This window comes from Eubalaena glacialis, chromosome 6 (assembly GCF_028564815.1).
Source record: "Eubalaena glacialis isolate mEubGla1 chromosome 6, mEubGla1.1.hap2.+ XY, whole genome shotgun sequence".
NCBI lineage: Eukaryota > Metazoa > Chordata > Mammalia > Artiodactyla > Balaenidae > Eubalaena > Eubalaena glacialis.
The window spans coordinates 134,598,869-134,743,047 of record NC_083721.1 but is presented as its reverse complement, the minus strand read 5'-3'; the positions used below and the strand labels follow the sequence as shown (position 1 = coordinate 134,743,047).

Sequence of the window (144,179 nt, the reverse complement as noted above, 5' to 3'; positions counted from 1 at the left end):
TGTATGGCACAATATTGAGTATTACAAGATACACAATATCTTGTAATAACCTATAATGGAAAAGAATCTGAAAAAGAATAATAGATAGATAGATAGATAAACTGAATCACTTTGCTGTACACCTGAAACTAACACAACATTGTAAATCAGCTATACTTTAATAAAAAGTTGTTGAGGGAAAAAAGACATGTAATATGAACCAAGGTAGAATAAGTGTATGGAAAAAAGAATTAAGTAGGGTCAGGGGTGAAGGTGAAGGGACCATTTGTGGGATGGTCATGGAAGGCCTCTCAGATGACTTTGCAGCAGAGACTGACCCCAAGTGCAGAAGGAACCTCCATCAAGTTCAGAAACCCTGAGGGATGAGCCTGCCTGGTGTGTTGGAAGAGCAATGTGGAAGCTAGTGTGGCTGGACCAGAGTGGGGGTGGGGAGGGGAAGAAATGAGGTCAGAGGAAAGGTCAATGGCATTGCTAAGACTTAGGCTTTTGCTCTAAGTGAACCGGAAGTCCTAGAGAGTTTTGAGAGGAGAAGTAATCTGTTATCATATGTTTAACATCATCTTGCTCTGAACGATATTTCTGCCCCCTATTTTTAAGCCTTCTGGGAAATTCCATTATGTCTCAGTCCACCCCAGGCTCTGATTTAATACTCCTTTTTTCTGGGCCACCCAGGCAGAGTTGGGTCTGAGGACCTCAATCCCAAATCCATTTCCCCTGGGCCCACCAGCCTCATATCCTCTCAGTCCACCTTTTACTCTAGTGGTTGCTGCAGAAATCAGCCACATAGAGAAGTAACCAGACAGCACCTGCACTCCACATTTTTTCTCATTCTGACCCCACCTTCTCTGTCACAGCCACGTGGGAAGACTGTGAGGACCACACAGCCCTTCTGTCATGCACACGCCTGCCATAGGAGCAGGTTAACATCCCAAGAGACAGGCACCCTTTGACTAATGAAGGACAGAGCCAGTGGGTAGATTTTTCCCTCTTCTGACCCTTGGAAGGACAATAAGATACATTCTTCCTCGCTCCTCCAAGGATCCTCAGTGAGACTGCATCCCAATTGTCCACAGTGGTGATCAGCTCAGTAACATATGCTTGGATGTTCTTTCTCACCTTCACTTTTCCCACTTTCCAGTCCCCTACACCTGTTCCCTGAAATCATCTCCACAATAAACTACCTATATTTAAGCCATGTCTCAGCCTGCTTTGGGGGGAAAAACAGGGTTAAAACATCCCCTCTCCTTTCACCTTCCTTACTCTGCTCCTGCTTCTTCATTCAAAAAGAAAACAAATCAAATAATCTTAGAGTCAGAAAGACCTTTAGAGAACATTCATTTCCACAACTTTTGGTCACAGATAAGGAAACGGAAGTCCAAAGAGATTAATATGCCTCTACTATAACTTGTCTTTGTGAAAAAGATAAGAGCAAGTGGAAAATCAGAAACAAGTAAGGGACAACAGAGCTTGGCAGACAGTTCCGAAGTTAAGAATAAGACTTTTTTAACAGAGAAAAAAAGAGAGCTAACCTTTGGCATGGCATAAAAGGAATCAGTGCCTTGGAGTTGAAGTGGAGAAGTAATTGTACAATTTTGTAATAAATAATAAGTGTTTAAGAATATTCAAAGTTTGTTGTCAGTTGCATCTTTCTAGAGAGTTTAGTTTTTTAGTAAGTTAATCTGTATGTTTTCATTAAGCATTATTTCATTGAGGTTCGCAGTGGTGCTGTGGGAGAGTCAAAGGGCACTCTGAAATAGCTCCCAGCAGGCTAGAGATCAGGAAATTGAACTTCTAATTATATTTTGGCCATTAATTGACTCTGTGAACCTGAGCAAGTCATTTTCTCTCTCTGGGCTGTGGGTTGGTTCCTCCTTTGTAAAACGACTATTGGTCTTACCACGGAGTCATAGAATGTTGACTTCTGAAGTGGCTTGGAGCTCATCCTCATTTTGCAGGTCCAAAGAAGTGAAGTCATTGAGTTAGAATCAGATCTGGCACTGTAACCCTGGTCTTCCTGGTCCTCAATCTATGAATGAGTTTTGAGATTCTTCCCAACCATGAAATCTTGTAATTCCATGATTGAAATATAAGATAGTATTTTTGCTCTGAAGAATCCCATAACCAAGTTGAGGGGAGACTTGGCACATGGAAATAGTTATTATAAGACAACAGATGAAATCCCTTAAGCAGAACAACAACCTCCACTTCTTTGGCCATTCAGAGAAGCAAGTTGACAGGAAAATCACTGAGATTTGAGCTGATCTTTGAAAAAATGGTTGGATGGAAAAAATCATTATGGATGTAAGAAAGTAGCCAGAGAAAAGTCATGGACCTGGGATCAGCCAGGACAGTGACTGCATCTGTCCAGCAGGAGTGGATGGGTGAATGGGGTGGGTGAGGTATGGTCCTGGGAGAGAAGGAGTTTTTGGTGTCGCTCTTCTGTTCCTTGAGGCTGATCTGAAATTATATGTAGTGAGGAGATCTGACTTATTTCAGTCTGTAGCAGAAGGAAGTAAAATAGGGAAACTGTGACCAAGATCTCTTGTGGTAATTAAACAGAGAGTTAAATCTGCTAATTTCTGATTTGTCCTCAAGCAGTTTTATTTTTAAATGACACTTTAAGCATAATTGATACACAGTGTCCCTGGCATCAGGGCTAGTTATAAAATTCAGTTAGTAGAATAATGAAGAACAATTGACATTTTTTGCTGGTAGCTCTTTCGAAGAGATTGTTTAAATAAGTACAATTATTTAGAAACAGAAATGGGTGAGACCCACTCAGCTTGATAAATTCCTGTTTTAAGTGGGATTGGTGGAAAGGTAAGGGAAAGATTCAGAGTTTCATATTTGGCATGGATAATTAGAGAAACATAATTATTGAAGGAGAGTAACAGTTTATATACTTTAAAAATAAAGAAACAAGTGAGGAAACATCAAACCAATAAAACAGAAATCATAAAGCAAAGTGAGAGAAATAAGGCCTAAAATTTATGTGAAGAAATGTAACTAAAATCCCTTATTAGGTGACAAAGACTTTCATCTAAAACAAAATATAGCTAATGTGCTCCATTAACCTAAAACACAATGACACAAAAGATTGGTAAATACAAAGATAGAGAAAAATCAGCCAAAAATAAAGCAGAAATATATTTTAAGTCAAAAAGCAAATAAAGAGGCAGAATGACACAGGAGTGGTAATATTGATGCTGACTGGAATAAAACAAGGGGGAAAAGTTTTGGATAAAGAGGATTGCTTTATAAAAGGTGTGATCCACAATGAATGCATAATGTACTACAACATAGAACAGAAATATAGAGAGTAAAATCTATTAGAAGACAAAAACTGGAAAGAAACACAATTGTGGGAAAATTGGCATGCCATATTTTCAGTAAATCACGGAGTCAAAAATAAATAGGATATAAATATGCTTAATAATAGTTTATGTATCAAACTTTTTACTCTACAGATGATATAAGCTTTTCAAATATTCATGGATCATTTATAAAAAATTATTCTACACTGGACCAAAAATTTTTTTAACTCAGTAAATTCAAAAAAGTAAATTTTCTCCTTGTGCAACAAAAACTAGGGTTAGAAATTTTAAAAATAAAAATTTAAACCAAAATCTCACAGCTATTAAAGCAAACATCCTAAATAATATTAGATATTAGAGAAAGTGAATATTTCAAATATAGATTGCATAGAAAATAGGAGCATAAAAATTGTATGTCAAAGTTTATGGCTGAAAGGTGATTAAATATCATTTTACGGAAATAGTCAAGCATATGTAACGATTGAAGGAAAGTGGGTTTGTAATAAATTTTGAATGCAAAAGCAAAAAAAAAAAACAAGAAAAAAGTCCTTAAGGCTCAATTCAGACAAATCCATAGCCTTGAAAGCTTTCATTACTTAATAAGGAAGAATGAAGATAAGTTACCTATGAGTTCAGCTAAAATTTTTTTTAAAAACAACAAAATATACTTAAAGAAAGTATGAAGAGGAAAATAAAAATAAAAAGGAAGTAAAATTATAAATTAGAAAAATAGTCACACTTGTGAATATATTCAAAAGTTGATTATTTGAAAAAATAAAATATGTGCCTTTGACAAGCCTATTAAAAGAGGGAAAACAAACAAACTATAAGAAATATATAACAGATGAGGAACTTTTTAAACAAGGCTACACCTTGTGCTATGTGTTTAATGTGAAAATTTCAACAAAATTTACAATTTACTAGAAAAATACAAGTAACCAAAATTATATAGCAAACCAGATAGAACTGTAAGCATAGAAAGTATTTTTAAACTGTCAAATTTTTAGATTGTTAAGTTGTTAAAGAATTATGTCCAAAAGGGGGTTTTTACTGTTTTACAAATAGGCAAAAAAAAAAAGAAAAAAGAAACGTTAATGAACAAATATTTGGCATGCTATATAAAGTTGCCCATATCACAGAAAACACTTAAAACCTCTCAATTTGTATTGCACAGCTCATGTAACCCAGTTACCAAAACCTAATCTGATGCCTTAAACATCTCAAATTTACAGACCAATATTAATCATAAATACAGATATAACAATCTGAAACAAAGTTCTGTCAAGATCAAGTGAGGGTTATTCAAGGAATGTACAGATGGATTGCTATTAGTACCTATTAATGTAGACCATGAAGTCTAAGGAGAGTAGTTGAATGACCAGCTCAATAGATTATAGAAAAAAACCAATGGGTCAATGAAGAAATTAAAGGGGAAATCAGAAAATAACTCAAGACAAGTGAAAATGGAAACACAACACTCCAAAATCTATGGGATGCAGCAAAAGCGGTTCTAAGAGGGAAGTTTATAGCAATACAGGCCTTCCTCAAGAAACAAGAAAAATCTCAAATAACCTAATCTACCACCTAAAAGAATTAGAAAAAGAATGAACAAAGCCCAACATCAGCAGAAGAAAGGAAATAAAGATCAGAGAGAAAATAAATAAAATACAAGTTTAAAAAAATAATAGAAAAGATCAAGGAAACCAAGAGCTATTTTTAAATTTTATTTATTTTTATTTATTTACTTATTTATCTGGTTACACCAGGTCTTAGTTGTGGTAGGTGGGCTCCTTAGTTGCAGCTCACAGGCTCCTTAGTTGAGGCTTACCAGCTCCTTAGTTGCGGCATGCGGACTCTTAGTTGCAGCATGCATGTGGGATCTAGTTCCCTGACCAGGGATCGAACCTGGGCCCCCTACATTGGGAGCATGGAGTCTTAACCACTGTGCCACCAGGGAAGTCCCCCGTAAGAGCTATTATTTTGAAAAGATAAATAAAACTGATAAACCTTTAGCCAGGCTCACCAAGAAGAAAAGAGAGAGGACCAAAATAAAATAAGAAGTGAAAGAGGATAAATAATAACTGACGCCACAGAGATACAAAAACAGAATCATAGGAAAATACTATGAACAGTTACATGCCAACAAATTGGACAACCTAGAAGAAGTGGACAAATTTCTAGAAACATACAGCCTGACAAGACCTAACCAAGAAGAAAGAGACAATTTGAACAGACTGATCACTAGTAGAAAAATTGAATTTGTTATTTTAAAAAAAAACTTCCAGAAAACAAAAGTCAAGGACCAGATGGCTTCACAGGGGTATTCTACCAAACATATAAAGAAGAACTAATACCTATCCTTCTCAAACTATTCCAAAAAATTGAAGAAGACAGGACACTTCCAAATTCATTCTATGAAGCCACCATTACCCTGATACCAAAACCAGACAAAGACACTACCAAAAAAAAAAAAAAAAAATTATAGGCCAATACCTTTGATAAATGTAAATGCAAAAATTCTCAACAAAATAGCAAACTGAATCCAGCAATATATAAAAAGGATCATACACCATGATCAAGTGGGATTTATTCCAGGGTCACAAGGATGGCTCAACATTTGCAAATCAATCAATGTGATATACCACATTAACAAAAGGAAGAATAAAAATCACATGATCTTCTCAGACATAGAAAAAGCATTTCACAAAATTCAACATCCATTCATGGTAAAAACTCTCATCAAAGTGGGTATAGAGGGAACACGTCTTTACATAATAAAAGCAATTTATGACAAACCTACAGCCAGCATCATACTCAGTGGTGAAAAGCTAAAAGCCTTTCCTCTAAATTCAGGAAGAAGACAAGGATCTCCACTCCCACCTCTGATATTTAACATAGTATTGGAAGTCCTAGCCACAGCAATCATACAAGAAAAAGAAATAAAAGTCATCCAAGTAGGGAAGAAGTAAAACTGTCCCTGTTTGCAGATGACATGATACTCTCTATAGAGAACCCTAAAGTCTCCACACAAGAATTATTAGAAGTAATAAGTGAATTCGGCAAGGTACCAGGATACAAGATTAATACAGAGAAATCTGTTGCGTTTCTATACACTAATAATGAACTATCAGAAAGAGAAAATTTTTTAAAAATCTGTTTAAAATCACATCAACAGGAATAAAATACCTAGGAATAAACTTAACCAAGGAGGTGAAACACCTATACTCTGAAAACTATAAAACATTGATGAAGGAAACTGAAGATGATACAAAGAAATGGAAAGATATCCCGTGCTCTTGGATTGGAAGAATTAATATTGTTAAAATGACCATACTACCCAAGGCAATCTACAGATTCAATGCAGTCCCTATCAAAATACCCATGACATTTTTCACAGAACTAGAAAATAATCCTAAAATTCATGTGGAACCACAAAAGACCCCAAATTGGCAAAGCAATCTTGAATAAAAAGAAAAAAGCTGGAGGTATCACCCACCCAGACTTCAGACTATACTATAAAGCTACAGTAATCAAAATAGCATAGTGCTGACACAAAAACAGACACATAGATCAATGGAATGGAATAGAAAGCCCAGAAATAACCCCACACATATATGGTCAGTTAATCTACAACAAAGGAGGCAAGAATATACAATGGAGAAAAGACAGTCTCTTCAACAAGTGGTGCCCGGAAAACTGGACAGCTCCATGTAAAACAATGAGATTAGAACATTACCTCATACCATATACAAAAATAAGCTCAAAATGGATTAAAGACCTCAGTGTAAGACCTGAAACCCTAAAACTCCTACAGGAGAACATAGGCAGAATACTCTTTGACATAAATCATAGCAATATTTTTTGAATCTGTCTCCTAAGGCAAAAGAAATACAAGCAAAAATAAACAAATGGGGCCTAATTAAACTTAAGAGTTTTGCACAGCAAAAGAAACCATTGGCAAAACAAAAAGACAACCTATGGAATGGGAGCAAATGATATGACCAACAAGGAATTAATATCCAAAATATGTAAACAGCTCATACTACTCAATATCAAAAGAACAAACAACCCAATCAAAAAAATGGACAGAATACACATTTTTTGAAGAAGACATACAAATGGCTACAGGCACGTGAAAAGATGCTCAACGTTGCTAATTGTTAGGGAAAAGTAAATCAAAACAACAAGACATCACCTCACACCTATCAGAATGGCTATCATCAAAAAGTCCACAAATTACAAATATGGAGAGGATGTGGAGAAAAGGGAATCCTCTACACTGTTGGTGGAAATGTAAATTGGTACAGCCACTATGGAATACAGTATGGAGGTCTCTCAAAGCACTATAAATAGAACTACTATATGATCCAAAAATTCCACTCCTGGGTATATATCCGAGGAAAACAAAAACATTAATTTGAAAAGATATATGCACCCCAATGTTCATAGCAGCATTATTTACAATAGCCAAGATATGGAAGCAATCTAAATGTCCATCAGCAGATCAATGGATAAGAAAGATGTGTGAGAGAGAGAGAGACAGAGAGATATATACACATACATACATACATACATACATAAACACACACATACACAATGGAACATTACTCAGCCATAAAAACAGAATGAAATTCTACCATTTGCAGCAAAGTGGGTAGACCTAGAGAATATTATGCTTAGTGAAATAAGTCAGAGAAAGACAAATACTGTATAATATCACTTATATGTGGAATCTAAAAAATAATACAAATGAATGTGTATGCAAAACAGAATCAGATTCACATAGAAAACAAACCAGTGCTTATATTGTAAATCAGCTACCCTTCAATTAAAAAATAAAATAAAATGTGTGTTACTGTATATAAATTGGAATCATATAGCCTTGGCACCTTCCTTTGGCCAGGGAAATTCCAGGAGAGGGATTCTGCTGTGAGCAGCCAACACTCCTATTTGGGGGAGGACAGCCTCAGTCTTGAAGAGGAGATCTGAGTGGCATACAATATTCTCTACATGGTTAAATGTAAAAGATGAAATTATAAAACAAATGGAGTAAAATATTGATAAATAGTCCAAAAATGGGATTGAAAAGGACTTTTTTTGTGTGATATTTTCCAAATCAGATAAAAAAAGATGTAAAATAGCTATTATAACAATAGGTTTTATCAAGGTGGGGAGTGTAGGTGGGAAGAGAAAGTAGTAGGAAAAGCCACCAGCATCACTGTGGTCCAGGTGGGACCTCCCTTGCCTGAAAGGCTGAACATCTGGAGGAATAGCTTTTCCTTCCAGTGCTGACAAAGCCCTGACAAATAGAGCGCATCAGCTTTGGTTTGCAGCCTGAGCTATTTGCTCCTATGGGACCCTCAGGATTACTTCACATTTGTGTATGGTGGGGAGGGGCTGATTTTCAGTCACCCAGAGGGTCCTGCTTACTTCAAACTCAACATGCTTGTAAGAAAGCATGGTCTCCAGGGAATATTCTCCCACTGGCTCCTCCCCCAGCAACTTGCACTTCCCTGGCTAACCTCACCTCACATTTGCGTGCCTGTTATAGAAAGTCAGGGCCATAGGAGCTGCTGAACATCCAGCATGGTGGGCTTTTTCTGGACATCCCATGTTCTCACTTGCTGCTTTGTTCTGAACCCTTGGGAAGGCTGATGGGTGGTTAGAGACTATGATGCTCTAGGAAGGAAGAAGAAACCTTCTGGGTTAATATTATAATAATAGCAGCCACAGTGACTGTACCAGACACTGTGAGAAGCACTTTCATATATTATCTCACCAGACTTCATAAGTCTCCATTTTACATATGGTGGAAATGAGGCTTAGAGTGATCAATTGCCCAGGATCACACAGCTGAAAGCACTTTCTTGAGCCACCTGAATGTGAATGAAGATCTGTCTGATTCCAAAGACCTCATTGTTTTTGCCAGCTCAGTTCCTCTTAGGCTCCATTCAGTGAGGTGGGCTATGGAGACTACAGGCAGGAGACTTAGTGTGCAGCTATTATTACATCAGTGATTCTCAGTCTTGGCTTCACATTAGATTCATCTAGGGAGTTTCTTAAAATCCCATTGGTTCCAGTGAGAAGCCAAGGTTAAGAACTACTTATTAGATGTACGCCAAAAATATCCTAGAACACAAAGTTGATGTCATCTTAAAAGCTAATGTTACCTCCTCCTTATGCTTTAAGGAGATTGCATCATTGGATAAAACTGTGACTATTTTGAGCATTTTATTTACAACTTTATTTTCATATTAACCTAACAGAAATAGTAACTAAACAAAAACACAGAACACAGCAGCTTCAGTAAGCTTAGAAATTTTAGGTACTGCGGTGCATCCTCATGTGTGGTGGGGAGTCATAGCTCTGAACAGAGTTAGAAAACCTAGGTTCAAGTTTCAGCCCTGCCACTTACCACCTATGTGATTTGATCTTGAAATTTCTCCTTAATCTGAAGGAAGCCAACTAGATTTTTGAGCAGCAGAATGACATGCTGGGTTGTCCTTTGCTGTGCAAAAGCTTTTAAGTTTAATTAAGTCCCATTCGCTTATTTTTGTTTTTATTTTCATTATTCTAGGAGGTGGGTCATAAAAGATCTTGCTGTGATTTATGTCGAAGAGTTTTTTTCCTATGTTTTCCTCTAAGAGTTTTATAGTGTCCAGTCTTGCATTTAGGTCTTTAATCCATTTTGAGTTTATTTTTGTGTATGGTATTAGTGTTCTAACTTCATTCTTTTACATGTAGCTGCCCAGTTTTCCCAGCACCATTTATTGAAGAGGCTGTCTTGTCTCCATTGTATATTCTTGCCTCCTTTGTCATAGCTTAGATGACCATAGGTGCGTGGGTTTATCTCTGGGCTTTCTGTCCTGTACCATTGATCTATATTTCTGTTTTTGTGCCAGTACCATACTGTCTTGATTACTGCAGCTTTGTAGTATAGTCTGAAGTCAGGGAGCCTGATTCCTCCAGCTCTGTTTTTCTTTCTCAAGATTGCTTTGGCTATTTGGGGTCTTTTGTGTTTCCATACAAATTGTATAATTTTTTGTTCTAATTCTGTGAAAAATGCCATTGGTAATTTGATAGGGATTGCATTGAACCTGAAGATTGCTTTGGGTAGTGTAGTCATTTTTACAATATTGATTCTTCCAATCCAGGAGCATGGTATATCTCTCTATCTGTTTGTGTCATCTTTGATTTCTTTCATCAGTGTTTTAGAGTTTTCTGAGTACAGGTTTTTTGCCTCCTTAGGTAGGTTTATTCCTAGGTATTTTATTCTTTTTGTTGTGATGGTAAATGGGATTGTTTCCTTAATTTCTCTTTCTGATCTTTCATTGTTAGTGTATAGGAATGCAAGAGATTATCCTGCAACCTTACCAAATTCATTGATTAGTTCTAGTAGTTTTCTGGCAGTATCTTTAGGATTTCTATGTATTTTCATGTCATCTGCAAACAGTGACAGTTTTACTTCTTCTTTTCCAATTTGTATTCCTTTTATTTCTTTTTCTTCTCTGATTGCCATGGCTAGGACTTCCAATACTATGTTGAATAATAGTGGTGAGAGTGGACATCCTTGTCTTGTTCCTGATCTTTGAGGAAATTCTTTCAGTTTTTCACCATTGAGAATGATGTTTGCTGTGGGTTTGTCATATATGGCTTTTATTATGTTGAGGTAAGTTCCCTCTATGCCCACATTCTGGAGAGTTTTTATCATAAATGGGTGTTGAATTTTGTCAAAAGCTTTTTCTGCATCTGTGGAGATGATCATATGGTTTTTATTCTTTAATTTGTTAATATGGTATATCACATTGATTGTTTTGTGTATACTGAAGAATCCTTGCATACCTGGGATAAATCCCATTTGATCATGGTGTATGATCTTTTTAATGTGTTGTTGGATTCTGTTTGCTAGTATTTTGTTGAGGATTTTTGCGTCTATGTTCATCAGTGATATTGGTCTGTAGTTTTCTTTTTTTGTGACATCTTTATCTGGTTTTGGTATCGGGGCAATGGTGGCCTCGTAGAACGAGTTTGGGAATGTTCCTTCCTCTGCAATTTTTTAGAAGAGTTTGAGGATAGGTGTTAACTCTTCTCTAAATGTTTGATAGAATTTGCCTGTGAAGCCATCTGGTCCTGGACTTTTGTTCGTTGGAAGATTTTTAATTACAGTTTCAATTTAATTACTTGTGATTGGTCTGTTTATATTTTCTAATTCTTCCTGGTTCAGTCTTGGAAATTTGTTCCCAGATGAATGGATAAAGAAGATGTGGTACATATATATAATGGAACATTACTCAACCATAAAAAGAAATGAAATTAGGTCATTTGTAGAGATGTGGCTGGACCTAGAGTCTGTCATACAGAGTGAAGTTAAGTCATATCGTATATTAATGCATATATGTGGAATCTAGAAAAATGGTACAGATGAACCTATTTGCAGGGCAGGAATAGAAAGGCAGATGTAGAGAATGGACGTGTGGACACAGCGGGGAAAGGGGAGGGTGGGATGAATTGGGAGATTAGGTTTGACATAAATACACTACCATGTGTAAAATGAATAGCTAGTGGGAACCTGCCGTGTAGCACAGGGAGCTCAGCTCGGTGCTCTGTGATGACCTAGATGGGTGGGATGCAGGGGGAGGGAGGGGATATATGTATACATATAGCTGATTCACTTCATTGTACAATGGAAACTGACACAACATTGTAAAGCAATTATACTCCAATAAGAAAAAAAAAAAGAATGACATGCTGGGATGGGTATGGGGAGCACCTCTTTCCAGAATACCAGAAGGCCGAGGACAAAGATGTTGCTCAAGGGATACCAGGGTATTGATAATTCTGCCTTCACCACCCACGTCCGTGAAGTTAAAGTTATGGGAAGCAGTCTGATGCTGATTGTGGCTCAAGAGTTAGGAGAGCCTGTTTTTGTAAGGATTCCTTAAATGGAACCACATATATTGTTAGTCTTAGTTCTTCCAAAATGAAGATGTAAAACCCAAGCCTACCAGAGCAGTGACATAGCAAGAATCTGGTGTGACTTCAGACATCCTAAGTATCCTATCCATCAGGGAAATGGAAGCCAGGTGTCCCATGCCCAGGATTGCCGGATCTGCTTCTGCCCTGTGCAGTCTCCTCATCTCTGGCAAATCAGGACTTTAGATTATCTGACTCAGAGTGGGCATGTGGGGTCTGCCCCAACTCTTACCGCCCTCCTGCTTCTAGATTGACAGAGAAGTACTAGGTGTGAGATGTGAACTGGGAGAAAGGTGGTACAGTGGGAAGAAATAATCACCTCTTACACACATGGAGGCAGCTTAAGAGCCAGCCAAGAACCTTGTTGCTTCCCCAGTTGCTATGTTCAGGTCCTCCCTTTCAGAGAAAGAATAGTGTTGTGTCTTGCCTACTGTCCGTTTTAATCATACAGCCCATTTCCCAATCTTTCCTTCCCAAGCACCAAGCAGGCACATGATTTCTCCCAGATATGGTTCCTTGACATTTGGGAGAAGCAACGATTTGCTTGTATCCTTTAAGGTTGCTTAGCAATGAGACCACAGGAAGCAGGGCGAGCAGCATGGTATTTCACAGGTGGCTCTTGCTTCCCCTGTTGCCTTTGTTTCCACCCTCTGTTTTGCCTCATTTTAGTCTTCTTACTCCTCTGTAAAGTTTTGATCTCAGTTTTTATGTTACAGAGGCTTATGTTTGTGCCCATCCTGTTGTAAACCACCTTGAAGCCTTTTTGAAAGTGTGAAAGGCATACGTCAGAAGCAAATTTTATCATTGCAGACTTCCACGTCTGGGATAGGAGTGTGGCGTACACCACATCTGGTGTGTGCCAGTGAGGCTCTGAGCTGGGGACACATCTGGAGATTGACTCGCATGGAGGCACCCAAGACACCTGTCAGGCATCTGACAGACCCCTGCCGTGCTAGAGGAGCACAGAAGGATGAGCTGGTACCCAGAACATCATGTCACTCAGCCTCAGCTCCAGGGGAGCGTGGCCAGGAAGCTTGTTTACTACATTGGGTTGTACAGAATAGAAATATTAGGGTTTTGATATTGGATTCTAGCAGCACATTTGTGAAACAACATAAGGTGGAAAGAATAAGTGATTGGGTTAGAGAGACCTGAGTCTGAATCTCAGGCAGGAGAGAGACACAAGATCCATAACCAAGAGAAGAGACCCGCAGTACAGCATGTGCTTTCCTCACCACACCAACAAGCACCCCACACCTCCCTAGACCCCTGCACCCCCTCCCCACCAAACAGAACCTGGCAGGCCCAGCTAGGAGAAGGGCTTAAAGGAGCCAAGTAGCCTCCTTAACTGTAGCAGTAGTTGTCAGATCTTACTTTAAATGTCATATAACCATTTTTTACACAGATATAAATTTCTAATTTGGCTTTTTCCTTTACACATTTCTTTGGCATATGTGCTAAGCACATGTTTGGGAAGAAAACTAGTTTAATTCTGATTTTCTTCCTTTAAAATGATCAGCGCTTCACACTCCTTTGCACAATTCATTATGTAAACCAGAAGATTTTTTTTGAGCTCACGGGGCGGGAGGAGGGCAAGTGTGAAGATACAGTTTTTGTGGGTCATTTCAAGTTAGCACCCGCAAGAATTCCATAGTTAGACCTGTTTCCATCCAGGTGACTTCCAGGGCACAGATATTCGGCTAAAGTATCTGAATATCACTGCACAGCATTTGGAAATGGTTGCAAAGAAGGAAGATGCTACAACATGCTGCTTCAAGGCAGTTGTTTTTTTCTCTACCTCCTAAAGTTTGAAAGTAGGACTTTGTTTAAGCACACATCTTCCTCTAGGTTTATATTGTCCATTTTAACACCTCTGCGACTGGGATGCATCTTAAGGTCACTGTCAGCCAGACAGCACTCAGACAATGATCACAGCCCACGCAGGCGAGTGTCCACTGTAGTTGTTCACCTCGTCATCTCTCCATTTGAGGCACATGCATCATTGGTACTATGCATCTTTAACTGCTATTTTAAATTCTTCAAAAAGATTCACTGTGACTCAGCATTGACTCAGAAGGTTGCTGTGTGTGCAGAGGGCATCAAAGCAGAGCAGCAGGGCAGAAATTTGATATTTCTGGAACAAGTGTTCATCATTGTAAGAATAGTCTCCATTCCATATTCCAGAGCAACAACCAAATTCTAAATGGGACTAAAGGAAAGAAAACCCTCACAGAGCAGTTGAAACTGGGTTGTGTTCTGTTGCTAAAATGCTTGCAGAAGGATTGACAATTATGTACTGCATGATGTAAGTGAAGGGATGCATGATGAAAGTGTCTGGATAAGTCTAAAGGAACTCTCTCAATAGTATAGAATAAAAATTGTAAATTTAAGAAAGCATTGTGTTATAGTGTAATTGGCAGTATTTTTTCTTTCTTACTGGTACATAAAACATAGTATGTTGCTTCTTATGTTTGATGAAATATGGTACTTAAAACAGAAGAGTTAGAATTTCCTTAGATAAGTATTGTATCTATTACCTGGTTGTCAGCATGAGAAAACTTATAAAATTTACTCCCAGAATCACACATCTGGCCATAAGCTGACACATCCTCAGATGGTTTCAATGTGAACAACAAAGATTTCGTGGAATCCTAGAATGAGGAAGATGTAAAGGAGTCTTGGGAATTCTATGGTCTTACACATGGAGCTGCTGAAGCCCAGAATCCAGAAGCCTCCATTCAGTCACTGGACATTTATCTAATCAAGTGGACCATGAGAATGTGAGGCATGCATGCCCTTTTCCCAGTGCTCTAGGTGGACATTTTGGGCTTAGACGGGAGGGGAGGAGAGGGGAGAAGTGGGAAGGGATGAGGTTTCAGGTTGGGTGGCTGTTCATTCAGCCCTTACAGGGTTTGTTTTCTATGGATGCCTTCTCAACAATTCCCCTCTCACCTTTCCATCTCCCTCCACCCCCATCTTCTTTCTTTGCTTTTGTCCACTCCTCTCCTTCCTTCCTGCCCTCCTTCTAAACCTTGAGGAGGCAGATTAGTTGGTGTGGGGAAGGGAATGGGGTGTGTATGGAGAAAGCAGCACAAACAGGAAGCCTTGAAGAAACACTTTAAAAACTTAACTAGGGGAATTCCCTGGCGGTCCAGTGGTTAGGACTCCACGCTTTCACTGCCAAGGGCCTGGGTTCAATTCCTGGTCGGGGAACTAAGATCCTACAAGCCATTCAGCACAGCCAAAAAAAAAAAAGTTAACTGGAAACTTTTCCATCTCAAGTCCTACCGTACTCTAGAGCAGGAGTTGGCAAACTACAGTCTTCTGCCTCTTTTTGTAAATAAAGTTTTATTGAATCACAGCTACACCTGTTCATTTACATCTTGTCTATGTCTGCTTTCACATGGCAATAGCTGGATTGGGTGTCCTCAAAGCCCAAAATGTTTACTAGTTTGGTCTAGATAAATGCTTTCCCAAGAGTTTTCTGCAGAATTCTACTTCTGCAAAATGTTAAATAGGTATTGCTGGAAAGAAAAAGATTCTCAGGTCAAATCATTATGGAAACCCTGCTTTTTAATCAGAGGACTTCTTAGAGCCTTTAATAAGCTAACATGCACTGTGAATTTCTGAGAGGTATTTTCCCAAGTTTATTTAGGAACCCTTTTCTTACAGAGCACCTAATGGGTATAGAGTTCCTCAGGAAACTGGAAAATGACTCTCTAACGTATCCAAGGTATATTATTAAGTGAGAAATCAAGGTGTATGCATTACCCACCCATCAGTATAAAGAGTGAAAAGGGATAAATGTAGTTAAGTGTTTGCTTGTGAATGTTTCAATCATCTCTTGAAAGATCCATCATGAACTGGTAACACCATTCAGCTTGAGGTGCATTGGAACTGGGAGGCAGACTCTTCACTGTATTGATTATCCACATTTTGACTTTGGGATCATGCCAGTATACTTCATTACCTAAACAATCGGTCTGTCAATGAACATAATTAAATTTTAAAACAAAAATGTAAAATGGTAAACCACTTTGGAAAACAGTTTGGCAGTTTTTAACAAAGTTAAATATACACTTACCATATGTCCCAGCAGTTCTACTCCTAGGTATTTACCCAAGAGCAATGAAAACATATGTCCATGCAAAGACTTGTAAACAAGTGTTCATAGCAGCTTTATTTGTGATCGTCCTAAACTGGAAACAACCCAAATGTTTATCAGCAGATGAATGAAGATATGAATTGGGGCATAGCCATGTGATGGAATACTACTCAGCAATGAAGAAGGAGAAAACCACTGAGACAGGCAGCAAGTGGATACATTTCACAGAAGTTACACCAAGTGAAAGCCAGACACAAAAGTTTCTATCTAAATTCACTTATGTGAAAATCTAGAACAGATGAAACAAACCTATAGTGATGGAAATCAGATCGTTGGTTGCCTGGAGTGGGTGTAGGGGAGATCTGACTGCAAAGGGACAGGAGGGAACTTTCTAGAGAGATGGGAATGTTCTATATCTTGATTATGGTAGTGGCTAAACAAGGGTGTACACTTGTCAAAACTCATCCATCTGTACACTTACAATGTGTGGGTTTTATTGCATATAAATCATACTTTAATAAAGTTAATTTTAAACAGAAACAAATATCTCCCTGAATCACTCCAAAGGGAGCAGTGAAAGAGGAAAGAGTATTTGATAATGAGAAGATAGAGTCAAGTTAGCCCTCCAGGATGGTTGTAAACAGGATAAGTCTCTGTCCTATAGTGCAGGAACCCTGGAGAAATGGAGACAATTGAACACACTCTGCGTGCCCCAGTTCTTTGTTTGCCAGCTGTGGGTTCTGGTCTGGAAACCAGACCAAACTTATTACAGGTCACCTTTCATGAGCTCATAGTGGAACCTGGAACTCATAGTGTCACAGGTCTGCCCAGATGCAGGGGGAAGGAACATAGACGCTATCTCTAAATGAATGTCAATATGACATTGTAGGAAGAACCTGTGGGGTGAGAGATTTTGGTGTAGTCATGTTTGGAAGATATAATCTAGCACAGTAGTAAAATACATAACCTAGTACCTGGAACATAGTAAGACCAAATAAACAATACCTATCTGAGCATTACTACCACCACCAGCACTGTTACTGCTATCACTTTTACTGTTAATATTATAGGTTACTGCCAGTAAACCTGATGTACCTGTCACTGTTGGTGTTCTGGTGCTTGCCCTTCCCATGGTGGTTGAGAGCCCCAGAACCAAAGCTATTTCCAGGAAATTGTTTAATGGAAACCCAACTGCTGGCCCAAAACTTCTGCATCATAATTCACAGTGAGTGAAGGTGGTATTGTCATTGTGAGATGGCTGTGAGTACACAAGCTGTAAATAAAATGAAACCTGGAGGGCAGAGAGCAAAGACAGGCTTCCATACAAAAATGTGTTTGTTATATACCTGCAGCCTCCTCCACAGTGACGCTGCCCCATGGAGCCCCTTCTTCCCAGCTCTCCCATCCCACTCTCCTAGGGAAAGAAATGCGGCATGAGCTTGGCAAGTCCTTTAATTCACAGTGGGTCCTACCCACACCACAGTCATGGACATCTCTGGACTGGCGACCCTCTGTAAAACCCCACTGAAGACTAATAGCAGAATTTGGACTTCATCAATTGAAAGGCATTCATTTGGTAGGAGCCCGGGAGAAAATAAAGACCACAAATCCAAAGTGCAAAATCATGAAGTCAGCGTAGAATATTTTCCTAATGGAAAAGGATCTCTGCAGCCACCCCTAATCCTCCACTGGCTTATGGTGCTCTCGGGAAGTGGCTGTATTTAGAAGCTGACCCACTTGTTACGGGCTGACTCTGGAGCTGTTGCTTCTCTCTTGCAGTCTGTTTCTGAACCTGGGCTACGCAGTCGGCTCCACATCCACAACCCAGGGAATAACAACCACCGTTTGAGGTTGTGCTTTACAAATGCAAATTAATTTCACTGCTGGCAGACAGCTCAGATTCCATTTGTTCTTGGCTCACTTTATGTTAAAAAGGTACAGAGGACTAGGAACCCAGCCAGGCCAGAGGGCATTGTTTCCAGAGAAAGCAGCGTCTGAAGGAGCCAAGCAGAGCGGATTGAAGCATTGCTGTAGCTCACCTGACTATTTTTATTTCAAATTTACTAACTTCCTGGGCCATTTTCTGGGTGGCCTCTGCACCTACCTTTTCTCCCTTACTATCCTGTGGACGACATGGTCTCCTCCACTGATTCCTCTGCACTTCCTTCGGGCAGTACCTTTCAAAAACTTTGGTGATATTGGAATCACCTGGAGGTTTTATTTAAAAAAAACAAACAAACCAGATTGCCTAGCCTGTTCCCTGAGTTTCTGATCCAGTAGATCTGGAATGGAGACCCAAGAGTCTCTATTTCTAGCAAGTTCCCAGGTGATGCTGATGCTGCTGGTGGTCCACACTTAGAGTAGCTCTTCTGGCGGCACCTATGCCTCTATCATGGTACCTGTTATGTTCTGCTTTCATTGTTATTCTTACAGGAAAGACTTAGATCACTATTGTCCAGTAGAAATGTGACCTACATATACAATTTTAAATTTTATACTAGCTACATTAATAAAAATGAAATTAATTTTGACAGTGTATTTTATTTAATCAAATATATCCAAAATATTACCATTTCAGCATGTAATCAATACCAAAATAAATATTAATGGGATATTCTACATTTTTTGTACTAAGTCTTCAAAATTATGTATGTATTTTACACTTATAGCACATTTCAACTTGAACTAACCACACATGGAGTACTCAGTAGCCACATGGAGTACTCAGTAGCCACATGTAGCCAGTGGCTACCATATTGGGCGGGGTAGACTTAGAGCGTGCTTACTGTGTACTAGACAAGGTTATAAACCCTTACATATTAACTCATTTAATCCTCACAATAATCCTAGGAGGTAAACAGTGTTATTAATCTCATTTTACGGGTAAGGAAGCTAAGGCACAGCAAGCTTAAGTAACTTGCCCACGGCCACTGAGCTAGAAAATGGGGGCAGCGGGGCTGAAGCTTGGTAGTCTGACTTCAGGGTCAGTTACATTTCCACAGGGCCCTCCTGCTCACCCACAATGTAGGGAGGAAACATTATCTTTGTGCATCCCCATAACACAGACCATGCTTAGCTCTGATAGGACACCCAGTAAATGTGTGCTGAATGAATTAAATGAGACAGAGAGGAAGGTTTTGTCAAACATCCAGCCAGTAGGATCAGGTAGCCTCTAACCACCACTGTATGCAAGTGGGTGAGAGGGAATATTTTATAATTAAATTTGAAATTGTCTATTATCAGGTTGCTCCCAGGCTAATAGAAAGATGTGAGAAAATACACAATGACAAGAATAAAGGTCTTACATACGATCATTTATAGTGGCATTCACGATTAGGGTGACTGAAACCAGGAAGGGGTACACTGAGAGAGCCTACTTAGAATCGGTGAATCTAAAGGGGTGTCACATGAAATGGAAAGAATATGGTGGAGTAAGACACAGGAAAGGGATGATAAAAAGGAAGAATCATCATCAGCATTGATTGGATACTGTTTGCTGCAGACCTAGATCCCAGGAAACAGACTATGAGCTGCAGATTTGCATACATCTTTTGGAGGGCTTCCCTGGGGGAACAGTGTTTAGGAGTCTGCTTACCAATGCAGGGGACACGGGTTCGATCCCTGGTCCGGGAGGATCCCACATGCCGCGGAGCAACTGGGCCCGTGTGCCACAACTACTGAGCCTGTGCTCTGGAGCCAAAGAGCCACAACTACTGAAGCCAGCGAGCCACAACTACTGAGGCCCGCGCGCCTGGAACCTGTGCTCCGCCGCGGGGGAAGCCACCACAGTGGGAAACCCGCATGCAGCAACGAAGACCCAGTGGAGCCAAAAATAAATAAATTAATTAATTAATGGAAAAAAAAAACACAAAACACCTTTAGGAGAGTAAGGGCATGGAAAGAAGTGGGGCTGTGATGTAGTCACACCAAAGGCCTCAGCCAACCCCAAGGAGAACTCCCAAGCTGGGGTGGTCCTCCCAAATTGAGGCAAGGGGACCAGTCCTTTTAACCCCACATGAACAAGTCACTGGATGCAGGTTTCCCAGGAAGGAGGTGTCACCTTGACCTGAGAGCAATTCCTAAAGAGAAACTCGGCTGTGTATCCTCAGCTGCTAACACTCCTAGCAGCGATGGAATGAAGACCTCCTTGTTGGGGGCAGAAGGAGGAATCTGGGTGGTGCACCACAGTGTTCACTATACCAACTCAGTGCAAAATCTAAAGAACCAACAATAGAGCACCATGGTGAATGGAAATCATGGGACAGAATCCCAACATAGCCAGCTTGTGTGGGAAACTGATGCAAGGCCATACAATTAGTGAGTTTACACATAGTTCTGTTTGGTTCCACTGTCTGTGTTCTCTCCATACCTCTCCAGGAAAGAGGAGAGAGGTAAAGAATAGAACTTAAACACCCTTTATTACCAAGTGTCCTGTTCCTAGATCTGTAGTATTCAAACACTGTATGTTCTAGATTCTAAAATCTGGACTACGTTTGGGGGCCGCATTTCCCTGTGTGCCTTGGGTACCTGGCTTGTTGGCTGCAGTGGCTGGAGTGAGGGAGAGAAGAGCTAAGGAAATTTCAGTGGCAAGAAACCATCTCCCCTTCTCCCCCTGCCTAGGAGGTAGGGGCAGCTTCCTTTCTCCTACTAAGCAGGGTGTCTACAAAAGACAACATCCCAAGTGGGGCTTTGATGGCGGTCCCCACGCCACCCACAGTATTGACCTGGGGATCGGAGCCTTTGAGAGATGTACCTCACTTTCAATCCTGACCTTATTTTCTTGGGTTCAGATCAGAGGCAGGGTTTGAACTGTGTGCCTGGAGTGGAGCTGGACCAGAGTGGAACAGCCTTTGAGAGTCTGACGCAGCATAATCATCCACTTGTCCTCTCCAAGGCCTGCTGAAGCTAGGAGTCCTTTGATCAGGTGGTGAGCTCACTGGGAGCAAAAGTAAGCAAGTGTTACCACTCAAGGGCTTTTGCAGCTGGCAGTGTCCACTGAAAATAGAAAAAGAGAAGGAAGGTAGAGAAAAACAGAAATATTACGTGTGTATCATGGGTCCCCCTTGAATGTGTGACCTTGAATAAATCGTTTAACCTCTCTGAACCTCAGTTTTAGAGAATGAGACCCACCTCGCAGAATTTAATGAGTATTAAATTAGTTTGCAGGCGTGAAATACTCACAAATATAACATGCTTAATAAATATATGTTCTTGTTCTGAACATTAGCACCCTATAAAGTGTTTCCCACCTGTAGATAAACTTACCTTTTCAGAATTTGCCAGAATTTTCTCTGCCAAGATGCATTTTATTACCCATGGTGGGGAATGGGTAATGACAGCCATCTCCATGGCTGAGACCAGGATGCCAGTTTACCCAAGAAACACAAAGCCACACTCAGCCCTCAGTAGATGTTTGCTGAACATGTGAATGAAGAAATGGATGAATGGTGGAATGATAGTAAGAGGCTTTGGGTTTTCCTCCAGGAAGCCTTCCTGGGTTCCTCCAGCTTTTGTGGGTTCCCTGCTTTCCCTGCAAGCTGCTGCCCATAAAATCTGCTCCATCCAACATAGTCCTGGATTACAGCCCACCTTCCATTCTCTACTTGTTCTGTGTTCTCATCTCCTTGGCTTGATGTGGACAAGATGATTTTATTATTTTTTCCTCCAAAAAACTACCTCCAAGTCCACACTGAACTATTCAGTTACCTAAGTTCACAAATTTATAGTCCAAAAGAGAATAATAAAGAGGTGGAGGGCGAGTAGCAAGTACCCTTATAATTATATAGGACATGGGTTGAGATTTGTTCTTTTTTATCTCATAGGGTTTTGTCAAGTTTGAGTAAGATGACATATAAAAATTTTTTAGTAGAGTGCCTGGCACATAGTATGTGCTCAATAAATGGAGATTTAGAATTAGTGACAGTATCAGTATTGGTATTGGGGAGAAGGAGGGACGAGGTAGGAGGAAAGCTTTCATCCCCAAGCATGCACAGCCTGGAGGGCTGACTTGAATTCAATTGTGAAATCTATCTCGTGCCCCAAACCTAAATTATACTGTGGAGTATGGGCATCCTGCCTTGAAATGGGAAATTAGACAGTTTCACAAGGATGCACAACTGTGTTGCCTGAGCCGTTTTGTTCCAGGCAAACTGGAACAGGTGGTGAACCTTTGGCAACCGAGGAGAGCAGTGCCAGCCGGCCTGCAGCCATGGGCTCAGGAGCAGTAGAGCCAGTGCCGGAGAAAGCAGGCACTCTTCTTGACGTCAGCCCCTCCCCAGTCGCCCCAGCCTGCCTGCCCCTCCCCCCAGGCACCTTGCCACCATCCCTGCTACCTCCCTGCCAGCCTCCTCCCTCCTCCTGTCCTCTTCTCTCCTCGCAAACTCTTTTGTGAGGAGGGGCACGTGCTGAGAGATGACACTTCAGACTGTCAGCAAGCCCAAGAGGATGTCAGGTCGAAAGCCCCAGTGCCCTTTTGCGTGATCAGGCCTGGACTCTGTCTTTTTCTTCTCCTCCTGGCTTTGGAGAATTCTGAGCTGAGGATAGGCAGATGCCCATGTGCTCAGGCAGGTACCTCTGCCTCTTCAGGCAGGTCCTGGGACTCCCCAGGGCTTCCTCAGGGTCCGAGAGATCCTATTATAGTTGCTGAGGTGCCCACTGGACCAGACCCCAGGCTGTGGGGCTAAAGGCTCTGGGGGAGTCATTTCATTGGGTTTGTAGGAGCCACAGGTTCAGAGACACCATGGCTATCTAGGGCACACCGAGCCCTCCATGGGCTGCCCTGCCAGCGGCCGCCCAATACAAGTCCTCCTGTTTGTCCTGCTTCCTTTCTGGTTTCATCCAAACCTCCCGAGAGCACACGCCTTGAGTTAGCAAGCCAAATCTGGGACTTGTCTGTAAAACCCAAATCCTGACAAATGCTCTCACACAACCCGTTAGAACTTTGGAAGGACAATGAAGGCTGAGTTGCTTAGGTAATGAGGAATGGAACTGGCAGTGGCGGGTGTGGTTGTGAGAAGGGTCGTGGCAGGGATCTGCAGGAAGCTGGTTTCATCCACCTCAGCCTTCTCCTGCCTCCCTGTCTTATGGGATTTGTGTTCATTTGAACCTATTAATGTTAATCATTAAAACAAGCAAAGTGAAAACAAGATGCGCACACACACACACACACACACACACACACACACACACACAGGACTCACGTTGCTTACTGTATTCTTTTGTTGATTGTCTTCGAAATAAACATCTATAATTTTGTGGCAAGCATTCATCTGCAAATACCTCAAATGCATGGAATTCTCTAAGTCTTCTTTCATCCGCACATCTTTTTCAGAAAACATTATTGTGCTTCTAGTATGAGTCAGACAGTGAACTAAGTTCTGGGGCTCCAGATGCTGAAGAAGCTCACAGCCGCAGGGGACTGACCTAAATGTAGCAGAAGCTAAAGCAACAGTTTCCACCTGTTGCATCCAGGCCATGTGTGGGGCCTCTGTGCCTCTTCGTGTCCTGTTCCCACCCCTGAAAGCACCCTGAAGTTAGGCATTATCTTCCTTACATACAGCGAGGAGAACAAAGCTGAACTAATCTGCCTGAGCTCCCACCACTAGGAAGTTCCAGAGCCAGAATGGACCTAAATCCAACTGACCCCAGGTCCATCCCTGCCCTCCCACCATGCCCTTGGCTGAAGGGCTGTGTGGGGAGAAGGGCCACATATGAACGGGAGCAGAGTGCCCTGGGAGCACTGGGCAGGGAGCCACCACTTCCAACTGGATGAATTGAGGAACTATGATCTCGTCAAGACAAGGTGACAGTCAGGTTAGGTTTTTGGAGATGGATACATGGTCACCCAGCAGGAAAGGTGTGTGGGCAGAAACTTTGATAGGTTGGGTATCCGTCTGTATCCAACACTTCATACCTTTCATGTTTAGACGGCGGGGCAATGTAGCCCCGTGGTAATGATACATAAGCTTTGATTTTCATGCAGCCTGCTTCCTTGGTCAAGAGTGTTTATATTACATGTGTGGCATGTAACATAAACTGAATCCTCAGTTGGAATTTGAACAGGTTAAAAACCTATGTGTTCAAGCTGTCAGTCTCCCTGACGATTTCACCTCCAAACTCCACACTCTGAATGAGAACACTTTAAATGGTGAGAACCAGAGGGAATATATACAGATGCAGCAATAGTCATTCCCCTCTCTCTAAGTGGACTCCAAAATGTGTCTGTGGGCATGTGATCTCACACCAGGGTGCTGGGAAAGTTGCCCACAAACCTCCTTCCAGGACCCACCCTCACACTGTCCCTGCTGTCTGACCTCCGTGGAACTTTTTTTTAATCTCAGAGTAGTTTTGAACTTACAGGAAAATTGCAAAGGTAAAGCAGAGAGCTCCTATATAGCCTGCACCCAGTTCCCTCTGTAATCAGCATCTTACATTACTAGTGTCCACTGTCACAATTAATGAGCTAGTATTGGTATATTATTATTAACTGAAGTCCGTACTTTATTCACTTTCCTTCATTTTTCCCCAATGTCCTTCTTCTGTTCCAGGACCTCAGCCAGGATTCCACATTATGTTTAGTTGTCATGTCTCCTTAGGCACTTTTGGCTGTGAGTTTCTCAGACTTTCCGTATTTTTGATGACCTTGCTGAGTACTGGTCAGCTATTTTGTGGAATATCCCTCAATTGGGATTTTTCAGATGTTTTTCTTATGGTTAGACTGGGGATATAGGTTTGGGGAAGGAAAGCTACAGAGGTAATGTGCTATCTTTATATCCAGGGTGCATACTGTCACCATGACTTGATCACCTGGCTGAGGTAATGTCTGTCAGGTTCTCTCCTGTAAAGCAGGGAACATTTTTATGAGTCTTTTCCGTTTAGTTTGGGAGAGTACAAAGCAGTCTGGACTGGTGCATTTGTGTTCTTTCGCATGATGTCAGCAAGATGTTACCTGAATATAAATGATCCTGTTATTTTATTAGAAGCTGAGCTGACCTTTTCATCCATCTAATTCTGATTTTCATTGTTGTTTGGAGAAAGTCTTTGAGAGAACATCTTTGGTGTGTAGGTTTGTTCCCCTGTCACAGCTGATTTTCTTCCCTTCTAGAATGGCAGCCCCTTGAAGGAAATGGTCATGTCTTCAATATGTAGGCACCATATACCACATACATATGCATATTGAACTCATGTCTTCAATATGTGGTCACCTTATACTAGTCTCCACCTTTATTCCATCTGTGCCCCCAGCCCACAAAGTACATGTGTGCCAGGAGCTTCATGCCACTGCTAGTATGCATTTATTCATTCCTTTCTTTAGGGGAACTTGTAGCTGTAGATCAGAGAAATCATGATGCTGTAGAAAGAGCCCAGAAGTGAGATGTTTCGCTTTCCTTGAGTCTGGGCAGGAGAGGACAGTAAGGGAACCCAGGTCAAGATCAGCCTGTTGAGCTCCAGCACTTAAAAACCCTGATGCTTAAATCCAGAATGGTCACTGAAAGAACTTTAATTTCACTTCTACAAAGATGATATTCAAGTTACTATTACTGCCTAACAAACCACCTCAAAACTTAAAACAACAGTAATTATTCATTTTGCTCATAAATCTTTAGTTCGGGCAGGGATCACTTGTCTCTGCTCCACCCAGGCTCGGCTGGGGTAGCTCGAGTGGGGCTGAAGAAGGCTCACTCCCCTGGCTAGCAGGTCGCTGCTGGCTTCATCTGGAAGTTCAGCTGGGACTGAAGGCCTGGGGCCTCAGCTCCTTTCCACATGGGCCCCTCGGTGGACTACTCAGACTTCCTCACAGCATGGCGGCTGACTTCTGAGAGTAACACCCAAGAGTAAGGACTAGGAAGAAGCTGTACCATCTTTTATGACCTGGCCTCAGAAGTCACGTAGCATCACTTCAGCCATAGTCACAAACCCACCCAGATTCCAGGGGATGGAACACAGACCTAATCTTTCAGTAGGAGTGCTGAAGTCACATTTAGAAAAAGAGTAAGCTGGTTGGGGTGTGTTACCGTGGTTATTTTTGGAAATACAAGCTGGCTAGTGATTGATTTAGAAGAGCTTTTTTTTCCAGTTTTATTTAGATATAATTGACATATAACATTGTATTACATCATAATGATTTGATATGTATGTATATTGTGAAATGATCACCACAATAAGTTTAGTTAACATCAATCACCTCACATAGGTATAAATTGTTTGTGTGATTAAAACTTTTAAGATCTACTCTCTTAGCAACTTTCAAATATACAATAAGTATTGTGAACTATAGGCACCATGCTGTGCATTATGCCCAGAACTTATTTATTGTAACTGGAAGTTTGTACATTTTGACCACCTTCCCCCATTTCCCCCACCCTCTGTTCCCCACCTCTGGTAACCACCAATGTGTTCTCTGTTTCTGTGAGTTTGATTTTTATTTTAGATTCCACATATAAGTGAGATCATATGGTATTTGTCTTTCTCTGTCTGACTTATTTCAGTTAGCATTAATTCCCTCAAGGTCCATCCATGTTGTTGCAAATGGGAGCATTTCCTTCTTTTTTGTGGCTGAGTAATATTTTTCTGTGTGTGTGTGTGTGTGTGTGTAATACCACATTTTCTTTATCCATTTATCCATCAGTAGAAACTTAGCTTGTTTCCATGGCTTGGATATTGTAAATTATGCTGCAGTGAACATGGGGATGCAAATATCTCTTCAAGATAGTGATTTTTGTTTCCTTCAGAAATGTGCTCAGAAGTGGAATTGCTAAATAATATATTAGTTCTATTTTTAATTTTTTGAGAAACCTCCATCCTGTTTTCCATATTGGCTGTACCAACTTACATTCCCGCCAACAGTGCACAAGGGTTTCCTTTTCTCCACATCCTCACTAACACTTGTTATCTCTTATCTTTTTGATAATAGTCATTCTAATGGGTGTGAGGTGATATCTCATTGTGGTTTTGATTTGCATTTCTCTGATGATTAGTGATATTGAGCACCTTTTCATGTACCTGTTGGCTGTCTGGATGTCTTTTTTGGAAAAATATCTATTCAGACCCTCTACCAATTTTTTAATCGGATTATTTGGGGGGTGTTGCTAATTGAGTTGTATGAGTTCTTATATTTTGGATATTTAGGAGGGTTTCTTATTCTTCAGCAAAGATTTGTTGTGGCTAAGGTGCTGGACTAGATATGGGGAAATATCATTGATCCAGACACAGTCTTTGCCCTCTGGCAGCTTAGAGTTCAGACAGGGAAACAGATATTTAGACATTTAGAGAGATGGGGGCTAGAACAGGGGTAGGCTTAGTGGTTACAGGCACAGAAGGAGGGGCTCCTAACAATGGCTTCAAGGCCCAGGAGGAGTTCTAGTTGGAAAATGCTTGTCCCAAATGGAACTGAATGACTAAGGCAGAGAAGCAAAGGCTGAGGATAAAAGGTGGTGTGGTTACCAAGTGTTTCCGCTTTGGAGGAAATTTTTGTTTTTTAATTGTGGTCATCACAGCCGTTACTATTGTTATATCATTGCCTGTCTTCATAAAGCGTTCTCCTGCTCATGTAGGACATTTTCCTGGATCAAAACTTTCTCAGTACCTAGGTTCTGGAGCAGCCAGGGTCAGAGAAACCTGGGTTTAAATCCTGGTACTGCTACATGGTGGCCGCTCTGACCTTAGATGAATGACTTAACTGTATGTTAGCATGGAGATGATGGGAGGACTCACATTTGTCATTCTTCCCTAGTTCCTGTTCCCAGGAGAGGACCTGTACAGTGCTTGTCTCTGTGTGCGTGTGTGTGTGAGTGCGCACGCGCGCGAACTCACACATGCGTGCACATGTTTTTGTTAGGAAGCTGTGATCTGTCAGCCTCCCAGAGTTGTGACACGAGGTGAGTTCATAGGTGTGTCTGGGGCACCCAGGCCCATCTCGCGTGGTTTTCTTGCTCACATGTGTTCTAGAGATTGTACTCTGAGTAATAATTCCCAGTGGAGTCATGGACCTCATCAGCCCAACTGTGAAACCAGTGCTCTCCAGACATTTCTGGAACCCACCAGGTGATGGCCTCAGGTATCTCTAAGAACTAAGCAGAACCCTCTGTGCTTTAGCCCTGTGACCTGAGGCATGTCCCCAGCAGGACTTGATGGGAGGGAACATTTGGAATGTAGCTGCTTGGAAAGAGGGTAGCAGCAAAGATATGTACCCAAAACTCCTTTTTTTCTTTGTGAAAAAAATCTCCCTTTCATAAAGAAGCCCAAGGTCACAGGCATGAGTACCTCTTCAGAGCAATCACCCAGCTCACTCTAATGTCAATGATGCATATTTATTTCTGAGTGAGGGAAACCATGCTCTTAGGAATGAGGAGGGTTTTGATCTTTAAAACAAAAGGGATCACTGAAGTACGGAGGGTGGAGCACCAGAATACCGGGACCCCAGTGATATAAAAAGAACCCTGTGGGTTGGTGCATCATAGTGGGGCTGGCCGGGCAGTGTGTGGCCCAGGGCAAGGATTCCACTTTGTTGGGGCTTGGCCTTCTCATTGTAAAGTGAATTAGATACCAGAGAACCCTAGCGCCCCTTCCAATTAAAAGACAATAATCTTGAAATGAAAAGAGCCTGTTTCCTGGCAAGATGGTATGTTATTGCCCACGTAGAAAAGACTCCCTGATGGTCAGACTTGGTGTGCATGGGTTCTCTTTCTTTTTGTCATTGAAGCATCGGATGCAGAAGCTAAATTCCCAAGTATTCCGATTACTTATTGCTGCAAAACAAACCCCACCCAAACGTGGAGTAAGGCAGTAACAATTGTTTATTTTGTTCATGAATGTCCGGGTTGACTGGGCTCAGATAGGTGACTCTGTCTTGGGGTCTGTGTGGTCGAGGTCCAGTAGTGGCCGGACCAGGCTCATCTCCTGGGCTCCGCCTCTCTCATGTCCAATGCCTGGCTGGGGCTGGAACAGCTGGGGCTCCTCACGCCTTTCTGTTGCTCTTCATACGGTCTCTCCACATGCTGGCCTCGAGGTGGCTGGACTTTTTACATGGGCCTGAAGGCCCCCAAGAGAAACCTGCAGAGGCTGAATGACCTTTTCTTCCCTGGCCTCAGAAACCACGTGGTGTCACTTCTTCCCCATTCTGTTCATCAAGGAGGTCACAAAGGCCCAGCTAGGTTCAGATTCCACCTCTTGGTGGGAGCAGTTTTGGAGAACTTGCAGACCCAGTTTTAAATCACCACACCAAGCATCTGGGATGGCCATGCTGACATCTTGCTTAGTGATGGGGGATGGCTTAGAAGACTTCTCAGACTCCTGTGGTTCTGTGATAGGATTTAGAGGCAATGGAAGAATATCTGGCAGTGGAAACCTAATTTAACTGGGAGGGAAGCTCTACTTAGCAGATATTTTAAATCACAAGGAAAATGAGATAGGATTCTATTTATATGTGCAAGGGAAAACGTATACATGTAATAAATGTGCATGTGTGTAAGCAATTTTAAGATAAAAGTTATACAATTAATTTAATTAGTTAAACAATGGTATGCATGAAATGCCAGGATTGGAAAAAAGGAGAGAATTAAAGCAGGGATGTCCAGCTTTTGTATTGTCCTACTACAAGTTCCCCCTAGTTACTTGCAAAATAAAGTTAATTGATTAACTTGTTAAAAGAACATAAATGTTAATATAGAGCCCTGAAATGGAGCTAGAAGAAAACAGGTAAGAGGAAAGAAAAGTCAAAAGAGCAGTAATAGAAAATCAATTCCCAAAAGATAGTGGACCATTGCTTTTAAATGTGCAGAGCAGAGCAATGAGTGAACGCGGTTGAGAGTGTGGACTCCGGGGCCAGGCTGCCAGGTTCAAATTGCAGCTCGCCGTTCCTGGCTGTGTGGAAGGAGGCAGCTTCCTGTGCCTCTCTGTGCTGCTTTTCCTCGGTTGCAGTGGGGAGCTAATGATAGTACCTGCCTCATCAGGTTGTTATGAGGATTAAATGTGTCAGGACAGGCTCAGCCTTGGAGCGGCATGTGGCATGCAGGAAGCACTCAGTACAGATTAGCCATTTCTCTCTTCACCAATTCCCTCCTTGCCTTTGCCAGATGCAAATATCATGCCCAATATGGACTGTGGGCAGCCAACCAAATAAACAGAAGGAGGAAGGCTTTTCCTTCCCTTGGGTCCGGGGATCATGTATGCATTGGAATTCTAGGTAGGGGGAGGCCTCCCTGTGACATCGGGGCACCCATCAATCTGCGGGTTTCCACCCCCTACACTTGTCCTTATTCTGACCTGCATTAAAAACCGGTTCCACATTTAAAACACGTCAAGTTAGATTTTAGTTATAGTCTCTCCTATATATTTGGAATTAGAGCCTCCAGAGCCTATTATGCAAATCTATGCAAATAATATGCAATGAGGCGGTAGCCCCAGATTGTGGGGAGGGGAGTGCGCAGCCCAGCACAAAGGGCCTGGAGTGGAAATTTGCATCTGTTAGGGGAGCCCTGGGTTGAAGGCCTTGCACAGTTATTGTGACATTGTGCGCCCTTGCACTCAGTCCTTAACCTTTTGTGCCAAAGAGGAGAGACGATTTCCATAGTGAAGGTGACAGTGGATGTTGAAGGAGGCATTTGGACAGTGCAGTGTTGTAGCAATTTTTATGATACAAATGAAAAGTTGCTTTGAAATAATGGCCATGATTCAGGCTGTGTCCCTAACCAGCTGGGTTCCTGGACAAGTCAGTTCACTCCTTCCGTTGCCCCCTCTGTGAAATGAGGGGATTGGACTAAGTTGCCTCTAGTGCCCTCATCACTGTGACAGCTAAATGTCATCCTCCAGGTGAAAGCCCTCTGCACCCAGGATGGCAGTATACATTCATTGTACCAAAGTTTTAAAGCCTAAAGAAGAAAGGGCTGAGAGGTAATTTGCCCTAACGGTCCTCCTAGAGAGAAGAATAACTTCAGGGGATGCTGGCAACTAAAAAGAGCCGCAGCAAGGGCAAACATGTTTACTTCCACTGTTAGTCTTGCAGGAAGCACTCCTGTCGTATAGTTCCCAGCTGGGAGGATTTTAGCCCCTGAAATGCTCGTGGTGGGAAAGTCAGGGGAATTTCTTTCCCTGAGTATTTTAAAGACCAGGATGCATTAAGCCCTCTGCCTCTAGAGGCTGCAGAAGTTCTCCTGGAGGCCAAGCTGCTCCTCTCCCACCCCCGGCCTGTCCCTGGGGTCCGTCAGGTCCTCTCTGAAAGCTTTGCGCTGCCCCTGACGCTACTGCAAGAAGGCGGCAGTGTCCCTGGTCTTGGGCCTTGGATTGTATGGAACACATCTGTGCTCCACCCCAGAAATCCTCTGGGCTCTTAATTTTAACTCCAGCAGCCGCCAGCCAGGCACAGGTGTGAGCTGACAGCCCCCTCCTGGGGCGTCTCTGACTCAGCCATTTGGGCCTCGAGGAGGAGGCAGGAGGGGGGGTGGAGCAGCACCGGGCCGTGGGAAGGAGAGCTGCTGGTGGGAGGTGCTCCTCTCACAGTTTGACGTGCGTCTGCTCAGCCCCTCAGAGACCCCCAGTGGATTTGAGTGGCACCCTGATCAGCTGATAACCTGCGCTGGGATTGACTTTCCCTGTTTCACTTATCTCAGACCCCCACCGCTGTCCACTACGGTCACTTCCCAAAATAAACCACCTGCACACGAGCCCCAGTGTCCGCCTCTCCTTTTTCAGGAATCTCTAAGGTGTGACAGGTATATCAGTCTGCTCAGTCTGCCATACAAGGTACCACAGGCTGGGGGGCTTAAACAGCAGAAAGTTTTCTCCTCCCAGTTCTGGAGACTGGAAGCCCAAGATCCAGGTGCCAGCAGGGTTGGAGCCCCCTGATGCCTCTCTTCTTGGGTTGCAGGTGGCCAGCCTTTCATGTGTCCTGCCTGTGTACAGGCATTCCTGGCATCTCTGCGTCCTGAGCTCCTTTTCTTATAAGGATACCAGTCAGATTGGGTTAGGACCTGTGCCAACGGCTTCATTTTGCCTTAATCAGCTCTTCAAAGGCCCTGCCTAACATACAGTCCCATTCTGAGGTGCTAGGGTCAGGGCTTCAACATACGGATTTGAGGGGGATGTGTTCAACACTTACAGTGAACCAGGGTGCTTGTGAGCCAAACAGAGGCTTGTAAGGGAATGTCCCTTAAAACCTCAGTAGTCACGACCACCAGCTCTAGGAGTAGATTGTCCCTGTGGTGCTAAAATGCCTGGAAGGACCTGGAATAACCCTGAACCGGTCAGCACACGAGCACGTTGTTCCTTCTGTGGCTGCAACTTTCCGTCCTCTTCTCCTGCCTCACTGCTGGTGGGCGACCAGGAACGCCTGGGTGTCAAATACCCCTTCTGCTACTGAGGGGCTTTGAACACGTTACTTAATCTCCCTCAGCCTCTACTTCCTGCCCCATCAAGTGGTTGTGAGGGTTAAATCGAGAGTGAAAGACAGGGCCAGAGCCGGTGCTCGGCGTTAAACAGATTTTAGGATTGACCCGGAGAAGGAGAAAACACTGTTGGTGTATGGGCTAGACTATGAATGAAAGTTTAGAGAAACTAGGTCGCTTAGGGCAAAGTGTTGGTCCTGGAGATGTGGGTGCTGCCGTCTCTGCTCAGTCTGCAGTCCCTCAGCCTCCCCCACCCACTAAGTTAGACATGCAGGGTGAGGGGACACTGGTCCACCCCACCTAGTTGGAGGAGTCCTCAGTGGTGATCCTTGTTTCAAAGGAGTGTCAGGAGGTCTCCTCCTCCTCTCTGCTTCCAGAAACCCACCAGGGCCCCAGACGTCCCCTGTCAGCTTTGCTGACCACCCCAGGCTCCCAGGAATCACTGCCAGGGCCCCTGCTTTGACCATTCATCCTGCTGGAATCGGGCAGGGGAGGGAGGCGCCAAGAGAGTTACCGGGCAGAGGCCCATCTCTACCATTGTCTGGGCGGCTAGCAGGGCTGAAGGAAGGGCATGCGAGTGACCCAGCAGGGGGCTCATATGAACAGGGCAAGTGCTCAGGACAGAATCAGGCCTTAGAGGTTTGTCAGGCGCTCCTCGGCAATACGGAGCAGCTCTTCCCAGCCTGTGTGTTGTACGGGGTGGCCAGTCTTCCCGTCTATAATCTGGATAGATCCTATGTCTCACATTGATAGGAGGTGTTATTTTTAAAGATAGGCACATGCTGTTGTGATTAATAAAATCCATACATATTTAGAAGAGTTTTTAAATGTATCGGTTTTTGTCCTTGTGCATTTTTCTCAATGAACTAAAAGCACACACACTCACCATCATGCAAAGTCCATGGTTTCCTTCTAATGCTCAGAAGGGCTCCTCCTGCTCTAAAAGGCTGGGCACCACCAGTGGTTTTCCACAGAGTTCAGCCTCATGAGCACATAGGACAAGCATTTAACATGACAACAACCATACAACCAGCTGGCGTTCATGGAATGCACTTCTCCTGCAGACTCTGTGCTAAGTGCTTAATAGGCACCAGATCTGGTCACCCTCTGAACCCCTGTCCCCTTCTGCCTGTCAGTCTCCGATGGCACTGAGACGTCCCTGCCTTGTTTTAGGATTATTTGTGGATTTATATGAGCTCACCCAGGGCCAGAGACTGCCATGTTCATTTTTGTGTCTCCAGGGCCAAGGAGGGGCTAGACCCTCCTTAATCGTTTGGTGGGTGGGCCTGAATGAACAGAGGTCTGTCGTTTGTGCCTTTGTCTAGTTCATAAATGGAAGAGACAGAAGAGGCGTGGCCGCTGGTCCGCTCTGCCCACCCAGGCCCTACTCAGCGGCTCAGGGCAGCTCACACAGAGCTGCTGGCTTCCTTGTGGCTGCGCTGGCCTTGACTGCTCCCTGGTGCAGAGGGCCAGCAGGCACTCAGAGGCCACAAGTCTTCTTCCGTGCCCCTACCCCCAGCCTGTTCTGAGCAGCTGCCTTTGGGCGGAGGGCCATGGCATTTCAGAGGTATTTGGGAAAGGACGGGCCTGGCTGGTTTAGCCAGCTCTGCTTCCCCTGTGGCTGGGTTCTCTCTGGGACAGGTGCTGGGTGGCACCCACCTGCTGAAGCTTCCCCAAGTCCCCATGGTCCTGTGTCTGATGGGCGTGGACCTCAGGGATGCTCCCGATGTTTCCCTTGAGTTCCCAGGTGTTTCAGTTTCATGGGTAAGGAAGGCCCAGGGCCAAGCTGCTCCTGGGCATTTCACCTCTCTGCTCTCTGTCTCCCTCTCAAGGCTTCCTCCTGACCTTGGCTCTGACTGAAGCACTGGTATTTGCTGCCCAGGAACCATCTCCCAGGGAATCTCTTCAAGTCTTCCCCTCAGGCACCACCCCAGACACCATGGTGACAGCACCCCTCAGTTCTACCAGACGCTCCTCCATGGTGGCTGCCCCCGCTTCCATGGTGGCACTGACCCCTCATCCCGACGGCCCCTCCTCACAGGCTGCAGCTTCCATGGCAACGACAACGCCCGATCCAAGCGGACACCCTCCTAAAAACGCCATCTCCACCATCATGGCGACGGCAACCACCCCCCATTCTGAAGGCCCCCTGTCCACAGGGCCACTTCCTGCTGCCGTGGCAACCACGTCCTCCCATTCAGAGGGCCGCCCCCCAGGCCAGGCCGTGCCCACCATCCTGCTGACAAAGCCAAGGGATGCTACCAGCCGTCCCCTCACGGCCCCCTCCCGGGCTACCCCACGCAGGCCCCCCAGGCCCCCTGGCTCCTCCCGAAAGGGAGCCAGCAGTTCACCACGCCCTGTCCTGCCTGCACCCAGCAGTCACTCCAGAAGGAAGGAAGGCCCGCGGGGACGAAATCAGAGCTCCACATATCTGGGGCAGAAGCGGCCCCTGGGGAAGATCTTTCAGATTTACAAAGGCAACTTCACAGGGTCTGTGGAGCCTGACCCCTCCACCCTCACCCCCAGGAACCCGCTCTGGGGTTACTCCTCCTCTCCACAGCCCCAGACAGTGGCCGCAACCTTGGCGCCCAGCAGGACCTCGTGGGTACGACCCAGCACGCCCCTGGTGTCTGCGGAGGACAAGCCCGGCCTTAACAGAGCAGACCAGGGGGGTGGTCCCACCTTCACCAGCCAAGGAGGGGAGCTGGCCACCACAGCAGCCTCAGGCACCCCTGCCAGTCCACATCCTGCCCCAGTGCCTTCTCAGCACCCCCGTGGTGACCCACAGGATGGCCCCAGCCACAGTGACTCCTGGCTTACTGTCACCCCTGGCACCAGCAGACCTCCATCTGCCAGCTCTGGGGTCTTCACGGCCACCATGGGGCCCATTCAGGCTGCCTTCGATGCCAGTGTCTCAGCCCCTTCCGAGGGGCTTCCTCAGGGAACATCCTCAGCCCCGCAGGCCCCGGCCCGCCCCCACGGGGTTTCAGAAAGCACTGTTTCCCTAGCCAAGGAGGAAGCTGTGGCCACCCCTACGCCCACCATGACTGGCAGGGTGCCCAGTCCCCTCTCCACAGTGGTGTCCACAGCCACAGGAAACTTCCTCAACCGTCTGGTCCCCGCTGGGACCTGGAAGCCTGGAACAGCAGGGAACATCTCCCATGTGGCCGAAGGGGACAAACCCCAGCACAGAGCCACCATCTGCCTGAGCAAGATGGACATCGCCTGGGTGATCCTGGCCATCAGCGTGCCCATCTCCTCCTGCTGTAAGTGCCTCACCCTCTCCCTTCTCCCCCACCCACCCACCACACCGGCTTGCCCATCCCTAGAATCCCTTTGCCCCACACGTGGGCAGCCCCCACCAAGTGGGCTGCAAACGTCCCAGAATCCTGGGAAAGGAGGTAGTAGAACAAGAATCATGGATTATCCCCACCCCTGGTCCTTGGCTGGTCAGGCCATGGCTCACATGGCCACTGATGGTAAATGCACAACTCCCAGGAGCTGTGGAGTCCAATCCGACTCTGCATTTGCAGAAAGAAACACCAAGCTGGGGAGGGGACATGGTTCCCCCAGGACCCCAGAGTTACTGAGAGGCAGGGCTGGGATGTGAGCTCCGAGCACCTGTCTTCCAACCCAGGGCTCTTGTCGTGACACCACCCTGCCTGCTCTCTCCTGTAGCGACATGGCACCAACACACCGCAGGTTGAAAACTGGTGCTTCCAAACTTACAGCTTCTGAGTAGCAGAGCCCTCGCCTTCCTCCCCGCCTCCCTTCCATCGCCCTTCCTGCTGTTCTTCTCCTCTCTCACCTCTTTTCCTCCCCCTCCTCTGTCTTCCCCTGAGAAAGAAGAAAAGATGAAGCTTTGATCTTGCGGGAAGTTCTATTAGCCTTGATAAAAACAGAGTTCTTGTAGCTAAATTGAGGCTTGAGAGTTACATGTGAATTTAGCAGTCCCTCCCCCCCGCCCCCGCCCCTGTTTGGTTTGTTCATGGGTGGTGTGAGCTGATGCTTTGTGAACCTTGTTGTTGTCTTTTGCCCTCACTGGTATGTGGGGAAGGGCTCCCCAAGGCCACCAGCGCCTCCTTGCTGCTGCCCATCACTCCTTTAATGAAGAGTCGAGGGGATTCCCCACTGACGGCTCCATAAAGAACCTGATGCAATCACTCAGGACCCAGGGCTTCCTTTGAGTCTTCCCTAAGTATTCGATCCTCAGTTCTTAGCATTCCTCTGATGGCCCCACAGGAATCCTCACTGTACCTGCCACTCCCCAACCCACACGGCCATCATCCAGGCACCCCCTCAGCCCTTCCAAGGGTGAGAAACACCCTGTGCTCCCCAATCATCAGGCCCTTCTCCTGTGACCCCTCGGGTTGTTTCCAGCTCTCCTGGGGGCCTGAAATTCGCCTCTTTGTAATTCCCACTCTTTGGTCCTAACCTGTGCCCTCTGAAACCATACAAAAAACAAGTCCATCCACCAACCCCTGAGATACGTGAAATGGCTCTCAAGGGCAGGTTTTCCTTTTCCAAGCTGCTTATCCCTGTTCCTTTGAGTCTCTTCACAGGGCCGCCTGGCCCTGGCCCTGCCCCAATCTGCCCCTCTGACAGCCTCCAGTTTACGCCGGCTTCCCCAGAGGGAGCACAGCGTTGCACACGCCCTGCCGTGACAAAGGAGAGCAGGTGGCAGTTGCTCTGTTCTGGACACTTTGGTCACATCCGGGCAGTCTGCACTGCGTCAGCTCCGTTGATTGTAATGCCTCACGTCACACCATGGTCTCAGCCCAATCTCAAGGGGAACGAAGCCCCAGAAGCTTTCCACAGAGGAGGCTGTTAAGCCAGGTCTCCCAGCCTTTGCTGTTGTGGGTCCATCGAACGTCAGCACAGGAGGTGTGTGCCTTTAACATTAAGCTGATGTCTGCTTGGCATTGTACTCTGGCAAGATCCTCTTTAATCTGGAGTCTGGACTCTTTCCAGGAGCCATCTCTCCCAGCTCCTTGTCTCCTTCTAGTTGATAAGCAAAACAAACTTTCCATGTCAGGGGTAGGTGGCCTACATCTGCTCAAGGCCCCAGTGCAGGAAAAGTGAAAATGCTTGCAAGTTGCATATTTCATTCTTTCATTAAGCAGCTGTATTGTCACTCATGGAAGCACAGAGGTATTCATAAAGCTGTAATTGCCCACGTCTAAAACAGAAGAATGATAATGAGAAAATGTAGCACTGTTAGCCAATAAATTATTAATAATGGTCATATTTGAGAAGTAACCACATTAGAGACAGCTTTCTAATTTTCCATTCTTTCCATGTGTCTAGAGGCTCTAGTTTACAAAAGGAGTTCCCATTATTTTTAATCATTCATCCTTGAAACAGACTAGCCAGAGGAATAAAACAAAACAGAAAAAGCAAACATACCATACAGGTGGGGAGTAAATCATCAAGTGAAATGACTTGCCCAGGGTCCCAGTCACACATGAGTCAGCCCAGATCTGGTGGTAGAATCCGTTTGACTCAGCACAGCATTTCCTGAGCGCCCACTGTGTGCCAAGCACTGTTCCAAGCACTGGGGACCCGGAGGTGGCTGATGTGGCTCCCCACACCCCCAGCTGCCAGAGCCCTCTCCCCACCTGCACCCCCATGGGCCACACCCACCTGCGTTTGCAGTTCTAAAAAGACTTCTCCAGCCCTTTTGCCATGTCTGAGGTTGAGATTAGATAAGGTTTTACTGAAAAGTGGAAAACCCATGAGCTGCCTAAACCATGCATAGTAACATCAGCCAAGACAGAAGCAAGGACGCAGCCTGGAAATGCACCACGAGAATGCTTCTGGCCCTGACAGGAGCCTTCAGCTGCGGGGATAGAGCGTATTACTTCATAAAGGAAGATTGCGCCTGGGGACTGCAGCCCCCGCTTCCTTTGGTGTCTGTCTTGCATTTCCACCATCCTCAGGCCACAAGGTTCCAGCCTAGCTGCCTCCACAGACAGCTCCCTGTCCTGTGGGACCATCATTGACCCTGTGAAGGTGCTGATGAGAGGGGCATTGAGAAAGGAGACACTCGTCCAGCTTGAGAACGCTGTGCTCTTTGGAAGCACAGATGAGTAACTAGCCAGGCTGTTTTCATAGCCTGGCGCCACTCAAGTCATCAGGCAAGCAGACGTCTTCCAGGGCTAAGGGCCCTTGTATTTCAGACCTTCCCAGAAGCTACATTTATCCTAAAGCAAACTCTCCAGCCCTCAAAGAAGGGTCTCCTCCTTTGCTAGTTTGCCAGATATTTCAGGCGATCTGTGTTGGTAGCACAGTGTGTGCATAGATTTCCTCATCTGGCTTTTCAGAGTAGCCCTGGCCCTGGTCCTGCTTTTCTGCATTCAGCAGAAGCCAGGCTTCAGAGGCCGGGGCTGCCAGGCAGGCTGGCAAGTCCCCAGTTTCTGGTGGAAGCAGAGGGTGATCACAGCAAGTCTCAGGCCTGCCCAAGAAGGGATGTCACCACTTCCACCTGTCCTTCCAGATCGTGAGCCCCGCCCAGTGGCTGGACGTATATTGTGCCAGGTCTGAGAAATGCTTTGTCTCCTGAGCCACACTGGAGACAGCCACACACAGTTTCAGATGTGCTGAGAACCGAAATTGATTGGATCCAGGCCACATTTGGCTGGGGCCCGGGAGCCATGTGGCTCCTGAGCTGGTCTCTGCTGCCACCATCAGGACGCACAGCCCACCACCTCCTACTGGAAGCCTCGGCCTGGCGCTGAAGGGGTCCCCGCTCTCAGCTGTCAGTGCTCTGGGTTTTCATCAGGAGGTCAGTTGTGTGGCTCTACCAGGTTCCCTGGCCTGTCCTGCACATGCCACATCCATTCTTGAGAATGTCGTCATCCAGCCTCCTTGAAAGAGATGGGGGTTATATGGGGTGAAAGCAGGAAGCGAGGCCAGCTACAGATGTTGTTCATCATCAGTCCAAGTTGAGCTGTCCAAAGCAGAGTGCGCCTCTCGCTGACCCTGGACCTGTGAGGGTCCATGTGCACTTTGCCCAGAGCAGGTTGGCTTCCTTCCAGATGCACAGTAAATGCCGTTGGAGCATCAGCGCAGTACTCAGAGATAACATATCCTTGTGCCCATAAGGCTCTTGGCTATATTACCGGTTGTTCTGTGAATGTTACTGAAAGCTGAATGTATCTGTGTACCTTTTACTCACAGACCCCAATGACTTTGTAGTTACTATATTAAAAAACCTGGGTCAGAAGTGCTTTTCCAGTAAAAAGAATAGAAGAGATTAGGACAGGAAGGAAGTTTGACCAGGAGGTTGTCTCCTTGGGGCTTATGAGCCAATTGAAGGAGGTGGGGAAGCCTTTGGACAAGGCAGGCTTGTCCGGGGGTGTCCCCGAGGTTGGACCAGAGTGCCGTGGCCACGCTCTCACAGCTCTTCCCTGTGCTTCCTGACCAGCGCTCCCTGCAGGAACCTCCTGGAGCTTCCTCAGGCACATCCCTACCCACCAGGGCGGGGAGTCAGTGAGCCCCCAAAACTGCTTTCCCCAGGCCCATGGCCTCTGTCCAGCCTGGTCTCCTTCTACATCCTGAGGCCTCCCCTGGCCTCCTCCCCAACCTCCACAGCTGGGCTGGCACCACTGGACTAATCCCTGTCCACAGCTGGGCTGGCACCACTGGACTAATCCCCCTTGAGGGTCTCCGGTTTCTCATCCACCTAATGAGGGGCCAAACTGAGACGTCAGAGCTCCCTGCCCTCTCTTACTTTCCTAACTTGAAACCCATGTGAATCACTTGAGAGGGAACCTGGTGTGATAGGAAGCCTCGGCTTGGGAATCAGACACACCTGGACGTAACCCCAGCTCTCCCACTCGTCACCTGTGGGACTTGGACAGGTTAAGCCTTGGGCCAATGTTTTCTCACCTGTGAAACTAGGATAGCGTCCGCTGTGTTAATTCAGGGCCTTCAGGAGGCAGATACCAAAGCAGAATTAGGCCTGCAAGAGATTTATTGGGGAAACACCTGTGCAGTCTTAAGGAAGGGGCTGGAGGAGGCAGGGAGAGCCTCAGACTGCAGTACAGGTATAACACCTGAGGAAGGAGAAGGGGCCGGAGGGCTGGGAAGGAAGAGGCTTCCCGGCAGTGCAGTGCAGTCCTAAGGAAGTTTCTGCCAGGTGAGGGTAGTCCTCAGGCTGTTAGAGGAGTCTCCTGTCCTGCAGGAACAGGCCTGCATAGTCAGCCACGGCTGGGAGCAGCCCGGGAAGCGTGGCCTCGGCGCACACGTGGTGGCGAGTCCAAGGGGAGGCGGCCGGGGCGGTCCCTTGGCTGTGCCCCTGCAGCAAGAAAGCTGAGCAGGCACTCCCAGGGCTGCAGCAGCCTCCCCAAAGGCTTGTAGCGCACAGCAGAGCTGATGCATCTGAGGTCCTATCACAGCATCTGCCACAGAGAGGTGCTGGATGAGGGCAGTGGTCAGATAGTGATTATATTCATCTTGTCAGGATTTGCCACGCATTCTCCAGCAGGCCATGGAGAGCACTTTCATCAGGTATTTGAAAAGCAACCTCAGGGTCCTGTATGCTCTCATTTCCATTTCCCATCACACAACAGGTCCCATCCCTGAAATGAGGCCCCTCCCAGAAACGTCAACACAGTACCTGGGCTCCATCTTCACATCAGCAACCCGCCTTCTTCCCGTCATACATCTGACAAGCTACAGCTGATTCCCCACTGACATGCCTGGGAAGCCGAAAGAGCTTGCTTCTCCCTCACTCCAGTTTTAAAACTGTAGGAAATAGGGATCTCATTGACCTCCTTGAGAGTCTTGACAGCTGTTCCCTTTGGAGAAACAGAGCAGTTGAAGCTTTCAGTGGCATGGGAGAGGGGGTGGCTCACGCCCTGTGTGTGCACGGAGCTGTGTGGTTTACGCAGTGCTTCCACCTGCCTCAGGCACGCCCCATCCAGTGCTCAGGATGAGCTAGGACAATGACCATCAACGTCAGGGTGACAGAGACCTGGGTTCAAGCTCCAGTAATTAGCTGGGTAACCAGGATCAATTCTGTGAACCTCCGTGAACTGCAGTTGCCTCTTCTGTGAATGGGAAGAGTGCCAGCACCTTCCTCAGGCAGCTATTTTGTGGGTTAAATCAGACTGTAGAGCACCTGGGAATATAGTAGAGATTCCATAAGTCTGATTGTACTTTTCTTTCTGGGATGAAAGTTCAGACCCCAAAATAATGAAAGCTCTAAACCACAGTTGGAGCCCTGGCCTTGAACCACCCAACAGTCTTGCAGCCCAGTTTCTCTTTCAGGATGTCTCTTCAGGGATGATGCTGAGAGGACAAGAAGGAAACTCTTATTAGTTAAGCACCAGGCAGTGTGCTCAGCATTTTGCATTCATGATCTCTAACTCTCCTTACAACCTTACGGAGTCCGTAGTGATCAGCGTGATGAAGTGACACCTAGTGTAACTCACAGCAGAGTCAAACTTGAACCCAGGTCTTTTGGACTCCAAGCCCGTGCTCTCCCTGCAGCTGGGCTGGCTTCTGGTATGTAAGGGAAATGGTGTTTGAGAGGCACCAGGAACTCCCTGATAGACGTGTAATCAGGCCGGGGGCACTAACAACATGGGAGGGGGAGAAAGCTAGGAACAGAACTCCCCGTTCCGACCCCCAGCCCTTCCCGCAGGGCAGGGTCCTGCGTCCTAAACAGGCCCAGGCCCCGGAGCAGGGGCAGTGTGGGCTCAGAGGGCACTGGACTGGGGCTCAGGGGACCTGGATTCTGCAGCCTGCGCCCGCCCGGGTTAGCAAGGGGCTTCATGCAGCCTAGCCCTCTCCCTGTGGCTTACGTTTGCCCAGCTTGAATTCCCCTGGGCTGCTTCACCATCCCAATCCTGGAGCAGGGTGAAAAGTAGTGACCCTGAAGAATAAAGACTCCAGAAAAGGGGAGAGGGGACCTGGGGCCTCACCCCAGTCCCACCACTCACTGTGACCTGTGGCAAGTCAGCTGGCTGCTTTGGACCAGAGTCTTCTCATCTGTAGAACAAGGAGGTGAGCCCGAAGCTAGCAGAGTTTCAGGCTGACTCTGCAGCCTCCCTCCTCACCCCTTCCTCCTTCAACCAGTTGAAGAAAGGGCTCTTTGGAAGGAAGGGAGGAAACCCACAAAGCTTGAAGGAATCTCTGCCAGCCGGTCTAAAATTTCTTTTCCCTCAAATATTCAGAAATCGCCTTTCTATTTTTAAAATTTTTTGTGGGGACCTGGAAAAATGGTAAGCAAAGTAGAAGTCTTTTTGATCAAAGCAGATTGGCTGGAATGGAAATTTGCCCAATCTCTTGACTTTGCCTGGAAGCCTTTTCAGGTTGAGATACCAGCAAGGCCAACAGCAGGGAAGAGCTACAGAATTCCCCAGTCAGCCCGCAGGGCTCTCGGTAGACAGAGATAGCCTCCACTGCCCCCCGATGGCCATTGCCACCACAGCACCAGCCTTTGTGGGCCGCTCAGCATGGTCCCCCCCCACTCCGCAATGCCAATGATGAGCACGGCCAGGTTGTTGGATACAGCCCTGCCCACCCCTGGCCGAGAGTTTCACCCACCCTATGGGCTCTGGTGACGGGAGCCTGCGCAGGAGGTGCCGAGTCTTCATTTACCGGCTTCTCCCCAAGAGGGCTCCTGTCATCCTGGTCATTGCATCACCTGTTCCCCTGTGTGACCCTGGACAGGCTACCCCACCCTCCGACCTCGGAAGCCTTCCCTGTCAGCATGTCCAAGCCACTCTGTTCCTACCTGGTTCATCAGCAACATCCAAACGTGCTGCTTCCTCCTGGGGCCCCCGAGTCTCCGAGACTGAACAGACAGTGTGGCACATCGAGCTGTGTGGAGGCCGCGTCAGGCCCGCCTGTGCAGTGCGGGCTCCACATCAGCGTTTGGCTTGTCTTTGTGAGGCAGAATCATAGATGGTTGAGAGCATGGACTTTGGAGTCCAGATGTCTGGGTTTGCTCTTGGGCAAGTCACTTCACCTCTCTGAGTCTCCGTTTTCCTTTCTGTAAAATGGGGACCTCATGGAGTTACGTAGAGGATTAAATGAATTAATGTTTCTAAAGTGCTTGGAGCCACCTGGCGCATAAATGCTATAAGCCTGTTAGCAGCTATTTGTTTTTGACGATGATGATGAGGCCAGAGCAGCTGTTTTATCAGGGTCCAAGACCTCTGCCCAGAGATTTGCTCTGTGAAGCTCTGCCCTCTGTGGAAGTCAAGGCTCATTTTGTAAAATTCCCTGGGCTCTTCCCGTCTCTCTGCCACACTCTCACTCTGACTGAGAACACTCCTTATCAGTCCCACGGTGCAACTTGGTGCACACATGCCATTCTCTGCAGCCAAGCTCTGGGGAGCCCTCCCAGTGAGAGAGCAAGGCCTTTCCTTGGAGCAAACTCACTGGGTGGCACTGCAGCATGCACAAGTATCCAAAATTGCATCCACGCCTCTTGCCCCTGAGCCTATGGAGGCAGCCTCTAAGCATCGCTCTGGCCTCACCTCCCACCTCACTCTCCCACACCCACCCCACTCTAGCCATGCGACTCTTTCCTCACACACAGGCAGCTTGTCCCCACCTCAGGCCCTTTGCACGTGCTGTTCCCTCCACCTGGGACACACTGCCCCTGTTCCACACATGGCCAGCTTCTTCCCCAATTCCAGTCTCAGCTGTAAGGTTACTGCTCAGGCAAGCCTTTCACGATGGAGCCTCTCCCCCAGCTACCCCCTGTTGTCTCTCTTACTTTGCCACGTTTTCTTTTCTTTGAACAGTCCTCTTGTATATTGTCTGACCTCCGTGCACCCCTCCATCCACACGCTAAGAGGGAAGCTTATGAAAGCAGGTCAGTCTTGTCTTTCTCTTCTCTCCCCCTCTCCCCAGCACCCTGCACAAAGCAGGTGCTCAGCGTTTATAGATATCTGTTGAGCAGATGAACAAACGAATCAACGAGCAGGGCAAGTGGCTGGATGTGTAACTGTCATGGCCCACCTGACGCTGCTCGCCACCCTCCTGCTCTCTAACGCGGACTCTCTCGACAGCCGTCCTGCTGACCGTGTGCTGCCTGCGGAAGAAGAAGAAGCCGGCCAACCCCGAGAACAGCCTGAGCTACTGGAACAACGCCATCACCATGGACTACTTCAGCAAGCACGCCGTGGAGCTTCCCAGGGAGATCCAGTCCCTTGAAACCTCTGAGGTAACGAGCCCCAAACCAGGGGCTGCCCCGGGGAGGGCTGCCGCTGTGGAAGAGCATAGGCTCCAAAGAGAGCAGAGCACCTGCTCGCCTCTTAGCGCCTCGCTCCTCCGAGCAGCGTGGTCCTGGAGGCTGTGAGCCCGCCCCAGCCCTGCCAAATGGGCATCTGCATTAGGGAGAATCCCCGGGGACCTTCTGCTCACGTGGAAGTTTAAGAAGAATGGTTCTTGGGACTTTGGGTTTCTGGGAACAAGTCAACGACTGTTCACTGAGGATCGTTTGGGGGCAGGCACTCTCTGGAGACTGTGAAGGTGAAAGCTTGCTCTCAAGGGGCCCAGGATCCAAGATTTGGGTGAGGTACGAACCCCGACATCATTCAAAGCAAACTAGGGGGGCTACAGGGAGAGGTACAGAGCTGTGGAACCCAGTGGAGGAAAGCTTCACAGTGCAGGTGCTGGGAGGGTGAATATTTGCCTGAAACCCCCAGCCGGCCAGTGAGAGAGCTGCGCTTTGACCCAGGTCTCTCTGACTGCAGACCTCTTTCCACTCTCACCGGAAGATAGGGCAGAGGCCAGGGTGTGGCTGGAAAGGTAAATGGATTAGGCACGGCCTTGGGTGGGGTTGAATGGAGTTTGTGCTTTAGTCTTGGGCAGCGGAGGGTCATTGAAAGTTTTGCGCTTTTTGTGAACTAGTTGTAGAAAGATTGTGCTGATGGTCTGGTGAGGGCACGTCATCAGTAAAGGGATAGGAAGGAAAGGAAGGGTGGTTTAGTGGATGGATGAATGGATGAGAGGACAGACAGACATATGAAAAATAAGTAGGTCACCTGGGATACAGTTGAGATGGCCCTGGAGAGGGATGGCAGACGTCTGAGTAAAGGCAGGGGGAGCTGAGAGCTTCTGGAGGAACCGTTCCCTCTCATCCCTCCAGCAGCCAGATGAGCTTTTATAAACAGGCATGTGATCACATCACTCCTGTGCTCAAATCCCTTCAGTAGCTTCCCATTGCTGGTAAGTTAAAGTTCAAAGTCTTTTCAGGACCTGCCAGGTGGACCTGTCCCCGCCCAACTCTCCAGCCTCATGTTATGCCCTCTCCCTCTTGTTTGCTAAGCTCCAGCCACATTGCATTTCTTTTCATTCCCTTATGGCACCAAGTTACATCCCACTCCAGGGCTGTGCACGAGCTGCTCCCTCTCCTGGCTTGTCTTCTATCCCTCCCTGGCACCCCCTTCGCTGCTCACCTCAGTGACTCCTACCCACCACTCAGGGCCCAGTCCAACCGTCACTTCCTCAGAGAGGCCTTCCCTGTCTGCCAGGCTGGGTTCACTCTCCTGTCGTATGGTCTCAGCTCCTGTGCTTTTCCATCGTGGCACTTATCAGGGTTGTCATTGTGCAGCTACTGGTCTGACATTATAGTTTAGAATGTCCCTCCCCCACAGGAGTAACCGGTTGTCCCCATATTGCTAACCCCAAGGGCCATTCTGGGCACTCATTCTACTCCATCTACCAGCAGCATCGGCACAGTCGATCGTTTCCTCCTCCAAACGTTTCTCCGCTGACATCTGGGCCCCATCCTGTCCTGTTTTCCCCACCCACCAGCAGCTCCTCCTCAGTCTCCGTCGTCGTTGGCCCCTGTCTTGCCCCGACCTCCAGTCACGGGAGGGCGCGCGCTCAGTGCTCCCACCGCTTCTCTTCTCTTTCCTCTCAGCTCCATGCCTTTAAATCCCATTCCTCACCGTGACTACCAAGTTCTGTTCTAACCTGGCCGTCTCCCCTGAGCTCCAGACCCGTGTGCCCAGCTACAGATGCACACGTTTCTAACAGGCATCTCCAAGCCAACAGCCAGAGACTGAACTCTCGGCTTCTCCCTCCTGCCCCGACGCCCAGAAGGCCCCCTGGTGTTTCTCGTTATTAGATGGCACCGCCGGCCGCCTTCTCCTCTCGCACACCCCACCTCCCGTCTGTCTGCGGCCCCGTTGGTTCTTCCTCCACGTGAGCAGGGCTCACCAGTTGCACTGCGACCCCTCGTCCAGGCTGCCATCATCCCTCGAATCGTGGATTGCTGCCATCGCTCTGCAAACAGTTCTCCCTGCTACTGGCTACCCGCCACGGTCTGTCCTAAACACAGCAGCCAGATGATCTTTCCAAGGCAGGACCTCCCGTCAGCCACGGCTCCCAAGCTTCACAGGGCCCCTCTTCACACTTTGGACGGAATCCAGATTCCTCTTAGCAGGCGTTTCTCGTGCTGGCCCTGCCCACCTCCTCCCCCTCTGCCACAGAGCACATGCCCCAGCCCAAGAGTGAGCTCGTCCTGGCACCTGTCTGAAATGCTCTTCTCCCGGCTGCCTCCACCCCTCACTTCCTCCAGGCCTCTGCTGCAATGCCACCTCCTCAGGGAGGCCTTCCCTGACTGCTCCACACAGGTTAGAACCCCACCCTCCAACCCCTGGTGCTCTGTCCCCATCCCTGCTTTGAGCACTTCTCACTGCCTGGCATTGCAACTTTCTCTCTCTGTTGACTGGTGTGCATTCATCTCACCTACTAGAACATAAGCTGCCTGAGGGCAGGAGGGTTGTTTGCTCTGTTCACTGCCCTATACCCAGCTCCACGAACAGTGCCCAGCACATGGTAGGTACTCTGTTAATGGTTGTCACGTGAGTGAACTTTACTCACGATTTACCCATTATCCAGCCCAAAGCCTGACACACAGTGGATGCTCAGTAAGAAGTTTTAGCTGAAGGACAAACAGAGGGATAGGCCTCACAACGGCATTGACCTTTAGTGTGGCCAGGGTGCAATTTGATGGCAGAAGTGTTCCTGAGAACTGTTACAGTGAGTGAAAAAATAGGTAACTTGGACAGGGGGCTGGCCCACTTTGAGTGTGGGCCGTGCACCCCTGGATCCTAAACTCCTCATATGCTCTTTACAGATTGGTAAATGAAAACCAAAGCTAGAGGACAGTGCCGGTGAGCGTACTGTCGCAAGGGCCCTGCTTGCAGAGGCCGCAGTCAGGACCCCAGGGTCAGGAGGCTGCAGCGGCACCAGCGGCGGGAAGCTCTGCTGGCTTTAGAGTGGGTTTCTCACCCCCCCCCCAGCCAGCCCCCTCCCCTCGTTCTGCTGTATTCTCAGTAACAGCAGCTGTCCCTTCCCTGGGCGCAGAGGCCCTGCCGCCCACCCACGGAGCGACCACAGTCACAGGACCATGAGCTCACCGCCGGGCGGCCAGCGTTGGAGGCTGCCAAGTGCTTTGCCTAAGCAAGTTTCCCCAGTGCCCTGCTCCCCTTCTGGGCTGATGAAAGCCACAAAACAGAATCCGGGCTGGATGGGCAGGGCTGTGATGCCCAGAGGCGCCTGGAAACTTTTCCATGCTTTCCCTTCTTTTTCCCTCCCCTCCTTCTGTTTTCTTCTTTCCTGCCTTAGTTCACCCTTGAACGCTTGTGTTGTGAGAACTGTAAAGCCGCAAGCCAGATCTTAGGCTCCAAAATTCCCGTCCGCAGCTCAACCCCAAAGCCCAGTGGAGAAAGAGGATTTCTGTCCCCTCGCTGACATGCCACCCTATTCTCCTTACTTAGATGGCTGGTCCCACATCCACACTTTGGATGGGCGCACAGCTGATTCCAGACAGTGAAGGAAATTCTTGTCTTCTGAAAAGACATCTTACAACAAATGACCTTTCTTCCTGTCTCTCCTTATTACCCATAAAGTAATACATACTTGTCAAAAATAACATGTTTTGTTTAAAAATAAACTTCAGAGTATTAATCGTGGCTTCTTAAAACGAAGCCATTTCTAAACTGGTCTGGCCTAAGCCGGTTACATCTAGGCCTGCTGCTGAGTCTTTGCCCTGAAATAGCCTGCAGGCTCTGAGCCTTCCGTTGTGTAGAATTGGAACAAACTATGGCTTTTTTCTCTACGTTAACACCTGGGCCTGAGTCTGAGAACAGCCATTTTGTGGCCCCCAAGTGCTTGCAGTCCTTGGTAGCTGCAGCCAAAGCCATTCAGATGACCCGAGCAGATTGTTTGTTTCTAGGCTTTTCCACTCCTCAGACTGTGTAGACGACTGAATTTTTCACTCACCACCTATTGTGCAGTCACACAGAGATTCAGATCCCTTCAGCTCAGCACATCTAGTGCTACAAGAAATGGGCCGAGAATTCTGACCAGGCTATGGGAGGATTCGGGAGAGTAGAATTAGCCTTGGAGGCTCTGACAGGTGGGTGGCAGGAGAGGAAGGAGGTGGGCAAGCGCAGGGTATGTTCAGGAAAGAAAAGTGGCGAGGCCTCCCGGAGGTCTGTGACAAAGAGGCAGGAAGGAGAGTCTGGGGCCCAAGTGGACCAGGTTTTGCCCACCAGGGCAGCATGGAAAGCAACGCCACCTCTGGCAACCTGAGGGGGAGGTGATTCAGGAAGCAGGAAGTCTTCTTTGGAAGCTGCTATAAAAGTCTGAAAAAAGAGCAGAAAGGGCTCTGTACCCCAGCATCAGCAGTGAGGATGGTGAAAAATGGTTGTGGTGGGGAGTGAAATAGGTGAAGGGGATTAAGAGGAACAAACCTCCAGTTATATAATAAATAAGCCTCAGGGATGTAATGTACACCATAAGGAATATGGTCGATAATATTGTAATAACTTTGTATGAGGACACACGGTTATTAGACCTATCGTGGTGACCATTTCATAATGTGTGTAAAAATGTCAAATCACTATGTAGTACACCTGAAACTCACATAATATTGTTATGTTGACTATATTTCAATAGCTTTTTTAAATGTTTACCAAGCACTCCCAAGTGGAAGTAAACGTCCCCGTGGGTACGTTTCTTTAAGAATGGCCACCTGATAACCCCTACCCAGCTCATGCCATCTGCTCCCTCTGTCCCCCAGGACCAGCTCTCGGAGCCCCGCTCCCCAGCCAACGGTGACTACAGAGACACCGGGATGGTCCTCGTTAACCCCTTCTGTCAAGAAACGCTGTTTGTGGGCAACGATCAAGTGTCGGAAATCTAACTGCAGCAGCCCTCGCTTTGCCAGTCCCTACCTTTCGTCTCTAAATTATCAATATACAAATATATATTATAAATATAATCTTTGTGTAACCCTGACTTGATGAGAAACATTTTCAGCTTTTTTTTCCTAAGAATTGTCAACATCTTTTTTATAAGTGTGGTTTAAAAAAAAAAGAACTTGACAGAACAATCCGTGGCTTTATAAAATAAAGGTATTTATAAGCAAAGCAGTTGCATTGATTGCTTCTCTTCATAACTGTCCTTGAGCATGTGGGGGTCCCAGCAGCCCCAGGCAGGTGAGGGGAGAGACCGACTTGTACAAGTTGATGTTAAAACGGCCAAGTGCACGGCCTCTGAGGCTTCCTAAAGCTCTGCTTCCTCTCGATTCAATGTGACGGACCCCATTTCCGCCCCCTCCTCCGCACACCAGTGACGGAGCTGGGCCGCCGCCTAGAGGGACACCGGCGGACAAGGAAGAGGGAGCACCTCATCCTCCCAGGCGCTCCGAGCCTCGCGACGGCACAGTTGGCTGTCGAGGGTAATTCCATCCAAGATTCGGACGCAGGCAGGAGCTGGAGATCGTGGAGGCATCCTCAGGCCACGCCCCCTGACATCCCACACAGGGAGCGTCCAGGCCGGACTGCTTTCCCGGGCGACAGAAGGCTCCCCTCCAAGCACATCCCTGCATCCTCCCACCACCCACAAATGCATTAGACAGCGTGCCTTTCTCTGGAGAGGGTTTGGATGCGGATCCCAGCCCTGGAGCTTCGGAATGCTTGCTCTAATCCAAGGATCCAACGTTTTGGGGTTCACCTTCATTTTCTCAAAAGGCCATCACATCACACCGCTGAGGAACGTGTTTGTGGAAGAAACCTTGGAGTGGGGAGCTGTAATTTTCTAAACCTTCCTCCCAGGATCTTAAAATAACAAGATTGCCAAAGCGGATGGCTCGGGAGGAAGATGTCATTGTATTCTTGCTCAGCCCTGCAGGCCTGCCTGGGGGTCACGGGGACGTCTCCCCTCACTGCTCTCTCCATCGGTGGTCACCTGCTGCCCCGTGGGCCCACGGCCAACAGGGGTCAGACCGCCAGAGATGTGAGAGGGGCTTCCAGAGATGGCTGCTTCTCCATTTTATCCCTACTATATAGTGGCTGGGAGAGAAGATAACTGCTTTGACCTTCCTTTCTCTAAAAGAAAAATAGTTTGATAGTATATTTTGAATATAGATGTTCTTATAGTCAGATTGGGACCTGAACTTGAATGTTGAGTCATATGTTCGTGTTATTGCTGTGGTCTCTTTATCATAACTTTTTCCTTTCTTCCTACATTTTCCTTTAAAAAAAAAAAAAGATGGCCTTCAAAAGTGTGTGTTCTCAATGTCCTATGAACCTACTTAACATGAGTTTGGTGATTGTCTGTCTTCAAAGACTCTTCAACCCACAAAGAAGCAGGTTACATGTTGCTCTGAGATTCATTTCCCAGCGTGTTGCTGTCTGATCTTTCAACCTTATCATAATATTTCTGTCGGTGATTGCATTTAAAATATCAATGTGTGTGTGTATATAGAGAAAGAAATCTGTTTGAAAAGTAAAATTTATATATAACATATGTAATTAGAGATACATATGTTATATATATATATATGTGGGATGTATGACTTATTTTTCCGTATCCACAGAATTCAGCTACCATGTATATATAAATAAACTTATTTTATTAGCCAGAGGATTAAGTTGCTAATACATTTTGCATTCTTTTCATTTTTAAATAACTTTTAAGTCTTCCTTCAGTACCAACACTACCTGTCCATCTGTATTTTTAAATCTATTTTAACTGTAAGTTGGATTTTTATCAGAGTGATGAGCTAATAGCCATTTATCATTTGATAAAACAAATTCTTTAGAACATGTTTGGGATTTCTCCTCCCAAAAGTCATTTGTCTTCAGGTCTTTGGAGATACGGGTGTCAAGACACACCCTCCTCCCCTTCCCTGGGCTCAGGACTGTATTGTAAATATCTTTGGTCAGAGAAATCTGAAGTTAACCTCGCCACTGAGTGTCACCATTCCGTAGAGTAACAGTGCCTAAACATGGCACCTTTGCAAACAATGTAATCAGTGGCTTGAGCTCTTCATTTAGCCTTGGATGATGCATCCTAGAATTCCTGCAGCTCCTGGGACCCATCAGTGTCACCTGTTTTAGGAGGATGTTATTATAACACAGACTAATGGGAGCCACGGGCCTTCGGGGTGCACCAGAGGTGGTGTTCTCAGCAAGAAAGCCACATCTAAATAAACAAGGGGCACTGCCAGCCTTTACTTGATCAAGTTGGTTCCTTAATCTGATAATCATATAACCAACATTGATTTTTATAAAGTACCTTCCATGTCATTTCAAATAGAAAAAGTAGAAGGAAAAAAGAAAAAGGGAGGAGCACATAGAATATTCCAGAATATTTAACTCTGCCTGTGTGACATTGGGAGGTACCCTGTTTTTTGGGTTTAGGGAAACAGAGGGGGTCCTAGATAAGTCACTGGACTAGGAGTCAGAAGAGGCCTTCTCATCCCAGCTCTGCCACCTCCTGGACAGGGGACCTTGGGTGAGTCACTGCAGCTCTCAGGTTGTCATCACACAAGGGAGAATAGGTGATCATAGGACACGTGAAGATACTTCTGGAGTTGTGCACTGCGCAGCCCAAATGTCAGTGCATGTCAACCCTGAACCTACCTCCTAAGGTCGAATTGAGAACTCAGTGAAGTAAAGCATGGAAATCTGCCCAGCGCTGGATGGATTCAGCTGACCCCTTCCCCTTCTCTCCTCAAGGTACATTCCCACATTGCAGGATCTGGGGTAAATATCCAGCTCTGGGTTTTGGATACTTCATTTCTCTAGGGTTAAACTTAAATGCAGTGGGTTTTAGGTCCATTTTGTTATCCAGGGGGCTGCAAGATCCTTTCTGGATACTGAGGGCATGAATTAAAGTCTAGAGGGTGTCATCCAATCCCAACTTGGAGCACCCTTAACGATCTTACCAGAAAACCTCTTTGTTTTTATTTACTAGTTTTCTGGCAGTTGGGGAAACAGAGGTGTGGGGAACATCTGGAGCATAATAGGTGGCCGACATGTGTGGGACCTGAATTTGCCCACGGTCCCTTGTCTAGTGCATGAGAGAGTTAGAGCCCAGGCCAGTGCATGGAAAATAAGGTCCAGAGAGGTGAAGCAGTGTGGCCAAGGTGAAGCAGTGTGGCCAAGGTCAAGCAGCTGATGAACACAGTGTGGGGGTGGGGGGGGGGAGCGGGGCGGGAAGGTGCCAGGGAGGGACCTGAAGCTGCTGCCGGGACTGAGGGAGGGAGCGTGAAGGAAGCAACAGGCTTACTTTGTTTCTCTGGAGTCCCTGGGGCTGCCTCCCACCAAGGCTGGTTCACAGCCATCTCCAGGCACACCTCCACAGTCACACACGCAACACAGGTAAGGCTGGAGAGCCCTGACATCAGCCCTGGAACACCTGGAGTCAGTCCTGGCTCAGCCACTCGCTGCACTTGTGATCTAAGGTCTCTGAGCCTCAGTTTACTCATCTGTGAAGTGGGGCTGCTGGGTGCCTGCCTTGCCCTCTCAGGTAGTGAAATACACAAGCCCAGGTGAGCCACCTTCACAGCCTGCACTGATCCAGCCTCCCCACTACCCGCAGAAAAATCTAGGAGGTCATGTGCACAGCCTGCACATGACCCTGCGGAGAACGCCTGAGGGCCTCTCTGCACACAACCCTGGGCGGGCCGTTTCCCTTTCAGCTTGGTGAATGGTGGAAACTCATGGAAAACAGCAGACAAAGCAGCCCTGGCACAGGGAAGCTGCCAGAGAGGCCAAGTCACGGGGACGCTGGGGCTGGAAACCAAAAGCCACTGGCCTCTGCAAACCCACTAGGCACAGCAGAGGCAGAAGGGGTGATGAGCACAAGGCGAGTGGTGGTGGAAGCGCCCACGGGGGCCAGCTCCAGCATGCCGCTCCAGAGGCACAAGGCACCCTTCAGGGGAGCACCGTCACCGTCCTCCCTGGATAGCCTCCCAGCCTCCAGGACCATTGCTGTGGGTGGTCTTGCCCGAACACCCAGGGTCTATGTAGGGATGACACCCAGTGGGTGCACAGGTGGCCTGGGTGCCCGTGTGACCCGCCGGGCCCTGGGCATCAGCAGCGTCTTCCTGCAGGGCCTGCGGAGCTCAGGCCTGGCCACGGCACCCACTCCAGGCCTGGAGAGGGACCTCAGTGCCGTCGAGGACCTGGGGGGTTGCCTGGTGGAATACATGGCCAAGGTGCACGCCCTCGAGAAAGTCAGCCAGGAGCTGGAGGCACAGCTGCGGATGCACCTGGACAGCAAGTCCACGCGCTCAGAGAGCTGCAGTGCCCTCCGGGCCTCATGGACCAGCAGCTGCCAGCAGGTGAGTGCCTGGGAGAGGATGCTGACAGCTGCCTGCTGCACCTCTGGAGGGTCATTATCAGAGAGCAAGGGTGCCGAGGCAGGGGGCAGGGAAGTGAGTGGTCTGAGGCCAGAGAGACTGACCCTAACCCCTTACGCTTCCGTGCTAAAAATGTTAATGACGATAACAACAACAATAACAGGGACCACCATTTACTGAGGTGTACTCGGGGCCAAGCCCACGCCAGGCCCTGTGCAGGCACTATCTCCTCTAGGGTCAAAGCATTGCTCTGCAGAGGCTCATTCATTGATTGCATCCTTAGATGAAAAAACTGAGGCACAAAGAAGTTATGTGCCCAAAATCACACAGCCAGTCGGGAGATGGAGCTGAGATTTGAACCTGAATTTTTCCAGGTCCAAAGCTTGCATTTGTCCCATCAGCCTGGGCTGACTCTGTAACCTTTGTGTTAAGAACGGGTTTTTACAGCCATCGTCAAATGGAATACCACTGAATGGATGTGGCGTTAAAAACAATAGCTAAATGGAGGTGTGTTCCTGTATCCGTTTATACAGGGCTGTCCCGTAGAAATGTGAGCCATGCAGGTAATTGACAAGTTTACTACCCACAGTAATAAAAGTAAAAAGAAACAGGTGAGGTTAATATTAGTATATCTTATTTAACTCAATATATTTTAAATGTTATTTCAACATGTAATCAATATAAAAAGTATTAATGAGATCATTTACATTCAAAGAGAACTTCTGCAATGATGGAAATGTCCTATATCCTCACTGTCTAGTCTGGTAGCCACCAGCCACCTCTGGCTATTGAGCACTTGACCTGTGGCTAATGAGACTGAAGAGTTAACATTTTTCTTTCATTTTCATTCATTTACATTTAAATAGCCACATGTGGCCAGTGGCTACCTTATTGGCCAGGGCAGGGCACAGAGGTTTCCTCTCTGTCCCTCACTTGGTCAGGACCTGCTGTCCAGGGTGATTCTGCAGGGTGCCAAGCTCATCCGTCACGTCTGCCTGCAGCCTGTGGTTCTGACGCTGGGGCCGCAGCCAGCTTTACACAGCTCATCTGTCTCTTTGTGGGTGGCTGGCTTCTCTCCTCTCCCCCTCCCACGAATGCTGGCCTTGGCATCCCTCTGAGCTAAATCAGCCTCTAGCCCAGCCAGGAACTGCCAACTCAGACCCCTTGCACCCTGGGGCACCCAGCACGCAGCCCACGGGGGGAGCTCACGAACCTTCATTCGTGTGTGGCTGGGTGATGCTGGGCAGACACACTCAGGGGCTCCCCATTTGCCCCTCCTGCCTCCCACTTCACCCCAGGATGCTTCTCCCCCACCACCAGCTGGTGCCTAGCTGACAGCACAGTACGCATGACACCCAACACTGTCCTCTCGGCTTTTCCCCAGAGCTGCTGTTCTGCTTGCATCCATCTATGCTGTGAGGAGAACCATCTTAGAGCAGTCTGGGGCCTTAAAGCTGGCAAATCTCAGACAGCCATTCCTCCAGGGTTCTCTCCAACAGTGCTGATTACAAATATTTGTGTCCTGTAAACCACCAGAATGCCCCTATTCCAATATTTCGATATTGGAATATTCCAATATTTCAGCATCTGCCAGACAATTTCTTGCACTCAGATGCCACACTGACTTTTCACGAGAGGTCAGGCATCCCAATTTCTAGGTCAAAAAGTATGACCACAGGACTTCCCTGGTGGCGCAGTGGTTAAGAATCTGCCTGCCAATGCAGGGCACACGGGTTCGAGCCCTGGTCCGGGAAGATCCCACGTGCGGCGGATCGACTAAGCTCATGCGCCACAACTACTGAGCCTGTGCTCTAGAGCCAGCGAGCCACAACTACTGAAGCCCGCGAGCCTACAGCCCATGCTCCACAACAAGAGAAGCCACCGCAACGAGAAGCCCGCGCACCGCAACGAAGAGTAGCCCCCGCTCACCTCAACTAGAGAAAGCTTGCACACAGCGACGAAGACCCGATGCAGCCAAAAATTAATTAATTAATTAATTAATTTAAAAAAAAAAAAAAAGTATGACCACAAAACTTAGTCCATACTCAACAGAGACTGACTTGGTCTGGCTCCAGAGGTTTGGGCAACTTACCCAACTTCTTTGAGCCTCAGTTTCCTTATCTGTAAAATGGGTATAATAACGCTGTGGGTATTCCAGCAAGTCCGTAGATAAATAAGTTGCATAGGTCCTGCCTGCAGGTAGGCTACAGACCAGAAAAGTGCACAGTGAGAGCAGTACAGGCACAGTGCTGTGGGCTGGATGCCAAGACAGTCAGCCCCCCAATGGGGGTCATTTTCCTTTCAAGTGACTCTAAGTGAGATTCTAGGTATGAATACAGAGTTCTCTTTTTCCTTTTTTATACAACATGGACTTGAAGATACAGTTAGAACAACCTATAAAATGGAGTTATTTCTGTATCGCACAGCCCAGTCCTCCAGCCATGTTTAGCTCTGTTCCATCAAAAAGAACAAAAGAAAGTTCTACATATCTGAGATAGACACATGATTTTTTTTCTGTTGCTGTTGCAAAACTGACCCACATTCGGCTCTAAGCTGGCTTTGCTGATACCTGCTCTCCAGCCCGTATTCTCCACCCCGTCACCAGAATGATCGTTTGGACATGCACGATTTGACTGCATTATGTCCCTGCCCAAAACCCTCTGGGCTCCTCCTCACCAACAGGACACAATCCACAACCCTGGGCTCAGTCCACAAGGCCCTTCTGAAGCCACCTCCATCCTAGCCACACCACCCACCTGGGAGGCCGTGAACACACCACATGCCCGCGGCCTGGCTGCTCCTCTGAGCTGCTTTCCTGCTCCTTCTGTGATCTCTTGGCAGCCTGCACATACAGCCACTGCGGCAGTTGCCATGTTGTCCTGTGTCATTTGCGTGTCTAGACCCTCACAGTCCAGGATCACTTAGGCAAGTGGAAAGGGCACAAGCTGGGGGTCAGGGGAACCTGCATTTGGCTGTTGGCTCTGCTACCTACTAGCTGGGTGGCTTTGCATCAGTTACTTAACTTCTCTGAGCTTGTTTCCTCATTTGCAATTTGGGGATCACTTTATCTACTACACAGGGCTGTTAGGGGGTTAACTGAATGTAATGTATTTAGTAAAATCAGTGACAGCCTAGAAAGAAAGTTTCATTCCTGGCACTGCAGATACCTAGAGCCATGTACACGATCGATGCTCAATGATGAGCGGGACCTCCCTTCAAATCCTGGTTCTGCCACTCACATGGACCATCCACTCATCCGCTCCATGTCTCCCTTTCCCCGTCTTTGAAATGGACGAACACCTCACCAGTAGAATGGGCCACTATGAGCATGAAATGAAATAAGATGTGAAAAGGGGCTGTGCACGTGCAACGTGGCATCCTCAGTCAGAGCACTTGCCCCCGGGGGCTGGGCCTCTGACCAAGGGCTTGCTGTTGGAGCCATGGCTCCTTTCAGGGCCTTAGCAGGACTCCATCCCCCCCCCCCCCCACCAACAGTGTCCTCTCGTCACCCAAGAACCTAGGGAGACAGCTCCCTCCTAAGCCCTCTCTGTCCCCAAACGGTAGGCCCAACTTCTGGGCACTGAGAAACAACGCCCTTCCCACTGAAGGGCAGGCCCCACTGCCTCCCTGGGTGCTGGTCAAGGAGCCCTAGACACCCCCCCCCCACCAGCCAGTCCCCTCAGAGCTCAGGAAGGACCCAACACCCCCCCCAGGCCCTCTCCCCGTTCCTGGCCTAGAGTTCAGCCCCCCGCACCTCCACAGTCCATTTATTTCATGAAGGGCCGCCTTCTCCTCACGGAGTCTCAGAGGCAGCCACACATGCTGGGGGTTGCTGGGATCCAGAAGCCGAAAACTCTTGTTCCTCTGCCCTCACTTGGACTTCTTGGCCTGGAGCTTCCTGCCCATCTTTCCAAACACCTGCCCCCGCATTCCTTACCCTTCACAACGCTCCCTTACCCTGGAAGCCCATTTTCCTCCATCTGCAACCACCTCCCCGCCCTTGTGCACCCAGCAGAACTCCTCCTCACCCTTCAAGTCCAGTTCAATGGCACCTCCACTGTGAAGCCCTCCCTGATCTTCTTTGACTCCTCAGGACCAGCACTGTGCTTGAGGCTTGGGATCAAGCTCTCAGTTACTGAGCCCTGAAGGGGCTGAATGGTGGTTGGGCACCTAGAGAGAAATGTCCCCTCTTCCTTAGCCTGGGCCCCTAACAGAATCCAACAGGGACCTCTGTCGCCCAAGAGCAGGTTGGGCTGGAAGTCCATTTCAGCGGCACATTCTCAGACCAGGCTGCAGGAGCCGTGGGGAAGTTCAGAGCAAGTGACAAGCATGATTTCCTTTTATGTCCAACACTTCTGTAGCTGTTTGTGAAAAGAGAACAAAAGGTTTGAAGGGGACAGGACAGTGTTAACTGAGAGCTCCCAGAGCCTTTCTGGGAAGGGGCCTCTCCCATAGCCTCTCCCACCCCTATCAAGAGCTTTCACCCACCAACCATGAGGAGACAAAGGCACATATTCAGAAAAACAAAGAAGGGGTTGAGAGGGGGAAAGAGACTGTAGCCACTGTGCGAAAAGCCACAGCATGGAAAGCAGCCCAGAATGGGGACTCAGGGGTTCACACCATAGCAGGGTCGGGAAAGCAGCCTGAGGAAATTGTCCCCATCCTCTTTCACTGTATACGTTTGTGAGCCTTGGAAGAACTAGGGTCAGAGCCAGGGCCAGCTTCACGGGTGTGGGCCGAGTACAGCCCTATGGAACCTGAGCTCTGAAGGCCCCCAAAGTTGGGATTTAAGACTCAGTAGCCATCATCTTGAAACTCTCACTAGCTGTATCTTTGAATTTGTATTTTGTAAGTGAAGTCCAATTACACAATGAAGCGTGTGTCAGGAACTTGGAGCCTTGGCTCAAACGGGGTCCCTGTCTCCCTGGGACAGCCAGGTCCCATGACCCATGGAAACCCAAGGCCTCTCCTGACCTCCCCTCCTTGCCCCACCCCCAGCAGAGGCCTGGTCACAGGGGCAGGGAGGGTCAGGGTGGCATGTTGGGTGGGGCACAGATCCAGGGCTGGCAGCACCATGGTGCACTCAGCAGGCAACTGACAGGGAAAGGGTGAGCCTCTCGCCTACACCTGATCCAGGTGCCTACAGAGTAGCACTGAGGTTCAGTACTCTTGGGGGTCTCCTGTCCTCCATGGGTTAGGGTGGCCAGTCTGTGGGAAAGGGAGATGCCTGGCTGGACTTCCCCATCCCCGGCCAGGGCCTGGCACCTCAGTCCAGTGGCTGGCAGCAAGGGTAATCCCTTAGTAGTGGGCCACACTGTGCCCCAAATCATGGGGCACTGCCCCCTGGATGCCTTTGAGGGTTGCACCTGCCCCTTGACTATCCCCGTGCTCAAGGGATTGCAAGATTAAACAGCAAAAATGACCATGATAGGTCAAGAGAAAAACCAGGAAGAAAGGAAAATTTTAGTACCTTTAAAGGCCCCCTTTCTCCTCCTTTTTGAACACGGAGCTCTATATTTTCATTTTGTACTGGGACCCACAAATTATGGAGCCAGTCCTAGTTAGAGTTAAATGTATATGAAGTTCCTTTTCAAGTCCAAATCTCTCTCTCTGTGACTCAGCTGTGTTAGAACCTCTCAGCTATTGATACTTCTGCTACGCAGTAAAAACAGATGGAAGAATTCCCAGGTGGTGGCCACAGAGGCCAAGGAGGACCCGGGCACCAGCCCACTGCTTGGGCAAAAGGTGGTCCTTTCCCCCTCTGGCTTTGCTGAGTGCTCTGACTTTTCTTGCCAAGTGAATAATACTGATAATAAGCTCTGGCAGCAACATCAGGCCCTTTCATCCTTGAACAGGCCAAACACAAGGTTGGAATTAGCAGCCTCCCTTCCTCGGAGCTGCAGATAAAAGGAGAGTGGGGACAGAGGAGGTGCAGCCACAGAGTCTCAAAGCACAGGGAGCGGGAGGAGGCCAGGTCCGCGGAGATGCTGCCTGGGGAAGAAAGGGAAACGTGGCGGCTTAAATCTCCACGGAATTTACGGGTCTCCATGGGAGAAAACAGTGGCTTACACCTCCAACAGCAAAGGCTGTCAGCTGGAGTACAGGAGAAATCAAAATTATTGAAAGGCAAGAGGATTAGAATTTTAAGTGGGCCTGATCTGAATATTTTCCCTGCTCTCACAGTCCCTCTTTCTGTCCCTTGCAGAGAAAGAGAGGCCATGCTCTGGGGATCTACCTACTTGGGGCAATAGCTGGAAACTTAGGCAATCTAGGTCTGGGCCAGGTTTCTCTCCCCACAGCACTTGTGGTCCTAGCAGGTTTTTAAATAAAAGATATGAGAAGAATCCTCCCCACTGAATAAAATGAAAGGCAACAGGGTCGTTGTTGTGGTTCACAACCTGGTGTCCCTGAAAGGGGGAGGGAGAGAGAACCGAGCAGCTTTAGAGCCTGCAACAGCTTGAATGCATTTACCCAAGTCTACTGCTCAAGACATACAATTGCTTTAGGGAGAGGAGGCTAGTAAGATAGTTACTGTGTTAGCCGGTCTATAAGGGACACTGAAGTATCATTAGAAATGTAACTATACAGAGAAAAATATATTGAGAATTCCTCTGAGGGAGAGTGCTGTGTAAGAAAGACTGAAAAAAATCCTTGGACGGAGCAGGGGAGGGAAAGGAGGCTTGAGGCTCTTGACTGAGTAATACAGGTGGTCAGTAAGCTGCTTTCTAAGAAAGGTGGTTTCCTGGGAGCTCTTGTTTTGCTGCATAGAGTGTCTGGGAGGGAGCAGAATTGCTAAAGAAATTAGGGGAGAGACTGAGTCCTGTTACTCGGGGCCTCTGTGCCCTTCCTATACGCCGAGCTCAGCCACTCTTGAATCTCTTAAGATCTGTTAAAATATGAGGTCTGTGTTGAGGAAGGGGACAGAAGAATCTAGATAATTAGAAATAGAGGGTGTGCTGCAAAGACTGGGGATTATGAAACCAGAGAGCCCTGAGGTCAAACTCAGGCCCCACATGACCTCGAGGCAAGTTCTTCCTTGATCTCTCTGCATCTTGATACCTCATCTGGATAATGAGGATGTTTGGAGACTTTCTTGAATGATAAGTTGTCTCTGAGAGGAAAACACTAGTGCCCTTCCTGCAGAAATTAAAAAGAAAGGGATGTGTACTATCTCTACTACTATGTAACATTGGTCAGAGGTAGTAGTCAATGCGATCAGACAAGAGAAAGTGATTGGAAAGCACCAAGAACTGGAACAAAAAAGGGAAAATGCTGGTCTTTCTGGAGAGTCCAAAAGGTTCCATGTGACAATTTTACAACAAACAATAACATGATTTTTGTAAAGTAGCAGGTTATAAAAAGAAATAAAGATCAATGCCCCTCATATCGATAAACAACAAAAAAAGATATAACGGAAGAGAAAAACTCATTTATGATAGCAAAAAATAAAATGAAATACCTTTAAATAAACTTAACACGACATGTCCGGGACTCCCCTGGTGGTCCAGTGGTAAAAACTCCGCCTTCCAATGCAGGGGACGCAGGTTCGATCCCTGGTCGGAGAACTAAGATCCCACGTGCCACGGGGCAACTAAGCCCGTGCTCCACAGCTACTGAGCTCGCATGCCTCAACTGGAGGGCCTGCATGCTGCAACTACAGAGCCCACGCACCCTGGAGCCCTTGCACAACAACTAGAGAGAGAAAACCCACACGCCACAACTAGAGAAAAGCCCACACGCTACAACTAGAGAGAAGTCTGCATGCCACAACAAGGAGCCCGTGCCACAGCTGAGACCCAATGCAGCCAAAAAAAAATAAAGAAGAAAATAAATGGGACTTACCTGGTGGGGCAGTGGTCAAGAATCCGCCTGCCAATGTAGGGGACACAGTTTCGAGCCCTGGTCCGGGAAGATCCCACATGCCGTGGAACAACTAAGCCCATGCGCCACAACTACTGAGCCCGTGTGCCACAACTACTGAAGCCCACGTGCCTAGAGCCCGTGCTCTGCAACAAGAGAAGCCACCGCAATGAGAAGCCTGCACACCACAACAAAGAGTAACCCCCGCTCACCGCAACTAGAGAAAGCCCTCGTCCAGCATCGAAGACCCAATGCAGCCAAATAAATAAATGAATTTTTAAAAACAGAAAAGAAATGAATAAATATTTTTTTAAATGTCCAAAATATATATGAGACCACAATAAAACCCTCCTGAAAGATACAAATGGAAAGAAATACCATGTGCTCAAATATAAAGACTCAATAGTATAAAGATGTCAGTTCTCTGTATTAATTTATAAATTTAATGCAATCCTAATTTTTAAAATACCACAGTTGTTTTTTCTTAGAAGTAGATGGGTTTATCATAAACTTCATTTGGAAGAACAAAAAGGCAAGAAGAGCCAAGAAGAAAAACTGAAAAAAGAAGAGCAAGGGGAAGGGAAAGCACTCCCAGATAATAAAACATACTAGAAAGTCTCGATAATTAAAGCATTAAAGTACATGAGGGATAGGAAGGCCAACAGAACTTAAGACAAAATTTAAAAGTAGGACCCACTGTATATGGAAATTTGGTATTGATAAAGGCAGCATTTGAAACCAATGGAGGACTTTTCAGCAAGTGGTATTCAGGAAACTGGATAGTCATAAGGAAAAAAATAAAATAGGATCCATCCCTCACTGTACTCTAGGATCAATTCTAAATGCATCCTAGATTTAAATGTAAAAGAGGAAGCAGTGGGGCTTCCCTGGTGGCGCAGTGGTTAAGAATCTGCCTGCCAATACAGGGGACATGGTCCGAGCCCTGGTCCAGGAAGATCCCACATGCCGTGGAGCAACTGAGCCCATGCGCCACAACTACTGAAGCCCGCACGCCTAGAGCCCGTGCTCTGCAACAACAGAAGCCACCGCAATGAGAAGACTGTGCACCACCATGAAGAATAGCCCCCGCTCACCGCAACTAGAGAAAGTCCGCGTGTAGCAGCGAAGACCCAGCGCAGCCAAAAATAAATAAATTTTTAAAAAAAAGAGGAAGCCATACAAAGCTAAATTCCTTTATAACTTGGCTGTGGGAACATTTGTTCTTGATACAATTCAAAATCTAAAAGCAATTTGTTGATTTTTTTAAAATATTGATAAATTTGATTACCAAAATTTTTTTAATTTTACATTGCCATATAACACCATAAGCAAAGCTGAAAGATAAATGACAAACTAAAAAAGAAGTATTTGCAACTTAGAATATAAAGTGTTAATATCCCTATTCTATAAACAGCATTTAAAATTTGAGGTTTAAAAAAAAAAAGCCAGCAACACTCTTATTTTTAAATAAGCTAGAGATATAAAGAGACACTTGAAATAAAAATTAAATGAAAATGGTTCTCAACCATACAAAAGGTTGCTCAACTTCACTCATGATAGAGAAATACAAAAATAAAACAAAACAAAATCTACCTACCTGAGATACCATTTTCACCCATCAGATTGGCAAAACTCCACAAATATGTCAATCTATTTTGTTGGTGAAGCTCCAGGGAAGTTCGTACAGTACTGATGGGAATAGAAAATGTTGCAACCACTTGTAGAGAAGAAATCGGCAATTTCTAGACAAATTTATATGCATTTATGTATATTGAATTTGATCCAGCAATCCCACTTCTAAGAAGAGAGATCCCAATGACACATTGGCAAAAACGTGAACAAGAAGTATGCATAAGACTATTTATTTCAATCCTACGAATAATGGCAAAAGACAGGAAACAACCCAAATACCTATCAATAGGGGATTAGTTGAATAAGCAATGATAAATCCACAAAAGGAATGAGGAATAGCTCTGTAACTATTATGGAATGATCACTTCCAGGATATATTGTTGAGTTAAAAAAGCAAGGTGGAGAGAATATGTATGTCATTCTACCACTTACCTAAGAAAGAGGAAGGGATATAAGTCCCTTCATGTCATACGTATTTGCTTATAATGGAAAAAAATACCATAAATGTTTTTTGTTTTTTAAATTTTACACTTTATTTATTTATTTATTTTTGACTGTGTTGGGTCTTCGTCTCTGTGCATGGGCTTTCTCCAGTTGCGGCGAGTGGGGGCCACTCTTCATCGCGGTGCACGGGTCTCTCACCGCCACAGCCTCTCTTGTTGCGGAGCACAGGCTCCAGACGCGCAGGCTCAGTAGTTGTGGCTCACGGGCCCAGTTGCTCCGCGGCATGTGGGATCTTCCCAGACCAGGGCTCGAACCCGTGTCCCCTGCACTGGCAGGCAGACTCTCAACCACTGCGCCACCAGGGAAGCCCACCATAAATGTTTTTAAATGGTCACTTACAGGAGGAGGGTAGAGGGAAAAGGAATAGACACTGGAGTTGTTTTAACTTATCTTTTTATGTGGAGATGACTTTGGAACCATGCAAATATTTTACAGAATTATAAAACAGAATTAAATCTTAAAAAGAAAACCCTAAAAATCAAAAAGAAAAGGAAACAAATGAATCCAACTATGTATCAAATTTACGGTATAATTACCCAGAGAAGAAATATTCCAAGTGACTTTTAAAATCACAGTAATTTGACTGTACATCCCTAAGGGGGATACAAAAGAGTACTGCAAAAAGAATCTTAAATCATTTCAGAAATCATGTTGTCGGTGATAGGTTGGTATTATTGTGACCCTGCGGGGGGGTGTGTGGGTGCATGTACTGTGAGATAAAACAAAAGAGTAATTACATATTTGTGTCATTGAGAACTAAGACTTTTAGTGTAGGTGAAAGGAGACACAGTTATAAGACTGATAAAGTTTAGTGACAATTCTTTAGTTCTGAATTTGAATTGGAATTATCAGTATAAAACCATGGTGTATGTCAACATAAAATAAACATATACCCATTTCCTAGCTCTGGTCAGTGAAAAGACCTAGAGACAATGTCCAACGCAGCAGTACTGAGCATTTTTAGCCTCAGATTTTGGTCTCTAACCACCATCTTTCACTACAAGAACAGAAGCTCCTTAGAGAAATGGCTAGATCCAGGTTTGGGGGCAGGAAATGTACAAGATGAGTCTGAGAAACCAAGGAAACGATAAAGAACTACTAGAGTCACATTAAAAGACTTAAGAGTCAATTTGAATAAGCTCCTACTAATCAAAGATAGCTAAGGGTCAATAGGAATATTAACTACAATAGATTGAAACATATCAAATATGTTTAAATCTATGAGTTCAGTATTAAACCCCTCCCTGCCAAATCCCACTAATTTGTTACCTTGGAGTCTGCTGGGGAACCAACTCATTTTTTGGAAACTGGTAGATAATGAGAAAGAACCAGGCATTCTTCCTGTCTTTCCTATAAGACCTGTAGGTACATCATGGTTTCAAAAAAAAAAAAAAAAAAAAGAAGAGAGAAAGTGTCTTTTTGTAGAAGTATTACAGCTAAAAAAAAAAAAAAATGTAATTATTAATTTTATTTATATTTATCACTAAAAATAATTCCTAAAACAGAATTTGAATATCACCACTTTGCAACCATAATAAAATAATGGGTCTAGGCAATAACAATCATCAAATAGCTACTAATCTCACAAAAAGAGAGACCAGCAGACATGCACCTCCTGGTGGAGTTCACAACACCACCTGTGAAGTAGTCTTGCCAAAAAAAAGAAAAGAAAATTGCAAGGGATTAAGCCTCAAGATAGAACTACTAGTTTACAGGAAATACAAAAGGTCAGATGAACATGTTAATTGACACCATGGGGATGAAATCAGCAAATCCTGACTGTGGGAAACTACAGGGCTAAACACCCAATTTATTCAACAAGCAAAAATTGTGAGGGGGAAAAAAGAGAGATGGGTAGGAGGAGGGGGTATCTATAAGTTAAAAGAGATTCAACTGACATATCAACCCATTGAAATGGACATTATTTGGATCACTATTCAAGGAAACTGTTAAAAAAATACATCAGATAATTTAGGAAAGAGGCACTGGGTATTTGATGATATTGAGGAATTGTTATTAACTTTTAGGTGCTATGTTATTTTTAGCTTTGTAGAAGTTACGTAGTTTTTTTAAAGCATCTTCATAATTTAGCAATACCATACTGAAATATCTGAAGAAGAAATAATATGATATCTAGGATTTGTTTAAAATAATCTGGGGTGGGAAGGAAATGAGGGGATATTGGTGAAAATAGGCCATGCGTTTATAATCATTGAAGCTGGTGATGGTTATATGGGGGTCCATTATACCATTCTTTCTTTTTATATATGTTTGAAATTTTCATAATAAAAATGAAGATAGAATATCTACCTCATAGAATTGGTCCATAGGTATTAAATGACATAATATATGTAAATTGCTGGGTGCATAAGCAATACCCAGTTAAATTTTGTGGAATTGAATAAACAAGAAGATAGAGACATTGAGTGGGTAGTAACATAAACAACTGTGTTTATGTTGTTCATAAACAACATGAATTCATGAGTGGTTCAAACCACAGACACTGCAGGAGTTTAGAGAATGAGTGGGGGTACTAACCAGCCCTCAGAGGTGCCCCAGGAAATGGAGATGAAATGTGAGACCCAAAGAACCTGCCAGAAGCTCGGCATGGACCAAGTTGGGAGTCAGGACCAGGCATGACCGTCTGCAGGGCAATCTGCACGTGGGGTTGACTCCCCAGCTGTCAAAGGGAAAGTCTGCACTGGACACTTTGTTAAAATCAGCAAGACAGGTTTTATTCAGACTACAGCAGTAGGGAGAGAGACTTCAGAATAGAACTGAGAACACTGAAGGAGGTTGAGGGAGGGTGGTCTAGGTAATTCGGCCATCCGTGTTTGCTACCTGGTGCTTATGCAGAGGAGAAACACACTCCTCATATCTTTATGACACAAGCAAATTGGAGGAAGTGCCCCCCAAAGTTAGCATCATACCCTCCTACAGGAACCCAGATGTTTGCATTTCACAGGTCCTGGAGGAAACATTCTGGGTTGTTGGAGATTCATATCTCGAAGGAGTAGAGAAGGCATTTACAGTTCCAAGTTTCCTAAAGTAATCGTCTAAGAAAAGGTAGGTCAGGAGCCTCTTGTCAGGTTTTGGCTGGAACAGTAAATTCTTTTGGCAACTTAAGCTTTCTCAGGCAGGCATTTCAAGAGGGCTGGGGTCATCCTAGGGACATGGCCTGGAGCAAATGGAAGCCATGCTAGCGTCTGGTCAGGTCCCCTAGTGGAGGGAGGGGGTGGCTGGAGGGTGTCGTGCAGTTTTCAGGTCTCACCTCCAAGCACCAAGCTCTCCCGGTCTGTGCCCCACCTCCCTCAGCTCTCTATTCCAAGAGTGGTACACCACAGCGCCCAAAAGGCAGCGCAGAGGGGCTGGGCAGTGAGGGCTGAATACAGAACCAGGCAGGCTCAAGGTTTCAAATCAGAACCCTGAAGAGAAATACTGGAAACAGGCCAAATGCTCCATGGGCTAAATAATGCAGCAGAATCCTCTGCAGCTGTAAGAAAGAAACAAGGAAACTCGCTATGTACTGATGGGTAGCTAGCACCAATCTATATTTTTTTGAATAAAAAGGCAGACTGCAAAACCTGTCTGTGCTATACCACTGTTTGTGTTTAATGAAAAAAGGAAGGAAGGAAGGGAGGGAGGAAGGAAGGGAGGGAGGGAGGGAGGGAGGGAGGGAGGGAGGAAGGAAGGAAGGTGGGAGGGCAGACCCTCTCTGGAGCACACACAAAGTGGTGGCAATGGATGCTTCTAGTGTGGGGCTGGGTGACAGAGGCAGAAGCAGGCTTACTTTGGACTCCTGCACTGTTAAGAGTATTTTATCTTAAAAGAAAATGAAGTTATAAATAAAACTCCTGCCAATGACTTGTCACTGAGGGTCAGGGAGGGGAGGGGGTGTTCCAGCCAGGTCCAGGGCCGCTGAAGTCCCCACAGCCTCACAGAGGCACCAAGACAGGTGGGGGGAGGAGGAAGAGTCTTCTCCACGGCCTCCTCTCAAGACAAAATCCCTACAAAGTTCAAGAGCCGTGTACAAGAGCAATAGGAAGGACCTCCTCCTGGCCTGTACTCTGCAGAAGAACTAAGCTAAAACTTAACCCAGGCACGTGCCGAGGACACATGTGGTGCCTCTGTACGGGGAGTTATTGAAAGAATGACTGAACTCAGCAGAATGTAATCCAGGGCCCCCAGCGTTGCCCCAGAGGGCTTATGCTGATCCACTGAAGGTGAGGACTCAATTTAGGAAAATAAAACCTAGTTTATCGTTGTCTGGCTGGGGAAAAGCACATAAAGATGCATTTATCTGGCTGTAAAAGAGCTGGTAGAGCTGAGTGTCACAAATGCATTATTCAGGAGAAATGAGAAGTTATTTCAGCCATTATCAGTAAGTAATGAAAAGCAGTGTGCAGGGAGTGGAAAACTCCATCACAAAACAGACCTGCTATTGGAAAACTGGTAATTTTTATTTATTTATTTCAGGGACCAGTGAATAACCATCTAAATAAGTCTTAGGGGAAACAAAACACTACAGCATGGAGAGAGAAATGAAGTTAGAAAGGCCCCCTCTCAGCAGACTCTGGGCAAAGTTACACTGGAGGCAAAGAACCCTCACCCTCCACCCCTGCCCACCCACCACCCCCCTTCCCAGAGCACCTGAGGCCCCACCCTCACTCGCCCTCCCTGGCTGCCCAGAGCACAAGGCCTCACCACCAGCCTTTAATTGTGTCACCTCTTCATCATCTCCCACCCCTCCTGGTAAGGGCCTGAGCTCGGGTGGCCTCGGCCTGCAGTGGCTTGAAGCAGGATTTCTGTTCCCAGCCAGAGACTGAAGTCAGGCCTCGGCAGTGAGAGCGCTGAATCCTAGCCACTAGACCACCAGGGACAGTGGCCAGTGACAAGGCCCTGGCCCGTCAGCCTTGTAGAAATGAATTTTCATCAAGAGATGGAAAGTAGTGAAACAAGTAATATGTTTATCAGGAGTAAAAAGAGTACTTGTGAATACACTCACATGGGCGGGCTCAGAGGGAGAGTCGTGCCCTTGTGGTAGTTTGAATCACTTTTATGGGACATTTCTTCCGGGTTTCCTCTGGCCAATCATCTTGCTTTGCCTGGCTCTGAGTCCGTATCTGGTATAACTCAGGGTCCTCCCCTGTGTGCGTGCGCATCTCTTAGCGCAGACAGATTCTAGTGAAGAAGCCTATGGGTAGGTTGACATCACCTACTATGGGATGATGCCCCCTCCCCTTTTGGTCCCCGAGGAGCCTTTCTGCGCATGCGTAGTTGTAGTCGGGAGGTCTCCTTGACCTCAGAATGAGGGATACATGGTCTCTTTTTCTCTTATCCGGGCAGGGCTCAGCTCCTCCTCCCTCCTGCTATTGTCTGCATCTTGGAGTATCTGTCCACAGAGGACCAACCCCAGCTGCTCAGCCTGGGGCCCATCTATCTCCTGCCTTAGGCCCGCTGCTCAAGCCTGCTCCCAGCCACTCTGAGGAGGAAGTTTATCTGATGAATGAATTGACTGTTACTTGGGGAGGGATGTGTCTCTTAACTTACTAGCACTGGTTCATGTACATAATGAAGGTGGAAACAGCTTTTGGCCCATCGGTGGCTGTGAGATATAAATGAGACAAGGTAGTAAAGTTCCTGGCCCTGGCCCCAAGGAGCACCGCCTGCAGAGAAAATTGCTCCTGGTGGGATTTCAGTGCCCACAGGTGCCTGGGAGGGAGCAGGAGGCCCCCAGCACACCCAGGGCCAGCCAGGCCAGTCCCTCACTGCAGAGGGCAAACCTCCAAATCCCAGGTGCTCTACCCAGGTCCCAGCCACCCTCTGGAGCAGGCACAGGTGCCCTGGGGGCTCTACACGGTTCCCTCCAGTGTCTCCTAGCAGAATCCTGCTCTCTGATAAGACCCATGGAGAGGCGCTGTGCACAATGTCACTATGAGCCGCTGGCCTCCGGTAGGACCCTCATTTCTGCGTGACACCTGCAAGTATTAACAGGAACTTTTTTTTTTTTAATTTTTATTTATTTATTTATTTATGGCTGTGTTGGGTCTTCGTTTCTGCGCGAGGGCTTTCTCTAGTTGCAGCAAGCGGGGTCCACTCTTCATCGCGGTGCGCGGGCCTCTCACTGTCGCGGCCTCTCTTATTGCAGAGCATAGGCTCCAGACGCGCAGGCTCAGCAATTGTGGCTCACGGGCTTAGTTGCTCCGCAGCATGTGGGATCCTCCCAGACCAGGGCTCGAACCCGTGTCCCCTGCATTGGCAGGCAGACTCTCAACCACTGCACCACCAGGGAAGCCCCTTAACAGGAACTTTTACTCACTGTCTCAATGGATTCTCTCGACAATGTCTGTGTCACCCAGGAAGACGGGGAATGCCCACTGGATCAGTCTGCGAGAGCTGCCTAACCAAGTAACACAGACTGGGTGATACCACAGGGCTTAAACTACAGAAACTTATTTTCTCACAGTCCTGGAGGCTGGAAGTCTGAGATCAAGGTCTGAGATCTGCAGGATTGTTCCCTCTGAGGCTTCACTCCTTGCCTTATAGGTGGCCATCTTCTTCCTGTGTCTTCTCGTGGTCTTGCCTCTACACCCGTGTCCAAATTTGCTTGTCTTATAAAGACACCAGTCATATCAGACTACGGTGACCTCATTTTAACTTACCTCTTTAAAGGCCCTCTCCCCAAATGCAGTCACATTCTGAGGTACTAGGGGTTAGGACTTCAACATGTTGATTGGGATGGGGGACACAGTGCAGGCCATAACACCCATTTTATAGACAAAGAAACTGAGGCCCACAGAGATTAAGTTCCTCATTGAGTTAGTGTCCCAGCCTGGACTAACTCAGTATGTTGTCTGTCCCACCAAAACTTATGAAGACCCTCCTGTTAAACTCATTTGAAAGACCCCAGACCCTAAAGGGTAAACGGGCCAGGGATGGCTTGAGTGCCCACTGCTTGAGAAGATAGAGTCATGGTCAGCCAGGACCATTCTCTGAGAGGAGTTTAAACTCTGGGATGAGCCTCCTTTTTCTCCGGTTCTCTGCCTCTTTCAATTTGGGAGAAACTGCCAGAAACAGTGATTGATCCTTACCCAAGCTCACTCTAACTGGAACTAACGGCTTTAGCGAGGATGCGTGAGGCTGGGCGCCTTCCAGCTGTCACACCACTCAGTACTGGGACTTGAAAGTTTAATGGCTTGGCTGTCAGGAATGGTGCAGCCCCCCAGGGATTTCTATTTTCCTTTTTCAGTGATTTTTAATGCTCAGGAAAATGAGCTGAGCAGTCGGCCCTGGAGGCGGAACCTCTCTCTCCGAGCAGAGCTGAGGAGCTCCCCGTGGTGCAGCTCCCCATGGGCGGTGGGTGCCTGTGTGGGGTGGTAGGAGTGCCCCTCGGAAAACGCGCACCTACATCACAGGTTCCCACAGACCACTTGGCTGGGGCCCCGGTCCCCTGCGGGGGTGATCATCTCCCACCGCACCTAGATCCACGAGCCCCGTGAAGAGCTGAGGGGTCTTCCTTGGAGGTGAGAGGCCACACCCAGTGGGAGGCCCCCGGTGCTGACCCCCAAGGGCCTGGATCTGGGAGTGAGGCAGGCACCTGTTACAGCCACACAGACCACCAAGAGCACACGGCTAGGGGGGACAAAGTCGGGTTTATCACTTGCTGCAGCAGGAGAGAAACACTCTGGGGGAACCTGGGACATCTCAGGAAGAGGGATTGGAAGGGGCTTGTTGTGAGGTTTGGGCCTGTACTGGGCGATTTGGGGAAGTTAAGAGTAAGGACTTGTTCTGCATTTGATGCTGTCAGGACCCGGGGGCTCTTGGACGACTGGGTAGCTTACAGTTTGTACCCAGTGGACAGGAGTGAAGCAGGCCTAGAGCCGTCATGGGTAAACAGCAGTCCCTCACGGAGCTGGCTGGAAGGCGCGTGTTGCGTCTGTGTGGCTGCACAGCGTCCTTGCCTCTCCGTTCAGATGCAATCACAGTGTGGTCTCGTCTCTGTGCCCTCCCACCAGGATCACAGAGTACCTGTCTGGTGGTCGCTGATACTCTGTGAGCGTTCGTGTGCAGGTGACAGTGCCATGGCCCAGCTGTTAGCCACCGCTGCCCGCTGTCAGGGCCAGGGATTTGCTTCCTCCAACCAGACTGGGCTTCCTGAGCCCCGTCCTCAGAGGCAGGAGGGAGGGCTCGAGACAGAGCTGGCGTGTCAGGGTCTCTGCCTCACAGTGGCTATGCAGGGCTCTTCAGGCTGGGACCGAGGTGCAGTTTCTTTGGGAAGAAGGACCCACTCTGACCTCAGAAATGGCTGGATCCCACACTCCTGCCTGTGTCACCTTCTCCCCTGGGAGTCAGTCACACGCCTCTGCGGTAAATGAGGTAGAACAGAGTGACTGAGAAGGGCGGGGTGGTGGCCTAAGACAGAGCCACCAGCTTTGTCCTTCCCCCACGGGAGGCCCTTACCTCAAGTTGAGGGGGGTAATCCCTATTTCATAGAATTGCTGTGAGGATTCTGGCAGATAATGCAGGGGAACTAGAAAGTAAGCTTCCAGAAGGCAGGAACTTGGCCTCTCTACTCCCTGATCTTTCTCTGGCACCCTGGACAGTGCCTGGCACATAGTAGATGCACAACAAAGAGTGATTAAATCAACAAAGACGTGCCCAGCAAAGTAATTAGCTAATAAGAGGTTTTCTATTTCTATTATATTTGTTTTCTAGGGCTGCCATAACAAAGTATCACAGGGACTTCCCTGGTGGTCCAGTGGTTAAGACTCCACACTTCCACTGCAGGGCGTGTGGGTTTGATCCCTGGTTGGGAACTAAGATCCCACATGCCGCGTGGTGTGGCCAAAATAATAATAATAATAATTTTTAAACAGAAACAAAGTATCACAAACTGTGTGTCTTAAACAACAGAACTTGATTCTCTCCCAGTCCTGGAGGCTGGAAGTTGGAAGTCTAGGTGTCAGTAAGGTTGGTTCCTCCTGAGGGTTCTGAGGGAGAGTCTGCTCCAGGCCTCTCTTCTACCTTCTGATGGGGGCCACATCCTTGGCATTCCTTGGCTTGTAGATGTATTAGTTCAGTCTCCATCTTCCTTCTCCCTGTGTGTCAGTGTCCAAATTTCCCTCTTATAAGGACACCAAGTCACATTGGCCTAGGGTCCACCCTAATGACCTCATCTTCACTTGATTACATCTGCAAAAATCTTATTTCCAAATCAGGTTGCATTTACAGGTATTCAGTGGGGGTTAGGACTTTAACATATCTTTTGGGTGGTACACAGTTCCACCCATAACAAAGCTATTGTTTTTATCACCTTATAGTCCTGATTTCCAACATTTTATCCTATTTCCTCAAATGTCATTTTAAAGGTTCCAGAAATGCGAATATTTCTGCACCTAATCCACCTCACCCTCACCTCCTTTTGCACTTGAAATCAGATCCCAAATCCTATGAAACCACACAGAGCTTGGGGTTCAGAAAGGAAAACCATGGTACAGACAGCCATGGTACAGAGAGCCCGAGAGAGTACTATTCGTATAGTTGAAACAGTAAATGCTACTAAGTTGCTGTGTAATCTTGGACAAGTTACTCCACCTCTCTGAACCTCAGTTTCCTTAACTGTTAAATGAAGAGATTGGGTCAAACTGACATCTCCTTGCAGACACACAGGGAATAGGCCAGATTCCCTTTCATAACTCCTTAGAGCAGGTGGTCAGTTTACCACCCTCTCTATGGGCATGAAGATTCCAAATATAGCTGACTCCCATGTCTATCTTCACTTTGTGCTGCTAACCGGCTGCGTGCCGTGAGGCAAACCCCTTTCTCTCCAAGGTTCCTCACCTATAAAATGAGAGGGTGGAATTCTCTGCTCTCCCAAGCCTTGACCCTAGACCCTTCTGTCACAGTTCCTCGTTATTCCCAAGCAGTGGAGGACGTCTAAGGGAAGAAACTGCCCTCCCATGAGCCCGGTTCCCTAATCTTCCGTGGCTCTGCTAGTTGGCCAGCTGGGATAGGAACGTTCAGCACATGTTGGCTGCCTACTTCATTTTCAAGGGTCAGGTGATGGCCTGTGCCCCAGCATTAATGAAGCAGTTTTATTGGCCCCCACCACACACACACCTGCCAGAATATATCCCAGGCCTTGCTAACTGCCAGTGAAGGGAGAAATTGTTAGTCAGAGGGTTACTGAGAGAGCCCAGAGCCCACACCTGATCTGAGATCACAAAAACCCAGATTAAATGTAACCAACAGACACCTGGAATTTCCAACTTGAACAGTGCCCATCATCATGCCTGACCTAAAGGTGGTACCAGATACAAGTGAACCTTCTTTCCTGTTCTCCAACATGCTCTCATGGCCCACTGCTGTCATTCATCCCCAAGAGCAGAGGTATAGTCTAACGGGTCCTGAATCTAACCCCCGGCACAATGCCAGGTGCACGGAAAGTATGGGAGGGAGGGAGGGAGGAAGACAGAGGGAGACAGTGCATCACAGTGATTCATGACACAAGCTACAGAGTCCAAAAGAACTGCCTTCAAATTCTGACTTTGCCATTGACTGGATTTGTGACCTAAAACAAATTTCTTAGCCTCTATGAATTTCAACATTCTCATCTGTAAAATATGAATAATAATGTTTACTCTACAGGATTGTCATGGGAATTAAATAATTCACTTAGAGCACTTGGCTTAGCGTCTGGCCGGGCAAGCACTCGATAAACTGTGGTAGTAACTGACATCACTGTTTGCAGTGGTTAAAATGATAATAACTGCTTGGATAGCAAGGCCCTCCTATTATTACCATCTGCTCAGCCAACTCCGCAGTACCCCAGGGAGAAGGAATTAGCAGTTGCACAGGGGCAATCAGAGATGGACCCTTGGTGTTTGGGAAGCATCTCACCTTGTGGCAGAAATCCAAGAATGGCCTCCAGGACAAATCAGAGTGGTGGAGGAGCCCCAGGTGGCTGCCTCTGACTGCGTTCTCTTGGCAAGTGGCGCCACCTTCTGGCTGCTCCAGGAACCGTCTTGCACCCCTAGTCACCCAGCTGCAAAATGTGGTTTATGCCAAGTTCTAGATGCCTAGAATCATCCCTTCCCTGCCGGAGCCACCCTGATCCGGTGAGGCCAGCCACACACTTCATGCCACCCTGCAGTCACTCCATCCATGTCAGAATTTCCACGACAGCTCCCAATTTCCTGAGGATTATACATCAACCATAAAATTACACTTTACCCTGAGACTTTGCATACATTATCCAGCAAGTCTTATTCTCTCCTGCTTCCGTTTGTGGTGGGAGAAACCACCCCCTCCTTTTCTCTTTCAGTTGCATTTTCTGTGGCTTTGGGTTTTAGGTGAGAGCTTGAGTTTGGAGTAGGGGTCCTGAGTCTTACCTAGTCTCAGCTCACCAAAGACTTTGCCTGGGTCCCTAATCTCTCCACCTTCAGCTTCCGCATCTACAAAAGGACAGAGATAATTACACCTGCCATCATGGCCCCGACTCTTTTGAAATTTAAGAATAACATGAGTGGGAAAAGCCTCTGTCAGTGTCAGGGATGAGGCTGCAGCTCCTCAGTCTGTGGGTGTAATTAGTGTCACATGTAACTATAGGATTTTAGTGATGTTGGTGCGAGCTGGCCCCGCCTCCTTCCTCACCAGCAGGCTCGACAGTGTAACCTTTGTCATGGTGGCTGCTGTGGAGCTGGCACAGAATTCCTTTTTATTCTGTTCATTCCTCAGGCATCGATGGGTTGACTCTGCACCAGGCACTATGGAATTCAGATATTAAAGAGTCAAAATTCTTGGCCTCCAGGACCTGGAGATCCAAGAGGGACGAGGAGTAAATAAATGAATCCACACATTGTTGAGAGCCTGCCATATGCCAAGCACAGCGCTGGGCGTGCGATGGATGTCAACTGTGTGTTGAACAGGAGGGACTCGTGAGATCCACTTACAAAATCAGCTTTGGTTTGAAAGGAATTTCTTCCAAGGTCCCTTTCAACGTGTTCAGTGGGAGATAAATACTGTCTCCTGCCCCTGGTTAAGAACATGGATGGTCTCAGGATTTTTCTGATCACTTAAAGTAATTAAAAATTCTGTGCTCATTCTAAGTCACAAAACACTGTCTCAATCCAGTAAACAGCACAGCTAGTCAACTATTATTCAACCTGTGGACCCTCGTTCTCCCCACCCAGGTGGGGACCAGCGCTCTCCCACCCCCACTCCCCCTGCTGTTTCTAACGCAGCCAGAGTGTAAGCAGGAAGGAAGGCGTGGAAAGGAGGGCAGCAAAGTCCTTTCCAGACATGCTGCTGTAAGGTGGCTTCCCAGCGTCTGGGTCTGGCTGGAGTTCAAACCAGATTCCTTCTCCTGGGAACACTTTCATGAGCTCTGCTGAGACCCCCGCTCGCCCGCCGGAGCAGCCACTCCTCGGCTGGGGCCCCACGGCCTCCCCCACCCCACAGGTGCCCTCTCGCCAGGACCCCGCTCCGCGGATCCCAGGCTGCCATGCCTGTCGTGGGTTCCGCCTTTGCTACCGGGGCGGGTGCACCCTTGGGCACTGAAAGAGGGGTGAGTGGCTTCCCCATCTGGGCTCAAGCAATTTAACGTTCTGCTACACGTGCACATCTTTTAATCATCTTGCTACTCTGGGGAGAAAGTTTCCTCATCCCCGTTCTACAAACAGGGACTTCTTTTAGAGCACACACATCCCCAACTAACCAAGACAGGGTTTGAAGCCCTGCATCTCTGGTCAAGGCCCACGGTTCTCCCATGAGTCCTCGCTGCGGTCGCTAAAGGGAGAAGGGCCTGTTGTGAGGCCTGGGGTCGGCCGTCACGCCTCTCTGTGCCTTGGTTCTTCACCTTGCATGATCTCCGAGAGCCCTTTGCATTCTAAAACTGCGTCATGGTATTTCTAAGTTGAGGCTTCCTGGAAGCTGACGGCAGAGAAGTCTGCAGGGCCTCACCCCCCAGCGTGGAAGGCAGCCCGGCAGCTCAGCGCTCCACTTCCTGCTCTAGTGCCCTGCGTCTCCTACAGGCCTGTACCTTAAGCAAGCGTGGGGGAGAGAGACACCATTCAACTGGTGCTGGCGTTCTGCTCCCTCAGTGAGGATGTGCCCTGTGCCCAAGAGATGGAAGGCGTGAATTTGCTTCCTCTTCAGACAGGCTCATTTCCCACGGGTCCCTCCTGGTGAGAGGGATATGCCTTGCTGAGCATGATAGGTGTTTCAAGAGAGGAGCTTTCCAGATAGCATGACTCCTCTTTTAAGTCAACTGTTTCATGTGAAGAAAAACCCCATCTGTGCTGGATGTATTGACTGTGGGTCCCCCAGATGGCACCCTCCTAAGGGATTTCCAAGGATAATTTCCAAGAACATGCACTGGCCGTGTTCTCCTAACATATTGCTTTGGCGCCGTCTGTAGGTCTGCAGAGCACAGCCGTGCACAGTACCCTGCATGTTCTCTGCTGTGTCCCCCTAGATTCTCACAGCCTCTCTGTGGAGTAACAGAACTGGTGTTATTACCCCCTTTTACAGAGGCGGAAACTGAGGCTCAGAGATGAGAGATCCGTGTCTAGTGAAAACCAGAGCCAGGACTGGAACTCGGTTTCCTGTTCCAAGTCTAATACTTTGAGTTCTGTCCCCTCTTTCTTGCTGATGTTCACACAAGAATGAGTGAGCATTTCTCTGCCCTTTCCTAATTGTCTCCCTATCCAATCCCATTCCTGGACACGGTGTCCAAACCCGCCTTCCTGCACTTCAGCCAGCCTCGGGTATGGGAAGTGGGGTGGAGTCTCAGGCAAAGGAAAAGTGAGGATTCTTCTAGAGTTCTTTCAGTAGACTGTTAGCCCCACACCCACTCTTCCAATCTACTGACCGGTCCATTCTACACCGTCGTAATAAGTTGAGGTTATGTGTCCACATAACAAATAAATTGAGGTTATTTGTCCCCTTCATTAAATTAGCCTGGGTTAATTAAATTAAATTAGCAGACACAGGCTCAGGGGTAAAGCATATTAATTCCTGATTGCCCTTAAGTGTCCCTTAAGTTCCAGTGAAGGGTAACAAAGGTAACGTTTATTGAGCACTTACTATATGCCAGGATTTGTTCTGAGGTTCTTGCATATCTTAACTCATTTGACCTCACAACAGCTTTATGAGGCCCATATTTTATGACCCCCTTTTTAAAGATGAGGAAACTCACAGACATAGAAAACAAATTTATGATTACCAAAAGGGAAGGGGAGAGGGAGGGATAAATTAGGAGTTTGGGATTAACATATACACACTAATATATATAAAATACATAACCAACAAGGATCTACTGTATAGCACAGGGAACTCTACTCAATATTTTGTAATAACCTATAAGGGAAAAAAATCTGAAAAAGAATATATATATACACACACATAACTGAACAACTGTGCTGTACACCTGAAACTAACACATTGTAAATCAACTATACTTCGATAAACAAATAAAATTTAAAAAATAAAATAAAGATGAGGAAATGAGGCACAGAGCAGTTAAATAACTTTTACAAGGTCACACAGCTAGGAGGTGACAGAGACAAGACTTTCAGCTTGGGTAGTTTGATTCCAGAGCCTGTGTGCCCAGCAACCCTCTAGATGGATGACGGCTCACAGCATCCTGACCCTGGAGAGTTTCTGGGATGAGAAGAACACTTGTCTCAGATGGATTCCCAAGAGGCAGAACCCAAGTCTAGGACTCTAGCAGGTGGCATATTATGGAGGTGTCCCCGGGAAGCCTGTGAGGGAGGAGGGAGCAAGCAAACCATCTCAGGCCAAGGGCCAGCTTCAGGGGAACTCAGGAGGGGAAGTTCCACCTCAGAGTTGTCCCAACCCCAAGCAAGGGGCTTTCACACCCCATGCCTGTCAGTCATTCCCAGAGGACTCACGCAGGGAACTGAAAAGTGGGCTCTGCTGGCCGGAGGGCACTGCTCCAAAAAGAGCCCCGACTGCGGACCCCGGGAAGTGAAAGCACAGGGAACTCACAGGCGCAAAATGGGTGGAAAAAACAATCCAAGGGGATGTGGCCGAGCGCTGACAGTGTCTGCTCTAGCAACCGCACCTGAAATAGGGAAGAGGAGTTCGCAATCCGGTTTCAGCCTCAACAAGTACCCCACGTATTTCTGAGCAACACAAATTCCTCTGATGTTGGCAAGCGCCCAGGAAACAAATCTTGTCAGAGGGAAGTCGAGGATAACTATTTCTGCAGGGCCTCCTCCCGGTAAACACAAAGTGCCTCTCCGAGCCCACGTGACCGTGGCCATGTCCACGGGGCCGGCCCACGTCTCTGCAGCCACCTCCCAGCCCCAGCACACGGGCGGCGCTGCTCCGCCCCACTCTCCCACACCGGGTCCACCCAGGAAACCTGCTCCATCTTCATGCCCGCTGCCCAGAAGCCTCTTCTGGAGCTCTAGAGGTCCCCCTGCCCTCCACCTAGTGGTCTCCCACCACCGCTGACCTGCCTTCTCCATCCAACTGTTCCAGCCACTCTCGCTCTACATGATAGGGGCCTAGGGCATGCCAGTCACTGCACTGATTTTTGTTCCCTCGTTGTTTTGTGACGTTATCTCATTCTTCTTAATCACGAAATAAGTCAAACACATATAAAGGGGTGCCCAACATCCAAAACTGTCCACCTTAATGTTATTTGCTACAGACCTCTTTTAAAAACACAAAATCAAAGATTCCAGATACAACTGAAACACCCTTTGTGCTGCTCCGTCCTGATTCCATTCCCCTCCCCAGAGGCCACCACTGCTCTACATTTGGCATTTATCATTCCCACCAGTGTTGTTTCAATTTTACTATATATGTATATAAATCCTTTATAGGATTGTTTTGCATGATTTTAAACTTTATATTCAATTGTATTACACTGTGTATTAGTCAGGGTTCTCCAGAAAAACAGAACCAATAGGATGTTTCGAGAGAGAGAGAGATTTATTTTAAGGAATTGGCTCACACTATAATGAGGCTAGAAGTCCAAAATCAAGGTGCCCGCAGGTTGGAGATCCAGGAAAGAGCTGTTGTTCCAGGGCAAGTCCAAAGGCCATCTGCCGGCTCTGGGGACCTCAGTTCAGGATAGTTTAGAATAGTTTGTTCTATTCAGGCCTTCAGCTGATTGCATGAGGCCCCGCCAACATTGTGGAAGACAATCCACTTTACTCAGAGTCACCAATTCAAATGTTATTCTCATCCAGAGTAATGTTTGACCAAATCTCTGGGCACCATGGCCCAGCCAAATTGACACATAAAATTAACCATCACACACTACTTCCTTCAGCAGCTTGCTTTCTTCACTCCTCATTCTGATTTTGAGGTTTATCCATGTTTATACATAGAGCATTTCATTGTATTTATACCATAGGTTATGAATTTTTCTGCTGATAGATAGAGGTTGCTTTCGGTTTCACTATCACAAACAGGAGGGGCATGAACCTTCTCATGCACACATGGGAGAGTCCGCCTAGGTCCGAGGTGGGCAAACTATAGGCAGAAATCTAACCAGGCGCCTGCTTTTGTAAATAAAGTTTGACTGGAACACAATCACACCCGTTCTTGTACAAATTGTCTAAGGCTGCTTTCATACTCCCAAGCAGAGTTGTGTAGTTGCAACAAAGACCACAAAACCTAAAGTATTTCCTCCCTGGCCCGCTATAGAGTTTCTGGGAATTCCCTGGTGGTCCAGTGGTTAGGACTCTGCACTCTCACTGCGGAGCGCCCGGGTTCAATCCCTGGTCAGGGAACTAAGATCTCACAAGCTTCGTGACGTGACCAAAATTAAAAAAAAAAAAGAGTCTCTTCCCCGGCTCCAGGTCAGTACCTAGGAGCAGAATGGGCTGTGCCCATCACCAGCTTTTATACGGCATTGTCAAATGGCTCTCCAAAGTGGCCGCACCAATTTACCCTCCCGGAAACAGTGTGTGAGATCCCCACTTTCTTCACATCCTCACCTCCCAAAGGTTTGCCAGTCTGATGCTGGTGAACTGGTTTCTCATCCTTATTTCACGTTTGGCTCTTTAAACACATATCACTTATTCATTCAACAAACATCTATTAAGGGATCATTGTGTGCCTGGTACTATCAAGATAAAGCTGCCCCTTTTACAAGAGAAAACACTGAGCTACTTAGTGTGAGAATCACAGCTCAAACATGGTGGTAAGGCAAGATGGTCATGTGTGGGTATTGCAGGCATGCCCTGGAGAAGGTACCACCATGAACATAAAATCAAACAACTCACATTGTTCTGCAGGCCTGAGGATGCTCTGTTGGAAAATAAAACAACAATTTGGCTCTCTGCACACAGCTTCTGACAGTGGCACCTCCATCGCAAGTCTTAGCAGAAAGGACCTATATTTCACACAGGCATCGTAGAGTTGTTTAGTAATTAAACTGGTTTTCTATCTTCTCTTTTGACCTTAGAAAATAAAACATCTGCATTATAAGAGAAAGACTGAGTGTGAGAAAGAAACTGTCCATAATTTATACAGCAAGACATACAGTTTTATTGTTCAAAGTTACCAAGATAGCCAATAAATAAAGGAAAAGGGAGGTGGAGTGTGAGTGAGCTAAATCTTCATTTGTCTGCCAGGAAGTCAATAAATAATGCCTGTGGCTGATAACTCAAACAATCAAGAAGTTTGTAGAAATATGGGGCAAGCTCTGGACAAGTGAACAGCTGGGGACTAGGACATGAGGAGAGAAAAATGTGGGAAGGGGAATGCTTTTCTTTACAAGCGTTTATAAGCATCTCTTTTTAGTATTGTTTAAGTTTTTAAACCAATGTATGTATTGCTTTGATAATTTTTAAATTGAAATACAAGAAGTAGAAAAGAGAGCATCTGAAATAATTATAGATGAAGTGATAGGTATGTAATAATCTCAGAGATAGGAGTAGAGGTCAGTGGGAATAGATTTTTTTTTTTTAAATTAGCCGTGAGATTGTCATTGTTGAAGTAAGGAGGTGAGTCTCTCTCTACCCTTATATGTAGTTTGATGGAGTTGAAATTTCCCACAATAAAAAGTTTTTTTGAAAAAAGAAAAAAAGAGCAATGAGCTGTGAGTCAGACTGATACGGATTAAATTCAGCTGGGTCACTTAGTTCTGGGGGCAAGTTCCTGAACTCTCTGGGCCTCAGTTTCCCCATCTGTATAATGGAAATTATAAAGATGCACCCATTCTGAGGGCAGAGATGAGAGACTGTACCTGTCTCAGGGACACTCATGTTAGTGGTGGGGAAAGACAGAAAAATATCAGAATAAAGTCTAACATGACAACTACAGTGATAGAGGTATACCCACAGGGAATATGGGAAGTACAGAGGATGAGCAGGGCAGCCTGAGTTGGTTTTTTAAAATTTATTTTATGGAAGTATAGTTGATTTACAATGTTGTGTTAATTCCTGAGCTGGGTTTTGAAGGATGGGTAGGAGTTCACCTGGCAGATAAGGAAAGCATGGAGGCTGGATGGCCTAGTTAGGTCATGACACACAGAGGTAGCAACATGAGTCAAGGTCTGGAAGCTGGAGAGGCCCACGTCTGTTCAGAAAAATAGTTCAGCCTATAGCAGGGGAGAGAAGAAGAGATAAAGCCAGAGTGAAGAGCAGGGCCAAGTTGCGAGGGTTTATTCAAGAGCACCCCCCTGAATAAATTCAAATTGCATCTTAGTAAGTTCATTCCAGTAGAAAGGGGAATGAGAAGTTGGAAAGCAGTTGCTCCAAATCTAGAAAGCGAGAGAGACAGAGACAGAGATGTCACAGAGGGGGACCAGCTGGCTGCCCAAACAGAGCCTCCCAGGGTCACTGTATCTTGATGTGCCTGGTGCTCAAAACTCAGATTTTATTAGGACATGTGTAGAAAATTAGGCCCTGAAGAGCTGGGTCATGACACACACACCCAGGCTTACATACTGGTGGACCGTGGCAGTTAAACTCTTCAGTGCCCAAAGCAAGCCCTCCTATATCCATCCAAGGTAGCTGCAGGCAGGATGCTGGGTAAGCCCAGAGCCAGAACTCGGGGGAACAGGATGAGGGAGGCCTCCGCAGAAGGTGAAGCCTAGGGAACTCTGTCCTCCTCGAGACAGAGGGCAGCCTCTAGGGACCAGGTGCTCCCGATCTCCCAGCACTGTGAACACCAGCACCCGCCAGTTCTGGCCTCTCACTCCACACTCCTCCGACCTCTCCTACTAAGACCTTCTCCCCTCAGCCAGAGCGCAGTGTGATGATGAGGTCAAGGCTTACATGCAGTACAACTCAGAGGTGCCCACCATCCTGAACTTGCCCGGAAGACCCGACCTTAGCCCTCAGTGTGCCTGATTCTCCCGGGACCCACAGTGGCTGTGACTGTGCTTGGGGGGAGCTGTCTGGGACATGGCACCCTCTCCACTACCTGATGACACGTCCCCTAACTCCACTTGCAGGTGCAACCTTAACTCACTGCGTGGGCTTCGTATTTTCCATCTTCAGGTAACAACTATCAGGTTGAACCAGAAAAGAGACAATTGGGGCTCAAACTAAGGCTGGATAAGGGACGGGAATGGAGTGAAGCTCATCAGTGTGGGGAATTGATATGTTCTGATTTGGGAGTGAAGGGGAGGGAGGTACCAAAGATGATTCTCAGGTTGGCACTAGGTAGGAACCTGGGTGTCCCTGGAGGGTCTCCCCTTCCTGGTTGTCCATGAAGAAGCAGCACTATTTCTGGGCTCATTAATCCAACTGTATGTCCTGTACCAGACACTGCTGGAGATGGAACAACAGCAGGACAGAAAGGCGGTGCCTGGCCTCAAGGAGTTTATATTCTGGCAGCAAATACAGAGATAACAACTAATAAACCAATAAACAAAAATTGGTAATAATTACAAGCTGTGGTAAGTGTTTTAAAGAAAGTGAACAAGGCAGAGAGGGGCAGAGCGGAAGGAGGTCCTACCTTAGGCAGCGTGATCAGGATGAGGGAGCCACCCAAACACAGGATGGGGAGAGCAGTCCAGGCAGGGGAGTCCACACGGGCTGAAGCCTCAAGGCAAGAGAGAGGCCCGCGTGGTCCACAAAGACCCGGCAGCCGCAGGGTGGAGCCTGTGAGCAGTGGGAAGATTGACACACATGCAGGGCCTTGAGGGCCGCTGTCAGAAGCTTGGATTTTATCTTAAGCACAAGAAACACCTCAGAAGAGTTTTAATTTAATTTAATCAGAGTGGCATGATCTGATGTGAAGAGTTGAAGAAAATCACTCTGGAAGCAGCATGAAGAATGGACTCACGGAGGAGAGGACAGAGGGATTAGGAGGATGTCGCCATGGGGTTGGAGAGCGTGACGGGGGTGTGCACCAGGGTGACATCAGTGGAGATGTGAGAAGCAGATGGATTTGAGATACATTGGGGCGGGGGGGGGAGGAATTGACTAACCTTGGTGTTGGATTAGATGTGGGAGATGAGAGAAAGCGTGATGTCAAGACTCCCTGGTTTCTGTTAGTACTGTTTACTGGCATGGAGCGCAGCGGGGGGGCGGTTTGCTTTTAGAGGGCAAAAATTCCATTTTGGTCACGTTAAGTGTGAGACATCTGAGCCAAGTAGAGAAGATGTCAAGGAGAGAATGGTACGCAAGCCTAGAGTAGAAAGGAAGGTTCTGAGCTAGAGATATAAATGCAGAAGTCATCCGCACATACATTTCAAGCCATGTGAATGGATCAGATAACTCAGTGATTAAAGAGAAAAAGCCCCAAGACCCAGTCTTGAGAACTCTAGCATTTAGAGGTCAGACAAGGGAGACAGACTTCATGCAGGAGGAAGCCGAAAGATGGCCAACAAAGTAGAAGGAAGGGCAGGGGAGAGTGGTTCATGGAAGCCAAGAGAGGAAAGTGTGTCTCATGACGAATGTAGCAGCAGGTCAGGATGAGCACAGAGAAGCATGTGGCTGGCTGGTGACATGCTGGCCTTCACGATCCTGGTGAAGATGCAGTAAGAGTCGGGTATAGAGACAGATGATGATTTCTTGTTCATTTATTGCTGGAAGCAAGTCATGCTGAGCATTTATCCTAAACTTGAAAGTCAAACAAGTGTGAGAAGTGTTGCCAGGGCTCTTGCATCTGCCAGTGCACCAGCTGAGTCTCATTTCCCAGGGCCCAGGCTTACCCACCTCCTCCCTCACCTGCAGCTCTGGTTGCTGGGATGCCAATATCATTAACTCCAAATAAAGCTCTAATTATACCCTTGGGCCCAAATGATAACCCTTTTGAAAATGCTGCTCATCCTTGCCTTTTTGAAACACAGTGAAGGTTAAATCCCTCACCTGCCACCACCAGCTCCATTTATTTATTTATTTATTTATTTTTAAATCACCTGGGGAGATTTTTTTTTTTAATTTTATTTATTTATTTATGGCTGTGTTGGGTCTTCATTTCTGTTCCATTTATTTTTATAACTGCATCCACAGTGAGGATGGCAGTAGGAAAGGGTAAAATCCTCATCATCGTAGTACCAGGGACCAAGGCTTTTCAAATGACTATGGATGGAAAAACTGAAAGAAAAATAACATGAATCCACTAGATAAAAGTCTTCATTTAGCCACCTGTGCATCCAGAAAAAGCAGAGCGGGGACAGTGCCAGACCACCATACCCGGCAGACTCACTCAACAATCACTGAACAACTGCTCTGTCCTAAGACGAATAACAACAATAAAGATGGCTACCATTCATGCTTACTCTGCTCTAGGCAGTCAGCCGAGTGCTTCCCAAGCATCGGCTCATTTGTTTCTCACAACTATCCCAGGGGGCAGGGAGTGGCATTATCCACATTCTACGGATGAGGAAACTGAATCTTAGAGTCACTTATCCCAGTAACTGGCCCAAATTGGTGAGGGAGGAGCTGGGGTCAAGAATAGGCCAATGTGGTCATTGCCTGCATACTGTTTACACTGCGTGGAGAGGCGGGGACATGCTCTGCTATGGGGGGAACGTGACTCAGATGCAGGATGATTCAAGGAGGGAGGTAGGGAGACAGCTAGGGCCCATGTGCAGCCAGTAGCTCTGGCTAAAAGCCTAGGGGCCATCTTCAATTCCTCTCCCTCACTCTCCCCATGACTGCTCCATCCCCACCATCCCTCAACTGCCCTAGTCAAAGCCGCCATCACCTCCTCTGGATGAGTGCAGGAGCCCCCTAGCTGGGCCCTCGGCATGGCCCCCTGTGTCCCACAGGAGTCAGGGGGATCCACTTACCATGCAGGTTACCCCTGTGCCTGCTCAAAACCTTCCATTGGCATCCCAGCAAATGCCACTTCCTTCCCACTCTTTCCAAGGCCTTCCCCCCAGGATCTGGTCTTTGCCTGCCTTTCTAACCGCATCTCCTACCATAGCTGCTGATTCCTCAAAACCAGCACAGAGCCTGGCACAGAGGAAATAATAATCACGTGCTGAAGACATGAAGGCAGTAATGGATGAGCGAATAAAGAAGCTTCGTAGAGGAAGCCATGTTTGAGAGGAGCGTTAAAGTGGGGAAGGGTTTCTCAGGTGGCCAGGGCCAGGGAGTGTCAGGTGGTAAGACCAGGTGTTCTAGGCAGAGGTAACGGCGTGGGTCAGGACAGCAAGGAGGTCCAGGAGCAGCCTGGGGGTGGCCCGAGCAGGACCGGAGGCAGGTCTGTGCAAAGCAAAGGCTCTCAAAGTCGAGTGTGCATCGTAAGCCCCTGGAAAGCATGTTAAAACACAGATCATTAGGACCCACTCCAGAGATTCTGACTCAGACATCTGAGGCAGGGTCTGAGAATGTGCATTTCTCACAAGTTTCAGGTGGCGCTGAGGCTGCTGGTCCAGGTACCATACTTTGAGAAGCACTGGTGTAAAGTCTGCTAAGGAAGCGTCCACGTGGAGGCGCAAAGGAAGACAGCTCCAGGGAAGTCAGATGAGGTGGCTGCCGGCCAAGCCCAGAGCAGCTTGAGCCTCCACAGCCAGTGGGCAGCGCCCCGCCCTGCACCATCCCTCACAGGACACACCCCTGCCCCCCATGGCCTCTGACTGCCATTCCCCTGCCACTCAACCCCCGCTACTCTCATCCACAGCATTTTAGGCTTTGAAGGTGAATTTTGTTTCTGGCTCCAGCAAAATTAATGGGTCCTAATCCCTTAAGACCAGTTAATCTCACATAGCGATTCGCACTGTTGCTGCTATGACAGTGCCTCTTTTCAACAGAAGACCTGGTGTTAAGTTACGTAGCCTTGATGGTAGGAGTCCCAGCTCTGTTTGGGCAGAAGGACAGAGAGGAGAAGATGTCATCTGCTGGTGTCCCCAGCACACCATGTGCAAGCTGCTAGCCTGCCGTCCCTTAAATCTGCCCTTGAGTGCAAATGTTACATCAGTTTATACTTTTCTCCTACTAGAAAAGTGGGCAGGAGTGGTCCCAGGGTCATGGGTAAGTATGTTTGTATTCACAGCATCAGTCAGGGACTGTACATTTGGTATTTTTATCACCTTCTCCCCTGGGAAGAAAATGTGATCAGAGAAGTGAGGTTAATTTGCATCCACTTCAGCCATAAATCCAAGAGGACCAGATAGCTAATGTACATCTCTCAAAGTTTTAAACACAAGTGCCCTCTCCTCTCTAGGGCCTGACAGCAAAGTTTACAGCCGCAGAAGCCCCCTGGGCCTTCAGAGTCGGACCGCAGATCTGTCTCAGGTCTCCTCAGCTTACAGGGCTCGGAAATGAAAGCTCCGGGACTTGGAGTGGGAGACGGTTTGGTTTGGATTTTTTTAGTTTTTTTAACATCTTTATTGGAGTATAATTGCTGTACAATGGTGTGTTAGTTTCTGCTTTATAACAAAGTGAATCAGTTATACATATACATATGTTCCCATATCTCTTCCCTCTTGCATCTCCCTCCCTATCCCACCTCTCTAGGTGGTCACAAAACACAGAGCTGATCTCCCTGTGCTATGCGGTTGCTTCCCACTAGCTATCTATTTTACATTTGGTAGTGTATGTATGTCCATGCCACTCTCTCACTTTGTCACATCTTACCCTTCCCCCTCCCCATATCCTCAAGTCCATTCTCTAGTAGGTCTGTGTCTTTATTCCCATCTTGCCACTAGGTTCTTCATGACCTTTTTTTTTTTGTCTTTTTTTTTTCCCTTAGATTCCATATATATGTGTTAGCATACTGTATTTGTTTTTCTCTTTCTGACTTACTTCACTCTGTATGACAGACTCTAACTCCATCCACCTCACTACAAATAACTCCATTTCGTTTCATTTTATGGCTGAGTAATATTCCATTGTATATATGTGCCACATCTTCTATATCCATTCATCTGTCGATGGACACTTAGGTTGCTTCCCTGTCCTGGCTATTGTAAATAGAGCTGCAATGAACATTGTGGTTCATGACTCTTTTTGAATTATGGTTTTCTCAGGGTATATGCCCAGTAGTGGGATTGCTGGGTCGTATGGTAGTTCTAGTTTTAGCTTTTCAAGGAACCTCCGTACTGTTCTCCATAGTGGCAGTATCAATTTACATTCCCACCAACAGTGCAAGAGTGTTCCCTTTTCTCCACACCCTCTCCAGCATTTATGGTTTCTAGATTTTTTCATGATGGCCATTCTGACTGGTGTGAGATGATATCTCATTGTAGTTTTGATTTGCATTTCTCTAATGATTAATGATGTTGAGCATTCTTTCATGTGTTTGTTGGCAATCTGTATATCTTCTTTGGAGAAATGTCTCCAAAGACGGTTTGGTTTGATTGATTAGCGTCCTCACACCCAGTAGGGAAGATGCCTCTTTGTCTTTGTGATGCAGCCCAAATAGGAACCAGGAGTCCTGACTATTCTATGTTACAGCAAAGACAGAAAACAGTCCTCCACAACAGAGTCTCTCTTGATTCTGATGTGCCTTTCAGTTTCCAAAACTGATGACAAAGATATGCACACTTTCAGGTCACATTAACCTGGTTTGGCCTTCTGGCTCTGCCACATTCCAGCTATGCGATTTGGGCAATTAACATATGCTCTCTGAGCCTTGGCATCCTCATCCATAAAATGGGTGACTTGATATCAACATTGGAGGAGGGCCATGAGCATTTAGTGAAGTCATGAATATTGAGTATTGGGTGGAAGGTGGGGAACAGTCAGTGAGCTAGGATCTGTATAACAATTGGCTCTCCATGGATGAAACGCTCTGCTTTATGGTGTTCGCCAATTTCCCTAGTGTAGCTACTCTCACCACAGCTGACATCAAGCTACCAGCATGAATGCAGAGTTGGGAAGAGATGCATTGTAGGACAGCGTTACATAGTGTTCCCACCTGTCGACTGAAGAAAAACACACAACTTAAAAGTTGAGAGTTAAGTTTTATTAGGGAACCTTACTGAGGACTATAGCCCCAGAGAGACAGCCTCTCAAATAGCTCTGAGGAACTGCTCGGAAGAGGTAAGGTAAGAGGCAGGATATATTGGAGTTTTTTGCTGGAAAACAACATGTGGTCGAACATCAAAAGATTACTGCTAATCACAAGAAACTGACATCTCAAGTTAATGATTTTAGTGCTTTTCTATATAAAGGAAGATGCAGAGTCTGGGCTCATTGAAATTATTTCTTCAATATGCATCTTAACTCTCTGGGGCCAGTATCCAAAGCACAGAAGACTTCCTGTTTTTCTCCACCCTGAGTTCTCTGGGTGCACCATGGGGCTGGGGGCAGCTACAGTGGCTGATGGCTTGGTCCTTGTAGAACTGGAATGGTGGGCAACATTCTTTGTTTACTGGAATGGCAAGCAATGTTCCCTGTCCACACATCATTACAGATACGATAGAAGCAAATAACCTCAAAAGCAGAGATGACCGTCAAACATGGTAAAACAATTAGGAAATGATGAGTAGCCATTACCTTTGTATTTTGAGTATTTATTACCTTTGTTTTTAGTATAATTTATGTAATTGTAAGTTCACATAATTAAAATTTTCATGGTGGCTGTGTTTAACAACCGGCTCACGAAACTCCTGAAATATTTATTTAACAGTCTGTCCTGGCAAGCAGGTACAAGCCAGTACAAGCCAGTACAAGCCAGCTCCAGCATGTGAGTGGGCCACACCTGTAGGCAGTAAATCCAACTTCTCTCCCTCTTCCTTTCCTGTCCTCAGTCCCAGGGAAGGTTTCATGGTTTTCCCAGGTATAGAGACAAAGATGGTCCCTGTCCCACTGTGCAGGTGCCACACTTACTTTTGGCCTTGGCCACCATCCCAGTCCTCAGCCTGTGCTAAACCTCAGCCAATGTCCCAGCCCTGGACCCGCCGCCTGGCCCTTTCCTGGCTGGGGGCGCTGAGCCACCCCTGACACCCAGAGGACGTGGCCTGTGCGGGGCTGAGGGGCCGCGGGAGGACAGAGGAAGGCTCTCTGCACTCAGCAATGGCCTGGAGGTCTATTTTAGGATCCAGTCTGTGGAGATGGGGAAGCACGGCCAGCAAACTGCGCTTTGGCAAGTCAGGGCCTATAATTAGCCTCCACTTGAGGCTCGAATAAACCTCTGGTTGTTACTAAACAACAGCGAAAGCAGGAACCGCCAGCTTCCCTGAGCCCAGAGCTGCCCAGCCTCCTTGGACAGACATTGGACAGAACCTCCCCATCTGCTGGGCGGCGTCCAAAGTGTCCCAGGCAGCCTCCCGTCCTCAACCCCAAGTAAGGAGAAGCAAGGACAGAGCCCTGGCCTCGCCTCCCATCAGCCTGTATCTCCTACCGACTCCTGCACCGTTGCTCCCGTCAGCCTCTTACTTATGAAGAGACTTCAGACCGCTGGGCGGATGTCACCGATTCACACACAGGGGACAGTTGCTGCTGGGCGGAGCAAAGCCCAAGTCAAAAGGCAGCACATGCAAGCGCTAGTGTGTTTGTTCTGGACGGTGGGACATAGGTGACTGCATCCTCAGGCATCTTTCTGCTTTTCCAGAATTGTGTGCCTCTGAATATGGTACACGTATATCCCCCCACGCCCCAGGGTTGGGTTTTGTTTTTTACTTTTTCTGTCCACCCCCTGCATTGCATATTTTCAAAGCAGAAACAAAACAGAGCTGTACCCACGTGAAGAGTTTAAGCCTCAAGCTCCCTCACTTGCACGTCCCCCCTTGTACTAGTAATTTTTTTTTTTTTCTTAAAGGCAGTCTCCCAACTTGTACAAGCTCCAGGCCCACATCTGCCCGCATCTGGCCCTGCATGGCCAGCTACTCTAGAGCACTTTGGAAGCCATCATCTCTGAAGCTGGGGTTTTTGAGCCTGCGGTCTGGATACCTGCTATGACTCAAGGTCCCATGTTAGGGTGGAATATTTGTCATGGGCACCATTGGGAGAAAACGAGCAGGATAATTGCCCTGGGCTGCAAATTCATCATCTGCAAAATGGCATCACGGAGCATCCAAAGACAAGGAAAGGGGTTCCTAAATGTGGGTGCAGCAGCGTGTAAAGGAGGGCGAATAGAGGGCTGGGTCAGAGCAGCCAAAGCCAGTCCTCAGAGGCCTCACATAGCCAGAGCCTTTGAATGAACTATATTCAACGATATTAACTCTATGTTCTTATTTTCTGTATTCTTGATGCTGTGGCAGCTGGGGCCTCATTGACAGGGAGAGACGGCCCCATTGCAGGGCTAGTGAATCCTAGAGATAGGAACCACTTACCTGTGACAGTGCCTTTGAGATGCAAACCATCCTGAGTCAATACCCCAACCTGCCTCCCCTTGCTGGGGCTCACACTCCAAGAGGCAATATTCCTCTGCTCTGACCACCCAGGGCTGGGTACCAGACAACAAGGGACCATCTCTATAGCCCAGAGACCACTGAAATTATTCAAACCAGCCAATCCCAGCTGCTTATACTGCTGTGCCCATTCCTTCCCATGAAAACCACAATAAAGCCTTTTGCCCATGCTTTCCCCTCGCCCCTTCTGCTTCCTGACCAGCCCTGGTTCTTCTCTGTGTAGCCCTACATGGTGTGGCTGCCCCCTCCTCTTGGGAACTGTGAGTAACAAATGATCTTTGCAATGTCAGTTGTCTCCTGATCTGTTGGCCTCTCCATACCAGAATAAAAGCAAAATCCCCGGTACATCTTAAAACACCCTTCTTGGGGGCTTCCAGAAAATGACCTCCAGACCTGGGACAGGGGAAGACTGGGAATGGCTCACCCATGGTCACACAATTCATTCATGCAGGCATTCACTCAACAGGTGTTGATGGAATGTCCACCACAACCAGAGCTTGGAGACACAGCAATGAACAAGGAGTTGACCCTGGGAAGGGCCACTTCAGCACAGTGGGATGAGGGATTTGCTGGGGAAACCGAGGGAGCACAGGAGTGGACCAAGTCCCAGATCTGGGTGGAAGGGATGGTGCGCCCTTGTTCCAGTGGGGTCATCTTGTGTTGTTTGTCCACTTCATTGAATTTCCCACCAGCAACCTCATCTTCTCTCTGCTCCAGCCCTGCCCTGACGCACACTGGAGCAGGCAACTGGGGTCTCCCCCTCCCCGTTCTTTCTCATCTTACTACGGTCTCTGACCTCTGGTGCCGGAAGTCCTCCACCAAGTCAGCAAAGAACTTCCAACTCATTTACTTTCAAGAGCAAAGGACTGATAAGAGCTTAAAACAGTGATTTGCAACCTTTTTTTTTTTCAGTTTTATGTATTTTTATTAAACATAATTTACATATAGTAAAATACACAAATCTTAATGGTACAGCTTAACAAATTGTTACCTACTATACATCAATGTAATCACCAGATCCAGATATGGAACATCTTTATCACTCCAGAAAGTTTCCTCAGATTTGCATCCTTATTTTAAAGTAACAGTTAGTTTATCCCCCATCCCAAGCTGAAGATTATCCGAAAGCCAATATGTAAAAAATATATTTATTTTAAAAAGAAGTTTCTCAGGTTAAGAAGATGACTATCCTCCCAAACGTGGGGAACCCTGAGGGGTGCTGAGGGCCAAATTTGAAAAATCATTCTTCTCCATGAAACCCCCAAACTGTATGTACCATGTTTATGTTCACATGTATGTTCTGAGGGTGGACAGAATTCTAGAGCCGAACTGTCCAGTTCTAGAGCCACCTGTGGCCACCTGTGGCTATTTAAATGTAAATTAGTTAAGATTAAATAGAAGTAAATGTTCAGTTCTTCAGTTGCCTTTGCTACGTTTTGAGCGTTCGGTAGCCACGTGTGGCCACTGTGTTGGACCACACAGTGTAGAACAGTTCCATCATCACCGAAAGTTCTATTGGGCAGCACTGGTCCAGAGATTTCATCAGTTTCCCAAAGGCATCCATGACCAGAAAATGTTAAGAGACACTAAGTCAAGCCAGTGAAACTTCATTTAAGGAGCCAGAAATTTCACTGGAGAGCCAAAAGCTCATCATTGTGACAGAGGCCACAGACAAGTCTGCCTTGAGTAATCTTTTTGCTCCAAAAATCCAACCCTAAAAGCCCTTAGAAGACACCCAGATTTTATGCTTTAGTGTCTATCTCGCCCCCCTTTTCTTAGAGAGGGACACTTGAATTCTAAAAATATTTGCCATGAGAAAGGTGCTCTCAGTGCCCCAGAGGCTCTGTGCCCAGCGCGAGGCACAGTTTGAAGTAGGAAGACCCCGCAGTGACCTTGTCCTTTGGTGTGTGGTCGTTCTAGGTGGGCGAGGCGGTCCTGGAAAACGCACGGCTCATGCTGCAGACAGAGAATATCCAGGCAGGCGCGGACGACTTTAAGGAGAGGTAACGCTCCACAGCCGAGGGGACAGTCCCTCCGTGCCCCAGACTCCTGGGCCACTTGGGTAATGCGGCCCCAGAGTTTGCAGCATGCACCCCAGCCTCATGGAAGGCTAGGTGGGATAACAGCATCCCCAGGAGAATCCAGAGCCAAGAATATCTGGCTCAAACCCTCCTTGTAGACACAAATAGGTCCCAAGGCCTCAGAGATTTTGCCAGTGTCACCTGGCTTAGAGCAGAGGTCTCAAAACCTAGTGTTCATCAGAACCACCTGAGGGACTGGTGGTTACATTTCTAACCAGTTGCCAATGATGCTCATCCTGTTGGCCCTGGGACCAAATTTTGAGAACTACTGGTTTGGAGCAATGCTTCTCAATCCTGGCTGCATATGAGAATTACCTGGGCACTTAAAACTGCCAGTGCACAGCCCCACAGACATTAATGGGGGTGGGTCCCAGCCTCTGTATTTTTAAAGTTCACCAGGCTTTCCTGATGTCCATCCAGCCTTGAGAACCACCTCTTTGGAGTCTAATAGTGTCTCCTATAATGTGGCTGATGAAGATCATTTTAAGCGGTATAAAGATAAACGTTTTAATTTTAATAGTCATGTATTTACTTATTTATAAATTTATCTATTTATTTATTTATTTTTGGCTGCAATGGGTCTTTGTTGCTGCACACAGGCTTTCTCTAGTTGTGGTGAGCAGGGACTACTCTTTGTTGCAGTGCACGGGCTTCTCATTGCGGTGGCTTCTCTTGTTCCGGAGCACAGGCTCTATCTAGGCGCATGGGCTTCAGTAGTTGTGGCACAAGGGCTCAGTCGTTGTGGTGCACGGGCTTAGTTGCTCTGCGGCATGTGGGATTTTCCCAGACGGGGAATCGAACCCGTGTCCCCCGCATTGGTAGGCAGATTCTTAACCACTGCGCCACCAGGGAAGTCCCAGTCATATATTTATTTTTATAGTTACCTTCTGTTTATGGCCCATGAAACTGTTTTTCCACTATAGTACTACCATTTATAGTAGCAATTGAAAATTTATTTAATATAAAGAGCTTTTAAAGTTTATTGATTTAAGATTTACTCTTTAAGTACATGAATTTAAGGAACAACATAAAGTAAATAATGATACAGAAAATACACATTTAGTGCAAAATCGTGTAGGTGAGTGGGGTTTGTAAAACACTGGCCTAATGGAGAAGCAAAATGAAGATGCCCCTTTTATGGATGAACACAGTGATTTTGAGAATATTTTGAGGGGAAGGTGTCCTGGGAGTTGAGCAAATGTGTGGATGATGGGATTGTTATTCCCTAAATTAGCAAAGATGAAGAGGAAAGGCATATAGTTAGGAGTCTATGGGGAAGACCATGATCCCATGGCCATTCTTATCTTAGGAATAAGAAGGGTGTTGTGATGAAAAAGGGAATCTCCACCATCTCCTCAGATCCCCAGTCATTTCCTTTCTTTGAGACCAAGCTTCTCCAACTGCTAAAAGGCCTCCATTCGTGCCACTCTGGAGTCAAGGAGACTCTCAACCAGCCAGGGTTGCCGTCTTGCTCAGCACTGGTAGCCAAGGTCAGAGGCGCACAAAGAAGTGCAGCCATCATCCAGCCACTGACAACTCTCTGCATGATTAAAGACAGATGCCAACTGGGACTTCCCTGGTGGTCCAGTGGTTAAGACTCCACACTCCCAATGCAGGGGGCCCAGGTTCGATACCTGGTCAGGGAACTAGAGCCTGCATGCTGCAACTAAAAGATCCCGCATGCCACAACTAAAAAGATCCCACATGCCACAACTAAAAAGATCCCGCATGCCGCAACTAAAAGATCCCGCATGCCACAACTAAAAGAGATCTTGCATGCTGCAACTAAAGATCCTATGTGCTGCAACTAAGACCTGGCACAGCCAAATAGATAAATAAATATTAAAAAAAAAAAAAGATGCCAATAGACATTGACCCATTCACACTAAATTTAAGGTAGAATTTAATTAAGTGTGATTAAGGTAGCATCTGACTGAAATGTTTTTCACTCATTCATTCATTTATTCCTTTTGGCATGAATTCATTCATTCATTTGTTTATTCATTCATACATACCTTTGTCCTGCCATTCAACAGAGTAGAATGTAAACTCACCGAAAGCAGGGGCTTGGTCTATTTTGTGCCCCAGTATATCACCAGCACCTAAAAGAGTGCCAGCACAAGATAGATGCTCAAAAAATATTCATCGAATGAGTGAATGAATGAATTCAACAAATGTTTGAATGTCTGCTTTGTGCCAGGCTCCTTGCCAGGTGCTGGGAGTGAAGTGAATCAGGCATGGTTCCTGAGCTCAGTGAGCCCACAGGTTAGTGGCAAAGACAGAGGGTGAACAGACAGTGATTACTGAGCAGATGTGCCATCACTGAGATAAGCCCAGATGAGGGGGGTCATTTAGCCTGGTTAGGGAGTGTTGACAAGAGATGATGCCTGATTTGGGTCCTAAACTCATGTAGAAGTTGAACAGGCAAATAAAGTAGGCATGACTTTCCAGGCAGAGGGGACAGCGTGTGCAAAGGCGGGAGGACATTAGAAGACATGGTGCGTTAGTGGAATCCCAAACACCCCAGGATAACTGGGGCATATAGAGTGAATGAAGGGGAGACAGATCCTGGAGGACCATGTCAGCCATTCCAAAGGGCTTGAAATTATCTGAGAGCAGAGGAGACCCATAGAAGGGGTTCGAGCAGTGGCTCATCATGACCAGATTTTAGCTTTAAAGGAAGCTTTGTAGGGTGGAGAGGACAGGCAGGCAAATGAGCAGGAAACAATGAGAGTGAAGGGTTTGGACTGATGGAGAGGCAAGGTCTGGATTGAGAAGTAAATTGAGATCAGATTATTGAGGATGACACTTAAGGCATCTGAGCAGAGGAGTGACTCCATGTGGTTAAGGACAGTCACTCTGGGGGCAATGCTGTGGGCCTGGGAAGACAATGGGAGGCGTAGTTCAGGGCCTGCCTGGGATGGTAGCAATGGGCAGATTTGAGGGGTGGGTTGAAGAACTAACTGGCTGTATTTAAAAATTATCTACATAGACAGCCTGAAAAGAGAAAGTTAAAGGTAAGTTCCAGACTTTGAACTTGGGTAATTTAGAAGGTGATTCTTTGAATGAAATAGAAAATTGGGGAGGGAACGCTTACCTAAAATTCAGGGTTTGATAATAAGTTTGGTTTTGAGGAAGCTGAGTTGAGCTGATGGTGGAGCAGCCAAGCAGAAGTGATGGGATGCCGTAGACAATGTTGTGTTAGAGTGGCCTGCAGGTCAAGGCAAGACAGCTCTGGGTGTCACGAGCACCCAGGGGTTCTAACTGAAGCACCATTCAGAATGGGGCAGTGAAAAAAATGCTAAAAGTGTAACAGCAGCCTTGGGGGATATCACAGAGTTATCCCTCAGAGGACTGCCAAGAAAACGGTCTGTAGGAGACCAGAACCTCCAGTAATGCTGAATGGATCATGTGCTGAAAAGGACCAGGCTCCCTGGAGAGGTGAGCAAAATTGGACTCGAGAGGCACGTGGGGTATTCTTCCAGCTTGGGTCAAAAGAGACTAATCCCTGTTATATGAGTGGGTTTCCATTTCAGCTGGAAGGATAGGACTTGTTTCCAAAAGAACTAAATGTTAATAAGAACGCAATCCTTCAAAAAGAATAAATTTGGGTAGAAAATCTAATTCCACATATAGAGCACAGAAAAACGCTTCAGAAACCATCCCCCAAGTGCTGATTCAAATGTAGAGATCCAACTCTGAGGGAAGTCTCTGGTGGTATGCCACAGGACTCTGTCCTCAGTCCCTTCATTTACTATTTTTAACTGCAAGGTGCTTGAAAGCAGGTGTGGCAAAATGGCAGATGATACAAAGCCAGTTGGGATGGTGAAGAGTAGAATGACAGAATCACGATTCTGATCCCAATACACTGGAACAATGGACCAATGACTTGAAAGATAAACATAAACTCCTATTCCTGGGTTCAAATACTAGTTGCACCCAGGAGGACAGGGAAATTGGGCTGAAAGTAGCTTTTGTGAAAAATGTTCAGGGCATCTACTTGGCAGGAGACTCAATATTAGTTAGCAGCAAATACAGCTAATCAAAATGAAATGAACAAACATACAAACAAACAAAAACCCACAATACAAATCTTAGGATCCGTGATGAATAGAATTAAAGGGTTTAAAAAAAGGAGCAGACAGTCCCACAAGACCCTGAAGTAATCAGGCAACATCTGGAGTTTTGCATTTCATTCTCTGTATCACATTTTAAGAAGGACACAGACCAATTGGAGCATTTCAAGTCATTCCAAAAATATATCTTAAACCTGCTGCTGCAAAAACGAAAATGAAAGGGTCATAGTCCCTGCCCTCGATAATGACGAATATGAAAACGCATTTACATGAAAAATGGAGGAAGGAAGTAGGAATGCTTAACCTGAGGACAAAAAGGCTTGGAGGGGTGTAGGGGATGGAGATGGGGGACAAGAGAGTGACATAAGAGAGTGTCTCCAAATATTTGTAGGGCTGCCAGTGGAAGGATTAGACTGACTTTGGGTGTTCCAGTGGGTGGAACTCAGGCTCTTTCAGGAATAGAGACTAAAGTTCTTGGAGGAAGCAATTTGCAATAGTTAGAGCTGTCCAAAAATGGCATGATGGCCTTGGGAGATGATGAGGTCCCCGTCGCTGGAAGTATTGAAGCAGAGCCTGCGTGATCACCTATCAACAATGACATCAAAGGATTGTCACCAGGCAGGAGTTTGGATAGTTGAACACGAAAATCCTTTAAAATTTAAGAGGCTTTCTGAAATGAGAGGTGTGAGATTTCTCCCTTCTGTGGATGGTTGAAGGTAAGGTGTGAAATTTGGCTGAGTGGAAGGCCATGGAAGAAAGGAGTGCCACTGAGATAAACTGCCAAAGATGTTGGGTAGTTGTTAGAAAAAAGGCCCTGTGCAAACCAGAGATTGAAACAATGCAGAGGGGGCAGTTTCAGACTTGTGTCTGCGTGTATATGTGTGCCTGTGTGTTTTTGCATATTTCGCATGCAAATCCAGGTGTCTGATTTCTCAAGAGAAGGGCATACCCCTTCCCACGCTGCAGTGATGGGGAGGGCTGGGCAGCAGCGCCCCTTTAGGTGAAGCATGTGCTGTCCTACGCGTGTCAATCCCCACCTCTTGCTGTTGCCCAGACCTGGCCCTCATCCCTCATCTACTTTCCCCACTTGGTCCCTGAAGGCATTTGGGTTTGCAGCCACGGTCCTGAAATTTTACCTGGGCTTTTTGGGAGAGGAACCATGCACGTTCTTCATTTGGGGATCACCAGCACACAGCCTGGGACCTAGCAGATTCTCAGTAATGTTCGTTAAAGGATCCCCAGGTGAAAAGGATGACAGATCAGCATAATGATGACAACACTGGTCCCCTTACCTGGATCTGCCCTCTTGGAGAAGTTTCCCTAGAGCTCTGTGCTTCCAGTGCCCCATGAGGATGGCACCTAATTAATCCAGGTGCCCTGTTATCAGAAGTTGGCTGCAATCACTTTCATTTTAATAAGTCAACAGGCAGCAATTGCATTAACAGTGTCCTCAAACCCATTGGAACAGTGACTTTTAACATTCATTGCCTAAGTATCCATAATTGGTGTGTTGGTCACATTTATAATCTGATTATTTTTCTTTGGGGTCACCCAGCTCTGCTGATTGAGTTCCTTTACCTACAGATATGAAAATGAGCAGCCATTTCGAAAGGCGGCAGAAGAGGAAATTAACTCTCTGTACAAAGTCATTGATGAAGCGAATTCGACAAAAAAGGATCTGGAGAGTCAAATAGAAAGCCTGAAAGAAGAACTTGGCTTTCTGTCAAGGAGCTATGAAGAGGTAGGTGGGGGCACTCATCTGTCTGGCTGAGCTTCACAACACAGGTGACGCTCCACGTCACTTGCCCAGGGCTGCAGGCAAAATGCCAGTAAAATATTTCCAACTTCTTGTAGTGGGTGAGGTTACCCTGAGTTTCAAACTCAAATGGCTTCAGGGACCAGGCCGGTACATAAATGGGGAGGCAGCAGGTCCAAGCAGTAGTGAGTGATGGAACGTGTGTTGAATCGGAGGGAGCATCCCCTAAGCTTTCTAGTTCAGACTTTTTTTTCAACACTGTACTGGACAAACAAAATAACTCCAAGAGTAGACCCAGGCTGTGGTTTAGTCACACTCAATGAAATTAGGTCGGATCGTTGAGTGACAGGACTGAAGGGGACCGCCTGTGGTGATGTGGTCCCGTGTCCTGCAGAACTGCAGTGATTCTAAACCACCTCACACCGGTCAAGGTCCAAACATCCAAGATCCAAAAAGTGCTTGCAGTTGGAAAAAGTCAAAACCCATTTAACCATGTTCACATTGGGAAGTTCCTTCTTTTGTCCAACTGTAAGCTAACCAGGAATCAATAAGCCCACTTCCTCCTGTCCTTAGCTCCATAGTTTGTCACCACTCTCCAAAGGTAACGCTTTAAAAACTCCGCAGTTATCTTTAAATCTCTTTCCGCCTCCTCTGACTTGATGAAATTCATAAATTTCATCTTGCTGTTATTGCTTACTCTGTGTTGTTATTTTGTTATTTATTTATTTTGATTTTTGCTTTGGGTGGGCATGGGTTTGTGAAGAGTAGCCTAAGAAATGCATCCTGGGGAAAAGAGAATATAGCGCCCATGCTGGGAAGAGGACTAGGGACTTTGCCTGTCTTTGTGAAGCCCCATGTTTGGCAGCAGCAAAATGAGAAGCAAAGTATTGCCCACGGAGCTGGGCTTCGGCTGGCTAGAATTCTGTGTCTTTTCTTTCTCCTCTGGAACTCACTGAGGTATATGTTGTCATTTTCAGGATGTGAAAATGCTATACAAACAGCTGGCAGGGTCTGAGCTGGAACAATTGGATGTTCCCATTGGCACTGGGCTGGATGACATCCTTGAGACGATCAGAATTCACTGGGAGAGAGATGTGGAAAAGAAGCGGGCGGAAGCAGGGGCCTTGCTCCAAGCTAAGGTAAGAGGCAGGACCAGTGTGCTCACTCTGCCCTGTGCAGAAGGAGGACAAGCAAAGACGAGTAGCAGCCGACGTGCAAAAGAAGAAAAGCAACCATTTCAATCTCGTTAGACAGAAAAGAAATGCAATTTAAAACAATAGCTTTTTGTTTACCTGTCTAAATGCAGAGAAAGTTTAAAATGGTAGTACTCAGTGCTGGCAAGCATGTGGAAATGTGGGTGCTCTCCTGAGTTGTTGGGGAGCACAAACCCATGTGACATCTTTGAGGAAGGGATTTGATGACATGTACCAAGAATCATAAAATGCTCCTGCCTACCACTTGAATAATCTAGACCCCATCCTAAAGATATAACTGAAAATACAGATAAAGTGTACATCCAAATATACCCACTGAAGCCTTTATTATTATAAGGGTGAAAAAAATTGGGAAGAAAACCGGATAAATATTTAATAACAGGAGAAAGACTAAGCCACAGCCTAACCATGCAATAAAATATCAGGCAGTTATTAGAAATGATCTTTATGAAGCATTTATAGCAATATGGGAACTGCTCAGGCAATAAGGTAAAATGGGGAGAAAAAAGAGAGTACAGAATGGTATGTACCAGGGGTCAGCAAACTTGTTCTGTAAAGGACAAGATAGTAAATATTGAGGCTTCCTGGGCAAGATGGTCTCTGTTGAAATACTCAGCTCTGCCACTGTGGTGTGAAAGCAGCTGCGGACAGAAGGTAACCAGTGAGCATGGCTGTGTTCCAATAAAACTTTATTTACAGAAACAGGAGGTGGGCTGGATTTGACCTTCAGGCTGCAGTTGCCAACCCCTGCTATACAGAGTAGGTAAAGCATTCAAACAAAGAAACTAGGCATCAAGAAAAGGTCAGAACATGGTTTATTGTACTTCAATTATACCTTAATAAAGCTGTGAAGAAAAGGTCTCCCTTAAAAAAAGAATCAGAAAGAAAACTCTAAACTATAAAGGTATTAGCATTAGCAGTGGTTGTCTTTGTGGGACCCATTTCATGTTGTGATGTTTTTTCTCTCTTGTTTCCAAGTTTTTCTTAAGTTTTTTTTAAGTAGTATGAATTATATTCATGGAAGGAAAGCATCTTTTATTAAACCTCATAAATAAGAAAGGAATTAACCAGAAAATAGAATGCACAGGGTTTGTTCTTCCCTTCCCCTTCTCCCACCCATTCATGATTCTGGAATTCTGAGGCAGAGGATTGAAAGAGCAGAAGAGGAAGGAAAGCATGAAGGAAGTGGGAAAAATAAAGTAGAATTTGAAAGAAGGCAAGAGGGCTGCTCCTGATTTCTCGGGGACCATTGAGTGGATCTCAATCCTGACTGCAAAACAAAATTATTTCAGTGCACTTTCAAAAACACCCAGGCCCAAGACCAATTAAATCAGAAGGAGGAGAGGGACTTCATGGTTTTTAAGCTCACTGATGATTCTAATACACAGTCAAGTTTGGGAACCACAGGAGTTGATAAAACTCCCAAAAGAAAACCAGGAGGACCTTTCTTATCCTAGCCCTCCTCAACCCCTGCCCCCCAAGTATCAACAGGAAACTTCCCCGCAGGGTCTTCACAAGTCTGGATCCCCCAATGTTCTCCAGCCCAGAAAACATCTTCCACTCCCCAATTCTCCACCCCCTACCCCTTTTCAAAAGCTCTTCTTTCTAACCTTCAAATCCTTGGGCCAGGTCACTACAAACAATTTCCACGGCAAATAGTGCCTAGTAACTCCATGAAATACAGCCCGCATAACCAGTGAGAGGCAAAACCACACAAAGAGAAAGTGAAACCAAAGCATAGATATGGTTTGGGTCCATTGCTTCTTAGGGGACTCATGAATATTTATAATTAATGACCCTAGAGACCATCAGTCCCATTCCCTCATTTTAGAGGTGAGGAAACTGAGACGCAGAGAGGGCAGTTGATGTCCTGAAGTGGCACAGCTGGTTGGAACACCAAAGTTCAGCTCTCCTGGCTCTTGATCCAGGGATTTTTTTCTCTGCATTAGGCTGTCACTTCTCCTTGGCTCTGCTTCCAAAGCTAAATCACAGTGGCCCAGGAATTTGCAGACTTGTTTCTGTCCCAACCCTCCTGGGGTCTACGTCACACAATAATGATTATCTCTTTGGGAAAGGGTGGAGGGGCATTATAATTAACAGAAATTAATCCTGCATAGTGTGAAAAAGAAAAAAAAAACTTCATTATTATTCACCCCTCACCCTCTTGAGAATCATCACCAGCCCAACAGTCATTCAAACATTAATTCTGAACAGATTCATTAGTGTTTTTTTAATAGAGTAATCTGAAAGCTACATCTCAGAGAAAACATACAGTACTTGTTTCAGTTTGGCCGATGCTCCCTGGGCCTCTTGCAGAGAGGCGGAGCTCAGAAAATATTTGCAGAATGAGTGAATTCCTCTAATCATCAACAGAGATCAGAGCTGACAGCCAGAAGTCCTCCAATAAATAGTTTTGTCAATTGCCGTCATGCCCTCGGGGGCTGACTTTTGTCCAGCCTGAACATCTCTTGTAGGTTTCTTGGCTGCAAAGCACAAATGTGAAATGGTTTAGCACACACTGCTTTCTAAACATTTTGCAGAGAGAATACAGACATGTATTTAATTACCTCTCAGCCTGGAGAGGCTAAAAATTAATTGACTTGATTAATTTGTCTTCATTTAAGTTCCTCCAGAAACTGATCCTGAGACAAATATTGAACTGTAGGTGGTTTCTTTGGAAGTTGCGGGAAGCAGAGAAGCGAACACACAAAGAGCACGTTATCCAACCAGCTCCCACTGGGGGAGACTGGAGCATCCCCATGGGGGCCTAGGGAACAGTACAGAATACAGGAGAGGAGAGAGGCGAGGAAGATGGGGTAGTAATACCCTCTCCCCTCAGTCATCTGCCATCTGCTAGCAGAGTGACCTTTCAAAGACTTCAGAGAGAGCTCCCAGGGAGAGGTGCAGAATCTGACAGTGGGAAGGAAGCTGGGGAGAAGTCACATGTTATGGCCCAAGGAGTCAAGGTGGATGCCATCAGCATCTGCTATCACTTTCCTGCCAACTCTTTTTATTTCTTAATCAGTAAAAGCTTGTAACACTAGGTTCTCTCCAGCCACCGTGTTATAGATGTCGGGAACCTCAGTGGTCCAGTCTTTGGAGCTTCTCAGGTTGCATGATTCAGTGACTGGGGGATCAGGTTGGTCCAGAGAATTTCCAGAGGGTTTTAAAGTCTGGCCCTTCCTTTTCTGTTTGATGTGGTTACCCAACTCAGGGTGTTTGGGGATACTTCGAGAACCTCCAGCAGCATGCCATACCACCCTCCACACCTCCTGGCTAGCCATGGAGCACACTCTCCAGTCTGCAACTGACAGACCTTAAAAAGACCACCTTGGGGAATACTGGAGGGTCACTATTACTCACCTGTTTCCTGGATTCATGTGCTGAGACATTTCCACTCTGTAGAGCGACAAACAAAAAAGAGAATCCTGAGTGCAAGTATGCTGTACACTGACGTTGGCTAGATTAAGATTTCTCCATGCCCTTCTTTCCTAAAACTTTTGCAGAACTTATGGGTACATCAAAATCATCTGTCAGTCATTGTTAGAAGACCTAGAATTAAAAAATAAAACTGATAACCATGTGAGGCCATTTGTGCTGGCTAGACCTCTGACATCCTTTCTGCTCATTCAATTCTCACAACAGCCTCAAAAGCAGGAACTCTTGTTATTCCCATTTCACAGATGTGTTTTCTGCTACCAGGAAGGAAGGAAGGGAGGGAAGGAAGGAGGAGAGAGAGCCAGGAGCTTCTAGTTTCCCTGCAGCCAGGCTGTTTCTACTAAGTTTTTCTTTCACAAATGCAAGCATTTCAAGCATCATATCATCAACAGGAAAATGAAGTTCCAGGTAGCCAAAAAGACACTTTCAAAAATATGACGCAGTTGTAGTCTTCCATGTCGTGTCAGTCCATCATGATACATATAATCCCATGTTTCTTCCAACTGACCTTTTCCTTACAGTGTGCGGTCCTCCTGGAAACGGGGCCACCCTGCAGGCTAAGGGCTCCCAAAGTTTCTGAATCAGGCTGCTTAGGGTTCGAAAGGTTGACCTACCCCACTTCAGTTTCCCCTTGATGAGATTGGAGGCCCTCCCCTCAATTCTCAGAAGCCAAATCTCTGTCCCTTGTTCACTGCAGCTGGGTGACGTGCACAGAAACCAAAGGCTTATTCAATCACCGGCGTGAGCTGGAGGGGGGTGGGTGGCAGCTCCTATGAGTCCCTCGGGGCCAGGAACTCCACAGCAAATAGATTGCTCCCATGCTCCCTGCCCTGACAGTAGGTCACACTTCCCTCAGATCAGTTTAAGGTATTTGTGGTCAGAAACTTTATCTGAGCTGTAACCATCATGCCTCAAACAGTCAGGATGACGGATTGTGGAGATGGTTAAGAATGAAGAGAGGTGAAGAGATGGAAACGAATTGCGAGGTTCCTGGTTATTGATAGTCTTAGAGCTGCAGGAGGCACCAGACAGGGGCTGGAGCAGCGCCCTCTAATGGAAGTCTCCGCAGTGATAGGGCTGTTCTGTAATCTGTGCAGAGTCCAGTGTGGCAGCTCAGCCACGTGTGGTTACTGAGTGCTTGAAATGTGCCTGATACACCTGAGAAACTGAATTCTTAATGTTATTTAATGTTTATGACTTCTTACATAAATATCTACATGTGGCTAGTGGCTACCATACTGGACAGCATAGGTCTAGATCTACCCATGAGAGACTAGAAGCCTTGGATAACATGTCACCATGTCATCCGTATTCACAAACAGTAACTTGCTCTGTGAGGGCAAATACTTTATACAGGCTGCTGTGTCTATGCCTTTTCTTTGCTTGCTTTTACCAAGAAGATTCAGTATTTTCTAGGATATGTGAAATTAGATTAAATGGATTTCTGGCACTCAACTGTCACTTGCTCTAGGCTCCAAGACGGCCTAATATGGTCCTGCCACGATAGCCAACTGGAAGAGTTCCTTTGAGAGAGCAGAATGCTGAGAGCATCTGTAATCTAGGGGTCCCTGTGTGTTGATGAGTTGGCTATAATCTCAATGGCTCTTCTGTGAAATAAGCACTGGTTTATTCCTCCTGGTGCGCTCACAGCAAGCACTGAAGATGAGTCACCTAGCATTTCTAAACCTCAAAATACGTCACAGAGCGAGTTTTGCAAAAGGGCCCCAGCTTGCTTTTATTTCTTTTTTTATTTATGCATTTTAATATCTAATACCTTCACTTGGTTCAAAATTCAAAACGTACAAAATGATATACAGTGAAAAGTGTCATCCCACCCATGTCCCAGCCACCCAGTCTTTGTTGTAGGGTCAGTCAATGTTTTCCTTTTCCTATGTGCCCTTTCAGAGACATTTTATGCATGTACAAGAAACTATGTATATCTTTTCTCTTTTAACACAAATAGTAGCATTCAGAACATATTGCCTTTTAGCTGCACAATACTGTACCACAGGGGGCAGCAAACTATGGCCCACAAGCCAAGTCTGACCTGCTGCCTGTTTTTCACAAATAATGGTTTATTGAAACATAGCCATGCTGATCATTTACACATTGTCTATGGCTGCATTTGCATTACACCAGCAGAGCTGAATAGTTGCAGCAGAGACCATACGGCCTGCTAAGCCTAAAACATTTACTATCTGGCCCTTTACAGAAAAAGTTGCCAACCCTTGTTCCAGGTAACAGGTATCCCAGGGTTTCTTTAACCTGTGCCCTGCTGACGAATGGTGGCTTCCAATCTTTAGCTATTATAAATAAGACTAGTCACTGACTTTGTATGTCCCTCATTTCCCAATATAGAAATCTATCTGCTGGATAAATTTATAGACATGGAATTGCTGGGGCAAAAATTATGTGCATCAGTAATTTTGATAAACATTGCCAAATTACCCTCTATAAAGGTTATAACAATTTATATTCTCATCAGAAATGTTCGAGAGTGTCCATTCCCTGCATCTTCATTGATACTGTGAGTTCTCACAGTTTGTGATCACTTTGTGATCTTTGCCAATATTATAGGTAAAAAATGGTTTTTCAGTATACTTTTATCTTGCATTTGTCATATAATGAGGAAGGTGGAACATCCTTTTACATGCTGAATTTCATCCATATTTGCTTTTGTGTGTACTATCAGATCATATCTTTTGCCCATTTTTATTAGGTCCGGGATTCTTTTTTACTGGTTTGTGGTGGCTCTTTGTAAATTAGAGAAATTAGTCCTCTCTCCGTGATATGTTGCAAATATCTTCCCAGCTTGTCACTTGTCTTTTTTTTTTTTTTTTGGCCACAGCGCGAGGTTTGCAGGATCCTAATTCCCTGACCAGGGATTGAACCCAGGCCCTGGCATTGGAAGCTCAGAGTCCTAACCACTGGGACACCAGGGAACTCCCTGTCACTTGTCTTTTTACTTAATTTATGGTAGTTCCAGCTGGCTTTCAAAAGATATTGTTAACCCGTAAGGAAGTGTTAGTACAGCTGTGTGCTACGGTGGTGTGACCCAGCTGGTGTGGCTGGGGGCAGGAAGGTAGGGTATCAGACTAAGGAAAATAAAGAGACTGTCTCATCAAGGGGGCACTGCCAGTCCTTTACCCCACTACCCAGCACAGCCACATGGGGGGGGGGGGCGCCAGGTCCTCATCTCCTTTATTGTGTTTCCAACCCCACGACTGGTCAACACCCATCCACCATTGCAACCTCATCCTCATACCCTCCACCAAGGAATCTTCACTCACTCATTCACACTCCATTTGTCAACCACAAACCAGGCTGCAGGCCCCATGCTTGGTGCTGTGGACACAACGTCCCTGGCTTCAATTCTTGCTCATCCCCAGCCACTGATTCTGCCGATCTCAAAGCTGTCTTAGATATTTCTTAATAGTAACTCTTTCCCAGGAAAAGCGTAGGGATCTTACTTCAAAACTAAGAGATCTGCAAAGACAAAACAACCCAAATCCCTGAGAAATTAAGGTAAGGTGGCTCGTATCCAACACTTAGTCTCCTGGCAGGGACAGAGCAGAGGCGAGCCTTCTTAGGAATGGGATGATCTCCATGAACCCGAACAAAAATGCTGTCTCTTAGACTTCTCCAATAATTACTTGCGGATGAAGAATATATTTTTCTCCTCAGAATACCCCTCCTTGCTGAGCCCCTTCTGCCTCGTTCATCAGCAGGGTGTGCTCACTCACGACCAAAAGGGCAGCAAGTTTGCCAAGCCACACGCTCCTCTGTGTTTCCTTTGGCAGCTTTGACCGAGACTGGGAATTGGTCCTACACCCTAAAGAGAGCCGCTTCAACAGCCAAGCAGCTCTCATGTAAGTTCAAGGAGAGACATGGCTCAGCCTAGCCAGGCCAGCTCTTCTGCCAATGTTGATGTTTCACCGAGTGAGACATGCACTTCTTTTTAATTCCCACTAAGGAGGACCCATGTTCTGGTGAAGACTGGATGGCATCCAGCTTTCTCCCAAGTGAATCCTACATCTGGCTGGGGTAGTTCAGGTGTGTATGTGCTGCCTATCAAAATCTATCCTCAGCTAAATAACATTTATATGACACTGGGTGACTGGAAAGTGCCTTATAATCATTACAATAATGACAGCCGATCCTCCTAATGAAAAGGAGATTTAATTCCATTCCTGGTAGATCTTCCTCTTCCGGAGTCCCGAGCCTGCACCTGGAACACATTGCAGACCTCCAATAAACATCGTTGGACATGTTCTAGGGGTAAAAACCATGTTAGGTGCCCGGGGGTGTCGAGGGGTGAGTAAGAAGTTGTTCCTGCACACAAGGTGCCACAGTCTAGTGTGAGGTTGGCTGGGGTGCAGGTGGGAGACAACGGACAGAAAGACCACGCCAGGCAGAGTGAGCTGTGCTGGGAAAGCAGGGCCAGCAGTGCATTTATTGAGGTTTACAGAGCGCCCGACAGTGTCCTGAGACACTGACAGGTCTGTTCTCATTTCACCTTCCCAACCTGAGATAGGTATTGTGATTTTATCCATTTTATACAGGAGGAAACTGAGGCACAGAGAGGTTAGGTAAATCACACAGTTAGACCATGGCAGAGCAGGGATTCAAACCACATGTTCTGACTATAGGATCAACACTCTTAACTGCTACTCTGACCCAGACAGACCTCATGGAGCAGGCGGACCTTGAGCACAAGTGACATCTTGTGTGAGGTTGGGAGGGCTTTGTCTTGAGGGACCAAAAGGTTAGGCCAGACTTCTGTCAGGATCTTTCCAGACCACAAATCTGTGCCTTCCCTGCGGATAAGCTTCCTCTATCATGCAAGATCGGGAACCCCTTTGTCCCCAAGGAGCCCACTGCTTTCCCTTTCTCCATGAAAGTGACCATAACGAGGTCCGTGTGATCCTGTGAGATCTGAGAAGCTTAAGAGCAAGGCCGTTAGCTGTGCTCTGTGGCAGAGCAATACTCTCATAAAGCTGTCCCCCAGCTGCAAAAGCCAGAGAGCTTGTGACTTGCTGGAACCCACGCAGCAAGTGCTCGGGGAGAGGCAGGCTGCACACGTCCACCCTTGAGGGCTCAGCCTGGACATGTGTTCTGCTAAGAACACACCAGCATCATTGCTCTCCACATTCTGCCCCCTCCTAAACTCTCACTCTCCCCTCACACCACAAAGTGGCCATTTTTTCCAATCGCCGAGGGTGTTTTGGGGAATGGCAATGCTAATCAGCCAAACGGGTGGGGTGTGGAGATGGCTCTTTTCCCCTCCGTTTGGAGACCCTCCAATTCTTCATTCTGACTTACTCGACAGCCTGCTGCTCTTTGTCTGTCACATCCATCCTTCATGGGCAACACTGTGCCAATTTGTAAATTTTAATTTGAAAATTTTTAGCGTATTTCAAGATGCCAACATGCTTTCCTGCCCCAGAAACACAGCTGGAGTGCAAACCTGGGTGGCTCGGCTCGTGCGTAGTGGAGCCCAGAATTCAAGCTGGTTTGCAAGCCTGGGAACCAACATATCTGAACCTCAGCACACATCCCAGCAATGGCACTGAGTGACAGATCAGTCCTGCTTTCCCATGCTCAGGAGCTAGAACCACACAACTCCTATTTGGTCTGTGAGGAGAAATCTGTAGGCGTTGGGTTGAAATGGAAACAGAAGTAGAGTTATTATAACAACGAGAAAACATAAATCTAAAAAGCCATTGGAGAAGAACATGTAATACTTTTAGGTGAGTTAAAACAATTAACTGTCTCCAGACGAAGGGCAAGTATCATTTGTGGCAAGCTGATTTGAGAAGGTCTGGGATGTGATATAAAACAAAATTGAAACACACAGTGATCAAATTAATTTCTTTTTCTCTTTCCATCTTAATTAAAAAATGGTGCAAGAAAGTTTCCATTTGGTGCTGGGACGTCATTAACACTGCTCTTATACTTATTAATTTTGCCTTTCAACAAAGAGAAAGCCAGCTTTGAGACTCAGCAGCGTGGCAAGCAACATTTGCTAGAATATAATACAGTGGCTTGCTTTAATTTTATTGATTTTTTTTCAATTATCTTTTATCTATGGCAAGTAATACAGTTTTATCAGTTTCTGTAGCAATCTAGAACTTTGCTTCCATGAACCAGGCATCACATGGAAGTTTTAAATGCAGATTCCTGGGCCCCACTCAGGATCTCCTGAGTAAGAATCTGCATTTTCACAAGGTCCCCCAGTGCCTCCATGGGACTGGACTTCCCCTCATGCCCGGCTCTTACCTGTCCTGTGCTGGGGATGTTTCCCAACTGCTCTCTGCAAGGAAATGTAAACATATGTTTTTATGTGCCAGTCAAATTCATAACACTACCTAAAAGGTAACATAAAAGTTTCCAGTGATGTTTTCTTTATGTAATTTTAGAAATGACACATTTTAAGATAAAATACTTTGCTTTTCCATTTGCATCTATAGCTTCAGTGTGACTTGCTATTTCTTGCGAAATCCACCAACCATTTTTATAATTCTGTCATCAGCAATAGTGTCACAAAGTCAGATTACAGAAAAATGCTTGATTATTAATATCTGATTAAGCAAATAGTCACTCACATCAATGATGAATGAGGATAGCTCTGCTATGAATTTTGGTTAATATTTGGATGAGTGCATTCATCAGCGTTGTGAGTGACTTCTTTGTGAATCACATGATAATTTTCAGATACTGGAAGAATAGTCCCTCTAATTTTTGTGCCATTCCCAGTGCAATAGCTACAGACATGACCCACTTTTAAGTTTAATCTGCATTATTAACATTTTCTGCATCCCTTTCTTACATCTGGACAATCAACAAAACAATAATTCAACCCCTGATTTGTAGTGTTTGCCAGTTTCCATGGTGTAAATACTCTCACCATGGCTGATTTCAAACTACTAACATGATGTAAATGAGCACAAAGTTGGGAAGAGATGTGCAGGAGCACAGCATTATGTGTTATTTCTACCACACAAGTACCATTGATGTAAATTACCTCAGTAGCATAGATAATGATAAAATGCAAAATAATTAGCCAGTGATGTGTTTATGTATTACCCTTTTTCATATAACTTATTTGACTGTAACTTGATATAATCTAATTTTGAATGATGGCTGCATAAGCACCAGCTCACAAAATTCCTGAAACTATAGCACTTGGCTTTTGTGAGCTTTTAGGAGCCAGCTTCAGCTCATGGTTGCCCCTGGCCACTCTGACTCCATTTGTCTGCCAGGGTACCCCTCTCCCACGAAGCCCACCTGGCCAGGCCCTGGCACCAGAGGGAGGAAGAAAAACCGGGCTACTGATCACAGGACTTGGTGAACCATGAGGGTATTTTAGAGGGATCCACATTCACTTTGAGGGAGACAGCTCTAATTTGGAGGGTCTTAAGTAGAGGCATTGGTGGAATTGGCAGCATTAAGTACTGGTTGTTAAGAGCACAGCACTGGGGTCAGCTGCTGGGCTTGAATCCCAGCTCTGACCCTCATGGGCCATATGCTCCTTCTTTTAAAATTTTTTTTTATTTATTTCTTTTTGGCTGTGTTGGGTCTTCATTGCTGCACACGGGCTTTCTCTAGTTGCAGCGAGCAGGGGCTACTCTTCATTGCGGTGCGTGGGCTTCTCACTGCGGTGGTTTCTCTTGTTGCAGAGCACGGGCTCTAGCTGCCCGGGCTCAGAAATTGTGGTGCCCCCATCTTAGTTGCTCTGCGGCATGTGGGATCTTCCCGGACCAGGGCTCGATCCCGTGTCCCCTGCATTGGCAGGCGGATTCTTAACCACAGTGCCACAAGGGAAGTCCGGGCCATTTGATCTTGAATAAATAGCTCAATCTCTCTGTGCCTCAGTTTCCTCATGTAAAATGGAAATAACAATGACACTTGCTCCACAGGGTTGTAAAGATTAAATGATATATGGACTTAAAGCAGTTAAGGGAATTCCCTGGTGGTCCGGTGGTTATGACTCTGCTCTTTCACCACTGGAGAACTAAGATCCCACAAGCCGCATAGCACAGCCAAAAAAAAAAAAAGCAGTTAACAGAGCATTTGGCACAAAATGCTCAATATATATTAGTTATCGTTAGTAGTATTCAACTCATAGTGGCTTTTTACAAACTCATTTGTTTGGTACTACATTCCTTGTTACACATGGAAAATATATATAGCCAATATTTGTACGATTTTAAGGTTCTAAAAGCCTCCACATGCATAACCTGATGGGAGCCTCATAGTGATCCCAGGAGGCAGTCATCATATGATTATCGTTCCCCACTCAATGTCATCTACGGGCGGAGACTGGAACTCAGAGAGGCTGAATGATGGCCCGGAGACACACAGCCACGGGCCAACCAGTCATAGCAGGGCCCACGGGTTATGTTCTCCTTCAGCTGCTCCCAAGCCTTTAATGGACATTTTTGTTGAGCTCTTTATACCCCACAAACAGCAAGAACTGGCAGAACTACTACTGAGATGTGAGCCTTTTGACTTGGGATTTCTTAGCCAGTCAGTTAGGTTGGGCTATTTGCGCATAATTCTGTAAATAAGTATTCATATGTGGTAAAGATGGCAAATTCAGAAAGCCAGTAACTTAAGAGAGAAAGCAGTTTATTTTCTCCTACATCACTGCCTTGTAGACATTTTATCAGACTGCACTGAAGATAAATGAGGGAGAGCTCTCGTGTTTTCCCTTTTCCCCAGCAAAGAGGAGTAATCAGAATATGTCCATCTTGCTCTGGGGAGAAGGTTCAAAGCACAGACCTTCCCCCTAAATTCACAGTGTGGTCAGATGGGTTTTTACAGGGTAACAGGGACTATCAGGTCAAGTTTGTTCACTCCTTGTTTGAGCAAGGTGTGGGGCAATTGGAGCACTGGAGGGGGTTACAAATTCCCAACGTTTATCAAAATTACAAATGCCTACTTTTTTTGGTGGGGGGGCTGCATTGGGTCTTCATTGTTGCGCACGGGCTTTCTCTAGTTGCGGCGAGCGGGGGCTACTCTTCACTGCGGTGCGTGGGCTTCTCACTGCGGTGGCTTCTCTTGTTGCGGAGCACGGGCTCTAGGCTCGCGGGCTTCAGTAGTTGCAGCACGCAAGCTCAGTGGTTGTGGCTCGCGGGCTTAGTTGCTCCGTGGCATGTGGGATCTTCCCCGACCAGGGCTCAAACCTGTGTCCCCTGCATTGCAGGCGGATTCTTAACTACTGAGCCACCAGGGAAGTCCACAAATGCCTACGTTTTTGATTCAGCAGTTCCACTACAGGAATTTACCCCTCAGAGATCCTCCCATGTATGGAAAATGAGGGATTGCATTGTTGTTCATAATAGGCCAAGACTGGAAACAAGCTAAGTGTCCATCAGTGGGGAACTTCCAAATAATCATAGTACTTCCAAGCAAGGCATTACCATGCAGCCCTTAAAAAAATGTAAGTGATCTGTATATACTGCTATAGAATAATTTCTAAAAATATGTTAAGTACCAAAGCAAGGAGGGATGCTCATACGCATTTATTTATAAATATATGAAATATTTCTGGAAGGAGATATGAGAAACTAGAAACAGGAGAACAAAGTAATTAGGGTACAGGAAGAAAAGGAGACTTTCTACTATATATCCTTTAGAAATCTTTTGAATTTTATTCCATTTGCATGCATTATATGTTCAAACTAAACAAATGTTGGAATACAAGCTGGTGTGGGCGCCGATAGAAAAAGAGTGATTTTTAAATCAAATGGCTGTTTCCTCTGCGTTAGAGGCCGCGGAGTGGTGATGGGAGAAGGTAAGAGGGAAGGACGGGTTCAGGCCCTGGCTCCCCCCACTCACCCCTGCCTCTCCACAGCAACAGACGGAGGTGGCCCGCAGGGCCCAGACCCAGGAAGAGAAGCTGGCTGCTGCCCTCAGGGTGGAGTTGCACAACACTTCCTGCCAAATCCAGAGCCTGCAGGCTGAGACGGAATCCTTACGGGCCCTGGTGAGTGGGCCAGGAACAGCCTTGGCCTTTCCTGCGTGAAGTTTTACTCTCAAATGTCTAATTGTAGTCATATGGGTTTCCCATCTCACAGCACATGAGTTTTGAAGGCTGCAAAGGATCATCCGATACCAAATGACAAATTTAGTAGACACAGTTAGTGCCCCAGCGAAATCCCCTTCACCAGGCTGCTGCCATGACTGTTGGCTGCTGACGCCACAGATGCCCAGAGACTTGCCCTCCGCCAAAAAGAAGACCTGGCCTAGGATGGTAGGCGTGCTCCCCCAGTCCTCAGCCGTCGGCCAATGACTGACTGACAGTGGGGTTTAAAAGCTTCAAAGTGGACTCCACTCTGTGGTGTAATCCACACTCCAGAGCTCTGCAAGGGATCAGGCTGTAGCCAGAGTCCAGCCAAGACCACTTCCTGGCTTAACACTTTACATTGCCCTGAACTGCTTTCCTTCTCCCCCTTTTCCTGAAAGGAACTCCTTAATTATTGGCATGTACCAGGATCCCTGTGTCTGGCTCTGCTTCTGGGGAACCCAAGCAAAACTAGTAAGCTAGTTAGCTCTTCAGACTCACTGTGGTTTGTGGATGGATCTCTTGCATTATTCATAATACAGTGATCCACCCTCTGATCTCTGGGATGGACTGAAGTTCTATTAGGGTCAAGCACGGCTCCTCCTGGATGCCTCCAGGGGGTCATGTGTACTGAATCAAACCACAAGAGTTCGTACACACCAGAGTGCATGAAGGGGGTGGGTTGTATAATCCCCGCGCAGCTGAAGTAGTCTGGATGTCGTTGAGGCCCAAGAAGCCCCTCTCTCCCATCAGCCTCAAGTCCTGGGCTATTTGGGTACCCGTTCTTCCACCACCCCCCATACACCTCATCTCAGTATTGCCACCCATAACAGCTCCATCACAAACCGCCAGCCCCACCTCCCACTGTAGCCACAGCCTGCCACGAAGTTAGCTCAAGTATTTGTTCTAGTTGGTTCCCCTCAGAAACAACTTTTCCTCTGCCTGCTGCCAAGATCATCCCATCACCCCCAGTTCCCTTCCTTCAAGGGTCTTCAGTTCACTTGGTCCGTTGTCCTCAGCAACAAGGTCACATGGTGCCCAGTCAGCTCAGGGAAGATGCTGTCTTGCTGCAACACGACACAGGTCTCATTGCTCCACTTTTCTCCGAGTCGTCCTCTGATGGGATCTGGGTCAGTGCAAGGGGGTGTGAGGAAAGGATCTGAGGTGAGAAAAATCAGGAAACTACAGCCTAAATCACTGCTACTTTAACTAAAAAGTTGTCTGAAAGAGATTGCGTTGTTCAGTGTTATGTGGATTTTATGCTAATCAGTTTTATTCACTTGCCATAACCCTTGATAAACATCCTAATGTTGGGAATGCAGTTGCTTTAGACACAGTTAAGAGGCTGCCATTTCTCCCCCAGATGTCCTTGTGGCTGCCAAAATTGCCACTCTTCTGGTGATAGAAAGTTCCAGGCAAAAGGTGAGGGATGTATCCTCAAACCACATCATCAAAAAAAAGCCTGGAGAAATTGCAGCCCAAGTAGCTGGTGCCCATCCCTCAGCTCATATTCCACACTCACGTACTGGGAGCCTACTACGCGCTGAGCCCTCCCTTAGACTTGGGAGAGGCCATCAAGAATTAAATGTTTCCTGTCTTCTAAACGCTCATAACCTGATTGGTAAAAGAAAACCGGTACACAAATGACAGAACAAAGCAGGGGCACTTCCTGTGTTCCCCAGAGTGGTTGCTCCCAGCAGTCTCCATCCTCACAAGCCCCCAGCCCGCCCTTACCTCTGCCCCTTGGCAGGTGCTGTCACCAGCACTGTTCTGCAGAGAAGATGAATGTCCTCCAACTTGAGGTCTCCGGCTTCCATTTCCCACCTCAAAACATCTCTGAAGCTTTATCCACCCTCTCCTCCCTTCGATAGACTCCACCTGTCCCCTGTTGCACCATCTGGGACATTCCTCTACCGTCCCCTCTCTCCTGCATTATCAGTGTCCCCACCCCCTGGAATTGCCTGTGGGTAAAATAGAAAGCCTTCCTTTGCCAGACCTTCCAATACCACCCAACTCGGGCTTCATTTTAATGCCCAGAACTCATCCTTTGCTTTCCTACACTTGAGCCCTTGGATGTGTTCTCCCATGTCTAGAAGGAGACTCCTCCGACTACTCTGCTCCCTCTACCTGCTCCTGTCATCCACACCCTAGGCACAGGTGAGGTGGAGCTCACCGAAGTGCCACACCCACCGTGAAGCCTAGACCCTGACTCCAGAGCTGGGGTGATCCCTCCCACCTGCCACCCACTCACACTCAGAGCCCCCTGGTTAATGTGGTTATATCAGCTCATGCACTGAACTCGCATTAACTCCTTGAGGGCAGGGACCATGTCTAATTAGTTTTATGTCCCCAAAGCACTTGGTACAGTGCCCAAAACACAATTTCTTCAAAGTGATAGAAACAGTAATAAGAGCACACTCACCTGCATTCTCTCATCAGAGCTTCATGGAAACATCAAGTAGGGTGGATTGTGACTGCATCCCATTTTGCCGAAGAGAAAACTGTGGTTCAGGGATTTGCCCATTAACACGAGTCATAAGTCGAGAGGCAGAGCTCTCTGGCTCTATCACGCACTAGACGGCGGCGGTCCTGTGGAGTTGGGGACGGGCGCTCAGACCCTGGAGTCTTGAATCCTGGCTCCTCTACTCACTAGCTGTGTGACCTCCCTAAGATGCCGTTTTCTCCCTTGTACAGTGAGGATCTATTTTGGTTATCACATCCATCTGCTGTGTTAGTGGCTTAGGACAACAGGAAATCATTTGTTCATTTATTCAGCAATTTAGGGAGTGCTCGGCAGAGATGGCTCTTCTCCATCCCATGTGGCATCTGCTGGGGCTGGAACATCCAAGAACGGCTGCTTCAGCTCACATGCCTGCTGCCTCAGCTCTGCATCTCTTTTTCTCTCTCCACGTGGCCTCTGCACGTAGCTGGCTTTGACTTCTTCGTATCATGGCAGTCTTACATTGTTGGACTCCTGACATGGCATCTGGCTTCCCTCAGAGGGTGAGCACAGAAGGTACCAGGCCTCTTAACACCTGGGCTTGAAAGTCCCCGAATATCATTTACGCAGCATTCTGTTGGTCAAAGCAGTCACAGACCAGCCCAGATTCCACAGGAATCTGCCTCTTGATGAGGCAGTGGCAAAATCACGGAGAGAAAGTGCAGGTGGGATGGAGATCATTGTTGCAGCTGCCTTTGGAAACGTGATCAACCACTGAACCATCGCAGAATTTTCCTCATAAAGTCATTGGCATGAGTAACTAGATAATGCAGGTCAAGCCCTTAGCACCGTGCCCGGCACAGAGTGAGCAGTCAATAAATGGTATCTGTTATTAATTATCCTTATAAAATTATTATTATAACCACTAGTATAGTAGCCCCAAGTTGGCATCATCTGATCACCACACTTAAACCCCATGGTCCTGACTATTGGGACAAATAGGACAAGAACTCACCCCCCAACCAGAAGGTGGAGCAGTGACGTGATGGCTGGGCTCGGAACCCAGGACGGGCTGCCTCTGTCCCCTGTGGCTCTAGCAGATCAGAGTTCTGGTCGCTGGGCCTTGCAGGCAAGGTTAGGAACACAGGTGAGCCAGAACAGGTAGCACACACGTCTACGGCTTTCCAACATGGCAGAGTTCATCCAGCCATCCTGCTACCCTCAGTCACAGCAACCTGTGCACACACAGGCCCTCACAGCTATGTACGCCTCAGACAGCTGAGCTGGTGACATCTTCAGCTCCTTTGCCAACAAGGCACTGTTTATAGCGGCAGCCAGGCATCAATAATGGTGTCTGAGGGCCCCTGAGCTCTGTGTTCAGTCAACTCAGACCAGGAATGGAATTCAGTCCAGAAATCACAGAAGGTCACTATTTTACTTTCCGGAGGGCTTAGCAATTTAAGGAAGTCCCTTCAGATCTCTAGAGACAAGAGTAAGCATGCTTTTGTGATCTCAGTTTGCTTGCTGGTGCTGTGTCGTGAGTGGGCCGGGGCAGGAGACCCACAGCAGTGGCTGATCATAGAGACTCAAGCACAGGCATCTCTGTGAGAACCAGGCCAAGATGTCAGGGACATAGGTGCAGAAGCTTGACTTGGATTCTAAGGGTGGAATGGAAAAGACACGGCACCTCTGATAGGTGTTCCCATGAACCCACCTTGGGCAGTGGGTCCTAAGTCTTCAGCGAAAAACCCCAGGCCGCATGGAAAAGTCACCACGTACACAGGGCAAAAACTATAGACAGATGATCCAAACCTGATTCCATGAAAGGTTTTTCCAAATCACATGTGTTACAGGTCCAATGTCAACAACCACCACTCACAAACCAAGCACTTTCCTGATAAACAAAGGGAGAAAACCCAGAGAGGTTGGAACAAATGATTCTCAAAGTCCAAGTGGCCATTTCTGCATCCTCACTGCCATGCAGGGGTTTTCAGATCTCACCAGCAAAATAATAACCAGACCAGACACTGATCTAGATTTATTTCCACTAATCACATTTTGCCACCCATAGACATACCTAGGATGGGAATCTGACTCAACTTCCTCATATCCTATGGAATTGGGAAGATTTAAATAAGATAATATGGTGGCCCCTGCTTAACAGCAGTCATGATTCAAGATGACATCATGACCAAGAATCTTCGATTTCAGCCACAGTGGTCAAAAGAGGGTATAGAAACTTGTTTCATCAAGACTTGACTCAGTCCAATTTAGAAAGATATTTATTTGTTTCTTATGTGTTATATAAAATAAAAAGCCAGATGCTAAATTATAGAACTACATAATTACTACTACTAAAAGATGTTAAAGAGAGAGGCATACCATTTTTTAAGGTATGCCTTATATGTGTTTATTTATATATATGTTTTATTTTTATATGTGTTTATTGGTCAGCCCTACAGTTTGCAGGGCTTGGTATATGGGAAGATGAGAAGAAAGTTTCAGTCTAGTGGGGAGACAGATAGGGCAATAAATGCAACCATAATACAAGTGTTGTCACTTGGACAACACACATACACACCTATTCTGTGCCAGGCCCTGTCCTGTCGCTGAGGTTACAGAGACTAGGTTCCTGCTCTCAAAGAGCTCAGCATCTGCTAGAGGAGACATGCCCCTAAGAAGCTCAGCCCGCTATGATAAGGTCAAGGGCATGCATGTGCTTGGGTAGCTGTGAAACCCAGAGGAGGGACACCCTAACCCAGCCTGGTGGTGGCAGAGGCAAGAGGGCATCAAGGAAGTCTTCCTAGGAGAGGTGACCCCTGAGCTTGGACGTGGGGTGAATAGGAGTCAGCCAGGTGAGGAGAAGGGGAGATACAAGCCCAGATTTGGACTTTAGACAGTGCACTGTGGCTGCTGTGGGGGGATGTAGAGGGGGAGGAACCACAGGCAGGGAGATGAGCTAGGAGGCCACGGAGGTTACCCCAGGTGAGAGGTGATAAGAATCGGTCTGGGGCATTGGTGGCTGGACAAGAGGGGGCATGTATGGGAAAATGTTTCAGAATGTACAAGAGGTAGGACTCAGTAATGATTGAATTTGGGAGGGAAGCAGGATCAGGGACATATTTTCCCCGGTTTCTAGCTCATGTGGGTTCACCAGCTGGAGCACAGGAGAGGAGGGGCCAGCAGGTTCCAAAGGAAGCCAATGGCTCCATTTTGGACACCTTGATTTGAATGGGGCCCATGGCTTGCATATACTTCCAGTAAGAACCTCAGTACTGAGTCTGCTTGGGGGAGAGATCTGTGCTGGATGCATCAACACAGGAGTCATCCACAGAGATGACCAAGCTGCGAGTGGAGTAGAGACCAACCTGCACAGCACAGCTCAGGGAGAGGAGGGGGCGAAGGGGCAGCAAGGGGCAGAGGAACTAGCAAGATGTGCTACTGAAACACTAAAAAACCACAGTGAGTGTGTAGAGGCCAAAGACATTCGTTCTGACTGTGGGAATCTGGGAGGAATGCAGGAGACTGGTGTTCCAGCTGGACGGTGGGTGGCGGTTCACCGAGGAGGGAGGTGGCCCGGGGGTGAGGAGTCAGGAGCAAAAAAAGCCCCGAGGCGGTTCAGGGAGCAAGATTTCTTTGAAAAAACACCTGCAAACTGCCTCGTGTGAGTGTGTGTGTGTGTGTGTGTGTGTGTGTGAATCTCTCTCTCTCTCTCTCTCTCACTTGTCCTCTCATTCTCTCTCTCACTCATCTGCCTCTTCTCTCATCATTCTCTTTCATCCGGCTCTCCGGTTCCTGTCTCTCTCCCCCTCCTTCTTCCTCTTCTCCCTCCCCACCTCCACCCCTGTCGGAAGGATCAGTGAATCAGACTAAGCAAGACTCTGGCCTCCCCAGGAGGATTCATTACTTCCCCACTGAGCCACGTCAGCCCGTCGAGGTCATCGTCCTGGGAGAAACAGCCCCAATGCCAGCCCTTCCCACTGCCCATCTCCCTCTTCCAGGGCCCTGCCCATCGGCCTTGGGTCTGGACCGCATTCCCTCTCTTGTAGAAACGAGGCCTGGAGAACACCTTGCACGACGCCAGGCACTGGCACGACATCGAGCTGCAGAACCTGGGCGCGGTGGTCAGCAGGCTGGAGGCGGAGCTCAGCGAGATGCGCACGGAGGCAGAGCAGCAGCTGCAGGCCCGCGAGCACCTGCTGGCACACAAGTGCCAGATGCAGCGGGACGTGGCGTCCTACCACGCGCTGCTGGACCGTGAGGAGAGCGGGTGCGTCTCTGCTCGGCTTTGTTAGGAAAGGAGTAGATACTCATGGGTTTAAACTAGACGTTTTTTCAAACACTATAGAAGTAATTAGTGTAAAAAGGAGAAATCACCTCCCAAACTTCCCAACACCCAGCCCCACTCCCACAGCCTGTGTCCGTCCAGGATTTTTCTATTCATAATATACGCAAATATATAGACAAAAATATATTATGTACTTATGTATGTATACGTATATGTGTGGATGTTTGTATGCATTCATAGATGCAGACATACAGCCACACACCATAGACATACCCATATGTGTTCGTGCATACTTCCTACCATACATGGTAGCGGTTAGGTATGCTTTCAGCTGCATGTAATAAAACCTAATTGGTGGAGCTATAAACCAACGCTCCTGAAACTTTAATATGCACTCAAAACATGCCAAGCCTGGGCACCTTTTTAAAATGCAGATTCTATTTCCGAAGGTCTGGAGTGGGGCCTGAAACTCTGCATTTCTGACAAAACCCTCAGGTGACGCCTATACTGCTGGTCCACAGACCACACTTTGAGCAGCAAGGGCATAAACCACGTTTACCTAAGAGTTCCAGAAATGAGGTAGGCCAGGCTGCTCCGTGATGTCAGTCAGGTCCCAAGCTCATTTCATCCCTCTGATATACCATCCCTGTCTTCATCTTTGTCACCCCCAATTGCCAAATGCCTACCACAGCTCCAGACATCATAACCAGACATCATGCATGGCCAGAAAAGGGGAGGCAAGAGGAAACAGCAGAAAGGCTTTTCCCTGCATGGCTCACTCCTTTTTTCGGTGAAGGAAAAATGTTTTGGAAAGGCTCCAATGGACTTTTCCTTCTATCTCACATGACCAGACCTACCTGCAAGGGATGCTGGGAAAGCAACTATTTAGCTTTTCCAGCCTCCATACTGGAGAGAGGCAAGAGGTTGGGAATGGCATGTATACGTCTATGTATGTATATGTGTGTATGTGGTATATATACATATATGTATACACATGCACATATATATGTAGTCTTTTTTTAATGGGTAAGGATTCCTGTGGCATATGCATGAGTCTTGGGGCTTAGCTTCCTTGCCAGCTTTTTAAGGAAATTGAAGCCTTTATCACAATTCTATATCTTCATATTGCCCTCCAAGGTCCCTTCTGTGGCATACATTGAATGAGGAAGAGAATACATAGTAGAACAGCAGCTCTAAGAGACAACTTATCGATTATGTAGTACAACCCCTCCTGATTCCAGAGAGAATAAGAAGGCCAGAGCAGAAAAGGATTTGCCAGTGATCAAAATAGGAGGAAGAGGCAGAGCTGGACCAGAGCCTAGGTCTCCTGGGTCTCCCGTGTGCTCTGTACCATCCCTTTCTCAGAAGGCAAGAGGGCCACATGGAAGCAACCTAACCCTTGCTCTTTCAAACAAAAACATGTCATCCAGCTCCTTTCCAGCTGTCTTTTTATTGGACTGATTTCTGTTGATTATAAAAGCTAGATGTTTGTAACAAAGCTAATTTTTTCAGATACCTATGAATATCTGAGTACACAAAATCGTATTAAACAAATACAAAAAGTAACAAGATAGACTGAATTTACTTCAAGAATATAAGCACTCCATCCAGTGAGTGCCTGCCATGTGCCAGCACAGTCTTAAGCTCTATGTTATCGTCATTTCTCCACAAAACCCTGCCAGAATTACATCATTATCCCCGTTTTACAGACAGGAAACAAAACCTCAGAGAGCTTAAATCATTTACCCAAGGTCACACAGCTAATTACCATGGAGGTGGGATTTGAAAGCCAAACTGTCTTGTTCCAAAGGCCAAATTCTTTCCATGAGACACCTGCCTTTCCTATAATTCTGTTGTGATTTCTTTACTAATTTTCATCATCCATTGCTTCTCTCACTCAAACGTGTTTTTTGGGTTTTGTTTGTTTCAGCTAACGGAGAAACACCCTCTTTTCATGAAGAAACTGCTGCCTTCCTCACCGACTGACCAACGAAGTTCCTTGAGGAGTCCCCACCCCCTCACACCCCCAACCCGCATCTTCCCTTACCCTCCCCACCCCCATCCCAAGCTGGATTCCCTGCTGGATTCCCCAGTTGGCTCAGCTTGAGCTGAAAAGCTTCCTGGAAGTGGAGAGTGTCCTGCTGCCTGAATTCAAATAGTCTGTAGCTTGAGCAACCACCCTTGCCCCTCTCCAAATAAATGCTTCGTGTGTGGCTTCCAGTCTGCCCACCTTGTTCAATCCACTGTCGGATGGAGATGGATATCACTTTACCTGCCTGGCCTTTCCTCATGGGGCCATTCTTAAAGGCTTCTGGAAGGGTCCTTGAGCATGACGCCATCTTCCTCGTTGTTCAAGGGTCAGCTGCTCTTGGGTTTATCAATATAAATGTGCTTCTTGGGCGAGAGTTGTGCTCATGGCAGGCAAGATTGCCACCACTGGAGGCAAAAACAACGTTCTTGCTAGAGAGGGTGTCTGTGTGTATCATAACCACAGGCATCACAAAGCATTTGGGTGGCTTTAACGTGCTCTTCGAGGGTAGTTATGCACAGACACACCCAGTTCACTGCTGTTGGCAGAGCACTTCTCGACCAGCTTAAAGGGAACTTCAGTTTAAATCTGTGGGGGATGAATTAGGCTGTGGTTGCCTACACTTGCAGTCTCAGAATTTACTTCCAGGGTCCTTCCCCAGCACTCTCAGGGCCCAGGCCAGCCAAATATAGTACACGAATCCGCCACATACCCAGCCAAGACTCGCCTGCCTTCTGATTAAAACTGAAACCACCACCTGTGTCCTAGCGCAGTCTCGCATGCCTCCAAAACCACACACACGCAGCCCAGACTTAATTTCTCAGTTCTTCCCCCAAGCTTCTGTCAGTCCACCTGTCACACAGAATTGCAGACCAAAATATCCAAGCTGAGTCTCTGTCCTCACGTAAGCTGCTAATCCAGACAGGACGATGTGTCCAATATGGGCACATTGGAAGACACCCTCCCTCAGTACCTGGGCTTCCAAATAGCTAAGGCCGACATAAACAAATGAAATCTTATTTACCCTTAAGAAAGCTGGAAAGAGAAGCAAGGCAAGACATTAGGTCTCCTGGTTGAAATTGCTCCAGCTGCTTTCCCTTTTTGGCTTCCAGGATCAAAGAAATTGTAATAATAAGTCCCGTGGGCAGGACAGCTATTTACAGTTTGTATGGCACCTTCACACAATTCCCTCTGTTGTTTGAGGCACAGAAATCATCAAGACACCACCTAACGCTGCATTTCAGCAAAGCACCAATCCCCTCTGCAGCTGCGCACCCCAGGGGTGCCCATGATTGAAACACTGGGTACCAGGGCCTCCCCAGAAGAGAGAGTGTGCGCCTGGCTATATCAAATGCCCATTCACTGAGGTCTGTTTCTTTTCTTTCTTACTTGTTACAATGAATTTTTGCCCCCCAGCCAAGACCTGAATCCCTAACCTAAACACAGCTGGAGGGCCTCAGAAGGAGGTACTTCTGTGTCTGAATGGCTGTGCATTTTCCAGAACCTGGAAGCTGTCTCAGCCACGGGAGGAAGGGGAGAATGGATTTGCACACCCTCCTGAGTTTCCACCAGACACACGCTGTGCCGGGCCGCACACACTCGGTCTCCTTGGCTCCGTAATCTCAAAGAGCCGCTGCCTTAAACCATTAAGTTAATCATCCTTTGGCAGGGAGAGCCCAGCAGACTGGTGCTTCCACTTCTCAGCAGTTTCTTGCTGCTTCTAATGAGACTTCATTAACAGGTAAGAAAAGGCACTGCGGGCCCCCCTGACTCCTCTGGGGCCTCATTTAACTCAGAGTCCCTCTTACAACATCCAGTACAATTACACTCTGGCGGCAGTTCACTGACAGGTGGCAGGGAGGATGCTGCTTGTGCTGGTCTCAAGGACAGAGCGTTTGCTCTGGGGCAGACCAGAGAAGGGCTCCCGACGGACACTCCTCCGAAAGCGCAGACAGGCTCTATTTCCAGACGAGGTAACGAATTCTACTGGCCTCCGGCCTGGCTCCTGGAGCACAGTGTAAACTCCCACTGAGATTCCTAGAACATCCGCTGGATTTCAGACCAAAGTCCTTAAGTTTCACCTTCATTATCTTCTATAACACTTCCAAGCACCTGCTGGTGCCCAGACATTTTGTTGGACTTTGGGGATCCCAGTAAAAAGAAGAGACAGCTTCTGCCCTGGTGGGTTTACAATCTCTTTGAGGAGTTCACATGTGCACATAAAAGGAGAAACGAAGCAAAGCAGGCAGAGCAGCACGTTACACTTTGCACAACCCCTTCACATAATTCAGTTTATCGTAGGAAACATGAACATAGACATTCAGATCTGATCTCTGTTGGTTTCGGTGAGATGGTTCAGCAGGAACCATCAAGCACCATGCTGGTCTCTGATTATCTCCAAATAGCACACAAATATTTTTTCCAGATTTATTAAGATAAAATTGACATACAACACTGTATAAGTTTAAGGTATACAGCATGATGATTTGATATATTGTGAAATGATTACCACAATAAGTTAACATCCATTATCTTAAATAGAGAGCAAAAATATTTTTCTTCCTTGCGATGAGAACCCTTAGGATTCACTCTCTTAATAACTTTCATCTATACCATACAGCAGTGCTAACTATAGTCATCATACTAACTATAACATCATGTATGTTACGTCCCTAGTACTTATTTATCATATACTAGAAGTTTATACCTTTTGACCACCTTCATCCAATTTCCCCTCCCCCTACCCCCTACCTCTGGTAACCACAAATCTGATCTCTTTTTCCATGAGTTTTTTTTTTTTTTTAAGGTGCCACATATAAGTGAGATCATACAGTATTTGTCTTTCTGTGTCTGACTTACTTCACTTGGTATAATGCATTCGAATTCCATTCATGTTGTCACAAATGGCAAGATTTCTTTCTAATGGCTGAATAATATTCACTGTGTGTGTGTGTGTATGTAATCTCACAACTTCTTTATCCATTATCCATCAATGGACACTTAGGTTGTTTCCATACCTTGGCTTTTGTAAATAATGATGCTATGAACATGGGGGTGCAGATATCTCTTTCACATAGTGTTTTCATTTCCTTTGGATATAGTCCCAGAAGTGGAAATGCTGGATGATGTGGCAGTTCTATTTTTAATTTTTTGAGGAAATGCCACACTGTTTTCCGTAGCGATGGTACCAATTTACAATCCTACAAGGGTTCCCTTTTCTCCACATCCTCTCCAGCATTTGCTATCTTCTGTCTTTTTGATGCTAACCATTTTAACAGGCATGAGGTGACATCTCATTGTGATTTTGATTTACATTTTCCTAATGATTAGTGATGTTGAGCATCTTTTCACTTACCTGTTGGCCATTCATATATCTTCTTTGGAAAAATGTTTGCATGCCCTTTGCCCATTTTTTAATTGGGTTATTTGGTTTTTTTGTTATTGAGCTGTGTGAGTTCCTTATTATGATTTGGATGTTAACCCCTTATCAGATGTATAGTTTGCAAATATTTGTTCCCAATCCGTAGGTTGTCTTTTCTTTTGTTGATTATTTCTTCTGCTGCACAGAAGCTTTTTAGTTTGATGTAGTCCCACTTGTTTACTTTTTATTTTGTTTCTTGTACTTTAGGTGTCATATCCAAAAAATCATTTGTCAAGACCCATGTCAAAGAGCTTTTTTCCTATGTTTTCTTTGAGGAGTTTTATGGGTTTCCATCTTGCATTTAAGTCTTTCTTTAATCCATTTTGAGTTAATTTGTGTGAGTGGTGTAAGATAAGAATCTAGTTTCATTGTTTTATGTGTGAATATCCACTTTTGCCAGTTATTGAAGAGACTGTGTTTTCTTCATTGAGTATTTTTGGCTCCCTTGTCAAATACTAGTTGACCATATATGTGTGGGTTTATTTCTGGGCTCTCAGTTCTGTTCCATTGGTCTATGTGTCTATTTTATGCCAATATCATACTGTTTTGATTACTATAGCTTGAAATCGGGAAGTGTGATGCCTCCCACTTTGTTCTTCTTTCTCAGGATTGCTTTCTCTATTCAGGATTTTTGTGGTTCCATGTAAATTTTAGAAGTGTTTTTTCTACTTCTGTAAAAAATGCCATTGGAATCTTGATAGGGATTGCATTGAATTTCTAAATGGCTTTGAGTAGTATAGACATTTTAACAATATTAATTCTTCTAATCCATGAATGCAGAATACCTTTCCATTTCTTTGTGTCTTCTTTGATTTCTCTCATCAGTGTCTTATAGTTTTCGCTGTAGAGATCTTTCACCTCCCTGGTTAAATGTATTCCTAAGTATTTTATTGTTTTTGATGCTATTGTGCTATAGATATCCTTTCATAAACACATCATCTTTTTGTTTTGAGAAATGGTAAAAGAGGATGGTGCCTCTTTGGGGCAATTCTAGCATCTTATCTGGGGTTGCTGGACTTAGAAAATAAAAATACAAGGTGCCCAGTTAAATCTGAATTTCAGATAAATAAAGAATAATTTTTAATAGAAGTATGTCCCACATACTGTTTGAGACATACGTCTACTAAAAAGTTATCTGGCAGCCCTAATCATATCAGACAGAAACACTCCATACTTCATATCCCTGAAATAGTTATCTGACCTCAAATAATACATGAAGTTTTGTCCAGCATTTCTAGCTTGGATATTCCAACACACAAGAAGAGGAAGGGGTGACCCAGGCCATGTCCTTGCCCAGTCTTGATTGAAAACTCCGTCTCCTGACACAATAGCACAGCAGGTCCAGTCATGTTCAAGAAATTAATCTGCTAGATGAGTGATGAAATAAAGAAAACTATTTTCTCCGCGGAAGCAACTGGCTTAATTAGATCATATAGACTGGTTATTTTGAACAATAGATTGAGCAGGAACCAGAGTAGATCCCAGCATAGATGTGCTGTGCTGCAGAGTCAACAGAAAACCCAATTGTCCTGGTCATGCACAAGAGGAAATACTCCATTTTCTCCAGCTCCTCCTGAGAGTGAAAAGTAATTCACGCCACAGGGAGTCAAGCTTTCAGTGTAGTTCTGGGATTGGACACAAAAGCCATGTTGCATTTTAGAGGAAGGCATTTTGCAAAGTGGGTGAGCAACAAACTACATAATTTCTTTGGACAAGTCATAGATACTTTGTTGGCTTGTTTTGTTTTCTGCAGCGAAATTTCTTATTGACGGCCTGGACCGGAAAAATGTATAAACAAGGTTCACAGTTTTAAACTAAAAAGCGTACTTGGCAAAAAAGCATACAAGTTGTTGCTAACCAGTGGCGCTCTGGGTGCTTTAAGAGGGAATCACAGGATCGGGGTGGTGGGGGTGGTGGCAGGAATCAATAGACTAGTGGTAGGTTCAGCACCTCATCATTTAGCTACTGGTGACCAAGAGAAGAGAAACATATAGGGTCATACACTGTCCTGGGAAAGTTAAAGAGTGGTTTTACACATTATTTTGGGAATTCAGTCTTAGCAGTTTACCTGAGCAACCATCATGCTCAGTAGTGGAAAACTCACTCCAAGATTAAATCCTCTTCCTCAATAACCATTTATGCAGCCCTGTTACATGTCACCATGGTAGGTGCCAAGGATACAGAGATGTACAAAATGTGGACTTGCCTTCAAATAATCTAGATCAGCCTGTCCAACAGAAATAGAATGTAAGCCACATATGTCATTTAAAATTTTCTAATAGTCACATTTTTAAAAGGGAGTGGGGGACAGGTGTACATATGTCAAACTAATTTTGATAACATTTTACTTAATCTCATTATATCCAAAATCCTATCATTTCAGCATGCAATTTATTAATTAGAAATTTTGCATTCTTTTGGGGTACGAAATCTTCTAATCTGGCTTATATTTTACCCCTCTAGTCCATCTCAATTTGGATACTAAATTTTCATCAGAAGTACTTGATCTGTATTTAGCTCTCATAAAATTTATAGTTGAAAAAGTAGATTTACAAATCCAAGTTGTTCCAAACATACTTAAAAGTTTTCCAGTAAGTGAATTGAGGACCAAAAAATTGTTTTCCTTTGATGTTTACAACTATATTGACCACCTATATTCACCTTTTTCAGAAGAGTTCATGTAACTTTGAAGCAAAAGCATGTCAATTTCAAAACCACACCTGCCCAAGTTGAGTAAATCCACTCACTCTTGTGTCTGATTATTAATATCATGTTTAAGGAGATATTACATAAATTGCAAAATCAATTCTAAATCTATAAATATCAAAAATGAAACATGTTTCAAATTTTTCTTATAAGTTTTACAGGACAAATATTCTATACTGTTTCAATTTTTAAATTAAAATTTTAATTAAAATTAAACAACATTTTAGTTTGCAAGGCAGAAACAGAGACACAGATGTAAAGAACAAGATGGACATCGGATGGACATCAAGGGGGAAGAGGGGGTGGGATGAATTGGGAGACTGGGATTGACATATATACACTAATACGTATAAAATAGATAACTAATGAGAACCTGCTGTATAGCACAGGGAACTCCACTTTGCTGTACAGTAAAAACAAACACAACATTGTAAAACAACTATATCCCAATTTAAAAAAAAATTTTTTTTTAATTTCAGTTCCTCAGCCACAATAGCCATATTTCAAGAGCTCAATAGCCACACATGGATGGTGGCTACGATATTGGACAGTGAAGATTAAAGTTGAGTAGAGGTGGGTGGGATGTACAATGGGCTTAACCATGAAAACAACTGAGGTCATATTTGCAAGCTTATTTGTGAGAATTCCTGCTTTCACTTCCCCAATTATGTCTGAAGTGCCTGGCAGGCGGGTATCCCATAGTATGCTAAGTGAGTATAAATTGCGTGGCTGCCATTCCAACAGTTTTGCAGCCTTCCTCCAGGTAATCTTTCTACTCCACTGCACTGCTTCTCATAACCAGTTCTTTTGGAAGGAGTTCCCCTAGCAGAGCGCTTGGCCTCCTGTGACATAGGTCTTTCATTTTATGCGCATCCCTCTCCTTTCTTTGACCTCTTGGAAGGGGTAATGAATCAAGAGAGGCTCACATGACCTCACATCTAGCTCCCACCTGCTCAGCTGAACCATTCTGCCAGTTCCCTCTCCCTCATAGTGACTTTCTCTCCAAGGTCCCACAGCCTCTCCCTCAGTCTAGTTACATCAGGACTTACCACCAACCACTTCAGTTCCTCAGACAGATGTGAACCCCACATCTGGGCTGAATTCATATTCTTTTCTCGGCCCCGTGCAAATCAGGGTATGTGACCAGGCATCTGTTTCAATGTCCCCAGATATTTCCTAAGTTTTAAGAAACTCCTGAACTGTCAATTTTAGTTAGGGGGGCTAATCTCCCCAGAGCACAAAAGGGACCTCTAGGGAACAGGGCAGTCCAACTCCACAGGGTCTCAGCTGGACCCAGCCTGAGTGCTCTATTACATACTATGTTCATAGAACTTAAGGTAGAATTGATTATAAAATGCACCATTACTGGATGTAACCCTAAGAAATAAAACCACCCCAAATGGAAGTCTACTAGGAGACCCCAGATAAAGCTGAGACACTAAAGGCCTCAGTTTATGGGTAAATGAGAATATACAGAAAAGAGATAGCAAGAAAAAGACAAGCAGAGTAGGACAGCAAGAGAAGCTTCAGCCAGAGCCTGAAGCTTACACAATTTGGAGCCATCTTTAAGAAAGGAATAAAGAATATCTTTTTCTTGCAAATTTTACAAAAACAGATGAACATATGAAGCTGTGACTCAGGCCCCTTGCAGGGCCTTGGAAGAGCAACACAAGTGAGGGGCTTGAAGTTTTAGTTTCATTGGCTTCAGGTAGATCCGTTTCTGCCCCCAAGGGACTGGTAGAAGCAAACAGAAATCCTCTGTGAATGAATTCAATTTCAATCCAACTGGAAAGCAGTAACACCTCATCAACTGTTATCATATCTTGATTTCAGAGATGTTAAAGTGTGAAACAATGTGCTTCTTAGGACCAGTGAAATATGGTACTTATAAAGGAAAGTGGTAATGTAAATTTTGGCCCTGGTTTGGCTTAAACAATAACAACGACAACGATGACGACGATGATGATGATGATGGCTACCATTTATCAAGTTCCTTCAGTGTGCCAGCCTTCTTATAATGCTTTTCTCTGCCCCCCATGAGAGTTTAGTGCCACCACCAAAGACCTGAAGATGCAGGGTGGTGGTTCCTACCTTATGCCCAGCTAACTCACCTGGGTGGTCAGCGCACAGTCAGGTGGGTCAGGGAGAATGATCACAGAGTAAGCAAGTGGTGAGGGGAATCACAGCAAGATTGTAGGGGTGGTATTTTCACTGGAGCAAATCCACATAGCCCTGGCACCTGGTGTGCCTCTATTGACCTGGAAAATGCTTTTATCCCCATCCTCTCCTGTCCCTCCCAGCAGGGACAAAGGTATACATTTCCTGTCTTGCCTCCAGCCATGTCTGCTCCCCTGCACTTGGTCATAATGTATTCTAGAAGGACCCAAGAACACCAAGCTGATCCATTACATGTTTTCATGATGCTAATTGGACTTGGTGGGCCCAAGGAGCTAGCATCTAGGTGCCTCAGTAAGGTACCTTCATGCCAGATGGGGGAGATAAACCCTAAGAACATGGGTGAAGCCTCTGAGGGTCCAGTGGTCTGGGGTTGTTGGGATAGACCTTCTAAAGTGAGACACACGCTGTACTTTACACACCAGCCACCACAAGGAAAGGGGCACAAAGCTAGATTTCCAGAAGCAATACAAAGTGTATTTGTCTGTAAACTAAACTCAGTAACCCATAAGGCTACAACGTTTGGGATTTGAAGATTTTTTTTCTTTTACTTATTATTCTGACATAATTTCAGACACAGAAGAGTTGAAAGAATAAATTTCAAAGAATTCCTGTATACCCTTCACTCAGATTCCACAAATATTAACGTTCTAGATAGATGATGACAGATAGATGATTGATGGATAGATATAGATAGATAGAAAGATAGATAGATAGATAATCATCCCAAAATTCTTAATGCAGTATTAAGCTTTACTAACTTCAGACGTATATATGCTACAAACTTACAAAAAATTATTTTAAAGTTAAAGTATTAAAATTTCTTGTATACTTATCTAGCTCTAGAAATTTTGACTGGCAAACATTGAGACAAAAACTTTAAATTTGGGATTTATTATTTAAAATTTATAAAATTAGGTAATAATTTCTAATTAGTAGACTATTTTTTACATCGGTTTTAGGTTTACAGAAAAATTGAGCAGATTGTACTGAGAGTTCCTGTATACTCTCTCTCCCACACAGAGTGTTCTCTATTATTAACATCTTGCATCAGTGTAGTACCTTTGTTACAATTGGTGAACGAATATTAATACATTATTATTAACTGAAGTCCATAATTTACATTAGGGTTTGCTCTTTGTGTTGTACATTCTTTGGGTTTTGATAAATGTATCCACCATAACAGTATCATACAGAATAGTGTCACTTCCCTAAAGATCCTCTGTGCTCTACCTATTCATCCTTTCCCCCTCCTGGCACCCCTGGCAACTACTGATCTTTTTACTGTCTCTATAGTTTTGCTTTTTCCCGAATGTCATATAGTAGGAATCATACAGCATGTAGCCTTTTCAGATTGCTTTCTTTCACTTAGCACTATGAATTTAAAGTTCCTGCATGTTTTTTCATGGCTTGATAGCTCATTTCTTTTTATTACGGAATACTATTCCACTGTATGGATGAAATATGATACACCAATTTGTTTATCCATTCATCTATTTCATCTATTGAAGGAAATCTTGGTTGCTTTCAATTTGGGGCAATTATGAATATGCTACAGACATCTGTGTACAGACTCTGTGTGGACATAAGTTTTCAACTCATTTGGTTGGAATATTATGTATTACTTTAAAATACATGCTTTGGTTTTATATAGTATCAGTTCTCTATACTAGAAAACATGCAATTGTTAGCACAGCTACACCCTTTCTCTTTTTCTTTCTCTTTCCCTCTTAGTTTTTTTTTTTTTTTTTTTTTTTTGGCTCACGTCATTTTTACTTAAGGTTTTGTAGTATTCACATTCTTTTCTGAAACTATAATTCCTTTTGTTGTCCAGCCTTGGTCTGTCTATATTTAAATGAACTATGATTAACCACAGCTTTGTCATTCTTGGATTCTTTATTGTGTTTCATCTCTTGGTTAAATAGATTTATCTTTAATGAATTTTCCAAAAAGTGCTGATGGCTGATGGGTACTTGACTTCCTGACTTACTTCATGTTTGAGCATGTCTGACTGATTCTGTTACATTTGGATAAGAATTGACTAGGTACAGTGTTTCTGGGTCACACTTTGTTTCCCTCAGAACTTGGCTGACTTTACTTCATAGTCTTTGGCTTGGACTGTTATGAAAAAGTCTAAGGCCAGGGGGCTTCCCTGGTGGCGCAGTGGTTGAGAATCTGCTTGCTAATGCAGGGGACATGGGTTTCGAGCCCTGGTCTGGGAAGACCCCACATGCTGCGGAGCAACTAGGCCCGTGAGCCACAACTACTGAGCCTGCGCGTCTGGAGCCTGTGCTCCGCAACAAGAGAGGCTGCGATGGTGAGGGGTCCGCGCACCGCGATGAAGAGTGGCCCCCGCTTGCCACAACTAGAGAAAGCCCTCGCACAGAAATGAAGACCCAACACAGCCAAAAATAAATTAATTAATTAATTAATTTTAAAAAAAGTAACAAATGTTCAAGTACAATTGGTGTCTTTAAAAAAAAAAAAAAAAAACTCTAAGGCCAGCCTAACTCCTACCTCTTCTTTCTGGACACCTGAATAATTTTCCTCCATTATTTCAAGTTCTTAAATAAATCAGAATGTAAATCTGCTTTAATCACCATCATTCTTAATCAGTTTTTCCAAGTATGTGATATGCCCTTTCTGACTAAAAATTTTATTCTTCTTTGATTTCAAGGCAACTTTTTTGTATTACATCTCTGAATATTTTTTCTGTTCCATCCGTGAGAGTCTCTACTTCAAAGCCATCAAAGGGTCATCTTTGCCCTCTTCATGTCTATCATCTCCTGTCTAATTTTTAAAAATTTTTTCTCCTTTTCTCTGCATTCATTCTGATTATCTCAAGACTCCCCAGCAAAATTTGACTTTCAGCTACATCTGTTCATAACTATATTGGGTTTATTTATTACATATTAATAGTATTAACTTTTATTTAGCTCTGCAATATCCTCTTCAACCCATTCTGCTGTCTTGCTGATTATCTCATAGATATTATAATATTAAATTAAGAATCTACATGTTCTTTTAGTGCAAAGCACTTATGGAGAATATGCCCCAGGTTAAGGGTGATATTTTCTTCCATGCTGGTATCTTTCTATGTTGTTTATATCTGAATCATTTATTCAACATAGATTTGAGTACCTACTACTGCAAGACAGGGTTTTGGTCTCTGGCAATACCACAAAACAGAAAAAGTTCTTGCTTTCATGGTACTTTTGTTGTGTGGGCGTGTTTGTGTGTGTACATAGAGTGTGTCTGTGTATTTGGGTTTGCTATGATACGTTTATGTAATAACTACATCATTTTTTGCCATTTTACTGATAGTTAACCTGGGCTGTGTTACCCAGATCTTTCATTTCTCTAATGAAGTGAGATTGAATTTACCTTGACATTTATTGTTTTCCTGTTCTCTGGAACCGGTTTGAATTCCCTTTAGGGCTTCAGATTAAATTATCCATGTTGATTTTAATCTACTTTTCTGTAGCCTGAGGATAAAATTGTTGCGATTAAATTTATGGACTTCAACCTTACAAATGGGAATTCAGTTTGTTGTCATAACAAACTTTTCTTTATAAACTTAATTACAAATTATATAACTGCATTTTCAAAAAGTTGGAAAAGAATAAAGCCACCTCTATATGATTCTATTGGACAACAATTTATATGTTTTTTGTTTGTTTGTTTGTTTTAGTAACTGGACCATTACCTAAAAATGAAAAAGCTGAGGAACCAATAGAAGGAGCCCACGGTCTCCATGGTAACCTATAAGAACATGCATTATATGACTCTGAAAACCCCTTATTGACTCTTTAGGAGCAAACCATTAAGCTTTTTTCCAAACGACTGAGCAATCCTGAAGGTATTCCATATCTTGGTTGTATTTCATCACAAAAATAACCATATGTATAATTATGATTCATATGCAAGTGTAATTTCATTTCTGTCCAAACTGGAAATACAGCTTCCATGTTCTCCTTTGTCTTCCTCTCAGTCAAGAATCACGTTGATTTCTTGGGTGGAATGGGAAGGAATGGTGTCGAGTATCAGAAATGAAATATGTCCTCTCTAGATTGTCTCCAAAACCAAAGAAGAAGGCAAGAGGCAGGACCTTTGGCAAATTCAACAAACACAAAACTGCCTTAAAGTATTCACAAAGAAACTTTTCAAGGACTGACTCTCAAGGGAACCAAACACAGAATGATAATACCAACTCAGACTAAAGAACACTCTTGCCTCCAATCATAAAATGTATCTCTGAGTTTCCTGGCAGCCAGGACAAAAAGGAAAATAAAATAGGTGTCATACTTCTTTTTGCCTTATAAATGAATGTTTTGCAGATTATTGCAAGACTCCAAATTTTTCCCATCTTTGCACTCTGAAAGGACAATTTTTACATGGATCTTTATGTATAGGATCATGAAAAATGGAATAGACAACATTCTCAAAACGTACAGAGAGATCTACTTACGTCTTCTATGATTCCAGATATGAAGACAATAAAGAAAGATGTAGTTTTATAAAGTCAATGCCACAAGAGGAATTCTTCGAAGTCCTGTCTAGATTAATGAATCCCTTGTGCGGCTTTCTTCTTACTCAGTGTTCTATTTTCCACTGCTCCTGCCTCTGTGCACTTTCTGTGATTCTGTTTCTCTCTTGGGCATGAAAGCCTCATCTGTTACAAGCCGTTGTTCAACAAACCATTCTGACAGCCAGAAGAGAATGAGTAAGCTGTTGTCAGAAGCAGGTCATGGTGAAAGCAGGAAGCAGGAACCATTCTTCCACTGACGCTTTCTCACCTCTGCATGGCCCTTATATCTGCCACCCGTGGTGGGACCTCACTGATCTCTGGACTTACAACTTCCCACTGCCATATCCCTGTCTAGGCTCACCTCTCAAATATTGCCACAGCTTTACCTCCTCTCTCTTCGTTTTTTTAAATTAGTTTATTTTCATTGAGGTATAGCTGATTTACAATGTTGTGTTAGTTTCAGGTGTACAGCAAAGTGATTCAGTTATATATACATATATATCTATTTTTTCAGATTATTTTCCCTTATAGGTTATTACAAAATATTGAGTATAGTCCCCTGCACTATGCAGTAGGTCCTTGTTGGAGATTACCTCCTCTCTTTATTTTCTATCAAAACCTCTCTGTCCTCAGGGCTGAGTGAAGCAACAAAAGGAAATTATGTATATCAATCCAGGTTCAATCAGGGAAGCAGAACCGCAGTGAGCTCTGGGATAACGGATTTGGAATTAGACCTTATACAATGATGGGAGGAGCTTAGAAGTGGAGGTCAGAAAGGAGGAGTGAGATGAGAAGGTCACCAGCATGTCAATCAAAGAAGTACATCCGCTGTTGAAGTGGGATGAGAAGGGGAAGCTGATGGAGAAACGTGTACGAAGCTGTGCCTGTGTGGGCTGTGGGTCCACAGCATCTGGTGATGGGCCTGGGGCTGCCGGTGGTCATCAGGGACAGCACTTGGATAGAAGAGCTGGTCTCAGAGCTCAGGAGGGCCAGGGCGAGCTGGAATGCGCTGGCACCTCTCCACCTGTCACTGCCTCTAACCATGATGACATCCAAGAGTAATGCCTTCTGCTTCTCTTCCACCTCCCGAATTTGGTGCAGGTCCCTCTATTGGCCAACTCTAACCTGAAACCATACAGGAAAGGGGATTCTGGAAACATAGTTTCCAGTTAACCAAGTTGACAATAGAACAATCCAGCAGAGTATGTTTAGGTTAATTCACACAGAGTTGCAAATGCCTGATACTCTCTGCGAACGCCTCTGAGAAGGATACTTTCCATTGAAGCTTTCAGGGGTCTCAGGCACTGGCAGGCCAGTGATGAACATCTTGGGTGGGGGGATAAGATAGCTTCCTGCTGGCCTCGTTACTTGCTCCAGGGCTTTGCAACCTCTCCATCACCAAACCCCTGATCAGATACGACAGTAAACCTAGACTCAGGAGGACTGGGATCGTAGCCCAAAGAAACACACTACAAACTCATGATTTATTTAAAGTCTTCTCTTTTATCTCTATTATTCCTGCAAATCCTGTGTCTTACTTTGCTAGTTTCAGTATCAAAATAAATTTTAAGTTGCTTACTGGATACATGTCTTAATTTTTTTCTTCTCTAACCATTCCCTTACATGCAAGAAGATGCACGCATTCATACTGTGGCTTCAAAAACCCCGACCACACCACCATGTAACACCTAGGAAGTGCACACCCAAAACTGAGGAACATAGGCTTTCCCTTGAAAAGTGGCTCAGCTAATCAGCCACTTCCCTGCTTCAAACGTCCAAAGACTCCTGACCGCTCTCAGGATCAAGTCCAACCTCCCTAGCCCAGCATTCAAGGCCTCCATGATCTGGGATCACCCGCTTCTCCTGCCTCTCAGCACCCACTCCTACCTCCTGAAGACTCCCTTCCAGCACTTTCCTCAGGGTCCCTGACCACCCTGTGATCCTGCTGCTTCCGCACCCTTCCCTGTGCTGTTTCCTTTCCTCTGCCCCACTTCTTTGCCTGAAGAGATCTTCCTCAAGCCTCAAGACCCCACTCATATGCCTGTCACATCCCTGAAGCATCCCCCCCTCCTTCTTTGTTTGCACCATTAGTGCCACGGCTTCCACTCCATTACCTGTTAGCATTTTGTCTGGCTTCCCAGGTGGGCTGTGAGTGCCTCAAGGCAGACACTGTCAGAAGCCTACCCAACAGCCATGCCCCTCTTCCTCCTTGCAGACAGAAGACCAATCATATTTGGAGAAATCACGATTAGGCTAAACCAGTCATGGCAATCCCATAGTCCTCTGCCAGTGAGTGACGTAAGCTTGGGCACGTGGCTCATTTCTGGTCATTAAGGTGTAGAGAAGAGATACCAGAGCATGTGCTCTCTCTCTCTTTCTCTCTCTCTCTCTCTCTCTCTCTCTCTCTCCCCCATGTAGGACACAGCAGGAAGGCAGCCATCTGCCTGCCAGGAAGGGAACTCTCACCAGAAACTGAACCCTGCCAAACCTTGACCTTGGACATTCAGTCTTCAGAACTATGAGAAAATGAATTTCTGTTGGTTAAGCCAACAAGTCTATGGCATTTTGTTATAGCAACCCCAGCTGCTAGTTGATAATGCTTAAATAGCTGAGATTTGCTAAGTGCTTGCCATATGCTAGACACCGGTCTAAGTATTTTTTAAGCACCAATTCATGTAATATTCACAACTTTCCAGTGAAGTAGGTACAATTACGATCTTATCCATCATACAGATAAGAATCTGAGGCACAGAAAGGCTGAGTACTTGGCCTTAAATCATGAAGCTGACAAGTAGCAGACCTGGGATTTGAACAGAGGTCGTCTGGCTCCGCATTCACACTCTCAACCTCCATAGTATTCTACCGCTTCTCAAGGTCTGGCCTTATCTGATTCCTCTTACAATTCTCCAAGACCAGCACAGCGCCTGACCCTTGGTAAGGCATTTATTGAGCGCTGATGTTCTAGGCAATCTGCCAAGCTTTGTCAACAACCATCAATTTCAGCCTCACAACAAGCCTATCAGCATGGAGGCTGAGGGTCCTGTTTGCCCAGGGCTGAGGGGGTTCATGGGATGCAGGACTTTCTATTTAAAACTGGGATGAGTTGGTCACCTTACCTATTAGGTCAGTTCAGGGCTGCGTTATGACTTTCGTTGGCCCAGGAACTTTTGCTTTCGAGGGCCCCTCCCAACATAGTAGATTTTAGTGGGCCCTAAAAAGTTCATTTTTTTATGATATGAGAAAAAAATGTAAAATGTTTTCTTCAACCCTAAAGGGTCATTTTCTTCCTTCTGATTTTAAAAGAAATCAAACATTTTAGTAGGCTCCTAAAAATACCATGTGCCCCAGTCATCGTGCCCCACATCCTCCCAGGCCTAACTATGTGTTGGCCCTGAGTCATATTCTGTCCTAATTCCCATTTCACAGAGAGTTTAAGTAATTGCCCAATAATCGTACATCTAGAAAAGTGATGGAGCCAGGATTGGAATAATTCTGTCTAACTCCAGAGCCTGTGGTTTTCACTGCTCTATCAGTGTTTTCAAACATTTTCGTTGGTGACTCCCAAAAAGAAATAAGTTTTACAGCACAGTGCAGTACTCACACTCACACACACACACACACACGCACACATATACACACAGAGGAATCAAAAGGTGCATGTAACAATATTTATCCTTACTGCACATAATTCGTGCTGATGTATTCTATTCTATTTTATTTGGTTCTATTTCATTTTTTTAAAGGCCAATTGCAGCGCAACAGAGTTCAGGACCCATCAATATGTTGTGACCCACAGTTTGAAAAACCCTGCACTCCTCTCTAATACCATTAATAAATATTTGTAGAAAGAATGTCTTGGGTGTAGAGACAGAATAGGGACATCACCCAACATAAATATTTTCAGCCAAATAACTATCAGTTTCATCTGTCTCTTTAACAACTGAAATAACATGAAAAGGAAACATGTGCTATTTTAGAAACACAATGCCAGTGGCTGAACATTTTAAAGTATCTGCTTCCTAGAAAGAATGTGGTGAGAGCTTTGATTTTACATGGCTTTGTCTTGAATAAGTATTAACTCTCAGCATTCCATTCTTCTTAAGACAGGGCATGAAAATGTGCTTCCCAAAACTCATGAATCCAGGGGCTAAAATGAGACAGCTCACTCTCCTGTGTCTGTGTATGCCTGTTTCCTCCTTGAATCATCAAACATGAGCCTTTCACCAGTTTCCTTAACTGTGTGCTAGGGGAAAATGTGAATTTCAAGCTGGCTAGCTGGATAAATAATGGTTACTAAACTAGATCAAAAATAAAGATGAGGCCATGTAAATAAGCTATTGGGCTAATTTTCAATCATTCTGAAGCCTGTAGGACTTCTGAACCCCTAAACAAAGTTGTTAATACTACTGGTATTAATTAGAAATCCTCAAGTGACACTGAGGGGCTGGTGCTCCTGTCCTTCTACATATGGGGACTCTTCTCGATAATGAAGAACCTTCATTCACTAGGACCCTCTGATATCTAGCTGTACACTCAATGTCCAGATTGGCCCTGGGTACCAAATAGCAGCTGGTCGCTGATGGATGGACAAAGACCTACATGAAGGAGTGCAGGAGTGTTAGCACAACCTCAAATTAAGGAAGTTCAGAGCAAGGAGCTGTAAAACCCAATCTCTCAGAGTGGGGGTGGTGAGGCAAGAAGGATCCTAGTGGAAAGCAAGTAGGGGGCATAGGTTCTGTCAGTCTTGGTGTCGAGCCTGCAATATGATAGTAGCAATAGCCTTCACTTTTCTGACCCTTAGTTTCCTCAACAGTAAATTGAGGTGTCTCCACGCAATGACATTAAATGTTCCTTTCAGCTTTCAAATTTCAGAATTTCCAGATCTGAACACTGAAGGTCCTAGCTTGGAAAATTTGACATTAGAAAGAGGTCCTCATGCCCAAAGAGATGGGGACCTATACTCACATCTTCATTGGATGGCACTGCTTTCCTGGGGCTGGGCTTAGGAATCCCAGTTCCTTCACTGATTTGCCAGCTAACCAAGGAAAAGCCCCAACATGCCCTGTACCCTTTAATGTTCCTAATTATAGGTACAATTGGGCCAGGCATTGGGCTAAATTCTTCTTGTGCATGATCTCATTTTGTCCTCACAGCAGCCTGTGAAGTAAGGACCTCTATGCTATAGACTCCCACCTAGGGAGATTTCATTTTCTCTTTTTGCTGCTCTTTTCCTACTCCCAGCTTTCAAGATCCTGACTCCCTGAATTCGCGTACACTTCCTCCCTCTTGATTACAGTGACTATGGAAATCTCATGAGATTCTATTACTTAATCCTCTGGTATTTGTTATGCAAGCTTTACTATGTAGTTCTTTGTGTTCAGTTATTCTTGTTGGTTTGGGAATTTGACCTGTGGTATTTGCTCCTCTTCATAGCATATGCTGCCAGTTTTCTTGAATGATTTTAAAATTAGAAGCCTTAATGGATTCCTCACCTTTGCACCTCGTCGGAGAGGCTTTCTGCAGTGTCAATGTGGCTCACCTCACCCCTCCCTGAGAACCACCTCACCCACCTTCAGGAAGGGGACTTGGCAGCCATTTTGTCACCAGTGACCTGCCCATCCCTGACCATAGCTGACTGGGCCAAGGATGGACATCTGACTGAAGATCAGTCAGTCTTCTCCCAAAAATGTAAATTGGGCCTAAAGTAAGTGAGTCCATTTCTGTTGGTTGCTTGACTGAAAGATGGGCCAGCTCAGGAGCTGTGGGTGGGCAGAGAAATCTAGAAAGCTGGTCTACTGAGGGGAAGACAGGAAACAGACGTTCAGAGAGGAGGAGAGACAGAGAACTCCCAGCTTTGGAGACTGAGTAAGATCTCTACCTTGGCTCTCAGAGTGTATAGGGCTCCTGTTCAAGGCCTTGGCAGACTCTGTTTCCTGTGGGTCTCGGGAAAGACCTGTATGCTCTAGAAAGCTTACACTTTTTGTTTTAACCTAGCTTCCATTTGACCAAGACCTACATTACTGCCCTGCCCACCAGTTATCCTTTAACACTAGGCACAAATATCCCCTGCTCTGAAATGCCTTCCCTGACCCTTCCTCAGAGTGACCCTTCCTGCTTAGGATTCCTGTACTATCCTAGTCCCCCTATATACTACCACAGTCCCCCTGTACATTATCACAGTCCCCCTGTACACAACCACAGTCCCACTGTATACTACCACAGTCCCCCTGTACACTACTGTGGTCCCCCTGTACACAACCACAGTCTAACTGTATACTACCACAGTCCCCCTGTACACTACTGTGGTCCTCCTGTATACAACCACAGTCCCACTGTATACTACCACAGTCCCCCTGTACACAACCACAGTCCCCCATACACTACCGCAGACCCCCTGTATACAACCACAGTCCCCCAGTATACTACCACAGTCCCCCTGTACACTACCGCAGACCCCCTGTGTACAACCACAGTCCCCCTGTATACTACCACAGTCCCCCTGTATATTACCACAGTCCCCCTGTATACTACCGCAGTCCCCCTGTACACTAAAACAGTCCCCTTGTATACCACCACAGTCCCCCTGTGTACAACCACAGTCCCCCTGTATACTACCGCAGTCCCCCTGTACACTAAAACAGTCCCCCTGTATATAACCACAGTCCCCCTGTGTACAACCACAGTCCCCCTGTATACTACCACAGTCCCCCTGTGTACAACCACCATCCCCCTGTATACTACCGCAGTCCCCCGTACACTAAAACAGTCCCCCTGTGTACAACTACTATCCCTCTGTATACTACCACAGCCCCCCTGTACACTAAAACAGTCCCCCTGTATACAACCACAGTCCCCCTGTGTACAACCACAGTCCCCCTGTATATAACCACAGTCCCCCTGTGTACAACCACATTCCCCCTGTGTACAACTACCATCCCTCTGTATACTCTCACAGTCCCCCTGTACACAACCACAGTCCAACTGTATACTACCACAGTCCCCCTGTACACAACCACAGTCCCCCTGTACACTACCGCAGACCCCCTGTATACAACCACAGTCCCCCAGTATATTACCACAGTCCCCCTGTACACTACCGCAGACCCCCTGTATACAACCACAATCCCCCTGTATATAACCACAGTCCCCCTGTGTACAACCACCATCCCCCTGTATACTACTGCAGTCCCCCGTACACTAAAACAGTCCCCCTGTGTACAACCACAGTCCCCCTTTATACAACCACAGTCCCCCGTACACTAAAACAGTCCCCCTGTGTACAACCACAGTCCCCCTTTATACAACCGCAGTCCCCCTGTATATTACCACAGTCCCCCTGTGTACAACCACCATCCCCCTGTATACTACCGCAGTCCCCCTGTACACTAAAACAGACCCCCTGTGTACAACCACAGTCCCCCAGTATACTACCACAGTCCCCCTGTACACTAAAACAGTCCCCCTGTACACAACCACAGTCCCCCTGTACACTACCACAGTCCCCCTGTACACTAAAACAGTCCCTCTGTATACAACCACAGCCCCCCTGTGTACAACCACAGTCCCTCTGTACACTAAAACAGTCCCCCTGTATATAACCACAGTCCCCCTGTGTACAACCACAGTCCCCCTGTATACTACCACAGTCCCCCTGTACACTACCACAGTCCCCCTGTACACTAAAACAGTCCCCCTGTATACAACCACAGTCCCCCTGTGTACAACCACAGTCCCCCTGTATACTACCACAGTCCCCCATACACTAAAACAGTCCCCCTGTGTACAACCACAGTCCCCCTGTATACAACCACCATCCCC

General features: G+C 46.0%; 2 protein-coding genes across 2 annotated transcripts; both read left to right on the top strand.

Moving 5' to 3' along the window:
- The first annotated feature begins 34,454 nt into the window (after window positions 1-34,454).
- On the top strand, window positions 34,455-50,103 carry TMEM108 (transmembrane protein 108). Its single transcript, XM_061192779.1, has 4 exons — window positions 34,455-34,518; window positions 34,604-36,037; window positions 44,801-44,955; window positions 49,831-50,103. Exons 1-4 carry the CDS (start codon window positions 34,455-34,457, stop codon window positions 49,951-49,953), a joined length of 1,776 nt encoding a protein of 591 aa, XP_061048762.1. The 3' UTR covers window positions 49,954-50,103.
- A 3,792-nt stretch (window positions 50,104-53,895) lies between these two features.
- Window positions 53,896-123,609, top strand: BFSP2 (beaded filament structural protein 2). Its single transcript, XM_061192778.1, has 8 exons — window positions 53,896-54,384; window positions 94,061-94,143; window positions 99,882-100,038; window positions 101,031-101,192; window positions 114,565-114,696; window positions 121,264-121,484; window positions 122,024-122,081; window positions 123,433-123,609. The coding sequence occupies exons 1-8, from the start codon at window positions 53,896-53,898 to the stop codon at window positions 123,607-123,609; spliced, it is 1,479 nt and encodes a 492-aa protein (XP_061048761.1).
- The last annotated feature ends 20,570 nt before the right edge of the window (window positions 123,610-144,179 follow it).

Coding starts and splice junctions, on each gene's coding strand:
- BFSP2 (XM_061192778.1), top strand. CDS start 53,896: ATGAGCACAAGGCGAGTGGTGGTGGAAGCGCCCACGGGGGCCAGCTCC. Junction 54,385..94,060: donor GGACCAGCAGCTGCCAGCAG/GTGAGTGCCTGG, acceptor TGGTCGTTCTAG/GTGGGCGAGGCGGTCCTGGA. Junction 101,193..114,564: donor GGGCCTTGCTCCAAGCTAAG/GTAAGAGGCAGG, acceptor GCCTCTCCACAG/CAACAGACGGAGGTGGCCCG.
- TMEM108 (XM_061192779.1), top strand. CDS start 34,455: ATGGTCCTGTGTCTGATGGGCGTGGACCTCAGGGATGCTCCCGATGTT. Junction 34,519..34,603: donor TGTTTCCCTTGAGTTCCCAG/GTGTTTCAGTTT, acceptor CTCCCTCTCAAG/GCTTCCTCCTGACCTTGGCT. Junction 44,956..49,830: donor AGTCCCTTGAAACCTCTGAG/GTAACGAGCCCC, acceptor TCTGTCCCCCAG/GACCAGCTCTCGGAGCCCCG.